Source organism: Myxocyprinus asiaticus, chromosome 12, assembly GCF_019703515.2.
Source record: "Myxocyprinus asiaticus isolate MX2 ecotype Aquarium Trade chromosome 12, UBuf_Myxa_2, whole genome shotgun sequence".
NCBI classification, from domain to species: Eukaryota; Metazoa; Chordata; class Actinopteri; order Cypriniformes; family Catostomidae; genus Myxocyprinus; species Myxocyprinus asiaticus.
The window spans coordinates 50109771-50253949 of record NC_059355.1 but is presented as its reverse complement, the minus strand read 5'-3'; the positions used below and the strand labels follow the sequence as shown (position 1 = coordinate 50253949).

At 38.3% G+C, this 144179-nt stretch overlaps 6 protein-coding genes and 1 pseudogene across 6 annotated transcripts in view; all 7 read right to left on the bottom strand.

Annotated features, from left to right (window-relative positions):
* igsf8 (immunoglobulin superfamily, member 8) overlaps positions 1-17593 on the bottom strand; it is a 17677-nt gene extending 84 nt beyond the window's left edge. The window contains exons 1-6 of the mRNA XM_051713074.1: positions 17385-17593; positions 10858-11238; positions 9302-9754; positions 6576-6986; positions 5841-6266; positions 1-4295 (exon numbers count right to left, since the gene is read on the bottom strand). The exon at positions 1-4295 is cut by the window's left edge and continues 84 nt beyond it. Of these exons, the coding sequence (XP_051569034.1) occupies positions 4162-4295; positions 5841-6266; positions 6576-6986; positions 9302-9754; positions 10858-11238; positions 17385-17424 (1845 nt within the window). The 5' untranslated portion in view covers positions 17425-17593 and the 3' untranslated portion in view covers positions 1-4161. The remainder of the gene's footprint in view (positions 4296-5840; positions 6267-6575; positions 6987-9301; positions 9755-10857; positions 11239-17384) is intronic.
* Positions 17594-35320: 17727 nt separating this feature from the next.
* Positions 35321-40735, bottom strand: sp7 (Sp7 transcription factor). The gene is made up of 2 exons (XM_051713107.1): positions 40589-40735; positions 35321-38316 (listed from the first exon to the last, which is right to left on the bottom strand). Exons 1-2 carry the CDS (start codon positions 40607-40609, stop codon positions 36991-36993), a joined length of 1347 nt encoding a protein of 448 aa, XP_051569067.1. The 5' UTR covers positions 40610-40735; the 3' UTR covers positions 35321-36990.
* Positions 40736-56427: 15692 nt separating this feature from the next.
* helz2a (helicase with zinc finger 2a) lies at positions 56428-81302 on the bottom strand. The gene is made up of 22 exons (XM_051711644.1): positions 80911-81302; positions 80329-80520; positions 80046-80229; positions 79789-79899; positions 78857-78968; positions 74245-74259; positions 73146-73578; positions 72399-73040; positions 71465-72260; positions 71261-71336; positions 67713-71169; positions 67400-67488; positions 67100-67240; positions 66750-66890; positions 65896-66040; positions 65621-65737; positions 65259-65451; positions 64018-64152; positions 63666-63875; positions 59757-59910; positions 59416-59583; positions 56428-59184 (listed from the first exon to the last, which is right to left on the bottom strand). The coding sequence occupies exons 1-22, from the start codon at positions 81300-81302 to the stop codon at positions 59030-59032; spliced, it is 8058 nt and encodes a 2685-aa protein (XP_051567604.1). The 3' UTR covers positions 56428-59029.
* Positions 81303-88737: 7435 nt separating this feature from the next.
* stmn3 (stathmin-like 3) lies at positions 88738-96144 on the bottom strand. The gene is made up of 5 exons (XM_051713135.1): positions 96015-96144; positions 93327-93422; positions 93041-93219; positions 90609-90800; positions 88738-89398 (listed from the first exon to the last, which is right to left on the bottom strand). Exons 1-5 carry the CDS (start codon positions 96031-96033, stop codon positions 89339-89341), a joined length of 546 nt encoding a protein of 181 aa, XP_051569095.1. The 5' UTR covers positions 96034-96144; the 3' UTR covers positions 88738-89338.
* Positions 96145-100328: 4184 nt separating this feature from the next.
* On the bottom strand, positions 100329-105338 carry arfrp1 (ADP-ribosylation factor related protein 1). The gene is made up of 7 exons (XM_051713132.1): positions 105004-105338; positions 103934-104021; positions 103768-103850; positions 103551-103632; positions 103254-103324; positions 102967-103067; positions 100329-100937 (listed from the first exon to the last, which is right to left on the bottom strand). Exons 1-7 carry the CDS (start codon positions 105094-105096, stop codon positions 100850-100852), a joined length of 606 nt encoding a protein of 201 aa, XP_051569092.1. The 5' UTR covers positions 105097-105338; the 3' UTR covers positions 100329-100849.
* A 3452-nt stretch (positions 105339-108790) lies between these two features.
* On the bottom strand, positions 108791-126086 carry LOC127448821 (neuronal acetylcholine receptor subunit alpha-4-like; annotated as a pseudogene).
* A 242-nt stretch (positions 126087-126328) lies between these two features.
* The window catches only part of LOC127448820 (potassium voltage-gated channel subfamily KQT member 2), a 66697-nt gene continuing 48846 nt past the window's right edge, over positions 126329-144179 (bottom strand). The window contains 5 exon segments of the mRNA XM_051711642.1: positions 126329-127075; positions 127565-127688; positions 132147-132242; positions 133101-133232; positions 135496-135604. Coding sequence (XP_051567602.1) covers positions 126329-127075; positions 127565-127688; positions 132147-132242; positions 133101-133232; positions 135496-135604 — 1208 coding nt within the window.

The following is a 144179-nucleotide window of genomic DNA, read 5'->3' as shown; positions in this document are numbered from 1 at the left end:
AACAATCTTGCACAGCAATCAAGTCAACGATTGTGTGACTCTGAACAAGGGATTGACGGGAATAAACAATGCACGAATCTCAAAATGAAGCTCGCTGAATAATCTGCCTCATTCGTTCAGGTTTTAAAGAGTAACAGTGAGCCTTTCAACACATACAAATGAGAAGGGTCATTCTATGAAACAGGTTACTTTATTCCCAAAAGGTGATTTTTACATTGTAAACATTCCATATGACAAAGAAACCCTAATTGCATTGTGTAATCTCAAGCTAAACGACTAAATATTATTACTGAGGTCACAAAATCATTTTAACAGGGTTGACTATTTCTTACATTTAGGACAAACCAAACCAAACACAAGTTAAAGTGATAAAAAAAAAAGAGACATTTACTTGTTGTATACATCGTATATAATATCAAAGCTTCAAGTCTTTTGGATTCAATGTGAAGTCATTATTTACAGGTACGTTTACACAGAGGACACAAAAATCACCTTTTTGTAGAATGACCCAGATGCACATTACAGCACTTCAGTAAAAAAACAAAAAGACATCAATACAGGTTTTATGTTAGGATCTTTTTATAAGAAACAATTTGGTCCACGTCCCACTTTGATTCTGGAAGTACAGTGGGAAATCCTGGCAAACATCTACACGCCTCGGCTGAATTGCTCTGGGAGAGTTTTTTTTTAGCATTTTAAGTGGATTCCCAGCAGAGTCTCGGCTGAAAGCTTCAGTCGTGTTTATGTAACAGCGTGTGAGCAGATCTCATTTCCAGAGCTCCTCTCTTCTCAGTTCAGTGGTTCTGCTTCAATAAATTCTCGCAGTGGTTTGTTTGATTTAGGTAACGCTGTAAACGGCCACTCTGAACTTGTCTTGAACACTGTAGCTTAATAGATCTCGTTTCTCAGTGGTTCTGATCCCTTTAATCACATATTCTTTGGTATGTGACTCTCATGAAAAATAGAGCATGTCCAGGTCACATTTCACACCAAAACCAAATAAAATATATATACACACACATACACACACACAGTATATGTTGCATAATTATTTGCCTATTTTTAGGACGATTAAGATTTTCTGCATTGACATTATTTTCAGTAACATTTTACAATAAGGTTCCATTTGTTAAAGGTGCAATATGTAAAAATTTTCATGTAACATTCGCCTTTTTTTTCAATGTGTGAACGGCTTGTAACGCAACTTAAAAAATTAGCCCTTCCTGGACTTCCTAGGTTGCCTATTAAAGCCTGTAGACTGATTTTCATGTGAAGGGAGCGGGTTGGTTTTGCCGGGAAAATCCAAAGGATGTGACGTTTACGCGCGCTCCCGAGAGCCTTCTACTGAATCCCGTCTAGCTAAGCGGGAACATGATCGTGGTGAAAACTAGAGTGAACATCGGCAGGACATTTGATTCCTGGAGGGACCTTCGTTCGGTTTTGGGGATCAAAACCGACCCTGAACTGGCGTTCTTCTTATTGGACAGGTAAACTTACATAACTGCAAAGCATGTGAAATATAGTGCCATAAGGATTGATCTGTGTCATTTTTGCTAACTTGATCTTGCCTGCTAACGCCGACGAACTGCAAGCTACCTTGCTTCATAACTTTCACATAATTTCAATGATCTTCTCTTTATACTAAAAGTCAGGTATACAGGATAAATTTAAGCAGATACGCTGGTTTCTTGATCGTAGTACCACATATGACATACAAAACATACAATAGTGCAACATAACTGTCTGGTATAGTTGGGTAGTATGTAGCTGTATGTGTGTATCAGTATGCTATGTTAGCTGATAAGTAGTTTTAGTTTAGTCTCAAAGTTTGTAGTAAAACAATCATAACTGTGTCATTTTAATTATGCTACCTCATCTGTCAGCATGATGCCGGTGAATCACGTTCAGTCTCTTTGTACATTACGTCAATATTTTGGTCGATGCTCGCTCGCGTCTCTATGGAGTGTGTGCACGAGCGCGAGCAACAGGCTGCAGTTCACATAACGGCCACAGGTGTCACTAATAACAAGAGTTTCTGAATCTTACATACTGCACCTTTAGCAATAGTTCATGCATTAGGTATCATGAACTTACATAAAAACAAAATATTGTTTACAGCATTTATTATTCTTTCTTAATGTTAGCTGATAAAAATACAGTTGTTCATGTTGGTTCATAGTGCATTAACTAATGTTAAACCTTATGCACTGTTCATCATTAAATCACATTCCAGTTGTTCCCGGTCAAAAGTGACCGGAAACAATAAATGTGTAATTTTATTAATTGTTATGAAAGAAATGTAACAACTCTAAATTAAATCATGTAAAAGCACTAAAGTTGTGCATTTTGGGTGGGGTTTTGGGTATTTAGCCCTTATATATATATATATATATATATATATATATATATATATATATAATTTGTTTATTTACTTATTTACCTGTATGACCTTGAGCTTGAAAATGGAAATTTTTTTGCTTTTCTTATGAATATTTTCTCAAATACTGAACCAATCCTCACACATTATATACCATTTGAAAGCTTAAAGTCTCAAGGTAAAGATGAAATTCCAAGTATAAACACTAGATGGCTGCAGAGAGATACTTATTCATCCCTCGCTGAAGAGTAGATTTCTAGATTTTGTCACAAGTTCTGCATTTAGATATATACTTAAACATTATAAAAGACTAATTTGGTCAAAGTTTAGCATTTTGTTTGAGGTTATTTTTGACAGTTTTGCATACCTGTAATGAGTAGAATAAAAGTAATAAGCTAATTTATCCCTGGTTGTAACAAGATGAATATGTGTGTGTGTGTGCGTGTGTTCAGCACTGTAGATGTGCTATGGTCTCACCAATTCATTTTGGTGTGTGTGTGTGTGTGTGTGTTGCACTCTTGATGTTTGGTAGTCTCACCCCTTCATGTCTTTGTGTGTTTTTTTCTACATTGTGGCTGTTTTTATTTTATTTGATATAATAAATAATGAAATAAAAAAATCTGTGATTTTTAGTGTTTCCCATTCATTTCCTATGGCGGTCACTTTTGACCGGGAACAGTACAAGTGCACTTTTTTTTTTTCTACCGCTTAGACTGATTGAATAAACTAGTCTCGTACCCATCAGATAAAGGAAACAAGTTTTTTTGAAGAAACAAAATTGATTTCGGTCAAAAATGACCGAACAGTGCATGAGGGTTAACGTTTACAACTTTTGTTGTAAATGTATTATTATATGTTGAAATATTATCCAAGATTAAATAATGCTGTAAAAGTAGTTAGTTCATGTTAACTAATGTAAACAAATGGAATCTTATTGTTAAGCATTACTTTATTTTCAAGCACATTTTCACTCCAATTTTCATTAATACAATGTAAAAAAAAATGCTTCATGTATTTTGTAAAGTACACTGGTAAATATACCATGCGGTAGTATTTGTGGTACTAATTGGATTTATTAATGCTGATTTTATTATTAATAATAATAATTATAAAAAGTACCAGGACAGAATGATTTCCATTATTATATTACAGCAATGACAATGAGATTTATTTTGCATTAGAGTAACAAGTGTTAGGGGTGAAAATATTTCCACACACGAAAAAACAATTGGCTTAATTTTCTCCATGCAAAATCAAATTTTCACCTATTGATTTTGTGGTCAAATTCAACTCATTTCTTAGTGAGATTCACCCATTCAGAATAAAGTATATTGGATTAACTAACTACAATGGCAGGTTATTTGCTACTCTGAAAGTAGGAAAGGCTTGGGTCGGTGGGGGGGATAAGGCTTCTGTCCGGGAGGGCCGTGGTCACCCCATGCACCCCCATAGAACCTCCCCTGGTCCACTGTAAACAAACATCTATGGATCTATTATTGGTTCTGCTTGTTCTCCAAAACAAAACTGCATTCAGACACTTTCTAATTGTAAAGGAGAGGTTTACATCCACCATGTAACATCCTATTCCTATAAGCGAGTGCACAAAATATTTTTGTGCAACATAATATTGACCTATAAAGTGGAGTGGTTAGAAACAATGTCAATCCAAGACATTTCTGAGTGCACATTTAAATCAAGTCTGACGAAAAACTTAGAATCTGTTTTTCTTTGCACTGTTCAAGTCATTGAATGTTCTCAGTGGTTGTTGCATGAAAGTCTCGTGCCTACTTCCTAATTTGAGAGCGCTGCCTGGCCAGTCTGTTCATAAAGCAGCACGTCACGGTGGCAATAATTAACACGCCCACAAACAGCGCCGACGACAATCCGATCACGAGAGGTATGAGCAGTAGATCAGCAACTGTAGAGAAAAATAAAACAACAGGTCTTTCAGTTCAACACCAGATGATGTAAGCATGTTCACAAGAATTTGACTATTGTGAAGGAAATGACATAATGTCACACAGGTTATTCCTGTAGGGATGGTAACAATATGACACATCGACGTTTACACCTGGTAGTAAAAGCATCTCATTGGATTTCAAGGGGAGGGTCTCTTTATGACAACAAACTAAGCCAGTGTGTTACTGCATGTTTTAAAGTGCATAAAGGAAAAAAAAAAAAAGGCACAAAAACCCAGCCCGGGAAGGAGGAGGGATGTGATGTCGCCACTGCCGTCTGCCCACGCGGCTGTCCGCGAGGGGAGGAGGGACTCGCTGCCGGCCGCCTGGAGTGGTGGAGCCGCTGCCAGGGGCGGAGGGGCTTGCCACAGGCTGCCAGAACGCAGAGGGGCGTTCCATCCGCCAGGGGTCGGAGGACTCGCTCCGGTACGCCCGGGGAGGAGCGGCTGTCATCCAATAAAGTCTCACTGTCGCTCCGCCTTGCCCTTTCCTTCTCCTCCCTCCCAGGTCCCGAAAGGTGGGGAAAGCCTGCCAGCAGGTGCGGCCAGAAGGGCAACGCCATTGTACATCATGCCGGGGGTTCCCCCGACTGAGGCAAAGGAGGGAGGAGTGTGACGAGGAGGAGGGCGGGGCCGGGGCGTGAGTCCGCACAGCCGGCCCCCAATCGGGCTAATCAGCCTAGCAGAGGGATAGGGCCGAGCCAGATGCGGCAGCTTGGGAGAGAGAGAGCCACACGCAGCTGCCGTGTGTGTGGTGTCTTTTTGTTTCATTAAATATTACTTTGACTGTTCAGCCGGTTCCTGCCTCCTCCTTGCCCATTTGACCCATGTTACATAGTGTTTTTAATAGGGCTGTCAATCGCTTCTTTTAAAAAAATATCAATTTAATTACATGATGTGCCAATTAATTAACAGAAATAATCACAATTAATTGCATATCAATATTCACTGAGAAAGGCCCCCAAATAAAGATAATTTAGTATATAATAATTAAAATCAACATAAATATATAATATATAATAAATACTCAAATCATTCAAATACATTACATTATATACATACATATTGTGGCAGCAGACAAGTAAAGCATTTACATAATGTGGCTTAAAAGTCAAAATATTGAATATTGAATAAATATAGAAGAAAATATTTTATTATTTAATTTATATAAAGTTAAATATGTAAAATTGACTTCTTAAGGTGTATGAAGCACACATGCACCTTAAGAAATATGACAATTTATATCACAATTAAGCCTTAAAAGAGACAATTAATCGCCATTATTGCAATTATTTGCTTGACAATTAATCGTCAGCCAAAATTTCATAATCATGAAACCCTATTTTCATATAATTTATCGCACTAAATTAATGCGTTAAATCGACAGCCCTAGTTAAACTTTGTCGTTGTCAATTAGTGCAATCTAACAGCAGATTTAGAAACTGACACAATGGGATTTGGCTGATAAATCGGGGTACTGCTGTAATCATAACCTCTCAAACTTACCTCGTGCATACAGGTACAGGTGTACGGTGGCTGACTCTGTGCTGGCACCTGTTTTGTACCATCCTCCATGCGGATCCCGTGACCAAACCTCCACTAGACACTGATAGTGGCCCTGGTCTTCCTCACGTGCGGAGAAAATCCTCAACCTGTAGCATCCGGCGGACACGCGGTCGACACTCAAATCACTGCCGTTGCTGTAGATTCGCGTCAGGCCATCGTGTGTTACAGTTGCGAGGAGTTTGCCTTTGTTGTCCTCGGAAATCGCCACGTCTTTTCTCTCTGGTTCCTCTGGCTTCTGAAGCCACTGTACCTCCACCTGGGCAGAAACGGTGGTTGCCACAGAGATGTTGCAGAGCAGAGTAACCGTGCTACCGCGCTTCAGCAGCGGTCGGTGTGGCAAATCAATGGTGGCAGATACACGGACCTCTGATTGAACACGAAAACACAAACGTTAATAAACTCGCAGCACCGCTTAAGGGTGACTCTCACTTAAACATGAAGAAAAAATAAGAAAATATATTTTGCAGTGAAGCTTATTTCTTGTACTGTGAGGATTATTTAATTTCTCTAATGTTGTCTTTAATATATCACATATATTACTAGTTTTCTCACAAAATATGAAAATAGAAATCTGCCTTTAAATTTTAGGAAGGGGGGTCCCTTCATATTTGGGGGTCCTTTGCATCTAAATGTTTGTTACCATGTCAGTTTTTAATCAAATGCTGTCACACTCACCTTCAGTCTTTAGGTTAACAGTGACCCACTCCGATCGCTGTGTTATCGTGGCAGGACTCGTGGGACCCGGAGTTAGCCGCCCCGCGTACACGCTCACGGCGCATCGGTAGAGTCCTGCGTCGGCGGGGTGAACAGAGAACAGCCGCAGAGAGAACCGCCCATTGGCCTCCTTCTCCATACTGCCCCCTCCTGCCCTGCTGACATCATCGCCCCAGCTCACCACGCCGTCAGGACCCATGCGCGCCACCTCCACCTCCACACCCCCCGCCGGCCCGCGCCGCATCCACTGCACAAGCTGCGCCGAGCGGTTCCACCCGCCCACACCCGACACCTGACAGGTGAGGCTCAGAGGAGCGCCGGGCTGCAAAGAGATGACGCCTTCAGGTATCGAGCGTACAGTCAGTGTGTCCGCTGTGAGAGCAAACAGTTATTATACACACTGATATACACAAAAAAGCACCATAAAAGTATCGTAGAACTTGTGACATATTCCAAGTCTTCTGATGACATTCTAAGTTATTTAGTGAGATGTGCCGCGCCAATTTTGACATCAATGATGCCAAATGCCATGGGTTCTTGTGTGTTTTCTAAAATCAATACCATGTGCTCAGCATGCTCAGTATTGTTTATCTACAGGATGTGAACTGGAATGCACCATATTAGTTTGAATTTTTTTGCCCGATTAATTTTGTTCCTCATGTTTTGCAGAAGTTTGATCTTTCAAGCACTTCTGTAAATGTAGCATCACATGCCACTTAGAACAGACATACTTGCTTCATCAAACAATCTTACATTGACCCTGCTTGTTCATTCAACTCAAATAAAAAATTATCCCAAGTGAGAGCAGACGCCGGTCTTATCCTGCAGATATACATCAGCAGAAGTGGGCGTATAAAAACCTAATGGAAAAACATGTCTCAAATCAAGCTCTCACAGCCTATAAACATTAAAACTACTCTGTTAATCAATCGATATGAACAGCTTTTCATTAACATAAAAGCAGTGCATGCCACCTTTATTTTAATAGCCTAAACCAATATAGCCAATCCTTATAGTGAGCGCTCTTTGATTAAAGTCTCATAAAGTGTTCTGGTTTGAGGTGATTAAGCCAAAACTGCTTTTCAGATGGTAATGACTAGAGGTTGACCGATATATCAGTTTTACAGGATTAATCTGTGCCAATAGTTACTGTTTGGAACCATCGGTTAACTGAAAAAACAATGGTGATAGTTGCAGATGTTTTTTAAATTATAATTTTTTTTATTAATGTTCACATCAACCATCAGAATGGGGAAAAAATGTGATCTCAGTGATTTGGAGCGTGGCATGATTGTTGGTGCCAGATGGGCTGGTTTGAGTATTTCAACAGTCTCTAGAATTTACTCAGAATGGTGCCAAAAGCACAAAACATCCAGTGAGCGGCAGTTCTGTGGACGGAAATGTCTTGTTGATGAGAGAGAGATCAACAGAGAATGGCCAGACTGGTTTGAACTGACAAAGTCTACAGTAACTCAGATAACCACTCTGTACAATTGTGGTGAGAAGAATATCATCTCTGAATGCACAAATATGTCGAACCTTGAGGCTACAGAAATACTCAAACCAGCCCATATGGCACCAACACAAACGTGCCACGGTCTAAATCACTGAGATCACATGTTTTCACCATTCTGATGGTTGATCTGAACATTAACAGAAGCTCCTGACCCGTATCTGCAGTCCCACATTATGCAACAAATGAAAAAAATTCTGGTTAGTATTGGGATTTTGGTTGCACAATAAACTTCATCTGGGATTGTATTCATTTTGGACTCGTTACCTCTACGTCAGTTCTTTTTAACATCAGCCAATTCATCGGTTACTATCGGCCTTTTCCACCACCTTAGTTATCGGTATTGGCAATACCGGTTGACCTCTAGTAATGACTGGGCCAAGACAGAATCTGTGGATGTCTCTGCACTGGTTTTGGGGAAGCATGCTAAAACTATTTAATAATATTATACTGTAATAACGAACATGATAATATTCAATAATGAACATGCAAACTTGCATTGAATTTTATGAATGATGGATGTTGCAATTCTGCAGAAATCTGCCAAGTTCTGTTAACACAGAGTCTGGGTGTGCCTGGTAATGACACACCTTAGACAACTTGCATATTATTTGTATGTTCATTTATGCATTGTTGACTACTGAAAGCAATCACTTCTAAATCTTGAACAAAACTGTGAGCGTTTTTAAAGAATAGCCTAAAAAGGCCTGGCTTTTCCACTCTGTTCTTCCAAACTCTGTTTGAATGTTTTTGTACACAACCATAAATGCTAAAATTAGGACTGTTATGCTGCTTTTTAAAAAGGTATTACAAAAGGTACATATTACAGTTTACATAAAGAAATTAATAGCACTTCTAAAAATGATGTAAACTCAAACAGAATGAAGCCTTCAGTCATACCACTAGCCTAATAAAAGCTGTTTTATTTTACATGAAGCAGCAGTGGTGGATTTAGGCATGGGCGACATGGGCAGCCGCCCAGTTCTAGCTTGTATGGCGCCAACCCCCCCGCCACCCCCAAAGGGGCCCAGAGTGCCATACAAGCTAGAACCAGGCAGCTGCCCATGTCGCCCATGCCTAAATCTAGCTCAACTAACACAACAAAATGACTGAGTGCACCTTTAAGTATCTCACATCAACCAATAGATCAGGTTAAATTTGAGGTGTAACTAACCAAGTGGTTGAACAATGAGATTGCCAAGCTCCATCGTTCTCTGTGCAATGCGCTCCCATTTGCCCTGCGGATCTCTGATCCACTGCGCAGCCTCGCAAAAATACGACCCAGAATCCTCTGGTGCCAGCGTGCTCATCTTGAGCACGTACAGATCCCTGCCTCCGTCTCCATTCCTCTTCTCCAGAGCGATTTCTCCATCTTTGTATCTCTTCTCGTACGATCCGCTGCGGCTGGGTGTCACATGTAGCTCGCGGTCAATTGCGATGATTTCTCTTAGGTTGTGTCCGACAGACTCCGCCCCCTTGCTGCTGCGCACTCCGAATGTGACGGACACGTGAGTGTGCTCATCTGATTGGACAGACGCTGTGCACGTCAGCAGCAGTTCTGTGCCCTCGATAACGGGTTGGCCGCTCAGAATGCGTGAGTGTGTAATTAGCAACGTGTCTGGAATCACTGCAGAAAGAAGAAACATCTGTTCACATTGGTTGAGTAATTTTATAGCATAAACATCTGGCAATAACAATCATGCCACGGTCCAAATCACTGAGATCACATTTTTACCCCATTCTGATGGTTGATGTGAACATTAACTGAAGCTCCTGACCAGTATCTGCATGATTTTATGCACTGCACTGCACTGCTGCCACACGATTGGCTGATTAGATAATCACATGGATGACTGTTGGTGCCAGACGGGCTGGTTTGAGTATTTCTGTAACTGCTGATATCCTAGGATATATATATGTTTTTTTTTTTTTCTTAAATGTATGAAGCTAACATGAATACTTATATTACATTTACAAAAACCTGGCACATACCTTTTAAACTAGATTTTTTCTTATCATCTAAGCCATTCATATTTCTCATAGTGATGCACCGATTCGATACCTGGATCGGTATCGGCTCCGATACTGACGTTTTTAACCGATAGTTCGATAGTGTGGGTCATGGTCGTTACCGTCAAACGCCAAAAATGGCCTAAAAAAAACCCATAAAAGTAGTCCATATGATTCATGCTTTTTATTTAAAGTCTCTTGAAGACATAAGATGGCTTTGTGAATCTCGAAAGGCTGCGTTTGTTTAATAAATAAATATATAGTCTGCATGCGCAACACGCTTCAGTGAATGAGCGGTGCTCTGTTGTGTCATATACACACACAGCAGATAAATTAATACAATTATAATAATTATTATTATTTGAAAAGTGGAGTGATATCCCATTACAACTGAACTGAACAAAAAGTCCCAATAAAATTTGAAAAAAATAGGATATGTAAAGCTACATATTTTTTATGTAATAGTTTTTAGTTTTCAGTATTTTTTAATAATATAATGTGTAGTTAGATGTTTGATTCTTTTCATATAAAAGAGTACCCCTAATCAGTTCCACACAGTGAGGTATATATATTATAAACTGATTAAGAAAAAAAAAACATCACTGGTATCAGATCGGGATTGGAATCGGCCGATATTGGGAGTTCAGGTATCGGATCGGGAGAGAAAAAAATGGTATCGTGCATCTCTAATTTCTCATTGCCCATCTATTAGTTACCTACCTTTGACGACCACTGACGCACTGTAGTTCCCTTGGTAGCGAGTGTCAGTACTGGGCGTGTAACACTCGTAACGGCCCTGATCATCTGGGCGGAGCCTCTGGATTATCAGTCTGGCTTTGTCACCGGAGTCTCTCTCCACCCGAACCTCGCCCGCCCGCACACGTGCCTGAAATGGGGCGTACGGGAATCCCGTGTCTCGCGTGGACACGACTCCGATCTGTCTATCGCCTGCATCATCGTGGTACAGGTACCACTCAAAATCCTGCGTCCGTGGACCTTCGTATCCCGAAACGGCACAGGGCAGCGACAGTGAGAAACCGGCTACCCGATATAGCGGGCCCTTGGGAAGAGTGACCTCACGACTCACGTAGCACTGGAACTCTAACATGTAAAACAGAAAGAAAAGAAATAGAGACTTAAGGGATAGTTTACCCAAACATTTTAATTCTGTCATCTACTCACCCTCATGTATTGATAGCCTCAGTCACCATTCAATTTTACTTGTATGGGGAAAAAATGCAATGAAAGTGAATAGAGGCAAACATTCAGCCTAACATCTGCTTTTGTGTTCCATGGAAGCAATACAGTCATGCAGGTTTGACACAACAAGAGGGCAAGTAAATGGCACAATTTTCATTTTTGAGTGAACTTTCTCTTTACACATAAGCCATATTAAATGTTTTAGCAGTGCACAGCTTGCATGTTAACCACAGAGATCAATATATACAAATCAGTTTTCCGGATGAGGTCGATAAATAAGCCTATTCCGGAAAGACCTATATGCTGTGTGAACAAAGTTCAATCACAAAGTTCTGATGGAGATGGTGCATATACTCCACACCGTTTAACGCCTGTGATTTAGGAGTCAAAAAATTTGATCAAATTGGACAGACAGTGAAATTAAAGCGGTTCCGAGTGGATGGAGATATGTGTCGTCATCTTACAAGAACGCTAAATTATGATAAAATACTTTGCCTTCTTTGGGAACAAGGTACAGTGCTTTCAGAAAGTATTCAGACCCCTCAATTTTTTTCCACATTTTGTTATGTTGCAGCCTTAAGCTAAAATGCTTTAAATATTTTTTTTCACATCAATCTACACTCTATACCCCATAATGACAAAGAAAAAAACAGATTTTTAATAACTTAATTTATTAAAAAGAAAAAACTGAAATATCACATTGACATAAGTATTCACACCCTTAACTCAGTATTTAGTTGAAGCACCTTTGGCAGCAATTACAGCCTCGAGTCTTTTTAGGTATGATGCGACAAGCTTTGCGCATCTGGATTTGGGGATTTTCTCCCATTCTTCTCTGCAGATCCTCTCAAGCTCTGTCAGGTTGGATGGGGACCGTCGATGGACAGCCATGTTCAGATCTCTCCAGAGATGTTCGATTGGGTTCAAGTCCGGGCTCTGGCTGGGCCACTCAAGGACATTCACAGAGTTGTCCCGAAGCCACTCTTGCATTGTCTTGGCTGTGTGCTTAGGGTCATTGTCCTGTTGGAAGATGAACCTTCAGCCCAGTCTGAGGTCCTGAGTGCTCTGGACCAGGTTTTCATTAAGGATATCTCTGTATTTTGCTGCATTCAGCTTTCCTTCAACCCTGACCAGTCCCCTAGTCTGAGTTGAAGACTATCTCCACACATGATCTCTGGAGCTCAACCAGAGTGACCATCGGGTTCTTGGTCACCTTTCTTACCAAGTCCCTTCTCCCCCGATTGCTCAGTTTGGCCGGGCGGCCAGCTCTAGGAAGAGTCCTGGTTGTTCCAAATTTCTTCCATTTAAGAATTATGGAAGCCACTGTGCTCTTGGAAACCTTCAATGGAGCCGAAATGTTTTTGTAGCCTTCCCCAGATCTGTGTCTCGACACAATCCTGTCTCTGAGCTCTGCAGGCAGTTCCTTTGACCTCATGGCTTGGTTTTTGCTCTGATATGCATTTTCAGCTGTAAGACCTTATATAGACAGGTGTGTGTCTTTCCAAATCATGTCCAATCAATTGAATTTGCCACAGGTGGACTCCAATCAAAGTGTAGAAACATCTCAAAGATGATCCAGAGAAATGGGATGCACCTGAGCTAAATTTCAAGTGTCATAGCAAAGGGTCTGAATACTTCTTTTTAATAAATAATTTGCAAAGTTATCAAAAATCTGTTTTTTGCTTCATCGTTATGGGGTATGGTGTGTAGACTGTTGTGAAAAAAATTATAATTGAAAGCATTTTTGCGTAAGGCTGCAACATAACAAAATGCCCTTCACAAAGAAGGGGTCAGAATACTTTCTGAATGCACTGTATGTACACATGACCAAAAATCACTATTGAGATTATGAGTTTAACAACTTGACAGTTCAACGGTCATTTCCGGCAAATTATATCACAAAGTTTAACAGGTTTTCAGTGCAGATGTATGAATGGTGGCAAAACGGACAAAAAGCCATTGCACGTGTGAATAGCACACGTGGTACATTTACCAGTCTGGTAATTTTATTGCAATTTAATGGGTTTCACGTGTGAAAGTGGATTAAAAAAAATGCCGTTTCTGTTTGAATCAGACAAAATAAGCTCTGATATTATCGGCTTCCAATATTGCTCATATCAATATTGATATGAAAAAAAAAATAAAAAAGATTCTCCCCTTTTCTCCCCAATTCGGAATGCCCAATTCCCAATGCGCAAAGTCCTCTTGGTGGCGTAGTGACTCGCCTCAATCCGGGTGGCGGAGGACGAATCTCAGTTGCCTCCGCGTCTGAGACCGTTGAGCGCGTTACCGCGGAGACGTAGCGCGTGTGGAGGCTTCACGCTATTTTCCGCGGCATCCACGCACAACTCACCACATGCCCCACTGAGAGCGAGAACCACATTATAGCGACCACGAGGAGGTTACCCCATGTGACTCTACCCTCCCTAGCAACCGGGCCAATTTGGTTGATTAGGAGACCTGACTGGAGTCACTCAGCACGCCCTGGGATTCGAACTCGCAACTCCAGGGGTGGTAGTCAGCGTCAATTCTCGCTGAGCTACCCAGGTCCCCAATATTGTTACGATAATTATAAAAATTGGGCGATACTGATAAAGTCCCCAAATTATCGTGCTTTTTCGTTTTGTGGGGAGAGTCAGGGGGGTGGGGTTTATTCAAAATCTAATGTGGTCTAGGCATTCCTATTGCCCCATATTCCCAGGATTGGGTAAGGGTAGATTTATTTATGTCAACCCGCCTTCACCCACCCTCCTGGTGCCCCAGCCCCCATATGTGTGTGTTGTAATGTGTTTCTGAATGAAAGGGCTTACAAATAACACTAAGTAATCCCATTATGCCAGTCTAGGCATATATTTCCCTCTAACCAATGGTCATAACTAAACTGATAATCTTTTATCATAATGTGAATCATTTTCCCAAGCAGACCTGTCAGGGAAATATTTTACTTCCTCATTTGGTTATAGGAACTTCCCAATACCACAGAGTTTTTTTTTTTCTCTCTTCATGAATCTTATTTTAAAATAATTTTCCAATTATGATGCTGATTTTACTCTCTATAAAGAGAAAACTGAGGCAAATCAGATGTACCAGTAAATGAGAATTTGTATATGCACTCATTATCTGAAAATTCATCCTGTTTTCATTAGAAAGCATGAGGTCAAATGTTGAATCTAACACAAAACAGTTTTTTCCCACAGGAGTGTCTATGTGACTGGTGATTATGAATGCAGATATGTAAGCAAGATAAGATAAACTACACTACTGTTATGCTGTTGACACAAGAGCGTGTTGTGTCACCCTTCTCCTATTAATCAAAAACTGACAAAACTTGAAAAACAAGACAGGTGTTGAGAAGTTTCTCCAAACCATATCCCATGATTACCATAGTTTCTTCCAAAACATTATACTTACTAGGTAGTTGACAAGTAACATACAAACTAAGGGAATATTCTAGTTTCTGTAACTTGTGACCATCTTTACAAATATATATATATACATAGTATATATACAGTATATAATAAATATACTCTATATATAGGTAAATATAAAAATACAATTAAGAGTTTAATACTTTTACTACATAAATATATTCATACAAAAAGTTTATTAAGAATGTAATATGTTTACTATATAAAAATGTATCTATTTACATTTTATATGTTTTATATTTTTATACGTGTACATGCAAAACATTTGTATTTTTACATTATTAAATATGAAGATTTAATTAAGAGTTTAATATCCATAACAGTAAACGTAAATAGCCATGTGGTGAAAAAGTACAATATGTTATATGAGCTCCAAAAAAAGCATGTATAGGCTGAATAATTATGAAAGAATGATAAAAACACTTTTTAAAATAGGCTGCTGAACTAGAGCACACTGCAGGACACATGTCAATTATTGCTACCACAGTTTAATTAATTTGAAATTTCCTTTAAAGAAGCTTCACATTCTTTCTGTCATTATTATATATATATATATATATATATATATATATATATATATATATATATATATATATATATATATTATTATTATTATTTTTTTTTTTTTCAGTGATTACTAATACACAGAGTAACCAAAGTAATACTGTAGTGACAGTAACTGTGTAGTAATAATGGTATTTTGGTGAAACTGTGTATACCATGGTAAATCTCTGGCTAGCTGGTAGCGGGCTCTAGTTTCACATTAAGTGATCACACACACACACCCTCCGATCATAATGACTCAACACTAGAAGAAGCTTTAAGCGGATCAGACTCATAATTTAAGCCCAACCAGAGCCGCAGGCCAGTGGAAACCCTGTACAGCTTATGCATACACTGCAACGTCGCTATTATGCTTTGTGGAAATAAAAGGCTCACAAAACTGTATAAAGAAGCACTCTTGTAACAATTCAAGACATGCCGAAGTGAAATAATTAATGTCCAAACATGACTCAATATCTAATTCATTCCAATGTCACATATGGCTTTACGTACAGCCCTTACAAAGAAATTACCGTGGCGTTTCAAATGGTAATTCTTTGATATGCATGGTGCTGAACGACTATCATATTCATGCACCATTGTAATTATAAGGTACTTCAAGGAACACCATGAAACTTCCATGGAACACGTCCAAAGAACATGGTACTAACATAGTACCATTTCCAAAAACAGCAATGTCACGTTTTTATTTTTACATACTACTGTAGTGATTACCATATTCATATACTATAGTATTTACATAGTACTTCAACATACTTCCAAGAATACCATGGGAATAATTAGAGGTCGACCGATAGTGGATTTTGCCGATACCGATAACGAAGGTGCTGGAAAAGGCTGATAACCGATTAATCGGCCAACAGTTTTATTTTAATCGATTTATAAATGACTAATAAAAAATGCGTTTGTCTTTCCATTTTGGACTCGTACTATGCAAGAGTCCAAAATGAATAAAATCCCAAAAGCAGTTTACTGTGCAACCAAAAATCTCAATAATAACCATAAAAATTCAGATTTGGTGCATAACGTAGGGTATTTAGCAAGCCCAAAATACAGCAGGGACTCTTATTTTGAAATGACTTGGCTAGGTTAAGTATTTCCCAAATAAATCTTTGTATAGCCTACATATTCAGAGTTTTGTATGTAGGCCTATATATTTCACTAGATGAGATTTATAAAGTGTTGGGTAAGTAATTAATTACTAACTACTAATTACATCTTCTACAGTGTAATTAGATTACTGTACTAATTACTCTGTCTGAAAAGTAACTTCATTTCTTATTACTAATTACTTTCTAAAACCCTTATCAGCCTGAACCAGATGAAAAATACAAGGATAGACATGAAACTGTTATTTTAATTCTTTCAAATAAATCCTATAAAATCAAATAAATTATTCATGAACTGGCCAAAGAATTTAAAGGAGCGGCGTTAAATTAGAAAACATCTATGTCAACATTAGACGCTAAATTTCTATTTTAAATTCACTACTGTTTTATATAGAATTGTTCTATAGATTATTTAACGCAATTACATCAGAAGTAACTGTAATGAAATTACTAAAATTTTAAGAGTAATCCCTTACTTTTTTTCATCGAAAAAGTAATTTAATTACAGTAATTAATTACTTAGTAATGCATTACACCCAACACTGGATTTATAGATAAGGAAGAAAATAATAAGGGGAAAATAACTAAAAAAATATTAGCAACTATCGGCAGAGGTTTTTTTTTTTTTTTTGCAACTATCGGCACTGATTAATCGGTTAAACTGATATATCGGTCTACCTCTAGTAATAATAATACCAAGGTCCTTTAAAATATACCACAGTACTGATGAAAACCCTGGTATGTCTTAAAACCATGATATGGTACTATTTCCAAAGAACATTGCAATAGAAATATACTAAATGATTGTCATATTCATGTACCATGGTATTTATCATGGTAGGGTTCTATTAAAAGCGCGGTAATACCATGCTGTATTTGTTAGTACAGAATCTGCGTTGATTTATACGGAGCAGATGGACATGAAAGATAAACAGGTTAGACTCACCCAGTAAAGCGATGAACGCGACCCGCCACATTGCTGCCATGCTGCACTGATCTCCAAAACGTACACTGTTTAACTCTAACTTACACTACAGAAACTGAAACTCATACTTCTGAGTTGTGTCTAGTTTCTATCGACTGAATAACCGTCCAAACGATTCATCCATAAAAATTAGGCGTCCGTTTGAAAGTAGTCCATCTTCCACATAAAGCGCAAGCAGACGGGCGCACGGCTGTCCAATGGTGTGACACAGCGCGGATGAATCAGCCAATAGGAGATCGAGGTGATGAGGCTGTTGAATCGACGTTTGGATGTGGGCGGCACATGTTGTCATAATAACTTATGTCATTGTAGAACATAATTATGTTCATTTACATTTTATTTTATGTACTTTTTTTTTTTTAAACAATCTTTTTCATGCGCTGTTCTTTGGGGAAACCAATTATCTATCTCTTATATAGATAATAATAATAAAAAAAATGTAAATAAAATAAATAAATAAAAATAAATAAATAAATTTAAAAAAAAGCAAAAGAAAAGGCTGTACAAATTTTGTGGGGCGAAAGATATATATTAGTATTATTTAAATAAATATAGTATTATAAACATACATATATTAAATAAAAAAATACGCTGGAAAAATATGTTGATTTTTTTGTATTGTTAGGGAATAATGGTTCAGAGTTTTAATAATTTTCTTAATTGTTTATTTTCTGTAGGTCTGCTATATAAACTGCATAATGTGATGTAACAATCATAACACTCATGCTAAGCTTTGTTAACTATGACTCTTATCTACCGCCAGGGGGCACTTGACGGCTCATAAAGGTTTTGTGTATGTGTATACGTAATTGGCATTTATAGGGTTTTTAGATATAAAGTAGGCCTGTTTATGTCTATGGCTCCATCTAGTGGAGAGATATTGAGGTGCACTGTGCAGAATATCAATCACAGTGCTGAAAGGGATAATACACCCAAAAATGAAAATTCTCTCATCATTTACTCACCCTCATGCCATCCCAGATGTGTATGAATTTCTTTCTTCACCAGAACACAAATGAAGATTTTTAGAAGAATATTTCAGCTCTGTAGCTCCATACAATGCAAGTGAATGTTGGTTGAAACATTGAAGCTCCAAAAAGCACATAAAGTCAGCATAAAAGTAACCCATACATCTCCAGTGGTTTAATCCAGGTCTTCTGAAGTGTGATAGGATATGATAGGTGTGGGTGAGGAACTGATCAATATTTAAGTCAATGTTTACTATACATTCTCCTCCCTGCCCAGTAGGTGGCGATATGCACGATAAATGCAAATCATCAAAAAACAAAAGAAGAAGAATGTGAAAGTGAAAGTGAAAGTGGAGATTGATAGTAAAAAAGGACTTAAATATTGAACTGTTTCTCACCCACACCTAAACACCCTAGCAACCGCACAGCAACGCTCTGGCCAATCACAACATCCCTAGGATCGTGGATTTGTGGTGGTTAATTTTGTACAGGCATTTTTTATTTATTTATTTATTTCAGAAAAAGTAAAAAAAAAAATTAAATTTTTTTTTTAATGTCTTATTTATTTATTTGCTTTTTGATCTACTTGCTACTACATATATTATTATTATTATTTTCTTTGAATTGTTTTATTGTTTCTCTCTCTATGTGCAGCTCTAATGTAGCCTCCGGGAGGCAGTATTGTGTTTCATCCTAAACAGCCCTCTAAAGGGCAGTGTGGTCTGGAAAACCAACTTTCACCCAAGTGTCTTCATTGTTAGCTGTTTTTTAATCTCACTACAATGTGGTGCCCTTTAATGAAATAAAAATATATTCCAGGGTAAATAGGCCTGTTTAATTAAACACTTCATCATTTTTACAGTCCTTTTGTAGACTCTAATGACTCCCTAGTCAATATATCCACACAATGATGTGTCATGATGTGTGTTTGATCATAAACATGAGTTTTACAAAGATGAAAAGTTTATTCGCCTAGAACTTCTGTACCCATCCCTAAACCATTCTTTCACTGTGGCAGTGCCATACCATCTCATTTATCAAGCTTTAATCTTAACATTTTTAGAGCTGCCGTCTGAATTATTAATGTAATTGCCATTGCTGAATGACTTGAATATGAACCACCACTTCGGGCAATCTATTTCATCAAATCTCCATTGAGCACACAACATACACATTTAATCACACACACTTACACACACATTCTCCCTGCAGCCTTGGCCCCTTTCTGTAGATTCGATTTTGTGGCTTTCCCCAGGAGCCAAAATCATCAGCAGATTTTGTGTATCTTATAAGAAGTCGAGTGAAGTTATATGAACAATTTTTTCCTTCCCCCAATATGCTGTGTTTCCTTTTTTGTGTGTGTTTTGATCCCGGCTTCTTGTGGCGGGCCGCTCTGTGGTGAGGCGCGGGCTGGAGTGGCGCTGCCGTGTTATTTTTGGCGGCAGCAGTGGTTGGTGGCTCTAGAGATGGAGTGGAGTGTTCCGGATCCAAACCCAGGCTGTTTAAGGGAATACTCATCTGTAATGATCAGAGTCATTATGGGTTTACACTAACTGCAGGATGAGCTGCGTGTTAATTTCAGCACGTCCCGCAAAAACACGTCGCCGCTCCATTCTGTACATCACTGTGTTGCTGAAGTATGAACTTTGTATCAGATAAGACAAGTGTTGACGTACAGTTAGAGAGCTATACAATTAACATGGATAGCATAGCTCAGATCATTTGGTCTTGGAAGGATTTGATGAGAAAATGTATGTCCCAGAACTGCATTTGGCATACGCTTTTATCCAAAGCGACTTACAGTAAAAGTTTGGTAGATTTTTTTGTATCCACTGCAGGGCTGGTACTAGGATGTGATCTTTGAAGGGGCACTCTTATGTTTGGGGGGGGGCAACATTGATCATTTCGCTTTCAGTCAGGGTGGGGGCATCAGAAGTTTCTGGGGGGCTGCGAGACAAATCTAGAGGGGCAATGCCCCCAAGCCCTTGAGAGAGTCGAGTGTTTACCACTGTGTAACATCAACATTTCTTCTAATAACACTTATTAAGCATTTGGGCACTGAAGTCACAAGTTTAAGTTTAGCAAGTGGAATTTTCCCCCATTCATCCGTTATGCAGGTCTTCAGCTGCACAACTGTATGGGGTCTTCATTGCCATATTGTGTGCTGCATAATGCACCACACATTCTCAATTGGAGACAGGTCAGGACTGCAGGCAGGCCAGTTTAGCACTCGCAGTCTCTGCTTACACAGCCATGCACTTGTAATCCGGGCAGTTTGTGGTTTACCGTTGTCCTGCTGGAAAATGTAGGGATGTCCCTGGAAAAGATGGCGTCTGGATGGCAGCATATGTTGCTCCAATATTTGTTCATATCTTTCACAGATGTGCAAGTTACCCATGTCATGGGCTCAGACACACCCCCATACTATGACAGACACTGGCTTTTGGACCTGACGCTGATAACAGTTTGGATGGTCCTTGAATTGTGGACTTGTCAGACCACAAAACACAATTCCACTGTTCTACTTTCCATCTAAGATGAGACCGAGCCCAGAGAAGTCGACGACGCTTTTGGACAGTGTTGATGTATGGCTTCTCCTTTGCATACAGTAGTAAAGCCTTAACTTGCATCTGTGGATGCAGCAGTGAATGGTGTTGACTGAGACAGGTTTACCGAAATATTCCCAAGCCCATGTCATGAGTTCTTTACAGACGCATCACAGTTTTTAAGGCCGTGACGTCTGAGGGATTGAAAATCAAGTGCATTCAGAAGTGGTTTTCGTCTTGCGCTTTACGCACCAAGATTTGACCGGATTCCTTGAATCTTTTAATCTTGTGCACAGTAGAGGGTGAAATGCCCAAAATACTGTCTTTGAGGGACATTGTTCTCAAAGCTCTGGATTATTTGCTGACGCATCCGTTGGCAAATTGGCAAGGCTTGACACATCCTTGCTCTTGAAGGACGAAGCTTTGGCTCCTTGTATACTATAACGCGATTGCCTCAACTGTTTTCATTGTTATTTTAACTCGTCAAATTGTTATTAGTCCTAAATTGCAGGCATCAATTAAAAAAAATAAAAATAACATCTAATAAAAAATCTTCAAAAAGCAATGCTGTTGATTAGGGAAGTACTTTGTCTTTATACTGTTTTTGTATGAATACAAATCAAAGTTAATTTACAAATCACTCCTTTTTGTTTTTATTTGCATTTTGCATACTGTCCCAGCATTTTTGTATTATTATTATTGCTCAAATGTAGCTCTTTCATAGCTCAACAAGAGTTCAAATCAACTTTGTCTCAGATGTTTCTCCCAAAATTCCTTAGGAGAAATAAAAATGGCCTTAAATGAGACAATCGCTAAAATACAGCAAGACTATATACAGTAGCTATGAAAGTAAAGTGGAAAGCATCGCTTAGATTGCTTGGTCATGGAAGAATTTGATGAGAAGTGTTGGAGTTCACACTGAGACCCAATTACTTAAATCTGAGAACTTTTTGTTGAGATTTCTGGGTTCTTTTCCTTCGCAAAAGTCTCAGTTGCTTCTGTCTGGAAGAAACAACTGAGATGAGATTTGTGATTTTTCTTTCCTTTAGCTAAATATATTAGACAATATCAGTCCTCTAAATCTCTTCCCAGTGTTTATATTTTTGTACAGCGTTACGCCTCCTGTGCTGTGCTTGTTTGAGTCCATTTAACAGACTGAATAAAGACTGTCTCCATCGCTGTCCTCCTAAAGCATAGTATATTTTTGCTTTGTAAGTTTGCTTGAAGTTACAGAGACTAAAATAAACAGAAAGAGGAAGGGTTCTGACCAGCGTTACGCAGCATATACCCGGTCGAGCGTTGCAGTTGTTTAAGTCTGTCTTGCAATTCAAAGCCAATCTGGTTTGAGCAACATCAAGCGTTTTTCATTCTCCCATTACGTGCTGTAACATCATGTTAAAATGTCTCTCTAACCACTCTTGGCATTAAATGAGAGAATGAAATGATTTCAGTTTATATATTTATTTTTGGTGGTAAGTGTGTGCAAATGCATGTAAAGTCTGCTTGTTTGCATCCGTGTGTGTGTGCAACAGCATGCATGATGCCACACAGTTTTGTGTGAGTGTGCATGTGTGTATCAGGTTATATGTCAGTGTGCATGAAGGCAAACGTTTGTGTGTGTGAGTGTGTTTGTGTGTGTGCAATAGCATGCATGATGCCAAACAGTTGTGTGTAAGTGTGTGCATGTGTGTATCAGGTTATATGTCAGCGTGCATGAAGGCAATCGTTTGTGTGTGTGAGTGTGTTTGTGTGTTTAGCCACAAAGATATTTCAATTTCTGCTGGATATTAAAGAAGCATGCGGTGGCAGCAGCGCTCGGCCTGCCAGCGGGTGATTTGGGGGGGCGTTGTGGCCGTGACTGCAGGGGGGGAGGCGTTCATGGTCAGGGCTACTGCCGGACACACTGGCGCCTCTTTCTGGAGGACTACAGAACCACCACAATCCTCCAACAGAACCCTGCCAACCCAAATCACTCACTTATAACATCCTTCCCTGTCTCTCTCTCTCTCTCTATTTCTGTCTCTGTCTCTCGCCCACTCTGAGGTTCTCTTTCAAGCCATTTTCCTATCAAATTCTAATTTCTCTGTACATTTGTTTATGCTGTTCTATTTTCTAAAAGGCCATTCAAAAATAAATGTAGCAAAATAAAACATTGCAATAAACGAAATCCAAAAAAACAACAACAAAAAAAAAACATTATGCAAAATAATATCAATTTCCTCCTTGTTCAGCGTCTTTATCCGTACAGCTGTCACATAAACACAAACAGATGTACACATGAACATTACTCATGTTTTAATAATTAAAGCTGAAGAATGCAACTTTATCTGTGTTAAAATACTTTATCCTATCCAACCCTTAATATGCAGAGACAGCTATAAGGAAGCCATTCAAAGGTTAACTTTCTTGAAAACCGTAAGAACTTTGTCTCTGTGGCGCTAGGAAAATTCTCTGTTTGTTTGGAGCGACACGTCTATACAAACACAATAACATTGACTCGACCAATGGCGTGAGTTGGGGGGCGGGGCTAGCTCTTTGTTTGACCAATGGCAGACGGGGGGCGTATTCAGAGAGCTGTTTTGAAAGCAAAGTTTATTTGTGCAATTCCGTTTGGTGGCGCTAATGCCGCAGAAATTACATACTTCAGCTTTAATAAATAATGTTGTTTTATAAATATGTGTAACTCAAGTATTTCACTTAATTTAAAGTAACCGAAATCTGATTATAAGAACTTAAACTGTAATGTGTTACACCACTTTTTTGACCAAAAGGTAATTAGATGGGGGGGTCTGGGTAGCTCAGTGAGTATTGACGCTGACTATCACCCCTGGAGACGTGAGTTCAAATCCAAGGCGTGCTGAGTGACTCCAGTCAGGCTTCCTAAGCAACCAAATTGGCCCGGTTGCTAGGGAGGTTAGAGTCACATGGGGTAACCTGCTCGTGGTTGCTATAATGTGGTTCTCGCTCTCGGTGGGGTGCGTGGTGAGTTGTGTGTGGATGTCGTGGAAAATAGTGTGAAGCCTCCACACGCGCTACGTCTACGTGGTAACGTGCTCAACAAGCCACGTGATAAGATGCACGGATTCCACGTGATAAGATGCACGGATTGACAGTCTCAGATGCGGAGGCAACTGAGATTCGTCCTCCGTCACCCGGATTGAGGCGAGTCACTACACCACCATGAGAAAAAAAAAAAGGTAATTCGATTTTGTAACTTTACTATTATAGATATGGCAAAATAATAGAAGAATGTCTAACGTCCATTAAAATGTCTGGTTTGTGTAAAAATGAATAATATAGAGGAGCATTGTAAACACTACTGTAAATGTTGTCATTACTGGAAAAATCAAGTTTTGATTGAAATGAAATTTCAAGTTTTGGGCTCACAACTCAAATATCAAGTTCCTTGAACTTATTTTTCAAAAAAATCCATAGACTTCAGATTTAAAGTGCTAATTACTCCAATTATTGAGTACAAAATTGAGGTTATGGGGAATACCCATAATGCCTTGCGCTTGCATTATTTAATTATGTTTCCTTGTTTAAAGAGAATATATGGGGGCATTTAAATTAAATAGTTGTTGTTAGGAATTCATAGAGGTTTAAGCTCTTTTGTTGTATTATTTATGTTGTTCTATGTTATCTGTGTCCCCATTGGACCCTGTTAACACTATCTTAGTTCTCTTTGTGCATGTGCAACTGAAGTACAGGTATATATGCATTTCTGTGGAGAAATAAGTGTATTTAATGATTGATAGAATCAGTTATAATGTTCATTATTTAAGCTGCTTTATTGTATGATCTAAATTTGAGTCCATTCAATTAAAATTAAGTAGAAACAACAACATTTAAAAACAAATCTAAATGAAGTCTACTTGCATCCAGTTACCTTAAATAGTTAAGCTCATTCTATATGAACACCAGGTTAATTGAACTTAATTACACAAGCTTTGGAGATGCCGTTACTCAAATGAATTAAGAGAACAAGTTTACTCAATAAATTGAGTAGAGTCAACTTTTTCAGTGAGGTACTGTGTATGAGAATAAAAATGTAGAAAACGTCAGAAAAGTGGATTCTTCACCTCCAGCAAAGAACAAAACAGAATTATGAATTTAAGGAATTACAGAGAGTGGATGTCTATTTTGAAGTGTCTCAGCTCATTTCCTTAACTTCCATTATTTTTATTTTTTTCTGGAAGCAATTTGTCATCCGGGGGACATTTAATAGGGAACATATTATCATTTTACAGGGGCATGGAGTCGGCCACAGCCTGGCCACAGTCCCTATAAACAGAAATTGTCCATTTAGTGGTGCGTTTGATACATTTCAGGGTAGCAGCGAGCTCAGTTTCAGATTTGAGCCCATAAAGACAGCCATGAAAGGCGCAGATAAGTGCTTCTATTCACCAGCCCGTTGCCAGTGCAGTTATTTTAAATGAGCTAATGATGATCAATCTTCATTTGCGTTGCCAAACTGAATACTCTCTTTCCTTTTTCTTAATCAGTTCCCATCTAACCTCTCCTGACCTCGGAGTCTTGTTTTAGGTCAGCAAGTTTTCTCTCCTCTTCCCCTTCATCATTTGTTTTGTAGGCATTGTTGGATGCAGTAGGGCCCCAGGCATCATCATGCACATTCCGCACCTCTGAAAGGCCCTAAAACAAAGAGCTGCTCACCTGTGGACACCTGCACCCTTACCTGTGGATATCTGCCTCTCCCGTGCCTGAGGGCATCATCTGGACAAAGGCTGAATTGGGCTGTAGATTTGTGTGAGAGCCATTGTTACCCCTTTAATCAGGTGCAAAACAACTGAACAGGAGGCAAACTTATTGCAAATTGTTTAATCTCTGTAAACTTCCTGTTACGAATGTATGCAAACACAAGTCCATTGAATTAGTTGTGATTGCTGCGGGAAGCATCACTGTTAGCATTGCTCATGGGGTTAGCAGTTTTTCAAAACCAAAGTATTAAAGTTTGTGCTACAGATGCAAATCATGCAGATTGCTGAAGACAGGTGTGCCGTTACTTTTCCAAGCAATTAAACTTGTGCTTTTTGCCTAGCAGATGACAATATAAGAGAAAAAATCCCATGGGCTTACAATAAAAGGAGGAACTCGAGTTAAATCTAGAGACCAGAATATCAGAGAGGATGGACTCTTTTGAATTGGGTCAGTAAGCAACCACATAGCAACCACCCAGAACACCATAGCAACATGTTAAAAAGCACTCAGAACCTGAGATTAAAAACGTAATGTTTTTCATTTCAGTGTGTTCCAACTAACGCAGCACGTAAACGTCAGTTTGCAAAAATGCCGTTATTTTAACGTTTATTCTATAAGACTAGATTGTGGCAATCATAACAAGCATGGTAGGCTATACAGTAGGCTATATACAGTGTATATAAATATATATATATATATAAACATCTTTAAAAAAAAATTCTAAAAATAATTACAATATTTCAAACTTACATCTAAAATGTTCTACTAAAAAGAGAAAACCTGATTTTCTTTTTCCAGGTAACCCGAAGTGATGCAATTCCAAAAATGTACTGTGATCAACCCTTTGGCCTTTGGTTTCATAAGAAATGATCTGAACGAAATTATAAGGTATATAAGGTTACCAGCATTTTAAAATAACGTTTTCACTTTGGAACAATTTAAAGGGACTTCGTCTGGACTTTCAGTGTTTGTTTTTGTTCCTTGATCCATTTTTAGTCCCTGCTCAGAACACCCTAGCAAACACCCCCAAGAAAATGCAAAAATCAAGTTAGTATTTAGCAAGTGACCATCTTAGTGCATTTGAGGGGGACGAACAGGAGGAGTTTGTGTTTCCATCGTTTTGTGTCATCTTTTCTTTTTTGCTTTTTCAAGAAAAGCCTCTTCTTTCCCTCTTTCTCTCATGGCCCTGAGTATATTTATATTTTTATGGCTTCACACAAGGCAGATCCTCTTTCTGTTTTTCCCCCATCCAACTTCAAGATGTAAAATAAAACAAGGTTACTGCCACCACAGGGGAATATAAAAGTTTAAAAATAATAGTAGAGCCCAAGTCAGAAGCCACGGACCCTCCTGTACCCCCCATATAAACCTCCTGCCCCCCATACCCCCACCCACGGACGCACACCCCACCCAGCCCTCCGCCCATGTCTTTAAAGCTGCGGACGCGACCGCTAGCCCACTTCAGACCACCATAAACATGTCAGGCCCTGATGACAGAGCTCGCCCCAGGATGCTTTATATCAACTGACCTCAACTCAGCTCATTAGAGCCAGTAAATTAGAACCATACCGCCCGAGTCAAAGAGGAGACAAATGAGAAGAGATTGCAATATATGAAGGGTGATGGGTGTATCTGATCATATTAAACATATGTGTGTGCATGTGCCTGTCTACTGTGTGTAGATCACTTTCTGAATTCACAGTTTTTTGCTGTTCCAAATTTTAGTTATGTGCCTCCATGTGCAACTTGTAACTCAAAAAACAAAAACAAAAACAAAAAACAAAACAAAAAATAGGTGAATTTCCTGAATGAAATGCCAGTGCTTGCAAACAAACCAAAACAAAAAACAACAATTAGTTGCATTTACTGATTGAAATACCAGTGCTTGCAAAAAAATGGTTGATTTTCCTGAATGAAATACCAGTGCAAACAAAACAAAACAAAACAAAAAATATTTGCATTTACTGAATGAAATGCCAGTACTTGCAACAAACCAAAACAAAAAAACAACAATTAGTTGCATTTGCTGATTGAAATACCAGTGCTTGCAAAAGACAAAACAAAAAAATAGTTGAATTTCCTGAATGAAATACATGTGCAAAAAAAAAAAAACATCAAATCAGCAGTTGCATTTACTGATTGAAATACCAGTGCAAACAAACCAAACCACAACAAAACATAGTTGAAGTTCCTGAATGAAATACCAGTGCAAACAAAACAAAACAAATCAAATCAGCAGTTGCATTTACCGACTGATATACCAGTGCAAACAAACCAAACCAAAACAAAACATAGTTGAATTTCCTGAATGAAATACCAGTGGAAACAAAACAAAACAAAACAAAACAAAAATAGCTGAATTTCCTGAATGAAATACCAGTGCAAACAAAACAAAACAAAACAAAAATAGCTGAATTTCCTGAATGAAATACCAGTGCAAACAAAACAAAACAAAACAAAAAAAGTTGAATTTTCTGAATGAAATACCAGTGCAAACAAAACAAAACAAAACAAAAATAGTTGAATTTCCTGAATGAAATACCAGTGCAAACAAAACAAAACAAAAATAGTTGAATTTCCTGAATGAAATACCAGTGCAAACAAAACAAAACAAAACAAAAAAAGTTGAATTTTCTGAATGAAATACCAGTGCAAACAAAACAAAACAAAAAAAGTTGAATTTCCTGAATGAAATACCAGTGCAAACAAAACAAAACAAAACAAAAATAGTTGAATTTCCTGAATGAAATACCAGTGCAAACAAAACAAAACAAAAATAGTTTAATTTCCTGAATGAAATACCAGTGCAAACAAAACAAAACAAAACAAAAATAGTTGAATTTCCTGAATGAAATACCAGTGCAAACAAACCAAAACAAAACAAAAATAGTTGGATTTACTAAATGAAATACCAGTGCAAACAAAACAAAACAAAAATGTTGAATATCCTGAATGAAATACCAGTGCTTGCAAACAAACCAAACCAAAACTAAAAATAATTGCATTTACTGAATGAAATACCAGTGCAAACAAAACAAAACAAAAATAGTTTAATTTCCTGAATGAAATACCAGTGCAAACAAAACAAAACAAAACAAAAATAGTTGAATTTCCTGAATGAAATACCAGTGCAAACAAACCAAAACAAAACAAAAATAGTTGGATTTACTAAATGAAATACCAGTGCAAACAAAACAAAACAAAAATGTTGAATATCCTGAATGAAATACCAGTGCTTGCAAACAAACCAAACCAAAACTAAAAATAATTGCATTTACTGAATGAAATTCCAGTGCAAACAAAACAAAACGAAAAATAGTTGGATTTACTGAATAAAATACCAGTGCAAACAAAAAATAAAAAAAATTGCATTTACTGAATGAAATACCAGTGCAAACAAAACAAAACCAAACAAATCAGCAGTTGCATTTACCGACTGATATACCAGTGCAAACAAACCAAACCAAAACAAAACATAGTTGAATTTCCTGAATGAAATACCAGTGCAAACAAAACAAAACAAAACAAAAATAGCTGAATTTCCTGAATGAAATACCAGTGCAAACAAAACAAAACAAAACAAAAAAGTTGCATTTTCTGAATGAAATACCAGTGCAAACAAAACAAAACAAAACAAAAAAGTTGCATTTTCTGAATGAAATACCAGTGCAAACAAAACAAAACAAAACAAAAATAGTTGAATTTCCTGAATGAAATACCAGTGCAAACAAAACAAAACAAAACAAAAATAGCTGAATTTCCTGAATGAAATACCAGTGCAAACAAAACAAAACAAAACAAAAAAGTTGCATTTTCTGAATGAAATACCAGTGCAAACAAAACAAAACAAAACAAAAAAGTTGCATTTTCTGAATGAAATACCAGTGCAAACAAAACAAAACAAAACAAAAATAGTTGAATTTCCTGAATGAAATACCAGTGCAAACAAAACAAAACAAAACAAAAAAGTTGCATTTTCTGAATGAAATACCAGTGCAAACAAAACAAAACAAAACAAAAAAGTTGCATTTTCTGAATGAAATACCAGTGCAAACAAAACAAAACAAAAAGTTGAATTTCCTGAATGAAATACCAGTGCAAACAAAACAAAACAAAAATAGTTGAATTTCCTGAATGAAATTCCAGTGCAAACAAAACAAAACGAAAAATAGTTGGATTTACTGAATAAAATACCAGTGCAAACAAAAAAATAAAAAAAAATTGCATTTACTGAATGAAATACCAGTGCAAACAAAACAAAACAAAACAAAAATATTTGGATTTACTGAATGAAATACCAGTGCAAAAAACAAAAACAAACAAACAAACAAAACAAAAATAGTTGAATTTATTGAATGAAATACCAGTGCAAACAAAAAATGATTGCATTCACCGAATGAAATACCAGTGCAAACAAAACAAAACAAAACAAAACAAAAATAGCAGGATTTACTGAATAAAATACAAGTGCAAACAAAACAAAACAAAACAAAAATAGTTGGATTTACTGAATGAAATACCAGTGCAAAAACAAAACAAAACAAACAAACAAACAAAAGAAAAATAGTTTAATTTCCTGAATGAAATACCAGTGCAAACAAACCAAAACAAAACAAAAATAGTTGGATTTACTAAATGAAATACCAGTGCAAACAAAACAAAACAAAAATGTTGAATATCCTGAATGAAATACCAATGCTTGCAAACAAACCAAACCAAAACAAAAAATAATTGCATTTACTGAATGAAATTCCAGTGCAAACAAAACAAAAAATAGTTGGATTTACTGAATGAAATACCAGTGCAAACAAAAAAATAAAAAAAAATAATTGCATTTACTGAATGAAATACCAGTGCAAACAAAACAAAACAAAAATAGTTGGATTTACTGAATGAAATACCAGTGCAAACAAACCAAAACAAAACAAAAATAGTTGGATTTACTGAATGAAATACCAGTGCAAACAAAACAAAACAAAACAAAAATAGTTGGATTTACTGAATAAAATACCAGTGCAAACAAAACAAAACAAAACAAAAATAGTTGGATTTACTGAATAAAATACCAGTGCAAACAAAACAAAACAAAACAAAAATAGTTGGATTTACTGAATAAAATACCAGTGCAAACAAAACAAAACAAAACAAAAATAGTTGGATTTACTGAATGAAATGCCAGTGCAAAAAAACAAAAACAAACAAACAAACAAAACAAAAATAGTTGAATTTCCTGAATGAAATACCAGTGCTTGCAAACAAACCAAACCAAAACAAAAAATAATTGCATTTACTGAATGAAATTCCAGTGCAAACAAAACAAAACAAAAAGTTGAATTTCCTGAATGAAATACCAGTGCAAACAAAACAAAACAAAAATAGTTGAATTTCCTGAATGAAATTCCAGTGCAAACAAAACAAAACGAAAAATAGTTGGATTTACTGAATAAAATACCAGTGCAAACAAAAAAATAAAAAAATAATTGCATTTACTGAATGAAATACCAGTGCAAACAAAACAAAACAAAACAAAAATATTTGGATTTACTGAATGAAATACCAGTGCAAAAAACAAAAACAAACAAACAAACAAAACAAAAATAGTTGAATTTATTGAATGAAATACCAGTGCAAACAAAAAATGATTGCATTCACCGAATGAAATACCAGTGCAAACAAAACAAAACAAAACAAAAATAGCTGGATTTACTGAATAAAATACAAGTGCAAACAAAACAAAACAAAACAAAAATAGTTGGATTTACTGAATGAAATACCAGTGCAAAAACAAAACAAAACAAACAAACAAACAAAAGAAAAATAGTTTAATTTCCTGAATGAAATACCAGTGCAAACAAACCAAAACAAAACAAAAATAGTTGGATTTACTAAATGAAATACCAGTGCAAACAAAACAAAACAAAAATGTTGAATATCCTGAATGAAATACCAGTGCTTGCAAACAAACCAAACCAAAACAAAAAATAATTGCATTTACTGAATGAAATTCCAGTGCAAACAAAACAAAAAATAGTTGGATTTACTGAATGAAATACCAGTGCAAACAAAAAATAAAAAAAAAAATAATTGCATTTACTGAATGAAATACCAGTGCAAACAAAACAAAACAAAAATAGTTGGATTTACTGAATGAAATACCAGTGCAAACAAACCAAAACAAAACAAAAATAGTTGGATTTACTGAATGAAATACCAGTGCAAACAAAACAAAACAAAACAAAAATAGTTGGATTTACTGAATGAAATACCAGTGCAAACAAAAAAATAAAAAATAATTGCATTTACTGAATGAAATACCAGTGCAAACAAAACAAAACAAAACAAAAATAGTTGGATTTACTGAATAAAATACCAGTGCAAACAAAACAAAACAAAAATAGTTGGATTTACTGAATGAAATGCCAGTGCAAAAAAACAAAAACAAACAAACAAACAAAACAAAAATAGTTGAATTTCCTGAATGAAATACCAGTGCTTGCAAACAAACCAAACCAAAACAAAAAATAATTGCATTTACTGAATGAAATTCCAGTGCAAACAAAAAAATAAAAAATAATTGCATTTACTGAATGAAATACCAGTGCAAACAAAACAAAACAAAACAAAAATAGTTGGATTTACTGAATGAAATACCAGTGCAAAAAACAAACAAACAAACAAACAAACAAACAAACAAACAAAACAAAAATAGTTGAATTTCCTGAATGAAATACCAGTGCAAACAAAACAAAACAAAACAAAAATAGTTGGTTTTACTGAATAAAATACCAGTGCAAACAAAACAAAACAAAACAAAACAAAAATAGTTGGATTTACTAAATGAAATACCAGTGCAAACAAAACAAAACAAATCAAAAATGTTGAATATCCTGAATGAAATACCAGTGCTTGCAAACAAACCAAACCAAAACAAAAAATAATTGCATTTACTGAATGAAATTCCAGTGCAAACAAAACAAAAATAGTTGGATTTACTGAATGAAATACCAGTGCAAACAAACCAAAACAAAACAAAAATAGTTGGTTTTACTAAATGAAATAACAGTGCAAACAAAATAAAACAAAAATGTTGAATATCCTGAATGAAATACCAGTACTTGCAAACAAACCAAACCAAAACAAAAAATAATTGCATTTACTGAATGAAATTCCAGTGCAAACAAAACAAAAAAAGTTGGATTTACTGAATGAAATACCAGTGCAAACAAAAAATAAAAAAATAATTGCATTTACTGAATGAAATACCAGTGCAAACAAAACAAACTAAAACAGAAAATAGTTGCATTTACTGAATGAAATACCAGTGCAAACAAAACAAACTAAAACAGAAAATAGTTGCATTTACTGAATGAAATACCAGTGCAAAAAAAAGAAAAAAAGAATTGCATTTACTGAATGAAATACCAGTGCAAACAAAACAAACTAAAACAAAAAATAGTTGGATTTACTGAATGAAATACCAGTGCAAAAAAACAAACAAAACAAAAAAGTTGGATTTACTGAATGAAATACCAGTGCAAACAAAACAAAACAAAAATGTTGAATATCCTCAATGAAATACCAGTGCAAACAAACCAAACCAAAACAAAAAATAATTGCATTTACTGAATGAAATTCCAGTGCAAACAAAACAAAAAATAATTGCATTTACTGAATGAAATACCAGTGCAAAAACAAAAAAACAAAAAAAAAAAAGTTGGATTTACTGAATGAAATACCAGTGCAAACAAAACAAAACAAAAATGTTGAATATCCTGAATGAAATACCAGTGCAAACAAACCAAACCAAAACAAAAAATAATTGCATTTACTGAATGAAATTCCAGTGCAAACAAAACAAAACAAAACAAAAATAGTTGGATTTACTGAATAAAATACCAGTGCAAACAAAACAAACTAAAACAAAAAAGTTGGATTTACTGAATTTAATACCAGTGCAAAAACAAAACAAAACAAACAAACAAACAAACAAACAAAACAAAAATAGTTGAATTTACTGAATGAAATACCAGTGCAAAAACAAAACAAAACAAACAAACAAAACAAAAATAGTTGGATTTACTGAATGAAATACCAGTGCAAACAAAACAAAACAAACAAACAAAACAAAAATAGTTGAATTTACTGAATGAAATTCCAGTGCAAACAAAACAAAAAATAATTGCATTTACTGAATGAAATACCAGTGCAAACAAAACAAAACAAAACAAAAATAGTTGGATTTACTGAATAAAATACCAGTGCAAACAAAACAAACTAAAACAAAAAAGTTGGATTTACTGAATTTAATACCAGTGCAAAAACAAAACAAAACAAACAAACAAACAAACAAACAAAACAAAAATAGTTGAATTTACTGAATGAAATACCAGTGCAAAAACAAAACAAAACAAACAAACAAAACAAAAATAGTTGGATTTACTGAATGAAATACCAGTGCAAACAAAACAAAACAAACAAACAAAACAAAAATAGTTGAATTTACTGAATGAAATACCAGTGCAAAAACAAAACAAAACAAACAAACAAAACAAAAATAGTTGAATTTACTGAATGAAATACCAGTGCAAACACACTAAACCAAAAAATAAATAGTTGGATTTACTGAATGAAATACCAGTGCAAACAAAACAAAACAAAACAAAAATAGCTGGATTTACTGAATGAAATACCAGTGCAAACACACCTAACTAATGGTAGTTAGAAAAACATAAATATTGATAGATGAAGAGACAGATGTTGATAGTATAGTTATAATATTGATGATGGTTTTCTAGATGTAAGAAAAGGCCAAAGTTTAGTATGCAAATATTTCGATGACATCATCATGGTTGGTTAGATTTAGAATGCCAATGAAAGTCAATGAGACATTTTCTAACTTAAACTTAACTATCTTAAATGGTATAAAGTTTATAAAAGGCAAAACTAGATTGCCCAAGAGACTCAAATTATCACAAAACGAAGTCTGATTGGAGTCTGTGTGTTAAGTGGTTCAGGCTGAATTAACTAGAAGTTGGTAAAAAAAAAGTAAGAGGAATTTCAGTGCAGTGTTGCCTTACAAGCACTGATGTCCTTAAGAACTGGAAAACTGTATCACTCCCTGAAACTCTTGGTGACTAGTTTAGTGCCACATGGTCAACCCACAACTCAGTAAACAGTCCAATGACCACATCTCTCCTCTCTTCTCATCTCCTGTCTTATGCTGCCCATCCTGCAGCATTACTGCGGGGGTAATTGTCCAGTCGTGGGGCAGGTGGGGGTAATTGGTCCTCACAGACAGCGGGGGAGGTTTAATTTCCTTGAGTGGCGTTCAGAGAGAGTCTTTGTGTCGTCTGAGAGCTTGGTTTTGTTTGTTCTGCAAAAACAATTAAAGCATTTGTTGAGCCATAGGATAGCAGGATATAGACAGAGCAGGAGCAAAGAGAACACACAGGGGAAAAAGTTAGAATACTATATATATAAGAAATATTTGTGTGGTTGGTATAGCATGTGGAAAACTTATGCATTCCTTTACTCATGAGCCAAACATTTCAAAGCACTGACACTTCCTTGTTGGAAAAAAAAGGCTTTACTCACACTTTGTGGTCAACATATTCAAGCAGTCATACATACTGATTTATTACATCCTACATTCAGGATTTCTGGATTTAATATGCTGGTGTGATTCTGACACAGTAGTGGATTTTCAAACCAAATCTCACATCATGACATTTGTCAGGACACGTAGATGTCTTACAATGATTATTTTTACATGAACTGTGAATAAACATTGTTCTCTAGGCCTTTGTGTCTAAACAATGAAGATTTTGTGTAATTTAGATAATTTCAGAAATGTTTTAAAATATTAAAATAGATGGATAATTGCAGAACAGGGAAATCTTATATATATATGTGTTATGTTATGTATATTGCATATATGTTTCCTATGAGCTTTCCATTAGTAATTTCCATTATTCAACCTAATTGTGATTCTCATTAGATTCTGCTCACTGTAACACAAATTTTGTCATTGCAAAAAGTACTTTAATACAAGTTTTTTTTTTTTATGTAAATGAATATTGAAATGAATGCACTGTGACATTATTTTCAAGAAAGTTGAACATGAACATGTGCTTCATTATCACAACAATCTTGTCTCAGTGCAAGAAAACAAGGAGAAAGGGTCCTTACCATAATTTTTAATTTCTCTCTCTTAATACTGGGGTGATATATGACCTGGACATGTTCTTGACACACTTTGTAAAATTCTCATGATTAAAAAAAACCCTCAACACAATCAAATTGACAGGTATTGCGTTGTCTCGAGTATTCTTTGGCTCTAGAGTTTACTGCTTTACACAGCTATTTGCATTGTTTTCAAGGCGTTGCACAACCCTCCGAATTTAACTAAATTATATGTTTACAATTTGACTTTAATCCATGTACAATGGGATAAATTCATAGAAATTGTTTTTCACCTTTTAAATTTTACTTCACAAAATGACATGCATGTCTTTTTTAATATTAAATGTCTTTTTTGAAATACTTTTGGGTTATAATTTTTGGTCAAAAGAACTTTAAATCTGTCAAAATAAAAAATAAATAAATCATCACATGAATGAGAAGAATTAATTTATTAATAAATGACTCGCCTCCGAACCAAGAACTTGGTTTCCATTCAGCAAAACCATTGAAACACAGCATAGTCTCCAGACTGTTCATAATTTAAAACATAAATTAAATTTTATGTAAATAAGAAATTAAATAAAACATTGTAAATGACAGATCAATAATGAAATAAAATAATTTGGTTCACTGTACACCAGATTGCCTCTGATTATGTCCTGATCAAGTCTATGCAAGAAAGTCTTGTACAAAGGATTACAAAAATAAAAGAAATTAATTTTAATTAAATAAACAGGATCAAAAGGTCGAAATGTGCATCAACTGAGCCCAAATGCTACACTGAAAGCAAAGAAACATATGCAATCTACTGATTGTTGGGCTTCTAAAACATCTGCCCCTGAAAACTCAAAAACAACACTTAAAGAACATAATAATTAAAACTTAATTCATAGATAAGCTTAAAAATTAATACGAAGAGTCAAAATCATGAAAAAGAGTCTCAAAGATGTAGACCACTCCAGTCAAGGCCACTCCAAAAACCAGCAGTTTTCACCTTTTGTTCCAGGAGAGAAAATTTGTGTTCATGGTAAGCTGCTATGTGGGGACCACATTCAACAAGCTCCTAAAAAACATATGGTAAAAAAAAAATTTATGTTTTTTTTTGCGCTAGGTTTCAGTCTTTACACACCTCCACCATTCCAACGCATACTGTTATATCTCCAGCAATCTACTGCTGCTGTCCACACTATTTCCTGATGTCTTTTCTTCTCCACCAGCCGTGGGATCCTGCATGCCACTTGCGGACCCCGAAGGAGCCACTTTACTGGAGTCCGTTGGTTCCTCTGGTCCTCTGGGATCCGCCTCCTCTTCCGCCCCTTTTCCTTGCAGACTAGCTTCCGTGTGGGTCTTCTGATGTTTGCTCAAGTGGTCGCTACGAGTGAAGCGTTTATTGCATAGCAGACATGTGAATTTCTTCTCCCGCGTGTGGGTGCGCACGTGGCGCTCTAGTTCATCAGAGCGGGTAAAGCGTTTTCCACAGAACAGCCAGTTGCAGACGAAGGGTCTTTCGCCCGTGTGCCAACGCAGGTGGGCTTTGAGGTGAGAGGCCTTGCCGTAGACCTTTCCACAACCGGGAATATGGCAGCTGTGGACGGGCTTCTTGCGCAGGGATGCAGCAGATGCCCCGAGCCTTTCCAGCTCTTGGCAGTTTGGGCAGTCGCAAGAGGATCTACCAGTGGTGGAGCCCCCCGTGTATCCACCAGAACCTCTAGCTGGTTTAAGTCCCATGGAGTTGTCCAGGATCCCGGAACTAGCCACTGGCTTGGGCTTGTACATGTCCTGCGGGAGCATGTGCTGTGAGGTCTGAAGCAAGTGTGAAGACGAGCTTAGACCCACGGAAGGGTATGGTGCTGTATTGAGGGGCGTGAAGTCAGGGGTATAGCTGGACATCTGAGCGTTAAGGGATGCTTGGGAAGCCACCGGTTGGAGGGGTGCTTGGAGGTTGTCGGATTGAGGTTGCCCAGCACTAAGCCAGTTTGAGTTGGTGTGGACGTCCCACCAAGAAGAAGTGGCGTTCGCAGGAGCTGCCGTAATACCGGGGTGGATTCCCTTGTACCATGAGCCATAGGGGTGCGTCATATCCAAGTAGGTGTTGACGCTGGTCAGGCAGTCCGCTGTGGTATGGGTTTTGGTCCCTAACAGTGAAGGGTCCTGAGCGGCAGTCGAGGTCTGGAAAGTTGAGAAAGGGTTGTAGTCAGAGCCATATGCTCCCATTGAAGTTGGTGGAGGGCTACCAGTTGGGGTTAGCAAGCCACCACCGGAGCTGAAAGAGCCGCTGTAAGTGTCTGCTACGCCCTCACTGCCTCGACCATTCTTGGGGGTCTGGAGTTCAGAGGTCATGCTGTAGGGTTTCTTAACTGGTGCTGTGTTTGCTGCTTTACCGGGTGTGGCAGAGTCTCGGACCGGACTGGTGCTCCCAAACTTGTTGCAGGTGGCGGTTAGCATAGCCAAGGGACTGGATCCATAACGTGTTTCCTCCTGAGAAGACAAAAATAGAGCTTTGATCAGACAAAATCCTCTCTGAAGACCTGAAGCAGACAAACTGTAGACAACTGCTCAAACATTTGTCTTGTTTTCCAGTAAAAATATCGAAACATTCTTAAAGCAAGATAAATTTACTTGACAAACAAAATGACATGAGATGTTTTGTCTTGTTTTCTGAGAAATCGAACAAAATTTTATAACGTTTATACTGATAACCTGTAAAAACGAATTGCCAGTGGGGTCAGATAAAAAACTTGATTCAAAGGGAAAACAAGATTATTTTTCTTACCCCATCGGCAAATATTTTTTTCTTGTTATGAGCATAAATCCCACCAAATTTTGTGAGATTTCTCTGAAAACAACACTTGATACCTTATTCCATTCTGCTTCTCAAGTAATTTTGCCTTGTTTTAAGGATGTTTTGACATGTTAACTGGAAAATAAGACAAACATACTTTTTTTGTAGTGCAGTAGTTGTCTAACATCTCCTTTTGTGTCCCATGGAAGAAAGACATACAGGTTTGAAACAACATAAGAGTGAGTGAATCAGAATTGTAATTTTAGGGTGAACTATCCCTTTAAATTAGCCATTAAAATATCTTTCTGCCATTAAAAGGTTGAGCAACCTTTATTTCTGTGCTGTTAGCCAAGAAATATTGTGTCACAACCACACATGCAGTTCCTGTTTAACATGTTTACATCTCTATAGTGACCATCTGTGCATGAAAAACAGCCAGCAGATTTTCAACAATGAGATTTTGGTAAGAAGAATAAACAATTGTTTAGTCGTCAAACAAACACTATTTTCTTCCAATTCTGTTGTCGATCAATGTGCCAACTGTGCATTGAAACACAATTAACAGAATCAAAAATGGCTACAATTGAATAATAACAGAAAAATAATCAATGCTTTTCAATAACATTGATTATTAAATTAACACTGAATGTAAAAAGTATCATTCCACATGGATGCAGCCACAGAAAAACAGGTGGTAACCATGTTTTACAATCAGTAATGAGTAATTCAAGATTAAACAGCAAAACACTTCGGTTTAGAATGTTAAATTAAAATGGCGATTGATATGGTCGATTAAGGATAACCCTCACGTTATAAAGCAAGACATTAACACAAAATGTCACCTTAAAGTGAACGACTCGTCGCTTCATTAGGAATGCCAGTGGTCTACCCTACTTTCCATTGGGAAGTTAGGATAAATGAATGAGGCGCAGTGTGTGTGATGATATTTCCCGCTGAGTGTGTGTGGTTCATCTTGGCATGAGTTCTGCACTCGTTTCCAGGTTAATTGCTCCCCATTACCGCATGGAGCTTAAACTTGATGCCTGCATCCAAAACCATCACCACAAGAGTTTAAAGTCTCCTAGTTTTTCATAATTCACGGTCTAGGTTGCAGACTGGCCTGGGAGCGTTTTGATGATCTTGCAACAAACCTTACACTCTTAACAATCAAGGTTCTTCAATGGTTCTTCACAAAACCTTGGGTTCAGCAAAGATCCCTCTTCTTATCAAGAACCATTTTTTTACTGTATAAGTGTCTAAAGTTGTAATATGCTTCTTTGGACGTCATTTTTATATTTGAACTGAACAACTGAACAGGAAATGAACATAACATCAGACTGTAAAACCCATTGTGGTTCTAATTGTAGGGTACAATGAGGATAAAGGCACATAAAATGTATCAAGATCGTGAAACTAGGTTTCTTTTCATTGAATATTGATGAGGCAACATCAATTGTGCAATAGTGCAAAATTTGTCATCTTATGCAAATAATTGTATGACAGCATTATTTTTTGAGTAACAAATTAAGATAATGCTTATTAAAAATAATGACTTCTCAAGTATTCTATAAACAAATTAATCTCCATAAAAAAAGAAAGAAAAAAAAACATATATATATATATATATATATATATATATATATATATATATATATATATATATATATATATATATAATTAAAATGTAATTAGATATTAGATCAAAGCACCTCAAAATCAAACTTTAGACATTGCATGCAATAATCTCATGGATCAGGAATATTTTGCAGTGCAAAGTGACAAACAGGTGTTGCGGTTTTAGTCCCGTTGTACCCTAAATGTTATTTATAAAATTTCAACTTTCTTTATAACATCAAATATAGGCTATACTATCTCTGCGTGACATTTATTCTAATCTGATACGTCCGATATAAACTAGAGGAATGGGCTATATTACTCAGGTCTCAGATCAGATTGCATGATTATTACCTCCAGAATCGACGCAGCCATCCCGGAGGAAACAGATCTGTGAAGTTCAGTCCGAAAGGAGGAGAGAGAGAAGCTCGCGGTTCCGGTGAATGAGTGAAATAAACTCCGCACGAGCGCAGCGACTCTTCTATCGGGAGACCCGGAGACCCGGAGACACGCCCCCTAATGACACGAGAGAGAGAGAGAGAGAGAGAGAGAGAGAGAGAGAGAGAGAGAGAGAGAGAGAGATGTACTTCAGTTACAGTATTTTATTTATTTATTTATTTAATGTTCATAATGTCTTGTTAAATACTTACTTTATATTGTACAGTGTATACTGTTATTATAGTTTTTATTTTATTTTATTCATTACCTGGCACCTTATTTTTCAATTCTATTGTTACTGTTATTTGCTACTGTTTTATTATTATTATTTGTTTTGTCATTATCTGTTTTGTGTATTAATGCTTTGGCAATATTGTATGTAAACACAATCATGCAAATAAAGTGTGGATGTGTGTCCATTATTATGGCTAGGTTAATTCTCAGGTTTTTTGGGTTTTTATTCTAAATCCCATATTTTCATTCACACACACACACACACACACACACACACACACGATTATATATATTAGCCTATTTTTTAAGATTTAAACTTTATAAATTTGCAAAATTCCATCAACTTGAATTGAGTAATCTATAACCAAATACAAATAAAAAAACCAAATATTTATTTTTATTTAATTTATTTAAAAATTGAATTTTGTTATGAAATTTAAATGTGTAAATCTTTAAAAAAATAGGCTAAAATATTTTTATTTTTTTCTCACTATACAGTGAGTATTTGTGTGTGAGTATTGTTTATTAATGCTTTGGCAATTTGTAAGTTTTTACAATGGCAATAAAACTTCTTGAATCTTACTTAATATGCAAATACTTCATGAATATGCAAATAATGTGATCATTGCCAGCAAGACTTCACTTTGAGTCACTGTGGAAGAGTTTTCAAATTGTCACATGTGAACATGGACTTGCATGTTATCAAAGAACCGAGAGGTAAAATGATGAGACTTTCAAATGTGATCAATACTTAGCAAAATGGTTGTGTTTCTCTTTCTTTTTTATTTTAAACTGGCTGTTTTACTGATATGACATATAGGAATATGATTCATGGTGCCTGAAGTTTGACTGGCCCAAGCTAATGTTATTAGACACCAAAAGAGTCAAGAAAGTAGAGAAAATGACCCTAAACTTCAGTGTGTGCCAAATGAGAATGATTTCACAGGGTGAGACGAGCTTCAGTGAATGTAAATGTGAGCATGCGAAGATACAATGGCCTTCAGTGCTGAACAGTACTCAAAAAAAAAAAAAAAAAAAAAAAAAAATGAAGAAAAATTCAGATTTACACATGTCAATTTCATAACAAAATTGCATCAAATTAATCTTAAAAAAATAAATAAAAAATAAAAAAACTAAATATTTTTTGTTTTATCAATTTAATTTGCTTAAAATGTACACAAATAAACATGATGGATTTTTGTTATGAAATAGAAATGTGTATATTTTAAAATAGGCTAAAATATTTTTTTGAGTGATGCTAGTCAAACCCACTCTAATTTCCTTTATTTCTCGCTTTTCTCACGAGCAGTGCAATAATGTTATGCTGTCAGTAAAAAAAATAAAATAAAAAATAAACATTTGAAACAAATCCTCAACCAATCTGAAAGACAGAAACAACTTTACATTCTGATGTTATGTGGTTTACTATGGTTAAAATGCTAGCAAACCTGTTTTTTGTTTGTTTGTTTGTTTGTATGTTTTAGGGCGAAATTATGTCTTTTGGGATATAAAATCCCAGAAAACCTTAAAATGTAATGTTTTTGGCCCAAATCTAAGTATTGCTGATACTTACAATGCATATTCAAAATGAACGTTCACTCTTGTCAATTTAACTCAATCCTCCCTTGTTCATTTTACTCCAAAAATGCATGTATCCAAGTGAACTTAAATTAACGTTGAGTTGAGTTGTTTCAACACATCCAAGCTTTACTTAATCTACAGCATGTGTTGGTAAAACAAATATTTTTTGTTTGGTTAACTGGAACTGTGCAGGGGATTTCTAATTCCCAACAGGCTTTGCATGCAATTGATAGGGAGAGTAAATTGTTAAATTGAGTTTTATATAATGTGTAATCTTTGTGCAAAATGAATGTAAAGGGAGAGACCTGTTAGTGTTTGTGTTGAGATTTAGAAGAGTTTCTGTTATGTTGTAGTTTTAGGGGTTATCATTGTGATGAAAAGTGGAGCTTGAGCTTATTTTGAGTTCAGTTCATATGTAAACAAACAGCTCAGCTTTTGTGGTGATTTACTTGATTCTTCTGATCAAACTTTTCATACAGAATGTCCGCTCGTATCTACGGTCTGAGCACACAGCATGTATACACTGCGCAGAAGTTGTCAGCTGTTTGAGTTTTGCTCTACATCTGGCTTATAGACATCTATCAAGTAAATAAACATTTGGAACGGCCTTCCGACGGCCCATCTTGGTTTTGAGTGTCCTTGTGGGTGTTGCTTTTTCCAAAATGAGGGGAGAGAAGATTAAAATTGTTTTCAAAAATAAAACATGCAATTTCATTCTTTATTTTCTCCCTTAATTACAAGGCACAGTCAGAGCAAGCTTGTAGTTTGTAAGAGTTTGGCCCTCACAGTAACACACAGACTATATTTAGCAGTGTGCTCTTCACATGACCCTGTGTCTTCTCTACCTCTCCGTGCACAAATGCAATACACACAAACATATTCATGCACACATTAATTTCTGCAATCATAGAACTGCACTACACTTGCTAATTAGATTGGTGCCATAGGAGGGCACTGTTATTTCTAACACGACATGAATCACATTACTGTCAGAGACAGTGAGGACCACACTGCAGTGATTTATTACACATTTAAATGTTAGATTAAGTCATTTTTGGACCCTAAGCAGGCTTGATTCACAGTCTTACTTTAAATGTTAGTAAATAAGAAAGTAATCTCATCCATGTTTGAGAAGAACAGCTGAAGCACGGTAGATATAGGAGCTATTTGAAGACTATTATATCCAATGGTGGGTTGTTTTACAACCCCAATTCCAAAAAAGTTGGGACAGTATGCAAAATGACAATACAAACAAAAATGAGTGATTTGTAAAATATATTCACCCTTTGCTATGTTTAAAGCACCACATCTACATATTATATGATGTTTTATCTTGTGAATTTCATTGTTTTTTTTTATGTACAGTAATTTCAAATCAGATGATTGCAACACGCTCTAAAAAAGTTCGACAGTCGAGCGTTTACCACTGTGAAACATCCGCATTTCTTCTAATAACACTTATTAAGCATTTGGGCACAGAAGACACAAGATTGTTAAGTTTAGAAAGTGGAATTTCCCCCCATTCATCCGTTATGCAGGTCTTCATCTGCACAATTGTACGGGGTCTTTGTTGCTGTATTGTACGCTTCATAATGCGCCACACATTCTCAATGGGAGATAGTCAGGACGGCAGTCATGCCAATCTAGCACCCGCACTCTCTGATTACACAGCCATGCACTTGTAATCCGGGCAGTATGTGGTTTGAAGTTGTCCTGCTGAAAATGCCGGGACGTCCCTGGAAAAGACAGTGCTGGATGGCAGTATATGCTGCTCCAAAATTTGTACATATCTGTCTGCATTAATGGTGCCCTCACAGATGTGCGAGTTACCCATGCCATGGGCACTGACATACCCTTGGCTCATATAGACACTGGCTTTTGGACCTGACGCTAATAACATGGATGGTCCTTTTCCTCTTTGGCCCGGATAACACAACAGCTGTGTTTTTCAAAAACTATTTGAAATCTGGACACATCTGACTAAAAAACACAGTTCCACTGTTCTACTTTCCATCTAAGATGAGACCGAGCCCAGAGAAGTCGGCAGCGCTTCTGGACAGTGTTGATGTATGGCTTCTCCTTTACATAGTAAAGTCTTAACTTGCATCTGTGGATGCAGCAGCGAGTGGTGTTGACTAACAAAGGTTTACCAAAGTAATCCCAAGCCAATGTTCATGATATCCATTACAGATTAATGATGTTTTTTAAGACAGTGACATCTGAGGGATCAGAGATCACACGCATTCAGAAGTGGTTTTCGTCTTGTCCTTTACGCACAGAGATTTGACCAGATTCCTTGAATCTTTTAACTATATTGTGCACTGTAGAGGGTGAAATGCCCCAGATCCTTCCAATTTGTCTTTGGGGAACATTGTTCTCAAAGTGTTGGATTATTTGCTGAAGCATCTGTTGGCAAGTCTTGAATGATCCTTGCTCTTGAAGGTCTAGGCTGTTTTTGGAGGCTCCTTATATACAATGACACGATTGCCTCACCTGTATAACATCTCCTGTTTCACATCACCTTATTTCAACTCGTCAAATTTTTATTAGTCTTAAACTGTCCCTGTCCCAACAAAAATGAAATTCACAAGGTAAAACATCATATAATGTGTAGTTGTAGAGCTTTCAATATAGCAAAGGGTGAATATAATTTATTAATCACTCCTTTTTGTTTTTATTAGCATTTTTCATACTCTCCCAACTTTTTTGGAATTGGGGTTGTATGACGTTTAGCTCATATTTGAAGTGAACTCAAAAACAGTGTACTACTAAGGGCGCCTACACACTAGAGTTTATGCTGCATCAGTGAACACGCAAATACTTTTCAATGGGAATGGTGTGTCGCATGGAAGAGGAAAGTTGACATAAAAGTAACACTAAGTCACGCGAGCAATTGATAATATTTCGACTTTTAGCGTAACCCACTTTTATAGCTTTTTCCACCAAAATGTTGGTGAATGATTCACTGTGAGCCGGTGCATGACCAGGGGGTTCAGGAGTTGGCTCGATAGCAGATCACCATTAGCCCCTGCTGGTAGATGCTGGAACTGCACCTTGTCTTAACGAGTCTTAAAAATTGTTCACACTGAACACATTTTTGTGAAGTGTGAACGCATTTTGTTCCATTGTTTTATTCCATGTTGACATGCACTAGATAGACATCTTTGACCTTTGCAGCACATCTAGTTTTTTTTCAATGTCTCGTGCAAAACCACCGCTTTTTTAAACGTCGTGTCAGCTAAAAAATAAAGAACCTCAACTATTAAAAGAGCGCCTCGAGACACGTGGAGTCACGAGGTGAGTTGTGCGTGGATGCTGCGGAGAATAGCGTGAAGCCTCCATACGCGCTACGTTTCCGCGGTAACACGCTCAATAAGCCACGTGATAAGATTCACGGATTGACGGTCTCAGACGCGGAGGCAACTGAGATTCATCCTCCGCCACCCGGATTGAGGCGAGTCACTACTCCACCACGAGGACTTAGAGCGCATTGGGAATTGGGCATACCCCCCCAAAAATAATGTGTTTACTAATGTTAATGAATAGAACCATATTGTACAGTGATAACAAAAAACAAACAAACAAATCTGTATTAAAATGATCCAAATAACATGTTTTTTAAACCTTTGAGGGAATAAGGTCATTTGTGGCATAATGTTGATTACCACAAAAATTCATTTCGAATCGAGGTTCCAGTGAGGCACTTACAATGGAAGTCAATGGCGCCAATTTTGAAGGGTTTAAACGCAGAAATGTGAAGCTTCCAATTTTATAAATGCACTTACATTAATTCTTCTGTTAAAACTCGTGGATTATTTGAGCTGTAAAGTTCTTTAAATCGTCATTTTTGTGGGAATACATGGCTTACAGTGTTACGTCGTCATGGCGACGAAGTTGTAAAATTGTCTCTAACTTACCACAGATGCGGTTAGTAAGTGATTCACAGTAAAATCATGTTAACACACATATTGTTTATGTCTTGTGTCAATACTTTTGAAACAGTGAGTATTTTAATGTTTACAGATTGACCCCATTGACTTCCATTGTAAGTGCCGCACTGGAACACACATTTGTGCTTTTTTTTACATTTTTATTTATTTATTTATTTATTTTTAAGAAAAAGAGAGACAACTCAAAATTATTTTTTGTGGCAATCGACGTCGACTGAGCTTAACTTGTATTGAACCTGGACTATTCCTTTAATGTAAAAGTTACGCTAAGTAATCAGTTCACAAAATATTTTTTTGACAGACATGGAAAATAGTCTGGAGCCGTTATACAATGCCATATACTGTACACTTTAAGTAGGCCTGCTTTAAACGAAACTGGTATAACGTTATATCTCCTGAGCTATGAAAGAGCAACCGAGCAATTTAATGTTCCTTTGCTGAATGCCACATAAAGAAAGCTGAATCATTGTTGATAGTGTATAGTTTCATATGTACATGAGCATTACAAGAAGAGCTGTATAGTGTGAAAGAATAAATAAGTTAAAGAAAATGGCTGTCTCTTTTGCTGAGCGTGTAAAGATTTAAAGTGTAGATCGCAGTGCCACATGTGGACGGTTCAGAACGGTTTGAGGGATCTGCCTTCACCACGATTTGCATGTGGTTTCCCCATTTGAGCTAATAGCTTTCCTATTCCCCTTTGAGGATCAGAAAACCCACACCCTGAACGGCAAAAACTGCAAGGAGAGGTGCAGTATAGTGGTAAATAGTGCAGTTGAATGTAAGCAGTTTATTGGGATATCCTTTATCACGCTGAAGAGCAGTAAATGGTTTATCCCACTAACAGCTTCCTTCAAAGCGGTGCGAAAGAAATCTATAATTAGAGATTCAGAAGGAAACTGAAGGAAAACATTTTGTGTTTTTATCTTTTCTATTTTTGAATTTTACATTGACATTTCTTCCTCTTTAGGCGAAGTAATGGGTTGTAAAACGCAAAGTAGATTAATGCGTTAACGAGGGGCGTGCTGCGCTGGAGTTATAAAGTGGTCGTTCCTAATAATTTACATCTATAAGATTTAGATCAGTGTTTGCTTCAGGACCCAGATTTTACATTGAACATCAAGTGGCAACCAAACACAGTACCACTGTACCTTTTCTAGTCCTTTTTGTTTACTTAGTGACTGAGAAATAGCAAGTTGCTGTTTGAATTTATGTTTACTAATGTTTAATGTACACTACCTAATATGTTTAATGATTTGATTTAGCAAAACATGCAATAAGTAAACCAAAGGTAATCAGATTAAATTAAAAAGTAGACAAAAAGTTGTCTAAAAATGTCATGGTCTCATGAACATTACGTGACCATGGCAACATTTTTGCAAAACAAAATTGCGTTTTTCATTACATGTCCCGGTAAAATGTCCAGCGGGGGGCGCCAAAAGCGAGTGAAATGGCGTCGTAATCAGACGAGGTTTTTAAGGTGAATATTAGATGGAGGTTTTAATGAGTAAAATGTACCTCTCTAACCTAAAACTTTAACCTAAACCTAACCAATCGTGATCTAAACCAAATGCGAGGTGAACCAAACAGACATCCTTACCCTAAACCAACACCTAAACCTAACTGATATTGATCTAAAAGCAAATGCGACATGAAAAGCACATTTTCTGACGAAACCATGCTATGTTGAGTAGCTTCTATGACACTTTTGTCTCACATGTCAGCTTACGTACTTGACTGGGCTCAAACCGCGGCCTTCAGTCCAAAGTCCAACACTCTATCAGGTGAGCTACCGCGGAAACTAATCACATTGGAATAAGTGTGTAAATGTAAGTGAGTCTGTTAAAATGTATCGTTTTTTCAAATGATGCATTATAGTAAAAGTGTTTCGATATCATAACTCAACAGTGTGAGATTGAGCAAAAAAGAAGTGTTTGTAAAGTCATAATCAGCAGTTGTACTCGTTATTTGTGTCAAAGAGAATAAAATACACAGTTGTTGTAGCGCCTCTACTGTTCATTTCACCAGGAAACTGCGGCGAAATGTAGAGCACGGGACGTAAAAGTCAGTTTCCAAAAGTGTAGTTATAGGCTATGTTCAGACTGTCAGTCCAAATCCGATTTTTGTGTGTATACAACTGGAATCTGATCATATTTAGCAAGTCTGAATGGCAAAAAAACCCCCACATGAAATACGATTTTTACAAATCCGTTTCAAGCTACATTCATTTGTGGTTTGAAATCCTATTTCAAATTCTATTTCTGGAAATCCATTTCAGTCTGACCACTCTGATCAGACCTCAAGTGGCTTTTTGCTGTATGCCACTTTGTCCAGTTATAGTAACATTTATTCTATGATACTAGGTTGTCCAAATTTGCCATTTATGGGTTGCGACATACCAGTTGATAACCACTGAAGTAAAGTACATACAGTGCATTCAGAAAGTATTCAGTCCTCTTCATTTTTTTTTCACATTTTGTGATGTTGCAGCCTTATGCAAAAATGCTTTAAATTATTTATTTTTTCACATCAATCTACACTCCATACCCCATAATGACAAAGCAAAAACCAGATTTTGATAACTTTGCAAATGTATTACAAATAAAAAAAAAACTGAAATATTTCATACACTTTGACATAAGTTCTCAGACCCTTTAATTCAGTAGTTGAAGCACCTTTGGCAGCGATTACAGCCTCAAGTCTTTTTGGGTATGATGTCCTCCAGACACTTGGAACTGAGGCCAGACAGTTCAATCTTCATTTCATCAGACCAGAGAATCTTGTTTCTCACAGTCTAAGAGTCCTTTAGGTGCTTTTTTGCTAATTCCGAGCTGGCTTTCATGCGTCTTGCACTGATAGCCCATAAAGCCCAGATCGGTGGAGTGCTGCAGTGATGGTTGTCCTTCTGCAAGTTTCTCCCATCTCCACACATGATCTCTGGCGCTCAACCAGAGTGACCATCGAGTTCTTGGTCACCTCTCTTACCAAGGCCCTTCTCCACCGATTGCTCAGTTTGGCCAGGCGGCCAGCTCTAGGAAGAGCTGCTTCCCCAGATCTGTGTCTTGACAAAATCCTGTCTCTGAGTCATGGCTTGGTTTTTGCTCTGATATGCATTTTCAGCTGTAAGACCTTATATAGACAGGTGTGTGTCTTTCCAAATCATGTCCAATCAATTGAATTTGCCACAGGTGGACTCCAATCAAAGTGTAGAATCATCTCAAAGATGATCCAGAGAAATGGGGTGCACCTGAGCTAAATTCCAAGTGTCATAACAAAGGGTCTGAATACTTATGTCCATGTGATATTTCATTTTTTTTCTTTTTAATAAATTTGTTATCAAAAATCTGGTTTGTGCTTTGTCATTATGGGGTATGGAGTGTAGATTGATGTGAAAAAAATAATTTAAAGCATTTTTGCATAAGGCTGCAACATAAAATGTGAAGAAAATGAAGGGGTCTGAATACTTTATGAATGCACTGTACATTTGCATCTTTGCATACATAACATTAGCTGAGCAGTAGCTCTGAAAATGACAAAATTCTGACTGTACTCAATCAAGCTACTGTATTTTTTTTTTTTTAAATGTTATTCCAACAAAAACTGAATGGCATTCCTTTTTACATCCATGTGGAGTCATTGTGACTGAAGACTGTACCATTAGCTGAAATTTACAGATATTATATATGAACGACGGCTCTTTCAGCATGTACATGTCTTTGACTCTGTTTTACAGCTTTGGTTTTGTAAGGTCTATATGCTTTCAATATTAGTCTTCGTACCAGTGTACCAGGGATTTCAGTGTGGTTAAATGGGAATCAATGGAGTAATTCTCCCAGAGTTCCTCATGGAGCCTGTGCCCTCAAAATAAATTTAACTTCTTAATAACGCTACCATGCAAGGAAAAAGTGAAATGATTAGACGTGTGCGAGTGGCTTTGGAGATGGAAATGTGGTAGGAGAAAGATACAAGGTCAGGAACAAACTCGCCTCAGAGCGAGATGGCTTTTCCAGGCTGTGTGGTCACAGAAACGTAGGAATTTCAATGGAAAAATTAGTAAGAAAGAAATGGTGAATGGTAGACCAAAACTTAATTTAATCGACAATAGATCTTTCTGGAGTAAAAATGGCTTTGGTTTCGCTTTACGCAGATCATTAACAGAACACAGTCAAATACTCATGAACTGGAAGTCAAACTGTGGGGGGCCCAATGGAGCCAGTATGATCATAACAAAGAGGCCAATTTTATGAATTACTGGTTACTTAGCACTCTAGACTATACTAAACATGGCACCGAACTACCACACTACTGCACTGCTCTCCACCCCCCTTAACTTCACCACAAATGTCCTCCACAAATCATCATGTTTAGTTTGACATCACTCATGTAACTTACTCAAACACAGAATAAGCAAGTTGTTTAAAATGAAAACTCAAAGAAAAATACACATTGCATGGACTGAGAATGAAAGAAATATTATTTTGCTTTATTTTCATGACAATTAAGCTGAATCCCCCCCCCCCACCCCCCCCCCCCCAACTGTAGTGCTGAAAAACAAAAAAAACAAAAAAAAAACAATGATACATTATTAGAATTTGCACATCATTATATAGTATTTGTTTGACTGGCTATCATTTATTTAGCCATAAATCAAAATCTATAATTACAGTCATTTTTACTGTAATACAGTAAGAAATTACAGTATTGCAGTAATGAGAATCTAATGGGAATTGCCATGGCTATTGCTATATATCAGCACATTATTTTCTCGTTACGTTTTTGAGGCATCGATTTATTAACATAAGCCGACATTTAAATTAGAAAGCTAATTTCTGTGCTTTCCAGTTCACTGCCAGTTGGCCTTCAATTTAACGTAGTCTGGCGTAATAGCTTTGGGAGACCACAAGGGGGTGATATAACATTTACTGTACTTAATACTATGCTATCGTCGCCCTACATTTTGTGTTACATTGTGGGTAATTTTATGGCGGATATAAAAATGGGAGAGTTTTGGGGAATTGCAAAAGAAGCGAAGTTTGGAGTCTGGATTCTGGGTTGATGGAGCTGGCCAATACACGGATAAAACAAAAGCAGATTGTAAAAAGCGCAAGGCAGAATTGCCATACTTCAGGAACACAACCAATCTAATATCTCAAATGAACAGGTATCATGGTAAATGACAGGGATATGCATTGTAAGGCAGTGAACAGGTCCAACCTACAATTGCGGAAGCATTGAACCCTAGGAAAACATTATCAATTGATTCGCCACAGGCCAAGAAGCTAACAAAATGTGTAGCTAAGTTTATAGTCAGAGATATGCAGCCATGTAATGTGGTGGAGAGTCCCTTTTTGAAACATGTTAGAGGAAATTAAACCAGAGTTTAAGTTACCCTTCCGGTCACACTTTACTAATGGTGTGTTGAGCTTGAGAAGGCTTTGCAGTAGATTTAAGGATTTGGTGTAGCAACAAGTAGCCCTATTTATATCTGAAAAAAAAAAAAAAGCCGAAATAGATCGATAATCATTGGGAACATTTTGTGATTATGCTTGAAAAAGGCATCAATCCCAAGCCTACTGGAGAGCATTACAGCAATGAGATACTGGTCGGAAAATATGCTTAATTGTCATGTAAAATTAATGTCACATCGCAAAAAAATCTTACTGGCCCTTTATTTCTAAATATATTTTCTTATTGTTTTTCTTCTGATTTTGTGGTGAAATGTGACCCTGTCATGAGTCTTTAAAGTCTAAGTAAAAATAAGCACATTTTACCTAAAGATCCTTCCTTTAAATACCAACACAAAACATGGCAGGTCAGAAACCCACAGCATATGCTCAAGGAGAGCTCAGACCACCCAACACTGTGCCCACACCCTGCAGCTAAAGCAGGCCGACTGTGGTGAAATTTAGCCATTACAAAGGATAACACTGAACTCTGGTCCTAAAGCTGTTTCCACCTCCACCGTAAGTCAATTTTTTCTCAGTTTTACTCAAGAGCACCATAAAAGGCTGGACCACCATCAAAATGATTCATAAAAAGTTATTCTTGTTAGAATTAAATGTGACATTTTATATTTACCTGAGCTAACAGTTTTAGCATCTATTTGAGAGGCCTTTGTCTCAGAATTGAATTTAGGAAGTGATTATAAACACATTTTTCCAGATGTGCATGTTAGCTTGGTGCTGATGCTCAAAGCGAGAGAATGCCACGCAGTCTGGCCTCCCAAATAAAGCTGAATGCTTTCACTTCCACTGGCTCAGGCGAGTGGTCTGAGCGCCGCTCTAAATCCGGAAGCCTGGCTTGAAGTAACTCGCCGTCCCCCCACACAGAGAGCGAGCGCGGTGGGTGTGGCCCCTGAGGCGATGTTTTTTAGGGAGCCCCTCCCGAATGCTGTGCTGCATGCCAGCGCCCAAGGGCTCCAGTCTGCCTGACCAAAGCCACCGCGAGCTACCCACGCCATGTTACACGGACCGGCTTGGTAAAGAACGCCCCCTACTGGAGCTGCCAGAAGCAGCCACTGCTGAGAAATTCCACCTGTAATGTGCATAACACACATAAACACAAGCTCACAGTCACATACAGTCTTGTTAACAAGTAGACAGATACTGTCTGATTCCCATGTCCAGGAAGAGATTTCTCAAATGTTTTACGCTATATACTAAACAGGCACGGTGCAAAAAGATTTGAACAAACTGAATGAGACAGACCAGACTATCAGAGATTTGTGCCAGTAAGCAGCAACCCACCTTTGCAACTACCTAGAAATGTCTTAGTAACCACTCATAACACCCAAGGAACCACTCAGAAGACCCTAGCAAACACTCCAAACACATTAGCAACAGCATAACAATCTGCTAAAAACCACTCAGAATCTGCTTGCAACCACAGAGCAACACCCTGGCAACACCCTAGTAACCACTCCAAACATCCTAGCAACTACATATTAATCTGCTGAAAACCACTCAAAATCTGCTAAAAACCACTGAGCAACACCCTAGCAATTACCCACAACACCCTAGCAACCATCTAGCAATGCATTAGCAACCACTTGGAACACCCTAGCAACCATATAATAATCTTCTAAAGACCACTCGGAATCTGCTAGCAACCCCAGAGCAACACCCTGGCAACCACCCTAGCAACACCCTAGAAACCGCTCTGAATACAATAGCAACCGCATAACAATCTGCAAAGAACTATTAAGAATCTGCTAGTAACCACCTTGTAATGCTCTAGCAACCACTCAGAACACCCAAGCAACCACAGAGCAACACCATAGCAACCACCTAGCCATGCCTTAGCAACCACTCAGAACATTTTAGCGACCACGTAGCTATGCCCTAGCAACCACTCAGAACACCCTATCAAATGAATAACAATCTGCTAACAACCACTCAGAACACCTGAGCAACCACAGAGCAACACCCAAGCAACTACCTAGCCATGCTCTAGCAACCACACAGAGCACCGTGTCAACCACCTAGCAACCACCCAGAACACCAAAGCAGCCACTTAGTAATGCTCTAGCAACCACCCAGAACACTCATGGAACCACCTAGAAACTACTCAGAACACCCTAGCAACCACCTAGCCATGCCCTAGCTACCACTCAGAACACCTAAACAAAACCAAACAATCAGTCCAACCAATCAATCAGAACATCACAGCAATTGCACAGATCATTGCCCTGGCAACACCCTAGCCTTGTGGCGGCAACATGTGCATTTTCTTCACTCACATTTTCTTCAGAAAATGTGAAAATCTAGTTTATGTCGCACCCGTTATTCTTATTCATACCAATAAACACTTGTGTTTACTTCTCAAAGCGAGTCGTTCCTTCACTGTTGGCTTGAACATTATTCCTCGAGTGACCTGTAATTATCTGATAGGTTTTTAGAGCTAACTACTATTTAGTATGTTTGTAAGTGTTTCCTAAACAATCAGACCTAATATGGGACTAATTTAAAGAGTAAGTAAGGGAGTTTTAGCAGAAGTTTGGGGGGCTGGTTTGAATCAGTGGAGGCCTCTCGTTTCAGCTCTGGTTCTAAACCGATCTGCGTGTTTGTGGAAGTGTGGCAGGCGGTCGACTGCTCGGCAGCGCTGTTAATTCGCTCTTTGTTGTGGGAAGAAATGGGGGGACACGGTTCACTGTGGTCACATCTGTACAACGTGGCGGCTGGAGCAAAGAGACACACACATGTATGTACACACGCATACGTACACACATACTATAAATTGTCGCTAATGAAGCTAAGCACTCTATTTATTTAATGTAAGTGCGATGGTTATTGAGGAAGCGAGGTGCGTGACTCAGTGTTAAAACAGGATGATGGGTTTCCATTGTGTAAGGAGGTTTTTAGCAGCTTATAATTACCACATTTACATATGAGAGCTTCTGAATAATAATATGGTGGATATAGTATGTTAGCGTGTGCGTTATTCTGCAACTTTACTCTGTCTGGCTGCCGACTGCAGGGAAAGAGAGAAATCTACTGTATTTCATGGGTAGTTCACATGAAATACTTTTGGGAAGTTGACATGTCCAGCAGTTCCCTGAAGTTTAGTCCCAATGGTCTCCCCATATCTGCGTTTTAACTTTTTTATAATTAAAAATCAATCCAAAATTATGCCATTTAACCCCTTTAAAATGCTTCCGCCAAGCTTCTGCTCAATCTCCTGAAATCCTCACCTAATTGATGTGCTCCATTTCCTCCACTGGTTTTTCAAAGTTAGCAGAATTAGATTCTAAACTGCTGTTTCTGGCCTACAGTGAAGGCAATAATGTGGCCCCTTATTATTTATAATTATGATGCAGCAACTCACTCCTTTTTGAGTCAAGTGTAATCAGCTGTATGTATCTGGTCATGTGACACTCTCCCCACTCTTCACATGACAAATGCCCATTTATTTCAATATAAAAATGTCCCCATCTACAGTACATTTAGATCTATAAAGCCTATTACCCTTCTCATAATTTACTTTACTAAGAGAACGTCTGTCAAATAAATAAAGTGTAAAAGTATACCTGTGCCAGACAGACTGACACTTCATTTATCCCATTTTTTCCAGACTCAACCTACTGTTGCTGAATTCATAATGAGATCAAAGTTCTTCCACTAAAACCAGTCTGTTTATTGAAATTCTAATCAATGCCCCAAGTGGCCAAAGCTGGAAGTGTTGTTGAACGTATGGGCACGTGTGAGTTCCAGTTTCCTGGTGTAATGTCCACAGAGGGGCGCCAAAAGCAAATGTTTTTATTCCAATACAAGTTAAGCTCAGTTGACAGCATTTGTGGCATAATGTTGATTACCACAAAATGTATTTCAATTTGTCCCTCTTTTTCTTTAAAAAAAGCATAAATCTGGGGGCCTGGGTAGCTCAGCATGTAAAGACGTGACTATCACCCCTGGAGTCGCGAGCTTGAAACCAGGGTGTGCTGAGTGACCCCAGCCAGGTCACCTAAGCAACCAAATTGGCCTGGTTGCTAGGGAGGGTAGAGTCACATGGGGTAACCTCCTCGTGGTCACTATAATGTGGTTCTCACTCTTGGTGGGGCGCATGGTAAGTTGTGCGTGAATGCCGTGGAGAATAGTGTGAAGCCTCCACACACGCTACATCTCCGAGGACTTAGAGCACATTGGGAATTTATGAGATTCACTGTTTTGCCTTTAAATCCAAACAATTGCCCCATTGTAAGTACAAGTTTTATTGTACATTTTGTTTTTAAAGGAGGGACGAATCGAAATAAATTTTTGTGGTAATCAACATTATTAGATTCTTTTAATGAACTCTACCCCCAAACCCTAAACCCAGCCGTCAGTGGATTCAAATGTAATCTTAGAAGGAAATTGTAGCCTCCAACCCCTTTTAGAAAGCAGGTTGCAAATACAAACAGCTCCACACATATTTGTGCATTAAGAATGTAATCATGCAATCCATAAAAAGTAAATGTAATCTTATGCATATTATAAAACAAGGAAAATCCACACACTGTTTAACTCTTCCCTTTTTATTAATTAACAACAGCAATGTTTCGATCAGCGAGATCTTCGTCAGGCGAAGAAATACAGAACATTAGAAAAGTCTGTTACAAATAATATTTACATCATGTATTCAGTGTGCAGTTCATAACATAGACAAAATTAGAAGAATAAATATTTTAAGCAAGAGTAAACATTATACAAACATTTACACACAATGCAATGTTCAAAAAGTTTCTATTTGCTAGTGTTATATTGTACAGCACTGAACCATAGTAAACGTCAACAGACCGAGCAAGAGCCCTGATTTCATCATTATGTATCAGAATGATTCTGCCCACTGTAGATCCCCCCTCCCATCTCTCCTACTTTACATCCCACTTTTTTCCCTCAATTGTCCTCTTCATCTCCCCCGTCTCATGTGGCACTGATTGAACCCATCAAAGGCTGCGGCGAGAGAGAGCAAGAGGAGGCGGCCTGCTGCAGCCCCAACCAACCTCTCACAGACTAATGAGACTAATAAGACACACACACACACACACACACACACACACACACACACACACACACACACACACACACACACACACACACACACACACACATGTAGTATGCATTTCCAAGGCAGTCAGCATATAGAAATCCACTATACACATGCACTCAAGCACACACGTTTACATTCTGCACTGGTGAACTTTTCTTTTTTTGTGACACGTTTATTCTAATATGCAATGTGTCTCCTCAGTTACTGTTTTCTCTTCATTTATACACACTCTTTCTGCCCTGTTACTCATCAATGCTCTCTCTCTCTCTCTCTCTCTCTCTCTCTCATGTCTAGTCACTCTCCCGCAAAACCACAGCTCTCTTCAGAGTCTTTTCCAAAGCAGCCTGGCGTCTGTCTCCCCCCTTACTAACACCCCTCTTTGTGTGTGTGTATTCTTACATATTAGCTTGTATATTGGTGCAAAGGAAAGTATATAATGGTAATGCATACTAAACATAAAATAAATGAATAATAATACAGAATCTCGGGTGATTATCTATTCCTGCTGCTTGACAATAAGCTCATTGTGGCTATGTTCAGAATGGAATACTAGCTTACTGAATGGTGTGCATTATTTCCTAATATGTACAGTATACTGCTTCCTTTTTTTCTTTTTATTCTTTTTTTAAATAGTAGGTGAAACAGTTAGCATTATGCAGCAATAAATGTTTCGAACATGCTACATTGTTGTCACGTTGCATTTTCAATTTAGCAAGTGGCATCCAGTTATCATCTTGAAAATACGTTATTTTTATCCAAGTGTGAAAATATATTTTTGACAGTCTGATCAAATAATGAGATTTAGTTATTTGTTAAACTGGAAATGGAAGTCAAAACGCATTGCAGTATGGAATATTCCATGCAGTGTGTTCTGGTTGTATTCTGCACATCTTGGCAGATATAGTAGAGCATACTTCATGCATAAAGGAAATATGCACACTGTATACATACTACATACTGCAGAAATAGTAAGAGTAGCATGTTTTTCCAAACATTTAACTCTACCTTTGAACTGTACACTTCAGTTAATTGCACTTATTAATTTAATATGTATTTAATTGTATTGTAATCTTTTGTTGCAGCACAGCTAAACAAATAGCTACTGATACTTGCATTGCAATGATGCACCTCGACTAAATCCTGAATCATGTTATGTTAGCATCTGCAGTAGATTGGGACGAAACGAGTACATGTTGAAAACTAGTGTTGCTAGTTGAAGTACAAACTATTCAACATATACACACCATATCTAAATCTACGGAATCTAAATGAAATTAGTCATGTACATAACACCATTGCTCTAAAGCCAATTGCCATAAATATGAGCTTTTCTGAAAGTTTTGTTCCACATGTTAGTTCGGCTCCACCAGGTGGTCAAGTATTAAAACTGCTGGTTAAATGCAATGTCCTTATCTAGTGATTGTCTGATGATACTGGTCTGAAGATCAAGAAGCTTAATACAAGTTTTCTTTATTTCTATATTTATAGTTACATTGACAGAAATGTGACTTTGTCTTTGCTGAAAATTGTTTTCATGCAAGGTATTGTTCTGCTTTATTATCAATAAGTTATTAACTGAAGAATTTGAATTGTTATTTAACAAATGCAATGACTTAGCATAATGGATATCTTGAGTAATGCAAACTTAACTACATAAACTTTGCATTCATTCTGAAATCAGACAGATAAATAAATACATACCCTCTGATTTTCAAGGGATTTACAGTAGTTTCTTCATTTTCTCATTATAATATAAAACATGCTAAAAATAAAAATGTTTAATAAAAATAAATTAATTTTAGAATTAAAATGTACTAAAGTGCCATGAAAATATGGTTATTTTATATTATTAACCTACATACAAATGCTTAATTTACTGATCTGACGTGTGCAAAGTTTCCCTGACTGACCTATAATTTCTCCATTTTGTTGAAAAATGATAAAAAGTAATAATTAATATACTTAAATTTAAAAGAGCATAAATGAGTAAATGAAAAGTAAATTAGAGAACATTTTACATTGAAAGAAATTAGAGCAACAAAACTCAACACATTGAAGAAGGAATAAAACATCATTTTCTAGCGGTTTTCTTAGTTCTCTGAGTCCTGTCAGCATGAGGTTTTAGGACCTGTATGTTGCTGGCAGGATTCACCACACATCTTTTCTCCTGATAATGATTCAGAAGCTTTCTCCACAAAATACTGCATCGCAGCAAGTTCTCATTACCTGTCAAAAGACCATAATTAGGGCACTGCCATCCAGTCATTCAATATAAAACAGGTTAACATCAATAAACACCATGTATAGTGCATAATCACGATAAATACCTTCAAAAAGGTTTATGGTTATAATGGCATTTTGTTTAATTAACCCTGACAGTATTAACACAAACTACTGTACACCTAAACAAAAAGCACCAAGTTCCCTTGTTTATCAGAGCAGATGGTGTAAACTAACCAATGATGCACAGTCCTTCTTGTGCCCTGGTGATGCCCACGTTGACTTGATTCTGGTCCATGATGAATCCAAGCCGATTTGTAATCCAGGATTTGGTTGGTTGCGTCTCTATTTCAGATTTGGGGCAAGAGCGCACAGTTGACAAGATTATGTATTTCCATTCACTTCCTGTGTCCAAAGAAACCGAAGAGAGAAGTCTTAATTAAGACAAATATAAACATGTATCTGCAACATTTACATGTAAAGTGTCAAAACATACAATCATAAATAAATACAGTTCATTGGTGGCCTTAGTGAACCCTACTGTAAGATGACTACTGCAAATGTTAAGATTTTATTACCTTGACTTTTCATAATGGTGTTGACTGTGATGCCACACATGCCCTCACTGGACAGGAACTCATTAATATTTGTCACTTGAGCATTATACGGTGTTAGAATGGCAATGTCTTTTGCTTGTATCCCAGCATGGATCAAAAGCTTGGCGATCCGCACCTGATGAAACAACAGTTATGAGTGGTAGAAAAACACACCGCTGTCTCTAAACATACAGTATTGATTAAGAGGTAGTATCAAGTTAAATATAAACTGGGCCTACAATACATATAACTGGATGGTAAATATAATTTGTAAATTTAAAATTCAATATTTTCTTTGGCCTTTTAATTTTTTTCTTTCTTTAAATTTTTAAAGTTTGTTGGGTCGCACACTTGCTCATTTACATGTTGGGAGCAGGGACGGATGTCATTTAATAAATTCTGAGGTAATTTTCTTTCTACAATAACGCCAGTATTCTTATATTGGCTATGGTGTTTGAGCCCCACCTGTTTGGCGCAAAGCTGTCTGATCTAAAAGCATGTGCACAAACACTATTTCCTCAGAATTTCTGACTGAGAACAAGGAGCGCATCGCTCGTACCTCAAGAACTCTTGAGTCTTGAAGTGCGGCTAGCATTCGCAATGTCTCGTTCCCTTCGTCTCAGGGAACCAAGGTTACATACTTAACCGAGACGTTCCCTTACGCCTTAGTGCACTTGACATTGCGTTTATTAACGCATATGTGGAACAGAATCCCATCATGCCGCACTACGTGACATAACCCCCCAGAAAGGAAGCATGACGCCGCAGTCTCGTGGGACGGCAACCAACATGAGTATGCCACAGTGAGTGACCCTCATGTTGGGCCAAGAGGGGAGCACTCATTGATATGAACTATAGTCATATAGTATGAATTAAGTCCTTCATGAACCCAGTCAGGAAGGGAGTTTATTTATAATGTAAGTGCTTGAGACTTATGGTAAATTACAACGGCCTGAATGCAGGTGGTTGTGTAAAAAGATGGGGAGCTCATCCTTAAAGAGGGGAGCATAAGTATATATATTTGGCCAATGATATAGCAAGTGCTCAAAACAGAGAGAACTTGTGAAGAGAGAGATGATACGTCTAGGTTGTAAAACCTTGCGAATGTGTTTTGAGAAGGCCATCCTGCTGCTAAACATATGACTTGTAAGGACACACCATTTGTCCATGCCCATGATGAGGCCATGCCTCTAGTTGAGTGAGCTTTAACACCAATTGGGCAAGTCTTACCCTGCGACTCATAAGCTAGGGCAATTGCATCGGCAATCCCATGAGAAAGTCTTTGCTTGGAGATGGACATTCATTTCGTGCATCCTCCATAGCATACAAAGAGCTGATCAGACATACTGATCTGGCATGTACGCTCAATGTATGCGTGTAGCGCCTGCACAGGGCATAACAAATGCAATGATTGTTCCTCATCCAAATTAAATGGAGGAGGGAAGAAGGCCTAAAGGTGACCCACCTGCGCTCTGAATGGCATGGTTAGGGGTTTTCTGGGTTTGACAGTGGCTTTTGAAAGACCAGGGCCAAACTCCAGACATGAATTGTCGATTGATAGTGCATGCAGTAGTCCAAAAGCTCGAAGGGGGGCCCTGCGAAAGCTTTTAGGACTAAAGTTAAATCCCAAGTCGGGACTGTAGCCGGCTGAGGTGGGTTTAATCATCTTGCTCCTTTAAGGAACTTTATGATTAAATCAGGCTTGCCTATAGTGGCACCTGCTTCATGTGCGTGATACGCAGATATATTCGCCACATACACTTTGAGCGTTGATGGAGTGATTCCTGCGTCTAATTGCTTTTGAAGACATATGAGAATTTCATGTATGGTGCAGTTTACTGGGTCTTTGCCATGTGAGAGACACCAATCAGTGAACACATTCCATTTTAGCTCTGGCCTGTAAAATGGTGTTCATGACTGAATGTGTCAGTTCTGGCATGTTCAGGGGCCACACATGCAGGTTCCACAACTTGAGCTGGGGATGCCAGATTGTGCCTTGCGCCTGAGAGAGGAGATCCCTCCTTAGCGGTATTTCTCATGGCGAGCTGTACAGCATCCCTATCATTTCTGGAAATCATGGCTGGTTGGGCCATTTCGCCGCAACCAGTAGAATCATTTCCTTGTCCTCTCGGACTTTGCATATGACAGAGTGAATCAGGCACACCCGGGGAAAAACATATTTGCGTTTTCTACTAGTAGGAAAGCTTGTCAAACCTAGCAACAATGATGAAGGGTCAATTATGCAAAGGGTCAATTATCATATTAATATTAATCATATTAAGCTGTTAAACACAATAATGGCTAACTAAGCTCTCCTCTTCGTTATAGTACCAAAATGCTTAGGTTAATTTAAGATCTGAGTTAATTTGAGTAATGGGCCATTTTGGTATTTTAAATGAGTATTAGATTAAGGTTTGAGTATTTTCAAGTATATTCGAGGGAATGACATACAGTAACAATAGGAAATATAGCTGCAAGCAGCCATTGTGGGACCAAGCCCCCTAAATTGCCAATTTGGCCTACAGGTCCCATAGGACCCAAAGATTGGCTATGATGTATATTGCAAATGCAAAGAGACTTGCCGATGTTAGAGTGAAAAACAAATGTGGGTTATCTTTTGAACTATAGTCTCCAAACCTCTCAGGTTTCAGGCCAAAGGGTTAAAACAATACGCACAAAAGAAAAGTGAATTTTTGAAGTGGTGATGGCGCTACAGAGTTTGTCCTAGAAACCCCAAATTGTGTATGGTGGCTATTGATGCCCACCTCTATCAGTGTAACAAATCTCCTATGTACGGATTCTGTGGGCTGCCATAGACTGCCATAGACTCCCATTGGGGAGGAAGAAGAATAGCTTTGAATCCATGACCTTTGGAATTATAAACCAGTGCTAAACACAATGTGCCACTCAGTTAACATGCTCAATGAGTGGCAAAGAGACAAGATGAGTTTTGAGTCAGCACACAAGTGTGGGTTAGCTTTTAAACTAAAGGTGCCACTGTCACCAAACTTCTCAAATATCCTCAGGACATAATGTTGATGATGCTTACCAATTTTTATAAAACAAGTGATGGCGGATATATCAATATGGTGGAGAGACAGTATGGCCATTATGAGGAAAATTGGTATCGTTGAAATTTTCATGACCTACCGAATCCATAGACACCAAGCTCATGATTTTTGGACATCTGGTTCAAAATTTATGGCCAGAAATAGGCATTTTTCATTTTCTTGACCCATAGGTGGCACTGTCTCCAAACATTGCATGTACTGTCAGATCATGGTGAAGCACACCAAGTTTTGTTTCGATAGGACAAAGCATTGCTGAGATACAGCTTCACATCCTTTCATTGTTATGGAGATTATTTGAGCCATTATTTGGGCAAATCAGGTGACATTTCAAGGACTAGTAGCGGAAAAACTATAAACATCATTATCCAAGATGGTGGCCACTGTAATGGGTGGAGTTTTCATTTATGGTGTTCACTTGAGTCATCAAGAGTAGAGTAATCAGACAGTAAAAAATAATTTTGTTTCTAGGACAAACGGTTCAAAAGATACACTAAACAGAAAAGTAAAGTTTTGACATGGTGGTGGCGCTACAGAGTATGTCCTAGAGAACCCAATCTTTGTCTGGGGACTGTTCATGTCCACCACTATCAGTGTGCCAAATTTCATCATTTTCCTATGTACGGTTCTATTGGCTGCCATAGACTCCCATTGGGGAGGAAGAAGAAGAGTACTAACAGATACAATAGGGGCTACAGCTACTTCGTGGCTTGGCCCTTAATTTTCTGTTACCCTAATCATCTTCCTTGGCTATACATTTCATATAGCCTATACTTGTATAGCCAGAAACACATTTGATTTGATTGGTCTTCTTCTCTCTCACCACTTCTTCTGCCTCTTCCTCATTCGCCTTTGAATTTTCATTTCCTCGTTCAGTCGAGACCAGCAGACTTTTCTCCTTCCCTTCAACATGCCCAAAGACTATGGGAGTTTGCCTTGATTCTGTGTGGAAAAAACTTGGTTTGTGTGGCACTGCAGTCTTTAACTTTCCTTGATAGAACTCCTGAGATGGAAATGCACAAATGCCTTCTTGCTGTAGGAGACAAGACATGAGACAGACAAAATTTTAAATTAAACAAAACTTTAACATTCTAAAAGCTAAGTATGAGCTACTGACCAAAATGTACTAGGCCTGCTTTCTTATTTAAAACCGATTCTGAGATGTAACTTCTTACCATTCTGTATTGAGTGTCAAGCATCAGTGCTTTCTCCATGTAACGTTCAAACAGAGATTTACTCATGCCCAATCTCTTTACCACATCACAATGAACTAAGGGCTGTAGCTGCATGTGATCGCCCAGAAGAATGATCTAGGATGTGAAATTTGTGGATAATAACCATTTCATAGGAATATGTACATTCAGTATGCAATGAATATAGAACACTTTCTGTATTTCCTTATTGATGTCAATTTTAATGTATAGCTTCCAATAACCTTTTAATGAACAGTCAATTCTGATTGGTCAGTTGTGCCATTTAGTGGTCTAATATTTCTGAATATGTGAATTGTGCCATCTAACGGTCTAATATTTCTGAAAATTTGTTATTCAATTGTGCCATGTAGCAGTCTCATATTTCTGAATATGTGTTATTCAAGAACAAATCAATGGCACTAATTTTCAGATTTTATCCAATTAAACAGATTGACCACACTGTGAATTCGGCAACAGGTCGAAATTTTTGTTGCTGAAATTGTTCTATGCTTTCCGAAATTTGAATCACACAAATTGCCGAATCTGGAAGTGTTGTTGAACGTTTTGACATGTGAGAGCTCCAGTTTCCGGGTTAAATATCCACAGGGTGGTGCCAAAAGGAAGTTTAATTTTAGTTTGCCTGTAGGTAGCCTATATTTGTATTAACTCCATCCCCTAACCCAGTGGTTCCCAACCCTGTTCCTGGAGGCCCCCCAACACTGCACATTTTGTATATCTCCCTTTTCTGACACACCCAATTCAGGTCTTGGAGTCTCCACAAACAAGCTGATGAGATGAATCAGGTGTGTTTGATTAGGGAGATATCCAAAATGTGTAGTGTTGGGGGGCCTCCAGGAACAGGCTTGGGAACCACTACCCTAACCCAAACTCCAACCCTAAACCTAACCTTCAATGGAGTAAAAATGTGATTTTAGTGTGAAAATGCAACCTCTGGATCTCGCTCAGCATTGTTTATGTGAACTTGATTACTTCCTGTTTCCCACAGGACCAGAACTCATCAGTAGCACTACAGGGCAATATGTTCATGCTTGAATTGAAGTAAAAAATGTCTGATGGAAGATGGCACTTCTTAGTAGTTCAGCTGAATGTGGTTGATTTTAGGGTACATGAACTTTCAGAAGTAACATGTTGATTTCCTGTGTGATCATGTTGAATCAACATGGGAGTGTTTGGCTAAAAAGAGCATTAGTTAGGAATCATACCTGTTCAGGTTTATGAGCTACTAGGGGAATGAAGGCTTCAGGTTCTGTTGCCATGGCACACTCATCAATGATGATCTGTTTTAAGTCGAGGGCTTCAGCCAAGGCAGGGTGTGATGCTGCCGTACAAGTGCACAAGATGACATCATGATGCAATAATTCATGTTTTCGAGCCTTTTGGAGAGATTCTTTGTAGCTGTGGAAAACACAGTTCTTGTTTGTTCTTGTAACTTAAAATTGATGCTTTACATTTCTATCAAATTGTCCTAACCCTAAAAAAGTCCAAACTTATTTTCTTAATGTCTCAAGAAATCAGGAGTTCCTGAGAGCACAAAAGAGACATTTAGTTCTTAAATCTTACATACCATTTTATTTCTTCATTAGTAAGGTGATCTCCTCTTCGAATTTTCTCATCAAAAGCCAGTATTTGTGCAGAGAATGGGTTGTCAACCTTTCGAATCAGGTGGTGTAATGCAATTGAGCTAATACAACAACAATGCACACCTGTTAGTGAAAATTATGGTTTCAATGTATGTATGATACATTAAACAGGCAATTAATATTTATGGTGTTTATGATCTCTAATACATAATAGATGGCTGGTGTTTGAGAGGGGTTCTTCAAACTGCAAATACAATACCTGAGCTCTGTGTTGGGCTTTTCCACTCTTTTAGAATGCCGCGAGAGCTTCAGATTGCAGCCTGGATAAGGAAATTCCAACATCTCCATCTGATCACTGTAGACTCTGAGAGGTCTGAGTTGTTTTTCAAGTTTTAGGAGATGTCCTACAATACATTGGCATTAACAATAATTTTCTTTCAATTGGAATGCTTTTACCCTAAGATACCCTTGGTAGGATAATGTGATCAAAACATTTACCAAGTTTAAATATTTTTCATCACCCAGTTTCATTGTCAGAGACAACTATAAGTAAGCCATTCTTGGGCTGATTTCCCCAAAACGTCTAAACGGTTTGTGGCACTTCAAAACATTCAAAATTAATTAATTTGGGGCGGTACCAATTGTAATAGGCTGTTTAGAGGAGAAGTGACTAGTTTGTCCAAGCAAAGGGAGTGGGCCAAAAGAGTTGGGAGAAACATGTTTGGAAAGAATATTTTTGCAGTTCCATTTGCCACTTGTGGTACATAAATAACACATTGCACTTCTACAGTACTGAGGGCTAGTGACTGGGTTCCCAGCTGGAAAACATGGAAATATCCAGGATTATTCTTTAAAATTATGTGCAGGCCTTGAAAAGTTAGGTTTTTTATTCCTTGTCATATTAGGCTCTAAGTTATTTTACCAGCTAGAAATGCATGTGTGTAAATGCAGATTATTTTAATTGGTCAAAAGGAGTGGGAACTCTGTAGTAAACAAGACTGCAAACATTGCTTTAAAAAAATACTATGAAAGTTTAGGACAGAAAGTTTTGGAGTGGGAGCAAAAGCAGGATTTGTTGAAGGGGAAAAGCCAAATTTGGTTTAAAAAGTTTACCTGCAACCACATCAACAGACTTATTTGATGGTCCGCAGTATAGAATGGCTCTCTTCTTTTGAAGATTAGGGGAAGGACGCTTTCGAATTATCTCGAGCAACCAGTACACAATATGGACACCAACAATTGTTTTTCCAGTCCCTGTGACAAAAATATTCACCAATATTATAGTGAAATTAGATTACATATTGAATTTCAATCTGAAATGGCACAACAATAATATGTGAAAGAAGTGAAAAATCAAAGATTCAGACATTCTGACAAAGAATGACTGAGACATTCTTCAAATTAACTCTACAAAGACATTCAGACACCAAAGCACTGGGAATGCCTCAGAAGATGTTTCTTACCTGGTGGTCCTTGGATAAGAGTAAATGGGTTGATCAGTGCTTCTCTTATAGCTTTACACTGACTGTTGTTAAGATGGGAAAACCCAGAAGGGAGATCTTTAATCTCAAATCTGGCTGGCATCTGCTTCCAAATTTTACTGCCTTTTAGGAGATACAGTGTTACTTTTAACAAAAATAAACAATATTGGGTGAGATATAAAAAAAGATTGCTCATAAACAAGAAGTATTTAGAGTAGAGGTTGAAATATGCAAAAGGTTAGATACTGTAAAAGCAGATAACTGGAAGACAATCAATAGTACCTCCTTCGTAGTTGATTCCTTTGCCCATGGCAATGGTTTTCACTAGCTGGTTAGCTTTAGTTAGACTGTCAATTGCATTTTCTTTGCGCCTGTGAAAGAAAAAAACAAAACATATATAACAAATAATTATATAAATATACAAGATGTCTTCTTGGCAATCTAGCAAAATCCATGAAATTATATATACTTCAAGTATTTATCAGACCGATCTGAAAGAATTCAGGACATTAACTTTGTGAATTCAGTCTGCATTCCTGTGCATTTTTATTTGTAAGCTACAGTACATCATCAATTGTATAACTGTATTCCTTACACATCTGGCAGAAGCGTTGGAATTAGCTCCACTGTAAATCTTGTGCTCTCGTAGTAGATGTCCTCTGGAATGTTTGTCATTGGCATATGGTTAATTCGAAAGTCAATTTGTAAATGTCTTGTTACTTTTGTTTTCTTTTCTTCAACTTTTGTAATTACACCATGGGCCACCCAAATGATAATGGGGATATCCATGAGATCTGTGCACTGAGAGTTGTCAAGAAATGGACAGCATTCATTTTTGGGAATCTTTGTTCGAATGCAGAGGAAGCAGTTCCTGAGGTCACATTCAATGGACCACTTGTCTTTTTTGTCGAGAGGGAGTAGAAAATACCCACTAAGTTTCTCTTGCAGAGATGCATCCCATTTCAGAGGTACATCTTCTAAAACAATGCTCTCATTTTCAGCCACTGCACTGGACACTGACTCCATTTCACACATAGGTTTCCATAATGCCTGATAATGCATGTATGTGTTGTATGAATTCCTTGATGAGTTGAGCGTGTATTTTGAAAAACACTTGATTGGATCTTTTACATGCTCCAAACAAATCTCAAATTTTGGATGCACAATAAACAGCTGAACTGCTGGTGTCATTAATCCTCGAGCTGTGTCTGTACCTAGCTGCACCTCAACTGCTTCACCTTGCTTTAATCTCAGAGACAGTTCAGCATAATGCTCAGATTTATCTGTTCCTGAATTTTTGGCTTTGTTCAGTCTTTCCTGGAAGTGTTCTCTGTGGGTTCTTGAGCTAATGTCAAGCTCCTCAATCAAGGGAAACATTAATTCCCATTTTTCTGCTCTGAGAGCATCTACTAGGCATTTCCAGGTCTTTGTAGGGACATAGGCTGTGACTGAGTTTGGATTTTGTTGTTTCACTTCAGTGTGGATATGAGGATTGGAGAATGAATATATCCTTCGCACCCATGTCAAGATCATGCTGTTGTTTGTTTCATCAAACTCTGGTTGATCTGCCAACTGAAGGTCCCTGTAAAAAATGCCTACATTGTCTGGTATAGAGTCTCTGTTAAGTGGGAAGGATATTCTGAAGTTTGTCCCTGATGGATTGACTTCCACAATGTATGCCACCTTCCTTTCACTCTGGGTTGACAGTTTTGATGCAAAATGAAGGGCATTTGCTTTCCTCTCATATGCTGACTGATGCTGATTTTTCCTGGCAAATTCCATACAAGACAAGTTAATGTCACGTGATGTGTAATGCGGTTCTGTCTTGTCAATCACAGAATGAAGAAGACGCTGCACAATGACATCTATATACCGGCGAATTGGAGATGAGGCCCATGTATAACTGTCAAGATCTAAATTGTAGTGCCCAATTCTTGCACCGTGGGTCGAGTTTGAGCGCAAAAAATATGCTTTGTGAAAGAGTCTCCTAAATGCAATAGCAAAAGGAAGAAGCTGGGGGTGAATGTCATCAGTTGTAATTAAGTCAATTATTCTGTATTTGTCTTTGGCCTGAGCAGCTTTCTTAAGACTTTTCAAAAGTGATATTAATATGGGGAAGGTTTCAGCAGTCTCTGGGTTTGGCAAGTCAAAGTTACTCAAAATTTGGCTCCTCTGTTTGTGAGAATCACCTTTACTTGCATCAGCTTGACATGAGAGGTGAACAGACAGAGGAATCAAAGAGGCATTTTTGTTAAAAAGGTAATTCATCTGTTCACTTTTTGGCCTGTCCTGGCATCTGAGTGGAGTTAGGCTCCTTGTTCCTTCATCAAACAGAAGGTGTTCAGCAACTGTATAGTTAAACATGATCATCAGCTCTTCCACCATTTGGTGAGATCGTCTTCTTCCGAGGGTCACATCCTCATCTGGAGGGTTGTAGCACCAGTCTTTTTGTTTCCTGCATTTCCTGTGAACCTCGGCAAAGTGACATGCTGTCATAAGGCAGACTTTAAGGGGGTCAAAATGCTGTCTATTGACTGGCTTTTCAATTATGTCTTCAGCTTCATTATAGGACAACTTCCTTTTAGAGCAAATGACAGACTTGCAGAAAGATTTCTTCTTTATGCAGTGTGTCCTTTTATCAATTTCCATCATCAAGGAGATGGCTCGTCTATCATGATTAGGGATTAGACTGAAGAAATTGGCACTCAGTTCTTCAGGGAACATATATGTTGGATCCTTCTCTGGTGTATAGAATGCAGTACCTTGCTGTCTTGCATATTTATCCAGTTCACTGTCTTTAGCCACAAAACTTGCAACATCAGAAATGTGGACCCCTATTTCATAGCACTCACCTAAATCCCTTACACTAATAGCATCATCAAGGTCCTGTGAATCAGCAGGATCAATGGTGAATGCTGGGAGGTCTCGGAAATCTTTTCTTCCATCTTCAGATATTTTAAGACCTTGAAAATGTTGCATCTCTTTTTCCACAATTGAAGGAAGTGTTCTCTTCAACTGGAACTCTATGTCAAGTACCTTCAATCCATCCTCTAAAGTTGCTATTTTTGGAAACACTCCCACAACAATTCCCAAGGGATACCAGCAATCCTTTCTCCACTTAAGGACTCTGACAACAAAGAGATAATTTCTATGGGCCGCCTCATTTATTTTGATGAATTTCTCTTTTGTGAGGTCCTCAGGATTTCGTACTGCAATGTGATATGGTTTGTCCTTACAAAATGGTGTATAAATTTTGGAGACACATCTGTTAATTGGTGTCATCACCTGACTATCATGCCTTTCAAGAGTGCAAACAAATTCTCTGAGGGTATCTGCACAATCAAGGACCTTGATTACTTTTCCCTTTAGTTGATTTGATTGCTCACTCAGGATCTCCACGGCTACCTTGTCTCCAGGGAATGACTGTCCCAAATTCTTTCTACCCTTGATATTGATACATAGGGTGGGCTCATCAAGTGGTATAGCGTAACCTCGGTCAAAACTCTCCTTGACCAGCTCACAGCATTTGTAGATGGTGGAGTTATTCTGCAGATGCTCTGCATCTACTTCTTTAATGTGGTTGACCACATTTCTGTCAAGATGCTCATTTTGAAAAACAGGAAACAAGCCTTCCTCTGTCAATGTAATGTTTATGTTTTTACTCTCATCAAGCAGCTCTTTAAGTATTGGGTCATCTGTGTCTGATATCTCAGATGTGGTTGATTCACTATCACTGCTGTCTTCATTCTCACTTCTGCAGAGCTCAGATATCTCAAGAAGTTCTTGTTTCAAAGAATCCTGGGTAAGGTTATGGGCACTTCCTTTGTTAATGCAATGCCCTATGTAAGACCCCCAAAGTCTCCAGCACATCCCAAAGTGAGGACTAGAAAGTGCAGCTGCATCTCCAACCACAAATATTTGGGATTGGGCTCTCGTCATAACAGTGTTCAGCACACGCATGTCATTGAAAAACTCAAGACAGTTCTGTTTAGTCACAAATAGGCTGTCCATAGTGTGCACAGTGGAAATCACAATTACTCTGAATTGTTTTCCTGCAAAATATTTGGAAAATATACATGAACTATATAATGCATGTACCATTACAACATTAACACATGGCTTTGAATAATGCATCATCTATACCTTGCACATTTTCTGCATTCTCCACAGTAATACTCCTCAGTCCAAGCTGAGCCAATCTTTTTCTTATTTCACGAACCTGTAATACAAGAGTTGAGTGCTTCTGGTAAATGACAGATAAACAAGTTTTCATTAATTTTGATAAATTAGCAGGTTGCCCTCTATAGAAGCATGATGTAGATATGTAACTTGTAATAGTTTTTATACCTGTGTGCCTTGTGAAAGGACACAGATTGATGCTGGATCTTGATTGTGCCACTCTTTTGGCCAGTCCCTCATAATTCCTTGCACAATGTCAACAACAATCTGAATATGTTCTGGATTGAACCAGGACATGCTTGTTGGGTCCAAACGGCATTCTCCTCTTACATGATGGAACTGCAAGGCTTGTTGGTGTGGATGAGGAGGCACATTTCCTGTAGCCTTGATCACATCCGTCTTTCCCACATAAAAATGTGTTGACACAAAATCCACGATGTCATTTGTGGAACGGTAGTTTTCACTGAAAATGATTCTGCTTTGTTTGGCAGCGCTACATTTCTCAGTTTGGTAGTAATAGAAAAGACGATTGAGCAGAGTATGCTCTGAACATTTGTCTTGCCTCACAGAGAATAGCTTGGGTCCCATCTGCATGTGATCTCCTGCTAAAACGACACGTGTCTTTTTACCTGCCAAGCCCAGTGCCATAAGAGCTTCACACTCCAACATCTGAGAAGCTTCATCGATCAGAATGTGGCTGAAGTAGTTCTCAGGGAGCTTCATGTCATGAAAGTAACGAGCCATTGCAGTTGTTGTTATTATGATTCTTGTGGAATCTAGTACAACTTTATCAGGAAACTCAAATTGATTGCCATCAATGGATAAATGGCAGTACTTTAGAGTAGTGTGATTAGTGGACTTCTGTGGATTCCTTTCCTTTGCCTTTATTCTCAGAGGTTTGGCTTCATGATGACCAGCTGTTACATGTTCATGGAAATGATTTTTCACATAAAGATCTGCAGAACTGCATTGAGAAAAATTTAATTGGATTAGTATACAGAGACAACTGTTTGGATTACCATGGTATAACCATCCGATACAATCACTGTGCCATGGTACCATTACAGCAATTATTTTGTGAGCAGTGGAACTTTAAGATTACCTGTTTGTCTGTGTACAAATCAAGACTTTGTTCTGTGGTTGCTTCACAAGCGCCTGGGCTATCTTTGCAAGGGTTCGAGTTTTCCCTGTTCCAAAAGGTCCATAAATCAACAAAGGTGGCACACTGTATGCATTGTCTGTTACTCCCAAGACAAAGTTAATTGCAGCTTGTTGTTTCTCATTTAAATCCCCTGTATCTGACTGGCAAGAAACAGGGATGCTGCTGTTTTTCAGATCAGGCAAAACCTTGTCAAAGTGTGGGAGATCATCAACAGCCTTGTGCATCTCGCAGAACCATTGACGATTTAGTTGAAACTGGATCTCCATCTCACATTGCTGCCCATTTTGCAGATGAAGATCAGTGCAGCAACGTTCAGAGAGCTTAAGATGTAACTGTGTCTCAGTAGCAGTGTCTTTTAAAATTTCAGCCTCATAAATAAGCCCAAAACAATTATCATTTTCCTCCACATGCACAAGAGCTTTGCTAACATGTCTATTCAATATGTAACCTTGAGGAGTATTAGGAGTGAGTGGATGAGAAAGAGGCACAGCAGCAAATAGTTCCCCTGGATAAGCAAATTTCAGTCCAAACCAGGCATCAGACAGGTGATTTTTCAACTGCACATCACCTCGTAGATTCAGCCTAGAAATAGTTTTTTGGGGGAAAGAGAGTGCAGTTTTAGAATTTCAGTTGTAATAGTACTTACTTGAAGTATTACTTGCACTAATTTAAAACCATACAAAATACCTTGTAAGTAGTTCAGCTTCTTCCTTTTCCTCCTGATACAGAAACTTGTGCATTCTATCTTTGTAATTACCATGATCAATTGAGGAAACAGCATGAGTTTGGAAGTTCACCTGATGTTTCATAACAAGCTTGTATTTATTTAGCAACTCCCTCTCTGCCTCTTCTATTTCACCAAAAGGGATGATTTTCACATTTTCCACATTCCAGGCCTCAGGATTCCTGTCAGTCACTGACTCACTTTGTGTTTCTTGTGGAACCTCAGATGCTGGAGTAATGAATGATGTTCTCTTACACTCATGTGCCTCTTGCTCATTCTCTCCAACTCTGACCTTGATTTTTTGTTGCAGTACAGGTCTTGTATTGAAGTCAAACACCACCCATTGTTCATAATGTCCTGGTTGGTCAGATGTGAAGGACACTGGTATTTCGTACACTACAGAAACAATTAATGCAATTACAGTTGAATAGGTAGAAGCAGACACGGAACAAATATACCCGGACTCACTTATTATTCTTGGCGATTTTAAAAGAGCCGATCTCACCCGTGAACTGCCAAATACAGACAGCACATTACATGCCCCACCAGAGACAGAATCAGAATTAACTTTATTGCCAAGTATGCTTACACACACAAGGAATTTGTCATGGTGTCAGAAGCTTCCAGTGCAAAGAGGATGCAACCATATATACATACATACAAACATATACAGTGACATAAAAATAAAAAAAATAAAATATAACAGATAAATAAAAAGAGATATATACAATAGAGCAATAATGCTGTTCAAATATTTTATATACAGATATACAGTTATGTGCAGGTGATGTAATGTATTGAAGAAGTGGTAGGATATGTTAAAAAATATAAATGAAATATAGATGTAAGTAGGAATGGATGGATTGAATATTGCACATGGTTGTGTTGACAAAAAGGAAAGTATATGGGGGCAGTTTTAACTGTTGATGAGGTGGATAGCCTGAGGGAAAAAACTGTTCCTGTGCCTGGCTGTTCTGGTGCTCAGTGCTCTGTAGCGCCGGCCAGAGGGCAACAGTTCGAAGAGGAAGTGTGCTGGGTGAATGGGGTCAAGAGTGATTTTACCAGCCCTTTTCGTTCCTTTGGATGTGTACAGTTCTAGCAGGGTGGGTAGGGGAGCGCCATTAATCCTCTCAGCAGTTCAAACTATCCTTTGAAGTCTTTTGCTGTCTGACTTCATAGCAGAACCAAACCAAACAGTTATAGAACTGCAGAGGACAGACTCTATGACTGCTGAGTAGAACTGTATCAGCAGCACCTGTGGGAGGTTGAACTTCCTCAACTGGTGAAGGAAGTACAACCTCTGCTGGGCCTTTTTCAAAATTGAGTCTGTGTGGGTCTCCCACTTCAGGTCCTGTGAGATGGTAGTGCCCAGGAACCTGAATGACTCTACTTCAGCCACAGTGCAGTTTAGAATGGTGAGCAGGGTTAATGCTGTGGTGTTCCTCCTAAAGTCCAATATCATCTCCACTGTTTTGAGCATGTTCAGCTCCAGGTTGTTTTGACTGCACAAGATGGCCAGTTCAACCTCCCTTCTGTATGCAGACTCAATGTCATCTTGGATGAGGCCGATGACAGTAGTGTTGTCTGCGAACTTCAGGAGCTTAACAGAGGGGTCCTTGGCAATGCAGTCGTTTGTGTACAGGGAGAAGAGTAGTGGGGAGAGTACATATCCCTGGGGGATGCCTGTGCTGTTTGTACATGTGCTGGAGGTGAATTTCCCCATTCTCACTAGCTGCTGCCTGTCTGTCAGAAAGCTGGTGAGCCACTGACAGATAGAGGTGGGAATAGAGATCTGGGTTAATTTAGTCCATAGGAGAGCAGGACTGATGGTGTTAAAAGCCAAACTGAAGTCCACAACAATACAAGTACACAACAATAAAGGATGCATATCGTCTGTCCCCCAAGCAGCTTTGGGACACTCTGATCACTGTCTGGTTCATCTTCTTCCGATCTACAGGCAGAAACTAAAATCAGCTAAACCTGTGGTAAAGACTGCAAAAAGATGGACCAATGAAGCAGAGCTGGAACTACAAGCCTGTTTTGACTGCACTGATTGGAGTGTTTTTGAGGCTGCTGCCACCAACCTGGACAAGCTCACAGATACTGTGACATCATATATCAGTTTCTCTGAGGATATGTGCATTCCTACAAGGACTTATTTAACATATAATGACAAACCATGGTTTACAGCAGGACTCAGGCCAAAAACAGACTAGAGATTAGAGTAACTATTCTGAAAAGCTGAAAAACACGTTATCAGCTAATGACCCTGCATCAGTATGGAGAGGCCTGAAGGACATTACCAACTACAAGACACCACCTCCCAACTCTGTAAGGAATCAACAACTGGCTGACGATATGAATGTGTTTTACAGTAGATTTGAAAATCCCAGTTTCACACCCCACACCCGCTCTGACTTTCACATCACACAAACATTTACACTTCCTGCAACCCCCCTCCTCCCCTCTCCTGCTACTCAACCTGCAATTAGGATCTGTGAAGAGGATGTGTGCCAGGTCTTCCGAAAACAGAAGACAAGGAAAGCACAGGGCTCAGACGGTGTTTCACCCACTTGTCTAAAATCCAGTGCTGACCAGCTGGCCCCCATCTTCACACAGATCTTCAACACATCACTGGAGCAGTGTGAAGTTCCCTGCTGCTTCAAATGCTCCACCATCATCCCTGTCCCAAAGAAACCCAAAATCACAGGACTGAATGACTATAGACCTGTTGCTCTGACATCTGTGGTCATTTAAGAGACTGGGGTAAGCCCATCTGAAGGACATAACTGGACCCTTTCTGGATACCCTGCAGTTTGCTTATCGAGCTAACAGGTCTGTGGATGATGCAGTCAATATGGGACTACATTACATATTTCAACATCTAGATAGACCAGGGACATATGCAAGGATCCTTTTTGTGGACTTGAGTTTGGCTTTCAACACCATCATTCCAGCTATTCTCTTGACTAAATTAAACCAAATCTCTGTTCCCACCTCTATCTGTTAGTGGATCACCAGCTTTCTGACAGACAGGCAGCAGCTAGTGAGACTGGGGAAATTCACTTCCAGCACCTGTACGATCAGCACTGGCACCCCCCAGGGATGTGTACTCTCCCTACTACTCCTCTCCCTGTACACAAATGACTGCACTGCCAAGGACTGACTCCATTGTGAAAAAGGCCCAGCAGAGGTTGTACTTCCTTCACCAGCCGAGGAAGTTCAACCTGCCACAGCCTCTGCTGACACAGTTCTACTCAGCAGTCATTAAGTATGTCCTCTGCACTTCAATAACTGTCTGGTTTAGTTCAGCTATGAAATCGGACATCAGAAGACTACAAAGGACAGTTCGGACTGCTGAGCGGATTATTGGTTGCTCCCTGCCCTCTCTCCAATAACTGTACACTTCCAGAGTGAGGAAAATGGCTGGAAAAATTACTCTGGACCCCACTCACCCAGCCCACTACCTTTCTGAACTGTTGCCTTCTGGCTGGCGCTACAGAGCACTGTGAGCACTGAGCACCAGAACTGGCAGGCACCAGATACGTTTTTTCCCTCAGGCTATCCATCTCATGAACAGTTAAAACTGCTCCATTGAGTAATAATTATGTGCAATACACAGCTTAGTCTATTTATATTTATCCAACATATCCTACCTCTTCTGCCATTACATTCCCTTGCTCCATCTGTATATAACATTTGTATTTGTACATACATTTGTGCTCAAAAGTTTGCATACCCTTGGAGAATTGGTAATATATGTACCATTTTTAAAGAAAACATGAGTGAGCAGGCAAAACACATTTATTTTATTTCTTATGGGATTCATATTCAACTGTAGGTTATAACAGAATGGCACACTCATAAAACAAAACATGGCAAAAAAGAAAAAAATGAAATGACCCCTGTTCAAAATTCTGCATACCCTTAGTTCTTAATACTGTGTATTGCCCCCTTTAGCATCAATGACAGTGTGCAGTATTTTGTAGTAGTTGTCTATGAGGCCCCAAATTCTTGCAGGTAGTATAGCTGCCCATTCGTCTTGGCAAAATGCCTCCAGGTTATGCAAAGTCTTTGGTCGTCTTGCATGAACCGCATGTTTGAGATCTCCCCAGAGTGGCTCGATGATATTAAGGTCAGGAAACTGTGATGGCCACTCCAGAGCCTTCACCTTTTTCTGCTGTAACCACTGGAGGGTCAACTTGGCCTTGTGCTTAGGGTCATTGTCGTGCTGGAAAGTCGAATGAAGAATACAAATTGTCTGCCAGTACTTTCTGATAACATGAGGCATTCATCTTGCCATCAATTTTCACAAGATTCCCTGTGCCTTTAGAGCTCACACACCCCCAAAACATCAGTGAGCCACCATCATGCTTCACAGTGGGGATGGTATTCTTTTCACTATAGGCCTTGTTGACCCCTCGCCAAACATAGCGCTTATGGTTGTGACCATAAAGCTCTATTTTGGTCTCGTCACTCAAATTACAGTGTGCCAGAAGCTGTGAGGCGTGTCAAGGTGTTGTCGGGCATATTGTAACTGGGCTTTTTTGTGGAATTGGCACAGTAAAAGCTTCTTTCTGGCATCTCGACCATGCAGCTCATTTTTGTTCAAGTATCGTCATATTGTGCTCCTTGAAACAACCACACCGTCTTTTTCCAGAGCAGCCTGTATTTCTCCTGAGGTTACCTGTGGGTTTTTCTTTGTATCCCGAACAATTCTTCTGGCAGTTGTGGCTGAAATCTTTCTTGGTCTACATGACCTCGGCTTGGTCTCAAGAGATCCCTGAATTTTCCACTTCTTAATAAGTGATTGAACAGTACTGACTGGCATTTTCAAGGCTTTGGATATCTTTTTATATCCTTTTCCATCTTTATAAAGATCCATTACCTTGTTACGCAGGTCTTTTGACAGTTCTTTTCTGCTCCCCATGGCTCAGTATCTAGCCTGCTCAGTGCATCCACATGAGAGCTAACAAACTCATTGACTATTTATACACAGGCACTAATTTCATTTTAAAAAGCCACAGGTGTGGGAAATTAACCTTTAATTGCAATTTAAACCTGTGTGTGTCACCTTGTGTCTGTAACAAGTCCAAGCTTTCAAGGGTATGTAAACTTTTGATCAGGGCCATTTGGGTGATTTCTGTTATCATTATGATTTAAAAAGGAGCCAAACAATTATATGATAATAAATGACTTCATATGATCACTATCCTTAAATAAAAGACAGTTTTTTTGCATGATCAGTCATATTTTCAAAATCAGTGCCAAAATGTCACAATTTCTGCCAGGGTATGCAAACTTTTGAGCACAACTGTATGCATATATATTGCATATATGGTGTATTTCTATATATATATACTTATATTACCTATTCACCTTTTCTTTATTATCTCTATCTTGTTGTTGTATTGTTTGTGCACTGGAAGCTTCTGCCACAAAGCCAAATTCCTTGTATTTGTAAGCATACAATAATTGACAATAAAGCTCATTCTGATTCTAAGCATTGGGTGGATGTCAATTCAAGCATTAATAATCACAAAAGTATTTGTATATGAATGAAAATCTACCAAATGAGTAGTCAAAATGCAAAACTTAATTCTATAGGTTTTATAATTTATGTGTCATGCAATAAACATTAAATCTCTACCTTTTTGATCATCGCTGGGATTACTGATTAGAAACCAATCACTAGTAGAATATGACTGCTCCACATAGGGGTCTTTACTGAGGGTGAATGTTGCCCCGACTTCATGTCTAAGTAAAGCAACAATTTCTAAAGGTACCTGGGGGGATGCAAATGATGTAGAATAGTGAGTATTGATGAACATCAATGACAGAGGTAACTGTTTTACAGTACTGACATTGTTACAAGCTTGGCAGACACCAAACCTCATAAAAATGTATTTGAATGACACCTTTATTGTAGTGACAATTTGCACCCAGGTGCCAATAGCACCTGGCACACAGCATGCTATTTGCATCCCAATAGTCTAGTGGAACCACAGACCATTATGAAAAATTGTGTCATCAGTGTTGTTGGCATGGAGGGCAGAGCTGTAGCAAGGTAATCTGGGCCCCCTGACTGTACATTGCTCTTGGCCCCTTTCCTACCAAAAAATACAGTTTAGAATATGTTGTGGGGCCTCCTGGATCTTTGGGCCCCTAGAATCGTTACCACCTTTCACCCCACTAGCTACGGCCCTGATGGAGGGTAGAATACACTTTTTTGTGGAAGTGACCGGAGTTTGAATCCGCCTTATCTGCCACTCTTCTGCCCACCATGTTTCCTGTCTCCACTCTTAATATTTCTTTTAATACTACTTATAGTAATAATAATTAAAAAAAAATAATAGCTAAACGGTTGATTTCCTTGCGTGATTTGGTCATGGTGAAGGTCGGGGAGTTCTGCCAGTGTTGATCTATGCTGTATTTTAGCATTTAAATTGGGGTGCAAATAGTATCTGCCTACATTAATTCCATTAAAGTTAGCACATAAGATTTTAAACAATTTAATCAAGTCCATAATTGTGCTTCCCAAAGTTTCTATAACATTTTGTTTAGAAAATGAAAGACAATTTTTTTCATATGTGTGTATGTACAAACCTTAGAAATAATGGTAAAAATCCACATACATGGTATTCCCTTTTGCCTTACATAGACAGTATCTAAATCCGGCTCACAAGTGACAGAAACATCAGGAAGGGTGTCGTTCATCTACAGGAACATAGATTCAATTAAGGTTTTGATTGAAAAGAAGTACAATAACAAACAAGCTTTGGCTTTCAATTAGCTAATCATTTGCCAATTAAATCAGTTAAAATTACAGTATGCATTGTTTATTCACTGCACAGCTCACTCACTATAATTTCCTTGCTCTTGCTGTGCCTGTATTCCTCCAAAAGAGTGTCTTGATAAGACAGAAGACCCTGCTCAGCTGCATTTTTAGATTTTTTCCGTGCATTCTTGATTCTTTGTCTCCATTCCTGCAGTTCCTCTTGACTGTGCGCCTCCATGCAACTGTCTCCATACTCGCATATCAGGTATCTATGGGAGAAAGTTTAGTACTGTGTCTTACTTTAAAACAAGCAAACATCTAAACATCATGTCAAACTATCAAACATCTAATGTCATTGCCAAGACTACCTTGTACACAATTTCAAATCTTTGTTTGTCGGCGGTGGATCACGGTACTTCCACGGAGAAGATGAATCTTCAAAGATCAGTCTCCTGTGCTCCAACGTAAAACAGTGGTTCATGAAGTCCTCATTTGTTGGAAACTTGCCATTACATAATTTGCAATAGAACTGTTGTCTTCTGTCTTGAGACTTTAACTGCAGCAGGTCCAATCGATTCAAGCCTTCACTGCTCTCTGCCCTCCACACCGCCATCTCTACATCATTATGCGCAAAAACACAACGTTGGCCACCATGTTTACATGGCTCACCTTTGGCCACATACCTGCAGTAATATATATTAGACTGCTGCCTAGGCAGTGGTCTGATCTCAGTATAGACCTGTCTGCTCTGCTTGTCCTTCTTGTAGAAGGCCAGAAGAGGTTGCCAGCTATGCCCAGAAGTACATTGTGCACTTTGCAATTTGTAGGATATCTTCTGAGGAACAATGTGAAAACATCTCTTGCAGAGCTCTACAAATCTCCCTTTGAAGACAGAGATTAATCTCTCCATTATACTGAGATATTCCAGAGTTGTTCTGTCTCCATCAGGGGGAGACCAGGGGTTTGTCTTGATCAGGTTCACGAGCTGAGGAATTGTCAAGTCTTCATCTTTCATGAAGTTCCACAAGTCTGCTTCCTCCTCGCTCCTTGCGTAGGTACATCTATTTCCATGCTGTCTACATCCATGTTCTTCACTGTAATGCAAGCAAACATCATACCTCTGTGGTCTGGGAAAATCTGGCAGGGCGGCAACTGGCCTCCAAACTAAACGGTAATCTTTACGCTTGATCAGTAAGATGTTTTCTGAGCACTTATGGTTGACCCGGAGAAGTGAGTATGAAATCTCATTGCTTCCTCTTTTAATACACTGGTTACATCTCACACAAGCATTGTATCTCTCTTGTAATGTTCTGAGATTTTTAGTATTCCCCCCAAAAGCCATGGTTTAGCAGGCATGAAAGTCCTGTGAAAGCATGAATTTCCATGGAGAATATTAGTAAGAAGATTTTACAAATCAAAATGAAGTTTTCTGTGTTAACACTTAAGTAATTAGACATTCTAATTTTGATATTAAACTGCAAAAACAAATCTGTCACAATGTAATGCATCTTTGTAAAGAGGCTGTTATTGAAGTGTGATGGAGCAAACTATATTGGACACGACAGCAAACCCACAGTCTGTGTAAGAGAAGATCCAGAAAAAAAGTGCTTAGTGCTGTTGTTCAATTCACATGTGAAGATGCCATTTACATAGAAGAGACATGGGATGAGTTCACGAATTAGTCATGCCACTTTAAAATAGCGCTGCATCTTTAAATTAAATATTTAAATATTTTAGCTATTTAAGTATTTAAGTCATTGTCATTCATGTTTGCTAAATTAGGCTCATTATACAGTAGACTGCACTTCATTCACAACACTGTGCTATTTGCCCGGCGCAATTAACATTGTGCTATTACCGCCCGAGGAAAGCAGGCGGTAAACTGAATAAAAAAAATAAAAGAATTCTGTACTTTTTCTATCGATTTTGGCAGCAGTAATTCATCAAACAATGATCAAATGATGTTGAATAGAGTTATAACTGGGCATTTATCGAAAAGCGCAGTGTAGTCAAGCACACTTTTGGTATGTTAAAGAGATGATTCAGTTGTTTGGATCACAGGAGTCAGTGATGCTGTACAGTCCAGATCGCAATGATTTGCTGCATCCTCTGCTATATGGTGCTCTGAAACGACCCGCAAGATCGGAGTTGTGCTGTGCAAATTCAGCAAAGATTGTGTGGGCGCAGGTGCTTCGTTGCATTATTTCTTTAGTGAATTGGGTGCTAAAGTAGTGCAGACAGTGCATGCAAATAAACAGTGCTTTTATCATAATTCATTCTTAGTGATTTTCCCAGCCTGATCTTGTGAACATTAGGTTCCCATGGCAACATTTTTGCAAAAGGAAAATACGTGCTTCATTACACGTTTTGCTGCATTTTCCCAGTGAAATGTCCAGTGAGGGTGCCAAAATTTAGTGAAATTGTTATCAGACAAGGTTGTTAAGGAATATTAGATGGTTTTAATGACTAAAATGAACCTCCCTAACCTAAAATATTAAGGCAGAGGCTATTTGCACTAAGTGTAAAAAGCGACAAAAAGTGTCAGATGCTATTAGCACTCTAGTGCAAATAGTGGCAGATACTATTACACCCCTGTTTAAATACTGACATACAGTACAGGGGCATCACTGCAGCCTTTTTATTGTTTATTTAGAGTCCAAAAGACAGCCTACCAACCCTTAAACCCAACCTTCCTTTACAAAAATTAATCATGGTTTTACTACAGCAGCCATAGTATCACCATGGTATTTTGTAGTAAAATCATAGTAACCACAAAATTAAATGAAGCCACCACATAATTTCGTGTTGCTCCTATGACACTTTCATGTCATGTGGTAACTTGAGTGTTTGGCTGGGCTTGAACAGCAGACTTCGAGGCCAAAGTCCAACAGTCTTTCAGATGCGCTACCACACAAGCTAATCACATTGGAATGAGTGTGTAAATGTAGGTGAGTCTGTAATACAATCTTTTTCAAATGATGCGTTACAGTAAGTGTTTTTATATCATAACATAGCAGAGTGTAATTCGTAGAGCAAAAAATAAGTGTTTATAAAGTCATAATCAGCTGTTGTACTTGTGATTTGTGTCAAAGTGAATAAAACGGACAGTTTGTAGCACCTTTAGTGCTCATTTCACCAGGAAACTGCTGTGAAACATAAAACGCAGCATGTAAAAGACCATTTAATTTTGGTCATGATAAACCAAAATATGACTGTTTACATTATATTTACCTTTAAGTAGACCTCAGGGAAAAGCATTTATTAAAAAGAGATATAACCCCTTTAATTACAATTACATCATCAACGTCCATATAATTATAAAGATAGTTTTATCTCTTGTGTAACACAGGTATAATAAGACAATTTGATTTGCACAATCCACAGTAAATTTTAACTTATCTTATTTGTACTTATGGATAAATATTAATTGCAAAGTAAACAAAATAAAAAATTAAGAATTACGCATCAACTCATTAAGACTTCAGCTGTAAGTTGAAGCTTCATGAATCACTTTGGTTACAAATAATATACTGTATAAATAATAAATAATACCTTATTCACAAAAGACTGAGGTGACACTTATAAATAATCCATAGCAGCGTCATACCTTTAAATTTCCTTCCCATCCCAACTGTTTTCCGATATGTTTTGCTTTTCCAGTATGGGTGGATGTTTACGCATCTCTCTGTCATGTGTTTACAGAGAGGTGTTCCAGCAATTTAAAGAGATATTGCTGAGCAACACCAGCCAAGTCCCTCCCTTCCTAGAATTAATGAATAACTTTCTTGTTCCAGCTCATACCGTACCTTTACAGAACAGTACCAATTCAACCTTAGGTTTCAGTTTCATCATTGATGAAAAGCAAGGAAATAAAGAGGGAGGAGGCAGCTTACCCTTTAACTTGTGCAACACCATGGACCATTAAAAACCATTAACTTCTAATGGTTTTTTTTATGTCAAACGAGGCTATTTTTTAATAGTTTATACTGACACTATACTGTAACTATGCATTTAGACAGCTATCCGAACGCAGTTATTGTACTGCCTTTTAAAATATATTTATAAACATATTTATGGCCATGGAAATATGTTTAGAATTTATAATGAATCCCCTCTAAAGTAAGACAAGAGTGCATGTTTAAATCTGGTAGATAAACAGCAATGCAGTTTCTACAAAAATAAGACATCATGTGTTTTCCCCATTTTACAAGCTTGCACTGTAAAAAAGTGGAAGTATCGTAATACGAGTTCTTAATCACCATTTGCCAAGCATGTAAGTATTCATGGCATCACTAGACCACAGCACGCACTGTGGTATATTCGTGGAATTAACATGTTTGGGTTGACTGAAGTTTAATATCTTGTGGGCTACACAATCTATCAAATGGGAATAAGAACCTGAAGGTCTGACAAGCATGTATTTGGAGAGTTAATATTTATTCATCTACTGTATCACTTAACTCACTTTCAAACACCATAATAATTGCCACAAACAAAGCAGATCACCTCATGACTGCATGAGTCATATTCTTTTCACGATATCTCTGACTTCAGTCTCAGGATTGCATAATTGTGTTTACATTTCAGGTCTACTGATCTCACGAGATTCCAGGATTTGCTTGAGTGTGTGTATGTATATATATGTTGTCATGGCAGTAACCATCACAGAAAAATCACATCTTGAATATCTCAGTTGTTTCTCAAAGACAGCAATGAGATTAAAAGGAGACTTTTGAGAAAAAGACTCCAATACTCTCACGTGTGTCTCCTCTAGATTTTCACAAGAGATCTCAACAGTGTCTCAAACTGTTCTCAGACTTGCCAAAATATACCGGTTATCAGTAGTCAGAGATCTCAAACATTTCTCATTGAAGACAGCTCTAATGTATATGAATAATTGACTTGTTATTGACTTTATTTCTTCTAAGGAATTTTAGGAGATGGCGCCGAGTATGGCTGCTGCGTTGCGAGCTCCGACACAACATAGTAGTGTTTTGTTTGTTTTGTTCACAATTCTTATGTTTTTTGTCTTGGATGTTGTCTGCCTTATTGTCTACGACAGACAAACACTTTTGGACATTGGTTCAGCAATTTCACACCATAAACTGGACTTCAAATTCCTCAATACCGACCCGCTGTTTACAAACACGCAAGCGGAGCCCTTTGTCTGGGCAGTCCGGACGCGGAAACGCAAAAGGAAAAGGGGAAACAGAGCCGGCGTTCTCATCAGAGTAAGACGGCATGCAAATTGACTCCCGCTACCCACTATTCTACTGGCAAATGTTCAGTCTCTGGATAACAAGCTCTGCGAGCTGAAAGCGGGGATCTCTTTCCAACGAGAGACGAGGGACTGCTGCATTATCTGCCTTACGGAAACTTGGATGTCTGCGGAGATTCCAGACTCAGCCACTGAACCTGCGGGGTTCTCTGTGCACCGAGCGGACAGAGCAAAAGACCTCTCAGGTAAAAGCAGAGGTGGTGGTGTATGTTTTATGATCAACAAATCCTGGTGTGATCAGAGGAACGTACATTCTATCAAGTCTTTCTGCTGTCCTGATCTGGAATTTCTCATGCTTCTGTGTCGACCATTCTGGCTACCGAGGGAATTCACAGCGATCATTATCACTGCTGTGTACATTCCTCCACAAGCCGACACAGACCGGGCACTCAAGGAACTGTATGGGAGTATAAGTGAGCAGGAAATCGCGCATCCTGAGGCCGCGTTCATTGTGACCGGGGACTTTAATAAAGTCCGTTTCAAATCAGTCGCACCAAAATACCACCAACACATCAGTTTCAACACACGAGGGGACCGGGTTTTGGACCATTGCTACTCTCCTTTCCGGGATGGCTACAAATCCCTCCCCCGCCCACCATTTGGCAGATCGGACCACTCTTCCATTCTGCTTCTGCCCGCTTACAGGCAGAAACTGAAACAGGAAGCACCCACCCTCAGAAAGATCCAGTGCTGGTCGGACCAATCAGACTCTACGCTACAGGACTGTTTTGATCACACGGACTGGGAGATGTTCCGGTCCGCCTCTGATGATGACATTGAGCTTTACGCTGATAGCGTAATGTGTTTCATCAGAAAGTGCGTAGAGGACGTGGTTCCGACCAGAACAATACGGATCTATCCGAACCAGAAACCATGGATAAATAGCGATGTTCACGCGGCATTTAATGTGCAGACCTCCGCTTTTAATTCCAGGAATGCGGAGAAGCATAAACAAGCCAGTTATGCCCTCTGAAAAACTATCAGAACAGCAAAATGCTAGTACAGGAGTAAGATTGAAAGACAGTTTAACACCAACTCTAGAAGCATGTGGCAGGGAATTAACATCATCACGGACTTTAAAGGGAATAAAAACTCTGCCGTGAACACCGCTGCCTCTCTCCCAGATGAGCTAAATACTTTTTATGCTCGTTTTGAGGGAAATAACACCGCCCTCGCGGAGAGAGCTCTCGCGGCCGAAGCTACAGAGGTTAGTTCACTCTCCGTCTCTGTAGCGGATGTAACCTGATCCTTCCGACGGGTGAATATCCGCAAAGCCGCGGGCCCAGACTGCATTCCAAACCACGTCATCAGAGCGTGCGCGAACCAGCTGGCTGGTGTTTTTACAGACATTTTCAACCTTTCCCTCTCTTTGTCTGTAGTCCCCACATGCTTTAAAACATCCACCATTGTGCCTGTTCCAAAGCAATCAAAAATAACTTGCTTAAATGACTGGCGTCCTGTTGCTCTGACCCCCATCATCAGCAAATGTTTTGAGAGACTAATCAGAGATTACATCTGCTCTGTGCTGCCTCTCTCTCTTGACCCGCTGCAGTTTGCATACCGCAACAACCGCTCCACTGATGATGCCATTGCATCTACAATACACACTGCTCTCTCCCACCTGGAAAAAAGAACACTTATGTGAGAATGCTGTTTGTAGACTACAGCTCAGCGTTCAACACCATAGTGCCCTCCAAGCTAGATGAGAAACTCCGGGCTCTGGGCTTAAACAGCTCACTGTGCAGCTGGATCCTGGACTTCCTGTCAAGCAGACACCAGGTGGTTAGAATAGGCAGCAACATCTCCTCATCACTGACCCTCAACACTGGAGCCCAACAGGGCTGTGTTCTCAGCCCACTCCTGTATTCCCTGTACACACATGACTGTGTGGCAACACATAGCTCCAGTGCCATCATTAAGTTTGCTGATGATACGACGGTGGTAGGTCTGATCACTGACAATGATGAAACACTGGTGTCAGGAGCACAACCTCTCCCTCAACGTCAGTAAGACAAAGGAGCTTGTGGTGGACTTCAGAAGAAAAGACAGAGAACACAGTCCCATCACCATCAATGGAGCACCAGTGGAGAGAGTCAGCAGCTTCAAGTTCCTGGATGTCCACATCACTGAGGAACTCACATGGTCCATCCACACTGAAGTCGTTGTGAAGAAGGCTCATCAGCACCTCTTCTTCCTGTGACGGCTGAGGAAGTTTGGAATGAACCACCACATCCTCACACGGTTCTACACCTGCACTGTAGAGAGCATCCTGACTGGCTGCATCTCCGCCTGGTACGGCAATAGCACCGCCCACAACCGAAAAGCCCTGCAAAGGGTAGTGCGAACTGCCAGACACATCATCGGAGGTGAGCTTCCCTCCCTCCAGGAAATATATACCAGGCGGTGTGTGCAAAAAGCTCGGAGGATCATCAGAGACTCCAGCCACCCAAGCCATGGGCTGTTCTCACTGCTACCATCAGGCAGGCGGTATCGCAACATCAGGACCCGCGCCAGCCGAGTCCATGACAGCTTCTTCCCCCAAGCAATCAGACTTTTGAACTCTTGAAAATACATCAGCACTGCACTTTATTACTCTTACACCGGACTGTCATAAATTATATTATTATATTATATTCTCTTAACAACTTACTATCAACTGACAGCCTGAATGTCAATACAGTACAATACAACCTACTGTACATTCTATATATACTAATATATATACTTTTTTATATATATTTTTTATTTTTATTGAATAATGTGTATCTATATTGTGTGTATTGTACTGTACAGTGTATGTTATTATTTGTATATTGTGTTTTGTGTAATTATGTGTATATTAGATTTTAAATTGTGTTGTGTTAATTTTATGTTATTGTAAATTGGTATATGTCTCATCACTGTCACGACTGCTATATTGATCGGAACTGCACCCAAGAATTTCACACACCATTGCACTTGTGTATATGGCTGTGTGACAATAAAGTGATTTGATTTGATTTTGATTTGAGAAACATCGGAGACCAAGTACTTAAATGAAATGAAACGAAACAAAACTGAGAACTCTGATAATAATGAAAACAAGCGGCTTCAGTTTCATTTTCCTGTAACCTTCTGCATACTTTGGCCAGTGTTTGACATGACACATAAGGACACGTCACGTATACAAACACACCAACATTTTACTGTGTTTTGGTCATCAATAGCAGTAATTAAGAGCATGTAATGCAGTCTTAACAGCAAAGATAGAACTGCTATTAAAACTACTAGGTCAGCAGTTCCTTGTACTGAACACTGAACCAGAAACCCACTGAATATGAGGTAATAGACGTTAAAGAATTTGAGAGAAACTTCACAGATTAGAATTATAATTAAAATTCTGCAAACCTAATGTATCAGCAAGACAATATAGTTCCGTCCGAGGGCGATAAACAAGAGCCTGACATACCATCATCATAAATCATCCACTGGGTGTATTCTCAGTTTTTCCTTTGTTGCAAAAATGAAAGAGACTCTTTCTTACCAACCTGTAATGTTTTAATTTTGTTATTCTGTATGATTTTCAGCCTTCAGTTCATAAATATTTATTTTGCAGGCCACTCAAAAACATACCAACAAATCAATGACCATTTAAATGATTCTAAACTACCAATGTGAATAAATCATATCCGATAAAGTGCAGAGTTTTGTTTTTAGAGAGTTTCAGCCCTGCTAACAAACAGCTTAGACCAGCTAAACGGGTCAAACTGGTGACTAGCATACAGTAAAAGACCAATTCATATTGCTGGTTACCAGTATAAGATACAGTGTGTTTGGGCACTTTCATGCTGGTTTTACCTTGTCACCCATTATAGTTATAGTGGTTAAGCTGGTCAAAGTGCAACAGAACCAGATTTTGCCCACCTAAGACCAGTTAAAACCATCTTGGAATTGAAACTGGTCTGAGCTGTGTTTCAGCAGGGAGATTAGTAGAATGTTATATATGTTCAGATATTTGGAAAATCAATACTGTTAGTCTGGTATGAATTCTTTGAGACAGTTTGCCCAAAGAAAGTGATCTTCTCCAAATTCAGTCAAGATTGGATGGGTTTGGGGGTGCCTTAGCCGGAAAGCTCAGTGTGAAGTTCCTTATTCCTGCGGACTTCAGCAGCATGGATCTCCTGGGGAAAAAAGAGAGACAAAGAGAGAGAGAGAGAGAGCATAATCAAATATAGTACAATTCAAGTGCACTGTGCAACAAATATGCAGTAACCAGGAAGCGAAAAGAATCAGTTCTCGTTTTTACCAAGAGAAAAGTTCATTTATGAGCCTGTTACTCCAGAAAAACATCATGCAAGGCTGATGGCACACTAGCTGACTTCTGCATAACGGTTATGTCACATCTACTGTACTGTTTTTGCTGAAATCACACCAACTTCTGTAGTAAGTCGACAGGTTACATAACCACCATGGATGTCAATCAGAGTTTGAGTTATGAGGCGTTTGCCGAGGGAAAAGTAGAGACTCAACCTTCCTCTTGAGAGACACGACCGCGTCATCTCTCTCCGATTCTCCAGTGACTATGTAAAATATAAGAGGCCATTATTGGGGCCCAAGGACATGTGAAGAGAAGATGACCAAAATAGCCAAATTTGACAGAATATATGTTTTGGACACAGTCGATTTGGTGTCAAACCTCAATGGCTTTGCACACAGTTATACTGTTATAGCACCCCATATCACTGGAAATGTATGTAATTTGGCATATGACCTCAGAATGTTCTGTTGTCCATGTGTACTAAGTTTTGTCAAGTGTGAATGTTGCACTCACAAGATACAGGTCGATTAGTCATAATGGTCCTCACCAAAAACGTTTTGGGTTATATCTCCCAAGCGACTTAACGAATCAAAATTATTTTCATAACTGTTTGTCAGGAGCTTCAGAATCAAACAAACAGCCTAGGACATGTTCGAAAAATGAGCTTTATCAAAAAGTGGTGGAAAAGTTTTATTCAGAAATGGAAATTCACATGAATGATTTTGATTCTAGCCCATATGGTTCAGGAAATATGGTCCGTGCATGTGGGCGCCTGAGTAGTGGTTAGGATTTGGAGCCACCTTGCCAAGTTTGGAGTCTATATGACTTAGGGATCTCTGATGCCCAGACACTATTTTGGTAACACCTTTGGTGCTTGGGACCCCTAATGAAACTTACGATTGAAAAATGGCTAACAGCAGCCAGCTTAATGGGAATCAACTGGTTAAATTTAGACCAACAGTCCTTCATTAAAAAAATTTTTTTTTTAGTTTCATAAATGTTCTTGTAGGGCAGGTAAAGCTTTTTATTTTTTTATTTTTTTAAATTTGTTTAAGGAAAACAGTCCGAGTCACCTTCTCTCTCAGACGCTGCTTGAGAGCGTTGAGACGGGCCATGCGGTTTTCTGTGATCAGCTCCATTTTCTGGTTGAGCTTCTCCTCTGTCATCTTGCTGTAGTTGTTGTTCACCTCCTGGGCCTTATTGAGCACATCCCTCTCACGCTCCCGTTTCTCTGCCAACTGCTGCAGGACCTGCTTCTCCTGGGACTACACAAACAAATAAGAGTGGAGATGGCACAGTGACCGTGATTTCACCCAGTAGGACATCTTTGTTGATCCTGGAACAACATTCAGAATAAAGGTGAGGGGCTTGAACTCCATTCTTATCATTTCCCCCTTATTTTAGGGGACGTTCATGTTTAGGGTTTGGGATAGTGTTTGGACTGTGATTGGTATTTTGACTGGACCTCCAGGAACAGGATTGGGAACCACTGGTCTAGATGATGTTGATCCAGGAGTTTGTCTAACTTTGAAAAATCATGGTGTTCTGATTAATGTCTTCATAAGTCCAAAGGTCAAAGTACACTTTTTCTTTTTTTGTGTGTGTCGCTCCTTTTCTGCACAAATCTTGCAGTCAAAAGAGTATTCTTTAAAAAGCCTGAGGGCTCCATTGTGCAAGATATGTAGCGGCACACAAAAAAAATTAAATATACCCTAGCCTTAATGTTTTCTGGCAGAAGTGGTCGATCTGTTTGTGTTTTTTAATGGCTGATGGTTGATATAACCAGTGTCATTGTAAACCAGTTACCAATGTCATTGTAAAAATTCACTATTTGCAGTTGGCCATTATTAATTTATTTCGGGAGTGAAAGCAGGGCCGTAGCTAATGGGAATCGTGGTAACGATTCTAGGGGCCCACAGGTCCAGTGTGGCCCACAACAAATTTTAAACTGTATATTTTCATATGAAAGGGGCCCAGAGCAATATACAGTCAGGGATCCCGGAATTCCTTGCTACGGCCAGTGGCGGATTCAGGCATGGGCGACATGGGCAGTTGCCCAGGGCGGCATCCTCCCAGTCAACAACTTCGGGGGCGTTCTCATTTACAATCACCACCACCACACACCCCCCATCAACAACTTTGGGGGCGTGTTAAAGCAAGTTTCGCCCAGGGCACCATACAAGCTAGAACTTCTACTGGCTACGGCCCTGAGTGAAAGCATCCAATTACTGTGGATTTTGACGTAAAGTGATAAAGCTAAAACTCCCAGTATCATATGTAGAATAAAACAGCTTTTTTTCCCGAAGACTGATAGCCTGTGACTGGAGTATTCATCGCATGTGAATTAACTAAAAATATTTTACAAAAATACTATTCTACAATTACTATTACTTTGTTTTAAAGTTGAACAAATCAGCAAAAACCTTTCAGAGTGCACCTTTTAGTCTCTGGGATGTACACAAAATTGCTGCATTTTAACAAGCATTTATTTTACTCAATATTTACTCAGAATTGACTAAAAATATTTGACATCAGAAAATATGCACTATGCACTGATGAGGCTATCAGTAAATTTTGGAACTGACACTAGATGGAATGACCACTTCCGTTTATCGGTTGATTCCGATAATCACCAAATATTGGCCTGGCCAATATACAAGTTTATTCCTAGTGGTGACTGACCACCATATTCATATACAATGTCATCTACATTGAACTCTAAAGCATTACCATTACAGTCCAAAAAAATAAATAAAAACAACAACAAGCTATTACCATGGTTCCATTCCCAAAACAAATACAGTAATACCATATTACTTTTTGGTACATTTTAGTAAGTGTAGATTTAAAGATGCAGTCATCATGATCATATGGGAAGTCGGCACGTTGTTTCCGAGAGTTCCGGTACCCTAAGATTGGCCACATTATGCCAGCTCACCGACAAGCGCACAACCTAACAAGTCATGTTTGCATCGGCTCCCGTTTGTTTACCATCCCCTGTGGTGCAACAGGAAAAGCGTTGCATTAGCAGTGTGGATGAGGATCCCGCAATGAAGTCAGGAAGTAATTGCGTTCACATGATCAGTGACGGCCATGATTTGGAGGTTGCATTTTTGTCCTCTAACATTACATTTTTACTCCACTGATGGTTAGGTTTGGGCTTTGGGGGCTACAGTTTATAAATCATGCATTCCTTTTCACTTTATTACAGCATGTTCAGCTGAAAACAACTTGCTTATCAACTTGCTTTTGGCACCCCTCTGTGGACATTTCACTTGTAAAATGGAGCTCACACATGCCCATATGTCCAACAGTTACTGCTTTAGCTACTGGGGGGGGGGGAGCAATGTTTTGAATTTCGGTAAGCAAAGAGAAGTCAACTTACTGTTTCTCATTTCACTGTGAGATCAGTCTGGTGCAGTGCTCCTCATCAAAGAAAACAATGGCAGCAGAAAGCAACGAAGCTTATGGAGTAATACAGTTGAATATAATGGCATCTTCTTACCTTTCTTCTCTCCTCTGCAGCCTCCAGTCTCCTCTGTAGTTCCCCCAGTGTGGGCTCCTTCTTCTGGGGTGGCAGTGCCAGGGTCTGGGGTCTCTCTGGAGACAGGTCTGTGGGACTCTTGAGGATAACCTCAAAGGCCTGACCAGACGCTCGCTTATTCAGTGACTTCACCTCCATGTCTGTGGTAGAAGAGGGATGAGAATGAATGTGTGATATATAGTTTAATATTTAGCTTAGTAATTTAGTAAGGCCTGTTGGCCCATAACAGGTTTGTTGAAGCGTTTACCTTCAAACTGACCAAAGGTGTTGGGATGAGGTTGGGAATACAAACAAGAGCAGATGAGAGACAACACTGACATCTCTCTCAGCTTCTCAGAGTACGCTGCAAAAGAAAGAAAGAAATCGTTTTTGAAGTATAGCAAACATGACAGTTGGCATAAAAGCAAGAGAGAATGCCAAAGTAAATGATGAATGAAGACAATTCTTCTTGGTGGAAGTGTATGTCTGCATGATTTAATATCTTATCAGTCACATGTTTCCCTGAAGTGACCCCTGTGGTGTCATGAATTACTGTCAGTGATGCATGTTGCAATAGACAGTCTGCACCTCTCACTGCATCACAGCTGAGATGACCAATCAACACTCAGGCATTACTGATCTGATCAGCACAGGACAAGAGCCGAAGAAAATGTGAGCGGAGTTTGCCTGTGCAAAACTCAACACCAAAATGCTACTGTGTTGTGGGTGGTTAACAAGGCGTTTATACACTCACTGAGCACTTTGTTAGGCATAATATACTACTGGGTAGGGCCTCCCTTTGCTCTCAAAACAGCCTCAATTCCTCATGGCATGGATTCTACATGATGTTGGAAACATTCCTTTGAGATTCTGGTCCATGTGAATCCATCTGAATCTCTAGTTCTACCACATCCCAAAGGTGTTCTGTTGGATTCAGATCTGGTGACTGGGAAGGCCAATGAAGTATGGTAAACTCATTGTCATGTTCATGAAACCAGTTTGAGATGACTTTTGCTTTGTGACATAGTGCATCATCAAACTGGAAGTAGACATTAGAAGATGGGTAAATTGTGGCCATGAAGGGATGCACATGGTCAGCATCAATACTCAAATAGGCTGTGGCATTCAAGTGATGATTGATTGGTATTAATGGGCCCAAAGTGTGCCAATAAAAAATTCTCCACACCATTACACCACCACAACCAGCCTGGACTGTTGACACAAGGCAGGTAGGGTCTATGAATTCATGCTGTTGCCGCCAAATTCTGACCCTACCATCTGTGTGCCTCAGCAGAAATCGAGATTCATCAGACCAGGCTACGTTTTTCCAGTCTTCAACTGTCCAGTTTTGGTGAGCCTGTGCCCACAGCAGCCTCAGCTTTCTGTTCTTGTCTGACAGAAGTGGAACCTGATGTGGTCTTCTGCTGTTTTAGCCCATTCACCTCAAGGTTCGACGTGTTGTGCATTCTAAGATGCTATTCTTCTCACTACAATTGTACAGAGCTGTTATCTGAGTTACCGTAGCCTGTCTGTCAGCTCGAACCCGTCTGGCCATTCACCGTTGACCTCTCTCATCAACAAGGCATTTTTGTCCACAGAACTGCCCCTCACTGGATGTTTTTTGTTTTTGGCACCATTTTGGATAAACTCTCGAGAATGTTGTGTGAAAATCCCCAGGAGATCAGCAGTTACAGAAATACTCAAACCAGCCCGTCTGGCACCGACAATCACGCCACAGTCAAAATTACTCAGATCACATTTTTTTCCCCATTCTGATGGTTGATGTGAACATTAACTGAAGCTCCTGACCCGTATCTGCATGATTTTATTCACTGCACTGCTGCCACACGATTGGCTGATTAGATAATCACATGAATAAGTAGGTGTACAGGTGTTCCTAATAAAGTGCTCAGTGAGTGTATGTGGTTGCCAAGGTGTTGCTTACTCTCCCAAGTCTCAAGTCTATATAATAATTTTGGTGTCTAGATATGGCTCGAGTCCCTTCTTCAATGTCAATCTATGTATTTTTTTGTTGTTAATTTATCCAAATACTGTTGTTCATTTGTTGTTCATATTGCATTAGATAATGATGATGTATGCAATGTAAGAAAACATTTTTATTATAAGATTAATAAATGCTGTAAAAATGTAGTTCACTGCTGACTATTGCATTAACTAATGTTAACAAATACAACCTTATTGTAAAGTGTATACTCTTTTGAAAATATGTCACTCTTTTGATCGTTTTGACATGGCTTGCAAGTTGGTTAAGTTTTCTTTTATGATATTTTAATTCCTTCTGCCAAGGTAAGATGACAGTTTTGGAATAAAACATATTGAAGGTGCTAATTATATCATGTACTTCTGATTCCAGACAACAATCTGCAGTGCAATCTGCAGAGTGATATATCGAAAATCCTGTTTTACTTGGGAAAAGCTGAGTTATGCACATTGGATGCAGCCATACAGAAACACAAGCACGCACAGACATCAGAAGCTGAGCTTTATGTCCTACAATACTGCGACAGATGTTATGCTGCACTGCTGCCCTCCAAATGAACGTGTGCTTTCTTAATAGCGTTACATCTGCAGTGAGTGTCAGCACTTTCACACACACAATGATAACTTCAAATAGAAATGCCCTATGTTAAAAGATGATTGCTTTATCCATTAATTATCTTGCACAGAGGCCAATGGCATAAAACAAAAGACAATACTGTAGTTATCATGTTATCTCAATTAAGGACATGTTCACTAATACAGTCAATGTCATGCCACACACACTGACATCTATATCACTAACACAGTGATAGAATTAATTCTACAGTATGCCTTGTAATCTAATGCAATAACCTCTGAAAATTAATAACCTCTATTAATAACCTCAAGCCCATTTGTCTATCTGCCTGCAATCCCGCTGCATCCTCCCCTGGAGACAGAATATTCTAGGCCTCACCTGAAACTGTGCTGTCCATACTGCAGCTGGAGGTGGATGGATGCTGGGCAAAAGAGATAAACGGAATGATGCAGAGAGGAGATGAACTGAGGGAGTGTCGCACGGCTGCTGGTGGGTATAAGCAGGGGAGGAGAGTGATGGATGCAGAAGGAGGGGGAGCAGAGATAGAGAAAAAGAAAAAAATGGATGAGAGGAGAGAGAAATGGGGGGGGAGAAAAGAAGATATTTTGTCAAATCAAGAGATAAACTACAAAAAAGACAAGATAGTAAAGTGATACAGAAAGAGTTATGTATGCAGCACGGTTGTCTTGGAAACAAATGGTATTTCTGCTTCTCACATGAATAAAAGAAAAGCTATTCTGATGCATCAAAAAAAAAAAAAAATAATAATATTATACTCTATATAGCAGGGGTGTTCAACAGCGTGTCTGCCAATTATTGTTTGATCTCACACTAAAAAGATTAGTTCATGAAAATATTACGATAATAAGTTAACTTCAACCAAAGTTAAAGAACGTTTTATTGTCTCTCCCACATACAAATGTTTTAAGTAAAATTAAAATGTAATGTATATTTAATATAGATCACACTTTACAATAATGTTCCCTTTATTAAGGGATTATAAAGGGGTTCATTAATAATAGTTCATTTATAAATGCATTATAAATCATTGATACACTGTTATAACATCATGCATAAGAAGTGTGACTATCACACAATAGGTGCCAAATAGTGAAACACTTTCTCTCATGTTATAAATGCTTAGTAACACTTACTCACCATTAGTAACCTATGAAAATGTACCTTGCTAACATTGGAAACCTTTACGGTTTAATGGTTGTCATGCTTCATTGTATGATAATGCTGTGAATGAGCATTAAGGCCTGAAAAGTGTTTTTGCAGAGTACTTTTAGTAACTAAAACCAGGTAAAACCATTCTTTTGACATTAATGTGACATGGAAAGTAACATAACTTAGTGAATCAAGAGTTGACAATGACAATCCTTCCTTTTATTTTTGCTACATTGAGACATGTCATAAAACAGGACATTTTTTGTTTTTATTAATGCAAGTATGAGTGTATTTATTAAGTATTTATAACATGCAAGTTAAAATGCTCACTATTTGGCAAGTATTGGATGAATGTTTCCATTTTGCATGTTGCTAACTGCATATAAATGATTTATAATGCATTTGTAAACCATTAACGAACCCCTTTATATACCTTTAACAAAGTGAACTTTACTGTTAAGTGTTCCCACAAAAATGTAACGTACTGTAACTCTAGACATTAACAATGGCTTTGCGTTGTAAGCATAATCAAATTCGTAAAAACATTAAGATGGCACTGAAAAACTATGGCTTGAAAAGGGGCAGAAGACCCCTGATATTCAGATTAGTGTTACCAAATGAAGTCAGACTGTAAGTATTTAAATGGTTAAATACTGCTTCAGTGTAGCACAAAGCGTAAATGATCGAGTCTGCTGAAAAAACAAGACATGAAGGATAAACAGGATGTTATTACATATAAATATATAAATACATATATGGGCTTTTGTAACTGGTCAATATTTTAAAATATTGTCTGTTTATTCAGTGTATCGGGGTCTATTGTGCTGTGGATGAGGTATTGGTTTCTTGGGTGGTATATAGTCCTGTGACGAACACTTAAGACAATATTTTATTGTTTTCAGTCAGCTATTGATGCAGGACTGACACGGCCATACAGTATATCAGAGCTCTCGAATTAATGTTCTGGAACAACCTTGTCAATTCTGATGAAAATAAATCATCATACTCCTCAAAACATGTCATTTCCTCAACAGATCATTATAAGCATATGTACAAGGTTTGTGTTAAGAAATGTGGTCAAGCTCTGGTTATTCAGTGACTTTTGTTGTTGACAGTTTTATTGATGAACGAGTCACATACTAAAGTTTAATGGTCTGCTGTTTGTTCAGTGCATTAACCATAACTATAAGCAATAGTAATTGTGATGCTTGACTTGGCGATATATTCTAATATTCTAGATCAGGGACGATTCTAGGATTTTAATCTTAGGGGGGCTCGGCCCCTAATGACACTATGTGCACATTTATGTAATGTATTCCACATTTTTTAAAACAGTGTTTAAATCATTCAAGCTAGATAGCTAATATTCATTCAGAATATTGTTTTGTGTAAAAGTACATTTTCTATAATAGTATAAAGTTATAAACTAACCATATACTGTATTATTGTAATTCTGTTTACTTAACAAAAACTTACCAAATTACTGAAGTGCTCAGAAACCCATAAAGGAGATAAAAATTATGTTTATTTAAATCTAAATAAATCTAAATTTGTGTATTGCTCATGCATCATATTCTACAGATTTATAGGCATTTAGGTTTTTTCTCCTGGGTTAGAAGTGGTGCAAAGTTGCTTTATGTCATAACTGCATAATTGCAATTCATTCATATTTAGTAGTTACTTAATTGCATTTCATGACTGCATACAAGTTATTACTGATCAGTTAATCATTTGGGACTTTACGAATTCAATGCAGGATTTTTCACTAAAGGGTGCTCTGGGAAATGAAACGAAACCAAATGAACACCTTATACTAGAGGGCTAGTTATAATATTCCGACAGTAAACTCTGTTATTTATTTTGGAGACTAGATGTTTGACTTGTTCCAGATTAAATTTAGGAGGGTCTAGCAGTGACGATGTTCAAGGTCCAAGATGCACTGTTACATCAGTCTTCATACAGAATTCATGTCTAAACCCTCAGCTGAAGTGTTGCGTGTGAGGACCGGCTCAAGTTAGCGTGCTGTCCTAGAACGACCACACGAGAGAACAGCTTCATTTAAGGTCGTTCAGGTCTTCTTCTTTGGCCATTAACTCATTTAGAGACTTTCTTTTGGAGCAAGGTTCTCTCCTATCTCACTATGTAAGAAAGGTTAACTTATTAATATAAAGGGAGACTGATCAGAATATTTCTCGATTAATACGGCTGGACTTTACTCGTCTCCTGCGGTTTTGCATGTAAGGCTAATTATAATTTTTAATCTGCATGTTCCCTTTCAACTTTATTTTTACTTACCTATTATACTTATTATTGTTCTATTTCATTTGATGGAACACCTTGTGGAAGATAAAAAAAATAAATAAAAATGTTCTAGTGATACAATGAATCCTGGCTACTTGGTTTTGTATTAGGATAGACAGCAGGGGTTTATGGGGGCCAATTCAACAAGACTTCCTTTGTTGCAACATCACTGAATTCTGGAACCAAATGTATACATTTTCCAAAGTAAATAAGCAGTGCTTACCTGAATGCTCAGGTGTTGCCAGGACATTGCAATGCAGTTGCTAGAGTGTTCTTGGTGGTTGTTCATTGGTAAATTGTACACATCATCACTTAGAAAACAGCACACTTCTCCTCAGCAAGCTAAATGATTTGAGGCATCATTCATAAGGATAGTACAGTACTGGATGAGTACTATGCCAAAGTTTAATACCTAGTATTAGGGGTTCATTCAAATCATCAGGGATGCACCGATACAGAATTTGTGTGCCAATAATGATAGTTTGGTGGGTTCTGCTACTTCGTTTTGAATCACTGATAATTACACAACTTCAAAATTAAATTAAATAATATTCAGTAGTAGTTCCACCTCATGAAATTCTAGCAGTGCTGTCAGTGCCACCCAGTTCAAAATAATTCCACACATGGGACATTTCTTCACACACAGCATGAGTTGTGGGTAAATAGCCTGATGTATTTTAAACAATTGGCCAATGTCTGATAATTGCGTTTATCACCCGAAACCGATGTTTGACCGATGCATTGGTGCGTCTATATAAATCTCTAACCCCAAGTATGAGCAATAGTAACACTATTAATAATAGTAACACACCTCAGCAAACACAATTCATTAGTTATGATGTCTGTGTACCTAAACTGGGAATGTTGAAAGCTTAATGGTTCAGAAGCTTGATGACCTGAGTGGCCTTAGAGGAGCAGAGAGAGGGGGTTCAATTGAAATACATGTTAAACATTATATTGACTCTCTCATTTACACACATACATTTGAATATTCTGTAGGTGAAGCATATAGGTTAAAGTGCCTGATTCAATAGGTAGGCCACAGAAGTGATAAAAGCTGCTGTAACAACATTCATTGCTTATTGATTCACTGGTGGCTTCATGCAAAATGCATTTGGCTTAGACACAAGTAAATCAATAATACTGAGTTCTTTTGAATAAAGAAAAACCGACATGCCTTCGGAAGGGTTCTGAAAACATCTGCCATGGAAATTCAAATCAAATAGGCACAGTTGTGTTTGTTTTCATCTCTGCTGTTTATTAGATAAACTATAGATATGCTATATTGATTTTTTGGGCCTGAAAAAACAACCCCTTAAAACACATTGTTTTCTGGTTTCAATCCAATGCAGAGTAGAAATGCAATTATATTTATATAGTTTTCATAAGAAATGTATTTATTTCACAAAGCCAGAGCAGCTTTATGCAGCATGTCAGTCAGCTGAGAAGAGTTTGGTAATGTTTTGTCTACCAATTATTGACTTAATCACAAGGTAAATAAAAAAAAAGTATGTTTTAGCAAAGAATCCAAACAGCCATTAGACAACTTCAAACACGCAAGTGTCAGTTTCAAATATCAACAATGTCCAAAGTAACTGTGACATCAAAGTTTAGATAACACACTTATGTAACTTTCACATTGTCAGAGAGGTACTATATAAAGAGAATGACTACAGATTCATTCATCCACTCTGAATTTACAGAAAAGCACACACATGCACACAGAGCTCTGATAGGATGTTTTATGTAATGTCTTTTTGTCTGGGTGGTCGGTGAATATTACGGATCACACATTTCACCATCCACTCAATGCCCTCGTTCACACCCTGCCTGAAAAACACAACAGAACACAAATTACACTCAGTTCAACAGCTATAGCAAATAATTATAAATAAATACATTTTTTAGTAAATGTTAATTTCAATATACATTAACACATTTTTAAAATCAAAAGTTGTACTTTTTAACATTAGTTAATGCAATATGAACTAACATGAACTAACAATGAACAATTGTGTTTTTATTAACTAACATTAATACATGTTGTAAAAAATAAATTGTAAATTGTTTGCTCATGTTACCTAAAGCTTTAACTAATGTAAACGAATGGAACCTTATTGTAAAGCGTTACTGTTTTTTTTACTGTAGTACTATATGAACACAAGGAAAAAAGATACTAAATTATTATACACACCAATATCACAATATAGTGTAATAAGCAGCATTAATTAACTACATATCATTTTTTACAAAACAATAAAATTAAATCATGTAAAATTCCAGACTGGGACATCCTTGAACATTTGACTAATGTAAATACATTTACATGTAGTTTTGAACAGATTCATTTTCACAAAACTGTTGAATTTTTAATGAATCAAACTTCTCAACTCAATCTGCATTCTTTAAAAAAAAAAAAAAAAAGTTATGGATAAATAAAAAACATTCAACTCATTGAAATATTCATAATATTGGTTGAAGGTGCACTCAGTAATTGTTTGAAAATGTTGTTTTGGAATTGCGGCATCACTTAAACGAAATACTACGGTGGCCCAAAGGTGCACACGACAAAACTTACAAAGCAAACAAAAGTTCACAGCGCAACTCCATGCAGCCACAACGCAACTCCACGCAGCCACAACGCAACTCCACGCAGCCACAGTGCAACTCCACGCAGCCACAGTGCAACTCGATGAAGCCACAGCGCAACTCGATGAAGCCACAGCGCAACTCCACGCAGCCACAGTGCAACTCCACGCAGCCACAGCGCAACTCCACGCAGCCACAGCGCAACTCCACGCAGCCACAGCGCAACTCCATGCGCTCATGCAGCCACAGCGCAACTCCATGAAGCCACAGCGCAACTCCATGCAGCCACAGCGCAACTCCACGCAGCCACAGCGCAACTCCACGCAGCCACAGCGCAACTCCACGCAGCCACAGCGCAACTCCATGCAGCCACAGCGCAACTCCATGCGCTCATGCAGCCACAGCGCAACTCCATGCAGCCACAGCGCAACTCCATGCAGCCACAGCGCAACTCCATGCAGCCACAGCGCAGCTCAAGTAAGCCACAGCGCAACTCAACGCAGCCACAGCGCAACTCAACGCAGCCACAGCGCAACTCAACGCAGCCACAACACAAATTAAGCTACAATACAAATAAATTAAGCCACAACACAATGGAAATGCTCCTGGCCACTAGGGGACAACGTCGACTTGGTGAATAATGTTTAGATTTTAAAAACGTTATTTGCAGTATTACATGCTTACATAAGGAGGACAGAACACGATAAGACATTCCCAATTTGAGTAAAATAGATTTATGTTTTGATTATGACTATAATTAAATAAACACATTTTGGCAAAGACATTTGTGCATTAAGTTTTGTAATTAACTCTCTATGGTGTTGCCTCCACGCAACATAAAATAATAAGTCTTGCTGTGCCAAAATAAAACATTCTTAATCTTTGTGTGTGTTGTGGCTTAATTTCTTTGTGTTGTGAACTTTTGTCTGCTTTGTAAATTTTGTTGTGTTGTGCACCTCTGGGCCACCGTACTATAGTCTTCATTGCAGAAATTCACTGTTCACAGTCACCAAATGCAAAATTACTGGGTGCACCTATCATTTTATATTGGCAACAACATAATTAAATAATTACATATATTGTAAATATTTAAATATTATCCAAACCTAATTCAAGTCACTGTTTTTTAGTGTGGCTGTACACACTATTTTTGTTATTTTCCTCTGTATTTTTCATAACAACTACACTGGATTTTTGTTCTACACTAAGAGAATTTGTACACAGCAGGGGGTCCATTTCCATGCAGATCATTGAATAAGGTCAGACATACCCTGATAAAGCACAGCAGGGCTGCACCAGACAGTCGCGTTTACCGATTTTAGGAGCGCAGTCACTGAACGCTGTTTTAATGTCAGGGACAGACAGACAGTCCTGTGGAATAAAAGACAGACATAAATGATCCTGCTGCATGCTTTCCACTCGGCGAGCTCAACGCAATGTTCAGTTGAGGAAGTCTGGTTTGGTAATAAATGAAGGACACAGCACCGCCTACAGACTCAAGATAAGGGATGCCAAATATGTCTGTCTGATAAGTAGATTGAAGTCATGGCTTCATACCTCAACATCCTGTTTGTTCGCCAGCACAAGCAAAGGAACTCCTTCAAGAGCTTCACTGCAGATCATTTTCTCTAAAAGACGAGAACACAAAATTCAGTTCACATCAGGCACTGAAATATGCTCGATCCTATGAATGTTTGAAGTCTGCAAGGCTCTTTCACTGAAGTAAAACGCGTTTTAAATAAGAGTAGTTCATATAAAACAGCCCATCAATTTTCACATTCCATTATATCCTTTAAAAAAAATACAGGTTTTGATCAGCTGGTTATTGCACCATGGGTCCATCACAAAACTCACCGAAGGCCTCCTTTGACTCACCCAACCGCTCCTCATCAGTCGAGTCAATGACATAGATAACGCCGTGAGATTCTGCATAGTACTGAACAAGGTAAAAAGAACAATATATGCAATCCTCTATGCCTGAGTAAAGTATCTGAGGCAAAAATCAACAAGAAGAACCATAAGTAATGACATCATCAGGTTCACATTTGGTGAATGTCATGAAATGAATCACCTTATCCCACAAAGACTGTAATTCTTCTTGTCCTCCAAGATCCCAAAACATCAGTCGAGCTTTTCCCACATCGATGGTGCCAACTGAGAGGAAATCAAGTCAAATCAACTGCTCTCATGTGGTTATACCTTCATTATCAACTTCACAGCATATATACTGTACTTACTGTTCAGGCCGACTGTGGTCGTGATCTTTGAAAGGTTCATACCCTTATAATTTCTGTTGAATTTGGTCTTTGTTTGCTCCAGAAAGGTCTGTACAAGACGTAAACAACAAATGTCAGGTGAGAAGTATTCCAAAAACAGCTGTGACTCAAAACGTGGAATTTGGCATCATCGTCTTAAAGCAAATAGTTCACCCAAAAATAAGAATTCTCCCATCGTTTACTCACCCTCATGCCATCCCAGATGTGTATGAATTTCTTTCTTCTGCAGAACACAAATTAAGATATTTAGAAGAAAATTTCAGCTATGTAGGTCCATACAATGCAAGTGAATGGTGACCAGAACTTTCAAGTTTAAGAAAGCACATAATGGCAGCATAAAAGTAATCCATACGACTCCAGTGGTTTAACCCATGTCTTCAGAAGTGATATGATAGGTGTGGGTGACAAACAGATCAATATTCAAGTCCTTTTTTACTATAAATTCTCCTCCCTGACCAGTAGTTGGCGATATTCACGACGATCTGCGAATCGCCAAAAACAAAAGTGGTAGAATGTGAAAGTGGAGATTTATAATAAAAAAAGGACTTAAATATTGATGTTTCTCACCCACACCTATCATATCTCTTCAGAAGACATGGATTAAACCACTGGAGTCGTATGGATTACTTTTATGCTGCTCTTATGTGATTTTTGGAGCTTCAAAGTTTTGGCACCCATTCACTTGCATTGTATGGACCTACATAGCTGAAATATTCTTCTAAAAATATCTTCATTTGTGTTCAGCAGAAGAAAGAAAATCATACACATCTGGGATGGCATGAGGGTGAGTAAATGATGAGAGATTTTTCATTTTTGGGTGAACTGTCCCTTTAAGTGCCTACCTAAGCAGCATCTTTGGGCATAGCTTCAAAATATAGTGAGCTGCCTAACTAGACAGCATTTGCAACCATCATCATCGTCATCTGTATCATACAATACCCGAATATGCTGCTGACTTGGAACAGATGTATCGACTGTTTAATTAGTTATAGTGAAAGAGGCGAAAATGAACGAACATTAACGAGTCTCACCGTTTTCCCCGCGTTGTCCAGTCCGAGGATCAGGACGCAGTATTCGTCCTTTTGAAACATGTATTTATACAGACCAGATAATAAAGTGTACATCCTCGGTTCAAGATTATTCACCAGCTCACATCACACACACACTCTACTGCCTAGTTAGCTTAGCTTTAATGCTCAATAACTCTAAACTGAACGACATAAACATTCATGAATGATATAGTGAAGCTTACAACAGACAACATGTATCGAATACAACTTCAGAAGTCAATAAGTCAGATATATTTCCAGGAGACTGTGGTTTGCAGTACTATGGTTGCTGTATTGCTCCTGGGAAGTTGCTGGCAAATTTGTGGTGCGTTATGGGAATTGTAGTTTGTTTGGAGAGTAGTCGCGCTAGTGTGACGTCATCCGTCCAATTAAAGGAATATTGCGGGCTCAGTACAAGTTGAGCTCAATCGACAGAATTTGTGGCATAATGTTGATGACCACAAAAATTAATTTCGACTCGTCTCTCCTTTTCTTAAAAAAAAAAGCCAAAATCTGTGTTACAGTGAGGCACTTACAATGGTATTCAATGGCGCCAAATTTGTGAGGGTTTAAAGGCAGAAATGTGAAGCTTATAATTTTATAAAAGCACTTACATTAATTCTTCTGTTAAAAATCATGTATTATTTGAGCTGTAAAGTTCGTCGTCATTTTTAGTCATTTTAGTGTTTTAGGGTTTATTGATATTTCATCGTCATGGCAACAAAGATGTAAAAATGGCTATAACTTTACACAGATGCGGTTAATAAGTGATTTTATCAAATTAAAATAATGTTTACATGCATATTGTGTATGTCTTGTGGCTTTAAGTTTGAAAACGTGAGTATTGGCCCATTGGCCCATAAACCATATATATATATATATATATATATATATATATATATATATATATATATATATATATATATATATATATATATATATATATATATATATTACTGCTGGCATAAATAATGTATTTGTTTATGCACATTTATTTTCAACAATTGTGTGTTGTATACGTTTGTTTGAAACTTAATTAGTTACTGTTAAAAAGGCGTATTTTAATGATGTAAAATGACAGTTACAAGAAAAGTTAGGTAAAAGAGGTAAATATTACATAAATGACACGATCATTAACACATTTACTGTGCAGGGAATTTTTTTTTTCTACCCAGCAAAAAAAGTACATTGATTTTAGCAGGGGTTTTATTTTATTTATTTTTCATGGTAACATGGTATCCTTTGAAATACTTGGAGTACCATGTACATACCATGGTAAATGAATGCAGTAATCATTCATACCATTGTACACATTTATGGTATTACCATCTGAGACCATCCCATCATGAGACCCCCACTGTACTTTTGTAAGGGGTGTTTCTTTCTTTTATTCTTTTAACAAATTAGTCCACTTTAACGCTAAAAATGACCATTAACGGTAAAAGTATCAAAAACGTTTCTTCTGATTTCTGTTCTTCTGCATGAAGAAATTGTTGATATATTAGGAAGAAGGAAATAACAGTACACACAGTAGTCCAGCAACCATGGATGGCATGTCCACGTTAGCAATCACATTTACAAAAAAAATAAATAAATACAGAATCAAACCAATTGTACATAACAGTGCATAGTGAATAAGACATTTACTTATAGCACACTTGAAGCACTTTTAACTTGAAGTTGCTCCAGAGATTATTTAGCAGAGATGGGCCACTTCTATTAAAATGAATGGGAGTAATTAGGATGCCCAATTGCAGCCAACGGTCAGCGGATGTAGATAGGAAGTCCCGCCTTACAGGTAAAAGGGCCAGTCACCTTTTAGATACAGACATCACCTGTCAATCAACTCGAGAACGCGCATGCGCATTAGCTATAAAATTTGGGAAAATTGCATAGTCAGATTTTAATGCTGATTTGAAATATGTTCTTTGATCGTAATCTTGACCAACTGTTTTTGAGATTTCAGTCTTTCCCCATTCAAGTAGATAGGAGCTGCACTGGCATGACTGGAAATAACCTCCCGAGAGCACTTCAGACATGACCGACAGTGGACTGACTTGCTAGAAAGACTTTGGTTGCGCTCGTGAGGATCCAGCGAGCAGCAACAATCTCCTGACAGTTTAATCGGCCTGGATTGCCTGCTTGGACTGTCATGGGCTGACCGTCATGATTTGTGAATCAGAGGAACTTTTAATCCTGATCCTTTTGATTCTGGCTGATAGAATACACGCTTCAGAGAAAGATATTAAATGAGCGATTGAGGGGAAGAAAACACTGGATTTTCATGAGGTTCGTGAATTACATCTGTTTAATTGAAATATCTGCATATTTGCAGACGGTATATGATAGAACTTTTATTTTTGTATTTTATTTTATTTTTATTTATTTATTTTTATCCCATTTCCTCCCCAATTTGGAATGCCCAATTCCCACTACTTAGTAGGTCCTCGTGGTGGCGCGGTTACTCACCTCAATCCGGGTGGCAGAGGACAAGTCTCCATCAGTCCACGCATCTTATCACATGGCTCGTCGTGCATGACGCCGCGGAGACTCCCAGCATGTGGAGGCTCATGCTACTCTCCACGATCCACGCACAACTTACCACGTGCCCCATTGAGAGCGAGAACCACTAATCGCGACCACGAGGAGGTTACCCCATGTGACTCTACCCTCCCTAGCAACTGGGCCAAATTTGGTTGTTTAGGAGACCTGGCTGGAGTCACTCAGCACACTCAGCGTCAATACTTGCTGAGCTACCCAGGCCCCTAATAGAAGTTTTATTGATATTTGCCTTTTATCGTTAGAAATTAAAGTTAAAAGTGACAGGAAACTGCTGAGGAGAGGCTGATAAAATACATGCTTTAGAGGAAGATAAATGAGCGCTCCACAGGATGCTGGATCTGCTCAAGTTTTGTGAGGTTGGTTTATTACATCTATTTAAATGAGATATGTGCATATTAGCAGATGATATATATTATATTAATTTTATTGATATTTGCCTTTTTATCATTAGATAAGACAGTTAAAAGTTACAGGAAACTGTTGAGGAGAGAGGGGGAGAATGAAACAGGTGAGCACTTTAACATTATGAGCTCAAACGCGTCTGACGCAGCTCTGATATGCAGACCATTTAAATTAGACTGTTTTGCACACTCTATTTTGCACGGTCTATTATTGTAGTAACACGATGGCACGTAACAACAAAACAAACAGTGATTGGTCGTTTACATGTCTCAGACGCTTCACATGCAAGCAGGCCATTTTCGGCGCCCTCAAAAAATAAATTGGCTGATGCCGATAATTGAAAAAGTCAGAATTTCGGCTGAATTATCGGCCTCTGCATATATCAGTCGACCACTAAAACTAATATTGCACACAGCCTACCAAGAATTTAAGTTCTAGTTGCAATATACACTTGTTCAAAGCTCCTCACTTAACTTGTGTCAGACTTTATTGCTAAACCCGATATTAAAGAACGGATAACTGATTAAAAATGTAAAAAATATCGGTCAAACCAATTATCGATCAATTTCTACTGGAGAGTGCTAACTTTGGATCCTGACTACTAAAAGGGATTAAATAACACCAGAAAGCCTACATACAAATCTGCCATCCCTGCATGGAGGTAGTCAGCGATGTATTGCACTCCTTACATGGCTTGCAGCATAGCATTAGTTGGCACAATTTGTGGATTGTTCTCTGTGTCTGTCATTTTGGTGGGTTTTGTAGCTAATACACTCTCTGGCATCATTCTATTGAACTGCCACATTTAATTTTCCTCAGCCACAGAGGGGAATTGAAATACAGAAGGCCTCCGTTGATCTTGTCGAAGCCCCTCATGAAGACAACAGTACTGGATGCTCTGCAAGTGATAAGGTTTGCTAGCATTAAAAGGCTTCCGCTCTCTCTCTCCAAGTCCATACTGTACACTTAGCAAGTGGGTCTTTGTATTGCCTTGAAGCCTCTCTTCGCAAGTGTGAAAACTTGCATTTGGAGAATTTGATAAGGGTGGACCTGGAGGAAGCAAAGACCCAACAGGGCTACAGCTGTAAGAAGTCTGTAGAGATGGAAACATGAGTGAACATGGAGAATGGACAAAGTTGACCTCAAAGGGACTGGATATACCTGGTTTCTCCTTTTCTTTGTCATCCCAAACTGAAGGAGCGCTTCTTCTGCTGAGAGTCAACGGACTTACTACTCTTCTGCAACACGGGGGGTGCTTGAGGGAGAGCAATCTCGGATATATGTCCAGGAAGAACGTATGGACCCAACCGGGCATGGAATGTGTCTGTGGTGCACGATGAGCACGAAAATGGTGATAATAATAGAAAGTGTGACAAAAATCATCATGAAGAGCAGGTATTCGCTAGTCAACGGAATCACCAGTGATGTAGATGGAATGATTTCCGTGATGAACTACAGGAATACGGTTAGAGAGAGGAGAACAGAGATACACATGGTCACTTTCTCGTTGCAGTCAGATGGAAGGTAGATGACCAGCACGGTCAAACAGGAAATGAGTAAACATGGTACGATGAGGTTTATCGTGTAGAACAGTGGCAGTCTTTGGATGATGGAGTAGTAGGTAATGTCGGTGTACACCTCTGAGCAACACTCACATTTCTTGAGGTTGTAGGTGCCCGCGGCGCTGGTGATCACCCATTCTCCGCTCTCCCAATAGCCCAACTGATCCACGTTGTCATCCATACAGATCAGGTCAATCTTGCTGTGGTCGTAAGTCCAGGAGCCGAACTTCATGATGTAGTTCTGCTGGTCGAAAGGGAAGAAGGTGATGTCAGTGCTGCAAGAGCTCTTGTAGATGGCCGGAGGGACCCAGGTAACGGACCCAGGTCCGTTATGAAACAGGTGAGCTTTAGTCAGGTGTGTCACGGTGAAATCTCTATCAGCACTAAAAGACAGCATTAATGTGTTACATTCTGATGTGCAAGCAGTTTTTGCTGTCATGTACAGTACATGCAATGCATCAACAGAGTTTTACATGTCAGTAAGATCATATTGTAAGATTGTATTCTGCATTACAGTGTTGATGTGTAACTAACTAAAAATAGTACATGGCTCTCTGGAATACTCAATTCTGATTGGTCAAATGCGCCATCTAGTGGTATGATTTTTTTTTTAATAACAACCGCACATCCAGGGATAAAATGATATCAGACCAGTCATCCTGGTATTGCGTATCATAATAATACGTTTTATTTATATAGTGCCTTTCCACAAGCTCAAGGACACTTTACACTCCATAAACATTTAACAGGACAAAGTACATTAATATACATTTAAACAGAAGTTACAATTTCAATTTCAAAGGGGGAAATAAAACATCAATCAGTAATGGACAGATAATGTGCTGAGAAAATATGTGTTTTAAGCTGAGATTTAAAGATAGAAATAGAGGAGGTGTCATGGAGGCTCTGAGGTAGTGAGGTCCACAGTTTAGGTGCAACTACACTGAAGAATCTCCCACCAAAAGACGAATAGACGAAATCTAGGGACAGACAACAATTTGGAATCAGAAGAACGAAGAGTGCGTGCTGGTGTGTATGGATGCAGCAGATCACATATATAATGAGGTGCCAGATCATTGAGAGCTTTGTATGTCAGGAGAAGAATTTTAAACCTAATATGACATGAGATAGGCAGCCAGTGAAGACTAAACAAGATGGGAGTAATATGTGCAGAACGCTTGGTGACGGTGAGAACTCTAGCTGCAGAGTTTTGGATGTATTGTAATTGGGCAATAGTTTTAGCTGGTAGGCCAGTAAAGAGGCAGTTACAGTAGTCGAGACGTGATGATATGAAAGCATGAACTAGTGATTCTGCATCCTTCAAACTGAGAATAGGGCGAAGTCGTGCAATATGATGTAGATGGATGAAAGCAGTTTTAGTGATGGTTTTAATGTGGGCTTCAAAAGTAAGAGATAGATCGAAAGTGATTCCCAGATTCTTAATGGTTTTAGAGGGTTTGGTCAGATTTCCATCAATATAGACACAAATGTCAATATTTCTTATAAATGTTTGTGGCCCAGAAATCATGATCTCAGTTTTGTCAGCATTGAATTTGAGGAAATTACTGTTTAACCAAATTTTTACATCACTGATACAGGCAGTTAATGAGCTGATGGCATGTGTTTCATCAAAACGTGCAGATGACTAAATCTGGGTGTCATCAGCATAGCATTGATAACTGACACCATGACGACGGATGATCTGACCTAGCAGGAGAACGTAAATTATGAACAGTAGTGGACCTAGTACAGAACCCTGGGGGATACCTTGAGTGAGAGGAGCAGTAGGGAATTTGTTTTTCTTAATAGAGATGAAATACTGTCTGTTAGTGAGGTAGGAAGAAAACCAGGATAGAGCATTGCCAGTAATACCAATATCTGAAAGTCGGGAAAGGAGTTTTTTGTGGCATACAGTGTCAAAAGCAAAGCTCAGGTCAAGCAAGGTCAGAATACTGAGAAATCCAGAGTCAGCAGAGAGGAGGAGATCATTAATAACCTTCACGAGAGCAGTTTCAGTGCTGTGGAATAGGCGGAAACCAGATTGGAAAGGGTCATAGAGATTATTAGATGCAAGATGTGATTGTAATTGGGAGGCTTCAACGTTTTCCAGAAGTTTAGATATAAAAGGCAGGTTAGAAATAGGACGAAAGTTGCAGAGGGAAGATGGATCTAAGTTGGGACCTTTAAGGACTGGTGTAACAGCAGCAATTTTAAGATCAGCTGGAACAATGGCAGATGCAAGAGATGTGTTTATCATATGTGAAATAGGTGCCGAAATGACTGACTCACAGTGTTTAAAAAGGGAGGTTGGGGCAGGGTCCAACTTACAGGATGATGAGTTATAATGTAAAATTAAATCACTGACTGATGATGGGCTAGTGGGAGTGAAGGAGGAGAAATTGTGGATAGGGTGTTCAGACAGACATTCATGCAGAAGATCTTCAGAAATGGTTGACGTGAATGTTTGGTAAATGGAAACAGTTTTACCTTGAAAGAAGTGTAGAAATGAGACACAAAGTTCATCAGAGCTGTGTGAGTCCTGAGCCGGCAGGTGAATTAGTTTCTTCACCGTAGCAAAGAGGTCTCTAGTCATCATCATCTTTTCTACTTTGCGTTTCACTCTGCCATCTGTACAAGTAAGCTAATAAAATAATTTCAAAGCAAATCAATATTTCATGGCCATGTATTTGTTTATTTATTTGGTAGGTAGCTGCGTAATAAGCGGAATAATATACAGTCAGCCTATTATTGCAAAATAGACCCCTTCAGGGTTTTATACAATATATACAATACTTGTCGATGTTAATTTTGCGATAACGACCGGCTGACAACATTATCCCTTATGTAGTGATGCTACTAACTTTAACATAACTTTTTAGTAGCGTGACACTAATTCAGCTGTTTTATGAACATGAGTAGAGGTGTAGCATCACAAAAACATTTTTAACATCTCATATTGCACTAAACCGTTTTCTTTTTCATGGGAAACTCTGGAAAGTGTCTCATTTTAGTCAGTTGGTTTTTTCGGATGGTTGATTTCAATGAACAAATTAAAAATAATACATAACTGATTATCTGATTCATTTAAGTCCATGCATTAAAATCTCATAACATAACACTGTGTAACAAATTTTGTATATTTTTTTTTGGTTCGTGGATAGTAAGTGTTATTTCCTTATTGCTTTTGCCTCAAAAGTATAGAAAATGGCTATTATTCCCCACAAACTTTGCTTTTGTGACCAGGACAGTGATATTTTGAAATGTCATGGTCATAGGAGACTTCAAAATGGTGGCATTCCTTGGGGCCTGGGTAGCTCAGTGGTAAAAGACGCTGGCTACCACCCCTAGAGTTCGCTAGTTGAATCCCAGGGCATGCTGAGTGACTCCAGCCAGGTCTCCTAAGCAACCAAATTGGCCCGGTTGCTAGGGAGGGTAGAGTCACATGGGGTAACCTCCTCATGGGTGTGTGGCGAGTTGAGTGTGGATGCCGTGGTGGATGGCGTGAAGCCTTCACACGCTCTATGTTTCTGTGGCAACGCGCTCAACAAGCCACGTGATAAGATGCACGGGTTGATGGTCTCAGACTTGGAGGCAACTGGGATTCATCCCCGGATTGAGACGAATCACTACGCAACCATGAGTACTTAAAAGCGCTGGGAATTGGGCATTCCAAATTAGGTGGAAAATAATTTTTTTTATAAAAAAATGGTGGCATTCCTGATGGGTCTCCAAGGTGGTTTTACCAAGTGGAAGGTGCTGATGCCACCACTGCACATCAAAATGGGCTTTATGAAACAATTTGTCAGAACTCTAGATAAAGAGTCGTCAGCCTTCAAGTACCTTCAAGACTTCTTCCCTAAGCTGTCTGAGGCAAAGGTCAAAGCCGGTGTCTTTGTCGGACCACAGATAAAGAAGATCCTGTAGTGCAATGAATTCCCCAAGAAGCTCACTAGTAAGGAGAAAGGGGCTTGGAACAGCTTTGTTGCAGTGGTTCGGGGCTTCCTGGGCAATCACAAGGCCGAAAACTATGTGGAGCTGGTTGAGACTCTGGTGAAGAACTACGGCATAATGGGCTGTAGGATGTCCCTCAAAGTCCATATCCTTGATGCTCATCTTGATAAATTCAAGGAGAACATGGGAGTGTACACAGAGGAGCAAGGTGAGCACTTCCATCAGGATATACTGGACTTTGAACGCCGCTACCAAGGACAGTATAACGAGAACATGATGGGAGACTACATTTGGGGGCTGATTCGTGAAAGTGATTTACAGTATAATCGTAAATCTCAAAAAACTACTCACTTCTAAATCTTTTGTAGTCATTTTTGTATTACTTTAGTATAAATATATGTTAATTTGGAGTCATATGTTGTTTTATTCTGACTTTATGTGAACGAAAAGACACAAATTCGCCCGTTTCCTCATTGGAAATAGGTAAATTTCAAAATATCACTGTCCTGGTCACAGAAGCAAAGTTTGTGGGGAATAATAACCATTTTCTATACTTTTGAGGCATAAGCAATTAGGAAATAACATTTACTACCCAGGAACAAAAATTGTGTTACATCTTTTGAATCTATTAAAATACTTTAAAAAATAATGTTACCGTATATAAATAGGATGTTCTATTTTTATTAGCCTTTATTAGTGTATATGTATTCATTCAAATTAAGATAATTAAGATCCTTATTTTTTTTAATGATAATGATGAATACTGCTCTGCTCTGAAAATTATCAATACAAATTGATTGTGTTATATTTGAAATGAAACTGCTCTCTAATAGCTTCAATATAGCTATCTAGGCCTTCTTTTTCTTAGTACCATATATATATATATATATATATATAATTATTATTATTATTTTTTGCAATTCTTCTAATTTGACTAGTAGTTTACAGACAGTAGTTTAACTATACAGGAAATAATTTATTATTGGATGATAAAGCTGAAACTGTGCTGTTTTATCCACAATAGTGTGCAGAAGACATTTTTTTATAGAGCACATACAAATGGTAAGATGCCCTCCTATGGAGCTTTTTGTCACTGCACCTACAGTATATGCAGACTGCCAATCTGGTGAATCGGGCATATTGCATTTGATATCATACTTGTTATACAGCACTATATCTGGTTTCCATATAAATTGGGCCGGTATCCTCATGGCTGTGACATTTTCATAATCTTCGGGATTCCAGCAGAGTCTGTAATTGTGCCATTCTTCATAGAATCAGCAGGAGAGAAACACTGAGATTAAAGGAGCTTTCAGGATGACTCAGAGAACAGAACAGTGTTTAACAGTGAGCATCACTCACTTGTTTCACCCACACATTGGTGGTCATCATTTGATTTTTTTTCATCCTGGTGAGGGGCGTAAAACAATTGCCATCATTTAATGCAGTGTTTAGTCAACAAAACTGTGGCATGTAATGTGACAACCACAGATATTTTCATAGTAATCACAGTGTAATGATTAGGTTAGTCCATTATTAAATGTTAGCGCTTTTATATTTTATGGATCAGCAAGAAATAGCCATTGCCAATAGAAATGACTTTGAAGATTGCACCACATCAGTGAGCTGAGCGATGGACAGTCCGAACTGGATAAACACCACATCAGTGATGTTCTCAACCGGACGGGCCAGTTTACTATATCCTGTCAAGAGAGACCGCAGCAACCTGTCCTCAGCCTGAACTTTACTGGAACTCACTAGAGAGAAAGAGAAGAAAGAAACCACTAAATAAGATCTCTCAATTGTTTCTCAGAGACAACAATGAGATTAAATCAAGAGAAAATGGAAACATTAGTTGAAGTCTCAGACTGCTTTTCCTCCAGTAATCTCACATGTGTCTCCTCTAGAGTTTCACAAGAGATCTCAACAATGGCACCAAAGTCTGAGAGATCTCAATATGAACTCGAATATTTCTCATGACATTCTCTAGAGTAAATGATCTGACCTATACTGTCCACCAAGGGCATAGATTTGGCGTGAAGCATTTACCCATGTTTCCATTGATCATGGTATAAATATTGGGGTTGTACTTGCTTGTTTTGATTATTGGGGGTTACCTCTCCCCATCCCCCCTGGAATCTACGCCCCTGCTATCCACATTCATTTACAGCTCAATAGTCTTGCTGCATGACAACAATTTACTCATTAGTGTCCATTTTTATTTCTGTTAAGGACTCTGTTGAAACTTTTGAGACAATGATTGATACAGTAAAGCATCATTTTCAGTCTCCTGAGCTATGAACAGGGTGGTTTCTGAGCATATAACTTAAAATTTGAATATTTTTACATTTTTACACAACACACAAAAAATGTGGCAATATATTACAGTAAGGTGCACTTCATGATGATGGAAAACCCTTTGAGTGCGGGTGTGCCTGTCACATCATGCTACAATGCTCTCCTTGCAGTTACATTCTCCCTTTCCTCTTGGGTCACAAGGGGCCCTCAATAACTGTATTATTGAGCCATAACAGCTACCTTTATCTTAGGTGCAAACTATAGTATATAGAGAGAGAGAGAGAGAGAGAGAGAGAGAGAGAGGGAGAACCTTCAGGGGCCGCTTATAGCTAGTAACGGTGAATGAGCAATCTCCAAGCTATGTCATTAGCACTAAAAGTGCAAAAAAGAAAGCATTTCAAAATAAAAAACAAATAAAATTTTTATATTTTTTAGAGGATGTGGATTCCTATCGGTTGGTATTCCTAGTCCCTGTTATGGAATTCCCTACTTTCTCCATTATTTTCTTAATGGTCATTTTCTTGTTTTATATCTAAATCTCCTAATGCACTCCTTTAGCCGTTCACATTCAGATGGAACAGGACTATTTGTCTGATAACATTTTGTTTGCTTTTATATACAGTATATAATGTAAAATATAAGCATATTACTTCTTTCTTTGTCTCATTGACTTTCAGTGCTGTATAATGTTAAATATAATGTGCCTCCACTAAATATTTATAATTTTGTAAGTGTACAGCGAATTAATGCAATTTTGAGACACAAACACTGGACACAGTTGTCTGTCAAGTTAATTGCGTCTGTTTGGAAAATAGGATTTTGGAAAATATGCTGTATCTGTCAGATTGCATAGAGGGAGGCGAGGACTCAAGCGCAGAATTAAATAGAATGGGCTTTATTTACAACAAAAAACAAACAAAACAACCCAGTAGGGAGAAAACATCACAGTCCAAGGCAGAATAAATGAACCGACTGGCTGGGCTGGAGAAGGAGAGCCTTGAGGTCCGGGCTCAACACAGGAATCTCCAAGGAACTGCGGGAATACAAACAGACAAGACTGAACACCACGACAGGGAAACATCCACAACAAACTGGACAGAAAACACAAGGAGGTTAAATAGGGAAAGAAATTAGGGTAATGAGGGAAAGCAGGTGAGGCAAATTAACTAATAACAAGGTAACAAGGGGGGCGGGGTATCACTCACAACTGAACTGACACGAGTGCACATGACAATGAGAAAACACAAAGCAAAGTGCACTCACAATGAAAACCAAATAAAGCCATGTGTTCACACATGACACAAACCATGTGTCAGAATTCAGCCACAAAAAGATATTAAAAAAAACAAATAACATAAGTGGTTGAACCCTGACAATACAGACACTACCCCCCCTCTAAGGGATGCCATCCGGGGGTGTGTGTGTGTGTGGGGGGGGGGGGGGGGGGGCGCTAAGAAAGGGGGTGGGGTCTGCCAGCCTGGGAGGAGGCTTCAGGTAGGGGGCGGGGTCCAGTGGCAAGGGAGGAGGCATGAGGAAGGGGGCAAGGTCAGGCAGGGCAGTGACCACTGGACAGAGGTCAGGCATGTAGGAGGCCTCTGGAGAAGGGTCAGACAGGGCGGCGGTGGCAGCTGGACAGAGGTCAGGAAGGCTCGGGAGAGCAACCACAGGTGAAGGGTCAGATTTGGCGGCGGCAGCTGGGAACTGGACAGGCTCATTGACGGCAGCGGGCCCGGCCACCACCTGGCAATCAGCAGCGGGCTCGACAAAGGGGGCTGCAGCTGAATGGATCCTCCTCCTCCACTTACGAGTTATATGATACAAAAAGATATCAACAAATCCAACAGAAGTGGCTGGACCCTGACAGTAGCGTGTTGTATAGCTTGTTATCAACATTGTGATCCACATGTTCCCTTTTGATTTGCTTTATGAAAATGACCCATTATTACCATCATAAATTGCATTGATAAATTTGCATATGTTAAAGTACAATTATTAGTACATAATTTAATTTATTCTGAAAATAAATAAATAAATATATAAATAAATAAAATCTGTCCAAACAGAATATATATTTTTTTTTTTTTTACTGTACTACAATAATGAATATGTGATTTTTGCTTGATTGTCATGCAAATAATCTTACAATGCAAAAAATTTAATTGGAATTTAGGCTTCATTTTCTTTGAACAAAATATAATTTTTCATTTTTTCTTTTGATTTTAAATGAAAAATATTTCACTGTTGAAGTATTTCCTCATGAGATTATATTTTTTCTCATTTTTGTTAAATTGCATCAAAATGTTTTTCAACATTAATACATTATAGCCTACATTACAGACATTGATGTCTGTATCTGCAGTGTGTACATTACTTTAAGGAGGATGAAACAGCATAAAGGACATAGTATAAAAGTGGCAGAGAGTCGACATGATCAAGCACTCTGTTCCTGCTGTTTGTTAAGCTGGACAGCATCTTACAGGACTTACCCACAGTGTCCTTGATGTCTCTCACTTTCTTCATAGCCCAGTTTCTCCCTCGACACTCAGAACATTAATAATTCTATGTCATTGAGAATGAAAGTGTTTCCACACAGTGCTGTCTCTGGCCAGAGTTATCCGTCCACTTAAAGCGTTAATATTTCTTCATCAGTTGCTTTTTGAATAAATACATGTCTCTACAGCAGAATTTTCTCTTTGGTTCCACAGAAATGGACTTGACTGGCAGAAAACCTCTTTGCACTCGAGTTTATTCAGACATACAGAGCTCCCTGCAGGAACAGCACCATCTTTCTCTTTCTCTCTAAGACAGAATAAGAACACTCAGCTTTCAATGAATTCACGCGGGACCCTCGACACTTCAGGCTCACAGTTCTGTGTGTGTGACTCTATTCATACACAGCACATTAGCTCGTCTGCATTCAACATCCTCAATAATGTCACACAGAGCTTGACAGGATTCGTCACGGTTTAAACGACAGAGTATTTACTTGATGCACCTCACACATTTGATCTCGACATGCTGGTCCTGCTAAAGATCATTTCTGCTGCTAGCTAGGGTTTATTTGCTTGCACATACAGTATACTTTTGTATAAATGCATGTATTATGTTAGAGGCTATTGATGGACTGACCCAAACACTGTACTCACACTTGGTGACTTTACATTGACTTCTATTGTTTTTATAGGAAGCTAGATATTTTCTATCCCCAAACCAAGGGAAGTCCACATGCTGCTACCAAATGTTCCAGTACCTTGACATCGGCAACATTTTGCTATCACCCATAAGACATTTTTGCATTTTCCTGTGCCATGATCGATAGCGCATTGCGCATGTCAGAGACACGGGTTTTGGTGCCATGTACACCAGGAAGTGATTTCGTTCACAAAATCAACGATGAGCACAATTTAGAGGTTGCATTTTCCCTCTAGGATTACATTTTCACTCGACTGACAGGTTCAGGGTTGGGTTTGGGTTAGGGTTAATTAAATATGTATTGCATTACATCATTTACAACTAAAACTACTCGCATTTGGTGCCACTCTGTGGACGTTTCACCCGGAAACTGGAGTTCACACGTGCCTATATGTGCAAATGTTGCAAACTACACTATCGTCTTTAGAGATGTACACTTCAGTGATCTGACACATAGAAATCTTTCCTGTGTAGAGTGTGTTAGTTACAGTTCATATAACACAGATGACCATGTAAGTGTGACTATTATAGAGGTACAGTCATATTTGAGCAGTAGTTCATTATGGTTTCAGCCAATACAACAACCAAAAGAAAAGGCAACAAAACATCAATTACATTAGGCAAGGCAAGTTTATTTATATAGCACATTTCATACACAATTTAAAGAAAATGCACGATACATAAAATATTAAAACTAATTAAGAACATGAAATAAGAATAAAAAGTAATAAAATTATTTGAATGAAAATAAAATGAATAAGAAAAAGAATATTAAATTGTTAACACCATCCATAACTGTTGTTAACCTTCCTTGATTAAACAGAGGATAACCAAAAAATGTAAATACATTGAGAAAAAGTTATATAAAAATAACATAGAATAATTCAAATGAAAGAAAGACAAAAGCACGTGCAGCACAATGCTCAGTCAGAAAATGCACAGCTAAACAGATGTTTTCAGCAACTGCATTCTTTAGAACAAGACTGATAAGGCAAAAAGATACTGCGCATTTTCACGTGTTCTCTGTGATATAAGTGCATTCAAAATGGTTGTTTTTCCATTTATTTATTTAAAAATAACTAACTTACAAAAGTAGAAACTAAATGGACAACTCAAACAAGTTTGTGTTAGTTAACCTCATACTACAACTGGTCTTCAAAATGTTTTATGACGTGATGTACTGTGCTATCTCAAGTGAAAATGAGAGATGTTTATACGTTGCAAAGCAGACACGTTACATTATTAAATGGACACTTCAGTTGTTACGGTAATAGTTAATATACATTTCTTCTAGAAATTGCTTTGGAAAGTTTACTATCAGTAGGAAAAGAAAAAAATATTGGCAGAAAATAATAGGCTTTTATCGAAGCTGTTCATTCGCGGTATGAAATTAACTGTGAATTTATATTCCTTCTAAATATTTCTAATTGATCGACATGCAAATGAATTGTGAACTTAGAGAAAGTGTTATTCTACATTTCATATGTACTTGAAGTGAGTTTTCTTACGTTTCAATGTGACACTAAGGGAATATTGTGATAATAATTAAGTGACCTGCGTTTAAAGTTGTTACATTTGGTTCCGGTGACGTCATCGCCCTGAATAGCAGCCTAAAATAACAGCTCCTCCGAAAAAAACGTACTTCACCCTGTTAAACCGTCAAACACAAAATTTCTAGATAATATTTGGCACGATAAGTGGGGCAAAAATGGGAAGAAGGGATGGAAACAAAAAAGCACCATTGAAGAACCTGCAAACGAAGAAAACACGGAGAACAGCTCTCCTACATAGGCACAAGATGGCGAAAGTAACGCTAACCCTCAACTAAACGATGCGGCAAGTTTAACGAAAGTTTGAGGAGATACGGGACTTTCGCAAAGACACAAAACAACAACTAAATGATATTATCTCTGAGATCACCAACGTTAACCAAAAGACAGCGGAGGCAGAGACACGAATTGATAACGTGGAAGAGCACGTTCAAAACGTGGAACAGGTGTTGAGCAAGATGATAAAAGTGATGAACCAACAAGCAAATAAACTACTAACCAAGAAGGGAGATCCCGTCGGGAGAACATAAGGATATATAATGTTCCCGAAGGAGTGGAGGGGATGTCAATGGTGCAGTTTGTGGAAAAGATACTACGGGACACGCTGGAGATTCCCCCGAATATGGACACCGGGCGCTCGCCCCGAAACCCTCTGGAGACAGGGAAGACAAGCCACGGTCAATAATAATCAAATTCAATCGCTACAAAATCAAAGAAGAGATTCTGCGCAAAGCCTAGGGAAAGAAGATTACCCCACAGCAGTCCTGCAGAAGCATAAGGAATACTCTGAAGCGAATATTAAAGCAGAGACAGATCCGCTTCCAGTCTCCATTCCCTGCTAAACTACGAGTGTTCTATAAGGACGGGACTCAGTCAGTGGAGGAGGCGACTGAAGGCATGAAGGACAGAGGACTGCCCATCAGTGTTATCACACCGAGGAAGAGCCTGGCTGAGCAGCTATCCTGCTCCGCATGGGAAATGGAATTCAAAATAGATGGTGATGTACTCATCTTAAGAAATACATATTGTACTGTGAATTTTCTATTACTCATTTTTACTTTAATTTTTGCATACACCCCTTTTCCCTCCACCTAAATGAGAACATATACATGGGAGGAATACACAGAAAAGCCCTTTCCGTGTAATGGACACAGACTTTCTCATGTATTATTCTGGGTGCTGCAGTGGGGACCCTCTGCGCATAGGTAGGAGAGGCTTTCCCCCACAGCTAGATGTTCCTTCTAGTTTAGCCCAGGGTCATCTACTAGAGACCCCAGCCTTGGAATCACAACTTATTTACTTATTTTTTCATGTGCTTTTCTTTGTTCTTGCCTGTTCAGGGAGTAGATCGGTTAAGTTCTATTTTGCTAACTTCAATGATACACTGACGGATAAATATAAATGGTTAGGTACAAAGTACAATTCATTTATTTTAATGTCAATGGGCTGTTGAATCCAGTCAAACATAGTAAAATTCTATCTAAAATGAAGAAAGAAAAAGCCCATGCAGTATATCTACAGGAAACCCATTTAAATGGCACCGAGCATGAAAAACGAAAGAAAATGGGCTTCACGGGGGCCTGGGTAGCTCTGCGAGTATTGACGCTGACTACCACTCCTGGAGTCGCAAGTTCGAATCCAGGGTGTGCTGAGTGACTCCAGCCAGGTCTCCTAAGTAACCAAATTGGCCTGGTTGCTAGGGAGGGTAGAGTCACATGGGGTGACCTCCTCGTGGTCACGATTAGTGGTTCTCGCTCTCAATGGGGCATGTGGTAAGTTGTGCGTGGATCGTGGAGAGCAGCATGAGCCTCCACATGCTGTGAGTCTCCGCGGTGTCATGCACAATGAGCCACGTGATAAGATGTGCGGATTGACGGTCTCAGAAGCAACTGAGACTTGTCCTTTTCCACCTGGATTGAGGTGAGTAACCGCGCCACCACGAGGACCTACTAAGTAGTGGGAATTGGGCATTCCTAATTGGGAGAAAAGGGGATAAAATAAATAAATAAATAAATAAAATACAGGTAAAACTCAACTACTTTCATATAACTATAGCCCACCAAGAGAAATTGAAAGCAGATACCCCTTGACATGGCAGAGTCATTTAAATACCTGGGCATCAATATGACAAAAGATCTTGCTAAACTATCGGAATGCAACTATTTGCCTATACATAAAAAAATTAAGGAAGATATAACAAGATGGAACTTAATTCCTTTCTTTAGTCTCAGTTTAAGGATTTAATCTATTAAAATGAATATATTGCCCAGACTGTTATATCTATTTCAGACCCTACCAAAAGAGATTAACCAAAATCAATTCAATGAATGGGACAAGATATTATCAAGGTATATATGGCAGGGTAAAAGACCTAGTTCATCTCAAAACCTTACAATCAGCCAAAGAAAAGGGTGGATGGGGCCTAACTTCTCTTAGAGATTATTATTTTGCAGCACAGATGAGAGCTATGATATGCTTGTGCAACCCTTCATATGAGGCTCAATGGAAAAACATTGAAGAGAAAATACCCTCCATCCCCATACAGGCAATCTTGGTGGATAACAACCTACAAAGTCATATAAATACTATTAGCAACCCATGGGTGAAATGACTCTTGAAGAATGGAAAACTATTATAAAAGAATATAAACTAGAGGGAGATATTGTACTTCATAAATAGTGTGCATATGACTCAGATTTCACACTGAATAAATTGGATACTAGATTTAAGGATTGGACAGCTAAAGGAATAACAGTTCTATGCAATATAATGAAAGAAGGCACATTTCCCAGTTTTGAAACGCTTAAAGAGAAACACTCACTAGAACAAAACAGACTTTTATCGATACTTGCAGATGCGACATTGTTAATATGACGGTGAAAAATGTGACCGAGGCGAGTACATATATATGATAGAACCGTTTAGAAAAGCATATAATTCAGATATTGGTAGTAGAATCATTTCATGCATATATAAAGGTCTGTTAAATCTTAAAACACATTCGACCTCTTACATTAAAACAAAATGGGAAAAAAAGGAGGGATGATTATTTTTGAGGAAGAATGGATAACAATATGGAGGTATCAATGGAAGCGCACCAGTTCACAGAAATGGAGGGAGTATGGTTGGAAAGCCCTGATAAGGTATTTTATTACACCCTCTCAGAAATCCTATTATGATAGTAACATTCATGTTTGCTGGAGAAACTGCTGAAACAAAAATGCAAACCACTACCATATCTTCTGGGGTTGCCCCGTTGTCAAAGACAATTGGAGAGGGATACACAGTGCCCTACAAGACATTTTTAAATGTGTAATACCCCTAGAAAATAAGACCATATATCTTGGATATATACCTCAAGAATGGGTGAAAAGAGATAAATATTTAATGAATATCCTGCTGGTGGCTAGCAAAAAGACTCTTACCAGGAAATGGTTGTCACAGGAGAGCCCAACTCTAAATACATGGATGGAAATTACAATGGGCATTTACAAAATGGAGAAGATAACAGCATTTGTCAGTCATAAACTGGAACAATTTGCTTCACACTGGGAAAACTTACGAATTGGTTAACTACGTAACACCTCATAGGCCTGATTTTATTTATTAAGTCAATGATTATGATGTAAAGAAAATATCACTCCCCAACACTTTCCTTTATTTTGTTCTTTCCTATAATATGTGCATATTTTTGATAAGTACTATTTTAAGATGTTTGGTGAATATGAATATCTGGTATATACATACAACATCTGAAATACATCTGATGGAAATGTCTGTTTGATGCTGTATGTTTTAAATTTTTTTTTACAAAAAATAAAATAGTTACAGTTATAAAATTCACAAGCTGTCGTGAAGTACATTCACAAGCAAACATGGACAACATAGTGCTACTGTGATACTTCCAACCCGGTCTCATAGAATCACATTAATATACGTACATTTTAGCAAAATGACTTTTACGTGGTTCGTTGTACGTATCGCGTCAGTTTCCTGGTGAAATGAACACTAGAGGCGCTACAACAACAATGACTTTTATTCACACTCACGGCAGAATATCAGTTCATAAACATTTACTTTTCGCCCTGTTCCTCACACAATGTTATCTTATGACATCTAAACACTTTTACTATAGCGCATGACTCATTTTAACGTTTGCATCACATAATCAACTACATTTACAAGCTTGTTCAAGTCCGATCAAAAAGGAATGTGATACGAGTCCTGAAGAGCACGCCAGTTCACACGTGAGCTGAAAGTGTGATAGCAACACCACAAAATTATGCAGTTGTGTTTTTCATCTCACATTTGCTCTTATTGACACTATCCGTTAGGTTTAGGTTCAAGTTTTAGGGTAGGGAGGTCGCTTTTGTTGATTTAAAACTGTTTGGGAGAACATAAAAACTTGCTTTTAATGCCACACAGTGTACATTTCACCTCGGAACTGATGTGAATGTGTAAGGAACCACGTAATGTTATTTTGTAAAAATGTCGCCACACTCGCATCATTTGTATGAGATCAGGCTAGATGCTTCTTAACAGGAAACTTCACCGCAAAATGAAAATTCTGTCATTATTTACTCACCTTGTATGTTACTGTTTTTTCCCCCAAATGTTTTGATGAAACGTACACATATTAAAACCAGTAGCATTTGACTTCAGTGACGTCAAACCTAAAGTTTCAGCATAGATCAAGACTTACATTTTGATCTGTTCCTTACACAAAGCTACAGAAGATTTGGAATATAGAATTCAAGTGCTTTTTGGAGCTTGACAGATGTCACTACAAACTGAAGATGAAGGTGAAGATTCTTCAAAACATCTCCTTTTGTGTTCCACTGAAAAAATGACAACACACAGGGTTGGAACAACATGAGAAGTAAATAATGACAGAATTTTGGGGTGAACTACATTGCAAAAAAATACATTTCTTACTGAGTATTTTGCATCCTAAAACACATCCTTAAAACAAGAAAAAATTACTTGAGAAGCAAAAATGGCATGAGATATTAAGTCTTATTTACAGAGGAATCTAACAAAATTTGGTGGGGTTTATGCTTAAAACAAGATAAAACTATTTGCCAATGGGGTACGGAAAATAAACTTGTTTTCCATTTAAATCAAGTTTTTTCTTACCCCATTGGCAAATACTTTTTTCGGGTTTTAAGCATAAGTGATATACATTTTTTTAGATTTCCCTGAAAACAAGACAAAATATCTTACACAATTTTGCTTCTCAAGTAAATGCATTTTGTTTTAAGAATGTTTAGATATTTTTCCTGGAAAACAAGGCAAAAATACTCATAGGAAAATGATTTTTCCGCAGTGTAACCCTTAATCCAGTGAGTGACCAAACATGACGATGTGCGAGTGTACGTGCTCTTACGGATGAAAATGCATCATGTATGAAATGGTCAAGACATTGTGTCCTCCTCACCCTCCCAACTCCAAATGTCTTTTTAGCGTCCTTATGTTTACATCCATCCTTCTCGCTGGTTGGCGAGGTATGAGCGAATGGGTAAGAAAATTCTTGGTTCCCAAAAGTCATCGCTGGTTTCACAGCCTTCTTCAGTTCTGATGTCCATTCTTTAGTACCAGACACTCTCAAACGTCAGTGGTTGGCATCACCACCTTTCTTCTGTTTCCAGAGCTGTGCCTGTGAGATTTAACAGTGCTTTTAAAACACACTGGTTCCCTCAAAATTAGCTTCACGCCAAGTTCAGCGTGTTCTTTGCTCTGGAAGCTGCTTTCGGTTGGATTGAATCCCACTTTGAGACCATCCTTGTAGACTCAATTGGGTCCAGACTAGCCTCTGTCACCGTAGGCGCCATCACCGGTTGCGGAATGGGGTGACGGGGCACACAGATCAGAGTCTGTGTCCGACTCGCCCTCTGCAATGTAGGGCCTCACTTTAGCGCAACGTGACATGCCACCAAAGTAGGCGTTGTTGAGGAAGTCCAGGTTCTCCTTGGACTGTGAGATGCTGAAGCCACTGAAGGAACGTTCTAGTTCTTCGTGGTCCACTGAGGGGATGGATAATGATGTGTCACTCTCGGCTCCGGGCTGCTGTTTTGAAAGAGCCAACGGTCGCCCATCCTCAACCCTGTTTTCACCCCCACGAGAATGGTGCTGTCCGGCCCCGCGAGAGCTTCCGTTGTGTCCACCCGATGAGCGCTCGTGGGCTGGAGGTGGAGGGATACGGACTAGCGATGGGTCGCCCATGGGTGACGTGCCCTGACTGCCCCGTTGGCTGGGTTCGGGGAGGGTGTGATGGTGCCAGGATGTTGAGGGTGGGCAGTGGTGGTTGATACAGGCCAAGGAAGGAGGGTCGAAGTTCTTCTGGCAGGTGGAGCTGTTGGAGCGAATGATTTTGGTGATGGAGCCACTCTTCTCCATATGGTCCACTGGACTGTGGTATGGAGGAGCCGGGTCAGGCTCCTTAGAAGCAAAGTAAGCATCCGTCTCAGACTGTGGGATGCCCATGCGCTGGATGTAGATATTCACCAGAAAATCCAGTTTCCTCTCCATGGACATCACCTGCAACAGGGGAACATCATATTATCTTTTGCTTGGAAAAAAACCTGGTTGTGGGTTTATTGCATAATTGGGATTTTGTGGCTTTTAATCATGTCTGTTAGGTCTGAGATCATCCATACGCTAGTGTACTTTTAACAATTAACAAAAGAAACTTTTAACAGATATACACATTTAAAATAGTTGATTTTCTCGTAAAACAATTATTTTATGATGAATGGGGGTGAAATACAGCAGTCAGTACAGACTAGTTATGTGTTAAAAATAACGATTTAAACAACTTTACAGCTCACATAATACACCAGTTTTAACAGAAGAATTATGCTTTTATAACATTATAAGCTTCACATTTCTGCCTTTAAACCCTAAAAAAATTGCCTCACTGTCACCTTGAATCGAAATATATTCTTGTGGCAATCAGCACTGTCACAAACGCTGTTGATTGAGCTTCACTTGTATTGAACCCGGAATATTCCTTTAACAGTAACTGACCTGTTTCTCGACTTTCCCGAGTCGACCCATCATGCTGGGATCTTCAGGCAGCTCTACCTCTGTGGAGCTTTTAGGACGATCTTTATCTGTGATTGGAGCCCCTCGACCAACAATCTGATCCACTCTAATAATTCATTTACAGATAGGAAACATCTAGAATACAACCTGACAACACATCAAGTGCTCAAAACTGTTGTGTGCACAAATCTGTTTAGGGGAAAATCTGCAGAACTGTGATCTGTTCCAAGAAAAACTCTATTTAACATCAAATTAATGACTGCTTCTATAATCTTAATATTAAAGATTAAAGAAAGCATTGTGAGATATAAATGAATGCATGCAGAGGGCGGGATATGATAATGAGTGGGCGTGTCCACACACAGATAGACAGAGGGGATTGGACAGAAAGAGCCAGGCCCACCAGACAGATGTTCTCTGTTGATATTTGCCATTTCATGTGTCAATGTGAGATCACAAAATGTTTCATCTATATGAGCATATTACTTCATATGCCGTAAGAAAATAAAATCATTCAAAAGTGAATATCAATTTGACACATTATCCAAAGTTGTACATGATGGAGTCTGTCTGTTAAGAGATGCTGCATCTCTATACATTCTCGAAACATGAAATGTTTTGAAACTATATTCAAATTTGCACCAATTAGTCCTTTAAAAAGTTTTCTTAAATTAACCACTGCACGAACTCAGCAGAACAGTTAAAATCAAGCATGCCCTGCTGATATCTAGAAAACAGCACTAACATAGAAGTACAAATATAACAAATAAGATTCTGATATTTTAAGACAGTCATTGTGCATTACATGGCATGCCTTTAACAATACCATGCCAACATGCATGAGTAAGCAAGGCTAAATAAAATTAAATAAATATTTGGACATGTAGTACATCTCCATTTGCTGCTTCTTGCAGTTCACTATCCATTTTCATTCAGCGGTGCAGGCAACCTAGCTTAACCAGTTTGTGTTCAGCTACATGACTAGTAACTCACCCATATGTGACATTAAGTTCACCTTCTCTTCTCTCCACCAAATGTCACCGTAAAACACTTGTAATTACTTCTAGTACCAGTAAAGGCCACAAAGTTAATTAAGAGTTTATTAGCCATGCCAACTTATTAGAAACTGCCTCAAGTGTTTAGTATTGATGGGAAAACAGCTAGCGACCTAAAAGAATTGCAAGTAGATATTGTAGTTTACACTGCAAATAAATAAATAAATAAATAAATAAAATACAAATAATTGTCTTTACTATTTTTGTCCAGTAAAAACGTCTAAACATTCTTAAAACAAGATAACTTTAGAAGCAGAATGACCACATATTTTCAGTGAAATCTAACAAAATTTAGTAAAGTTTTTGCTTAAAACAAGGTTGTCAACAGAGTTAAGAAAAATATATTCAAAGGAAAAACAAGTTTATTTTTCTTACCCCATTGGCAAATACATTTTTTTCGTCTTGTTTTAAGCATAAATCCCACTAAAGTTTGTTAGATTTCCCTGAAAACAAAACTGAATATCTTATGTCGTTGTGATCTACAACACATTTTTATTTTATTTTATGTTTTTAAGGATGTTTAGATATTTTTACAGGAAAAATTACAAAATAACTTCTCAGTAATACAATTATTTATTGCATAAAAGTTATTTTCTTAATCAGAATTTTTGTCTTGTTTTCCAGTTAAAATATATAAACATCCTTAAAAAAAGATGCCTTGAGAAGACAAATTTGTAAAAGTAATATTAAGACTTATTTTCACAGAATTAGAGGCCAAGCACTGAAAGTGCGTAGGCACCTATTGTAATCGTTAGTTTTCTTCTTCTTCTTCTTCTTCCGCCATTGAGTCTATGGCAGCCCATAGAACCGTATGCGGGAAAGTTGAGAATCAGATAGAGGACAGTCTGAACATTAACTGGAGCAAGTTTGGAGTCTCTAACTCAAACCCTCTAGCGACACCAACTGCCCAAAATTTCACACGTTTATGCTAATAACTTTTGAACCGTAAGTGCTCGAAGACGAATCGATTGCACGCTATGACGTCATTTTCCGCCATTTAGAATTTTTCGAAAAACCTACTTTTTCAAACTCCTCCTAGATCGTTTGTCCGATTTGCATGAAAATTGAATCAGATCATCTTCAGACCAGGCTGACAAAAATTTATGGAATTCAAGTTGATTAGTCAAACGGTTATCGAATAACGTGCGAACAAATTGGACGTAGAGCACGCCAAATTGGACGTGAGGCGATATCTCCGCAATGCTTTAGCGTATTCAGACCAAACTTGGTGTGTGTTATGACAACCATGACCTGAGGGTACCTGCACAGTTTTGGCACAGCGCCACCTAGTGGTCATGAGATATGAAAAATGCATATTTTTGCTTATAACTTCTGAACGGTTTCACCTAAAAATCTAGTCTTGTTAGATTCTGTGTGGGATGCCGAATCAAATGATACCAAATTTTCCTATGTCGGCCATTTTGGGCGTCGCCCATTTAGAATTTTGTTGTAAAATGCTTTATTTTTCAAACACATTGACATATCGTTATGAAACTCATTATGTGTCATTGGCACAATGCCCTGAAGGGACAGCACCACCTTCTGGTCAAAAGTTATACCAAATGTTCATAAAATGCTAATAACTTTTGATTACTGTACTATTGTCATGAGATCAGTCTTGGTAGATTCCATGGGTCATGTCGAGAATGTGGATACCAATTATGCCATGATCGATCGAACTTCCTGTCCACCATTTTGAAATACTTTAAAAACCTACTTTTTCGAATTTCTCCTAGAGCGTTTGTTAGATTTTAACCAAAATCGAATCAGACCACCTTCAGACCATGCCGACAAAAAGTTATGGATTTCGTTTTCACAGACCAAACCGTTCTCGTTTAACACAACAATGAATTTGATGGCACGGTGCTAGAATGGTTTTTAGGCTCTATCTCGGCAACGCTTTGGCATATTGACATGAAACTTTATATGTGTCATCAAGACCGCACCTTGACCACACCATATCAATTTGGTTACAGCGCCACCTGTTGGTCAAAAATAATACGCTTTTATGTCCCATTGCAATTGATAATATTCATGGTTTTTCAACCATTTTGCCTAAAATCATGACCAGATTGCTTTAATTACTTATTTTTTGCCATTGTTGTGTGTAAAAATGGTTGATATGCTTGGCTCCTTAATTGCTGCTTGCAGCTGTATTTAATCTTGAATTCAATAAATTTTTCTTAGCCTACTGACAAATTGTTTTATCTTATTTTAAGTGTAAACCTCGATCAGTTTTGTTGCATTTATGCTTAAAACATAAAAAAATAAAAATAAAATGTATTTGTCAATGAGGTTAGAAAAAAAACTTGATTAAAAGGGAAAACAAGTTTATTTTTTAAGCGTCACTGACAAATAGTTTTTTCTTGTTTTAAGCATTAACCCTTCTCTAAAAATAAGACCTAATATCTTCTCAAGTAATTTGTTCTTGTTCTATATATATATATATATAGAACATGTATTTGCCATTATGGTATGAAAAATAAACTTAATTTAAGATATACAGCATGTCTATATATGCCGTATTAAAATATTTAAAGATGTAAAAATGACCTTATAAATTTTGCTTCTCACGTCAATGTATCTTGTTTTGAGAATGTTTCCCGATAGTACACGTACATCATCCAGACGTCTATCTGATGTGTGTTTACATCTACACTGCAAAAAGTGATTTTCAAGACAAGTATTTTGGTCTTGCTTTCCATTAAAAATATATAAACGTCCTTAAAAAAAGATGAATTTATTTGAGAAGCAAAACTACGTAGGATTTTAAGACTCCTTGAGTTAAGCTTATACTGTACATGCATGAAACTGTTTGCCAATGTTGTAAGAAACAAGTCCTTGAATTAAGCTTTTTTTTCATACCCCATTGGCAAACAGTTTCTTGTTGTTTTAAGCATGCATAATCTTAATTCAAGATATATTATCTGAAAACAATCTTTATAACATACGCAGTTTTGCTTTCTAAATAAATTCATCTGCATTTAAGGACGTTTCGAAATTTTAATTTGGAAAACAAGACAAAAGTACTTTTTTTTTTTTTGATTGTTTGCTCATCTGCGATACGTCTCTTAGATATTTCCTCTCGGATGTCAGAAGGAGATTCATCAGATGTCTCTGAGATGTTTATGCTTTAGAATGGGATCTTTTTAAGATGTTTAGCAGATGTTAATTAGTATATGATGCTTTCCAGATGAAATGCTCTTAAACAGTCATATCGGAGATGTACGTGTGCTTTCTGGGTTTAGATATTTTTACTGGAAAACAAGACAAAAGTGCTAATTAAGAAACTGATTTTGCAGTGTATAAGTTCAAGCTTGACAAGATGTAGACCATACTTTTCTTGAATCTGAAAATGTTGCACCATGGAAGTTTGCGTTAACTAATTGACCAAACTTTCTACTAGTAATGTAGTCTGAAACAGAAGCAGGTTTCTTCATTTTTTTTTTCTCAGCAAATCCAGATATAATCAGGACAGGCCAGCAAGATGCAGTCTGGTGCGTCCTAACCTAGAAGGGTACTGGGGCGACTCTTTGCCTCCTTTGGTTGAACACTTCTTTTGGCGAGGGGTGCTGGGACCCGGAGGACCCAATATCATATCTAACCTGGCGAAGCAAATAGAGGAGAGGACAGTACAACGCACAATGACGTGACACGGACCAGCGCAAACGTCAAGACACATCGGCATGAGACGAACATAACATAAACATAACACACAACACAACATACTGAGAGATTCCAATATGTGAAAATATATTCCAGACATACTTTATGACATGAACAGAAAAGTAGACATTGATTACGACAAAAAACTCCCACACTTGAAATGAATCGTTGACCGATGCCGCCACACAGCTGCGCACTGATATCGGATGATCAACATGTTAAAAGTATGCCTTGATTGTTTTAAATATGTGCTTGCTTTAAAGCAGGAATATATTTACATATCTGTGAACATTAATTCATACAGAACATTTGGCCTAAAATAAGACGAACATGACAGAAATGGCTTTTACATTACGTATAAAAAGTATATAATATACACTGTGAAATCTTGCATATTAAGGCGCCATGCACTGACCCCAAAAAGTGTTTGTTTCCTTAAGTTACACTTAAAAATGTCCTAATGTCATTGCATTAGATATCAAAATATTCTTCTTTTTGTTAAATGAAGCTTTCATTGATATGCTGCAATACTTTGAACTCAATAAGGGAAATTGTCAATTATATTTCTCAATGGACATGTTTGATGAAACACCACGAAAGGATAGATCACGCACACATTATGTTGAGTTATTGCGACTGTGTTTTCTGACAGATACAAACATCAAAACTAGGCCATGCAAAAATGCAGAAAAACAAACGGTTGTGTGATATTTATGAGAAGTGTTCACCCTTGTGTCTGACGGAGGAATGAATGAGTGTGAAGGGATTTGAGATTTGTTTTGTGCATCAGCTCTTGCCTGGACTGCAGGTTTTTAATTCTCGCCAGCATGTCGAGGTGTCCGGCAGAATACTGCTCGATGACGTCCATCACATCATACGGCCGCAGACTCTCTTTAAACTTTCTCTTGGACACCATAAACCGCATAACACTGCAGAGAACAAGTCACAAACATTATCACTGATAAAACAAGCAACGACAAATAAAACTTTACAAACAAGAAGTCGGTGATATGATATATTATTTAAACTGTAAAGTATTCATACATCATGGTAGTATTTGTTGTAATGTTTTTAATTTATGCTGATTTAAACAATAATAATAATTTTAAAAAAAATACAGTAACACTTTACAATAAGGTTTTATTTACAATAATGTTCTATCTGTTTTTAATTAATCAAAATACTATAATTAATTGTTTGTTCATTTTATTTAAAGGTGCAGTATGTAACAGGTTTTTTTTGCCAATGTGCGAACGGCTTGTAACGCAACTTAAAAAAATTAGCCTTTCCCGGACTTCCTAGGTTGCCTATTAAAGCCTGTAAACTGATTTTCATGGGAAGGGAGCAGGTCAGTTTTGCCGGGAAAATCCAAAGGATGTGACGTTTATGCGCTCACCTGAGAGCCTCAGTGCTTCCCTTCCGCTATTCAACAGCGACAACAAACTGCAACACTAGGTAACATTATCTTAGAGATGGAATCCAGCAAATGTCCCAGCACAACACCGACTCCGACACAAACTCAGAGTAAGCCAAAAAAACATTTATCTACTGAATCCCGTCTGGCTAAGCGGGAACGTGATCGTGGCCGAGTGAAAACTAGAGTGAACATCGGCAGGGCATTTGATTCCTGGAGGGACCTTTGTTCAGTTTTGGGGATCAAAACCGACCCTAAATTGGCATTCTTCTTATTGGACAGATAAGCTTACATAACTGCAAACATTTGAAATATAGTGCCATAAGGATTGATCTGTGTCATTACAGCTAACTTGATCTTGCCTGTACAGTAACTGTCATAATCAATGTTAATCTGTAATTATTCAGCAAGGTAAACTACAATAACACATGAAATGAATGCTAGACAATGTTCAAGATAATGCAGAAAGCTCCATTCATTAGTGTAACGTAACTTGGTTATACAGAAAATATATACAATCTATTATTATAAAACAATAGCGCATCGATATATCAACATGACGGTTGTGATGGAATCACATCAATACTGAATTGTCAACATATTTATAATGTACAGTCTATTTGATAAACAGCTACTGTCATCATCCACCAAATATAGCTAACAGCTATTGATAAAGCTGGCTAGCTAGCTAACGCCGACATATCCAATCGTATAAATGCAGTCAATGTATCATGCAAAGAAAAGTGATTACTTCAAACTACAGTCTCGCATAGTCAGACCTATATCCACACTTTGTTTTAGCCCTGTTCCAGCACTGGAGAGTCAAAAAGTTTGTAGTAAAACAATCATAACTGTCATTTTAATTATGCTACCTCATCTGTCAGCATGATGCCGGTGAATCAAGTTCAGTCTCTTTGTACGTTACGTCATTGTTTTGGTCCGATGCTCGCTCACTCAAGTCCCTATGGAGTGTGTGCACGAGTACGAGCAACACGTAGCTGCTGCAGTTCACATAACGACCACAGGTGTCACTAATAACAAGGGTTTCTGAATCTTACATACTGCACCTTTAATGTTGCATTTACTTATGTTGAAGCATACAACTTTTAATGTATAAAATATATTAGCATACTGTATGTAGAAACTACAACATTTATTAATATTGGTTTAAAATATTGTTTATTATAAGTTTGTTATAGTAACTTATGAAGTTTACTAATGCTATTGGATGCAAGCTTATTGCAAAGTGTTCCCAAAAAAACATTGTATTACATGTATTTTTTTTTAACTGCAATACAGTAAAAAATATATGCATTGCAGTGCTTAATTGTCATGGAGAGGGGTGTTGGGAAATGTGACAACGCAAACAATTATAGTCCAAAAATACAGCGTAATTTTCTTTATGCAAAATAAAGTTTCTCTTTTTTTTCTCTTTTGACTTTGAGCTTAAATATGACCTGGACAGGTTTTCATAAGATTCACCCAAATAGCCCTTAACCATGTCCCAGAGACTGCTACATTTTCTTGAGCTTATACAATGATACCGACACTTTAATATTCAAAATGTTGCATGCGTAAAGAGTTGCTGGCATGAATATGAGCAATGAAGGTGTGTAACAAAAGATTCAAAATATTGAATGTAACAAGTTTTTGTAACTTACGTACATTCAGGTACAATATGAGCTCATAAAGTTATCTTTAGAGATGCAGACTTGTATGTTATTTTTTAATAATATACAAGTCTGATGGGTATTGGGATCCCTCTCATCTTTGCTTACCACACAGCCCTGATGGTAACTTTTATTCCTGGCGTTAAATCCTGAGGGACAAACTCACAATGGCAGCTCTTATTGTCATCAACAATGTCTTCTCCAGGCAGGCTGGCCTCTAAAAAACACAACATGGACAGGAGGACTCTAGAGTTAGTCAACAAACCCATAACCTTTCATTTAACTTCATTCTATCTCTGATAAGTCTCATGATAATTTGTACTAATTTGATGGCAAAATCGTGCAATATCGTACGACTTAAAATGTATGAATTGATGACTTTACACCGACCTACCAATCATAGATGTTTCCCTCGTCTCCTGCTAATTTTCCTTTCTTCTGTGGTCCACAAAACGGATTTAAATCATGGAAAGGATTTCCACTTTATGGTTAGGTTTAGGTATGGAGTTTGGGTAAGGGGTTAAATTTAGAAAAAAATCTCACAAACACGTGTTTATAACATGGAGGCTTCTCTTTCTTCCGTGGTACAAAACAGCAAAGCATGGTTATGTTTAGTGTCTGGGTAAGGAGTTACATTTTATTGTTACATTAAGGTTGGTGTAACAGGGGCCAGCTGATAGATAGCTGTGCAATGTGTATAAACCTCACTCTCCTGACCTCAAGAGGTGCACTAGCGACTGACGCTAGAGGCTGTAGCCTTTAGCCTCCTTGTTAGCGCACCCGCCGACCATGCTGGAGATGCTGGTTCGAGTCCCATACGGAGCGGGTAGAACAGGTGCATCACAATGGTGCCGTGACCTGGATAGGAGTGAGGTTTAGGGGGGGTGAGTGTAATGGGGGCCAGCTGAGAGATAGTTGTGCAATGTGTATAAACCTAACTCTCCTGACCTCAAGAGGTGCACTAGCGACTGATGCTAGAGGCTGTAGCCTTTAGCCTCCTTGTTAGCGCACCCGCCTCCCATGCCGGAGATGCTGGTTCGAGTCCCGTATGGAGTGGACAGAACAGGAGCATCACATTGGTGCCGTGACCCAGATGGGAGTGAGTTTAGAGGGGTGAGTGTAACGGGGGCCAGCTGATAGATAGCTGTGCAATATGTATAAACCTCACTCTCCTGACCTCAAGAGGTGCACTAGCGACTGATGCTAGAGGCTGTAGCCATTAGCCTCCTTGTTAGCGCACCTGCCTCCCATGCCAGAGATGCCGGTTCGAGTCCCATACGGAGCGGGTAGAACAGGAGCGTCACAATGGTACCCTGACCCAGATGGGAGTGAGGTTTAGGGGGGAGAGTGTAACAGTGGCTAGCTGATAGATAGCTGTGCAATGTGTATAAACCTCACTCCCCTGACCTTAAGAGGTGCACTAGCGACTGATGCTATAGGCTGTAGCCTTTAGCCTCCTTGTTAGCGCACCGCCTCCCATGCCGGAGATGCTGGTTTGAGTCCCTTACGGATTGGACAGAACAGCAGCATCACATTGGTGCCATGACCCAGATGGGAGTGAGTTTAGAGGGGTGAGTGTAATGGGGGCCAGCTGATAGATAGCTGTGCAGTATGTATGAACCTCTCTCTCCTGACTTCAAGAGGTGCACTAGCGACTGATGCTAGAGGCTGTAGCCATTAGCCCCCTTGTTAGCGCACCCACCTCCCATGCCGGCGGTGGCGGGTTTAGGCATGGGCGACATGGGTAGTTGCCCAAGGTGGCATCTTGTGGGGGGATGGCACCTCCCTATAAAGTTTTACAGTTTTCCTGTAAAAAAAATCTAAAAAGTCTTAAAAAAAAGTTTCATTTATTTGAGAAGCAAAACAAAATAAGATATTTTTGTCTTGTTTTCAGAAAAAGTAAAAAATAAATGCCAATGGGGTTAGAAAAAAAGAAAACTTAATTGAAAAGTAAAAAAAAAAATAATAATAATTTTTCCCCATTGTCAAAGTTCTTTTTTTTTTTTTTTTTCTGAAAACAAGATTTAATATCTCATGCCATTTTTTCTTCGAAAGTAATATTTTTTCCTTGTTTTATGGATGTTTAGATATTTTTACTGGAAAATAAGACAAATCCTCAGTAAGAAAATGATTTATTTTTCACACCCCATTATAAAAAATGTTTTCTTGTTTTTAGCATAAACCCCACTAAACTGTGTTAGATCTGTCTGAAAACAAGATAATATCTTTTGTCATTTTGCTTCTCAAAAATATTTTAAGTACATACAGTATATATAGTTTTCAATATATATATATATATATATATATATATATATATATATACACACACACACACACACACAAAAAAAAAAACTCTTACAGTACTCTTCAAAAACCCACCAGTTGAGAACACATAAGAGTCTAACCCATAAAACTAACGCAGCCCCATTTCTTATTATATCCATGTAAATACTGATTGCTTCAGTCATTTGGGCCACAGAGTCAGCAGTGTTCTCATTTCTTAGCAGACCATCTGGCATAGGGCAGGTGTGTAAAAATAAATCTACCTGTGTTTATTATGCCAAATAAACCACAGAGCCTTCAACAACTGTAGCGCTCCAAAGCCTCGAGTGAATTATGACACCTGAAACGAGTCTAATGAGGTTTCTACAGGTCTGCGATGCGATCACGATGTCTTCAGATTGCATTTAGATCATTTTTTCTCATCAAAGTCTAACCAGATTTTCTCACTTGCAGGTCTGCAGCCACATTGAATTCAGTTCGCAGGTATTGTTTTGAGATCATAGGATGATGGGATCTGCTGTGGGCGTAATGTGAGTCATGATTCTAGAACAAGAACACGCAAATGTTGATAAAGGATAATTACAAACGACTGACCAGAAAACAACAACAAAACAGACCTGCTTAAAATCTAGAAGCTTCAAGGAACAAACTGAATGTGACTAATAATAATTGGAATTTTCTCAAATGATTATCCAATGAGTTCTCTGAAGCTGAACTGTGGCTGTAGACGTTACGTTGAAAAGTTGCACTAGTCTTGTGACTTTACAGTTTAACAAACTCTTTTGCAAAGACAATTACAAAGATGGACTAGAAAAAGATTGTGAAGGGGTAACTTGATCAAATACACTACTAAACCAGACTGTGTTCTGTAAACAAATGCTGAAAACCCCTTTAAATTCTATAATCTAATGATTCTTTCAGTGCATTAATCCAAAGCTTCAAATATTTATTCCCCTTCAGAGAAATTATAACCTTTCATGTAATGTGATATGTTAAACTCAGATTTTAAACACAACGGTTACATTCAAGTAAAGGCGCATTTTGAATTCTGAACACTAATGAGATATCAGAAGGTTATCTGTTACTTCTGTAACACATTTATCAAGCATGAACACTACTCTAAATATTGTTTCTTTTTCCAAAAAGAAACAAAAAAAATGAAGAATTATGGCTTCGAAAAAAATATATAGCCATTCATAAATGACAGAGAACTACAGTATTTCATGTCAGTATAATTACTAAACAGTAAAACAGTATGCTGAATTACAATGGGTAAAAGTTAAAATCAGAAAAAAATAAATAACAAGAAAAAAAATCATCGTTCAAACATTAATGTTACTAACTTAAATTTTGGCATTGATTTTGAAAATAGTAGTGGATAGTGTTCATATGAAGCCATTTATTATCACATAGTTGTTTGGCTCCTTTTTAAATTATAATGATAACAGAAATCACCCAAATGGCCCTGATCAAAAGTTTACACACCCTTGAATGTTTGGCCTTGTTACAGACACACAAGGTGACACACACAGGTTTAAATGGCAATTAAAGGTTAATTTCCCACACCTGTGACTTTTTAAATTGCAATTAGTGTCTGTGTATAAATAGTCAATGAGTTTGTTAGCTCTCACGTGGATGCACTGAGCAGGCTAGATACTGAGCCATGGGGAGCAGAAAAGAACTGTCAAAAGACCTGCATAACAAGGTAATGGAACTTTATAAAGATGGAAAAGGATATAAAAAGATATCCAAAGCCTTGAAAATGCCAGTCAGTACTGTTCAATCACTTATTAAGAAGTGGAAAATTCAGGGATCTCTTGATACCAAGCCAAGGTCAGATAGACCAAGAAAGATTTCAGCCACAACTGCCAGAAGAATTGTTCGGGATACAAAGAAAAACCCACAGGTAACCTCAGAAGAAATACAGGCTGCTCTGGAAAAAGACGGTGTGGTTGTTTCAAGGAGCACAATACGACGATACTTGAACAAAAAAAATGAGCTGCATGGTTGAGTTGCCAGAAAGAAGCCTTTACTGCGCCAAAGCCACAAAAAAGCCTGGTTACAATATGCCCGACAACACCTTGACACGCCTCACAGCTTCTGGAGCACTGTAATTTGGAGTGACGAGACCAAAATAGAGCTTTATGGTCACAACCATAAGCGCTATGTTTGGAGAGGGGTCAACAAGGCCTGTAGTGATAAGAATACCATCCCCACTGTGAAGCATGGCGGCGGCTCACTGATGTTTTGGGGGTGTGTGAGCTCTAAAGGCACAGGGAATCTTGTGAAAATTGATGGCAAGATGAATGCAGCATGTTATCAGAAAATACTGGCAGACAATTTGCATTCTTCTGCACGAAAGCTGCGCATGGGACGCTCTTGGACTTTCCAGCATGACAATGACCCTAAGCACAAGGCCAAGTTGACCCTCCAGTGGTTACAGCAGAAAAAGGTGAAGGTCCTGGAGTGGCCATCACAGTCTCCTGACCTTAATATCATCGAGCCACTCTGGGGAGATCTCAAACGTGCGGTTCATGCAAGATGACCAAAGACATTGCATGACCTGGAGGCATTTTGCCAAGACGAATGGGCAGCTATACCACCTGCAAGAATTTGGGGCCTCATAGACAACTATTACAAAAGACTGCACACTGTCATTGATGCTAAAGGGGGTAATACACAGTATTAAGAACTAAGGGTATGCAGACTTTTGAACAGGGGTCATTTCATTTTTTGCTTTGTTGCCATGTTTTGTTTTATGATTATGCCATTCTGTTATAACCTACAGTTGAATATGAATCCCATAAGAAATAAAAGAAATGTGTTTTGCCTGCTCACTCATGTTTTCTTTAAAAATGGTACATATATTACCAACTCTCCAAGGGTATGCAAACTTTTGAGCACAACTGTAAGTGCAATGTGAAATGTGTCTTTGCAATGTTTATATACAGTATATTTTACAAGGACTTTAATGTAAATTCACTTCATGTGAACTATTTCTGCTAACACCTAACATTAAGGTTCTATATGCGCTCCAAAAATATTGTTGCCCATGTTTAAGATTGACGCATTTCATCAATATACATTAATAAATAAAAAAACAATTGATGGTGTTAACATTAATTAATTAAGTAAGTCATTAACTAATGATGAACAACAACTTTGTATTAATATTGGTTAATATTATTTTGGAAATGTACTCTTTTTTTCATTGTTAGTTCATAATACATTAACTAGTGTTAATGCATACAACTTTTAATGAACTTTTAACTTATATTTTTTTTATCTGTTTATGTGTAGAAATGAAGTAACATTAACCAAGATAACAACTGCTGTATGGGTATTTTGTTCTTAGTTGTTATCTATGCTAACTAATGCGTTAACTAATATATAACCTTTTTGAAAAGTGTTTTTGTAGCAATCTCAAAATATATACAGTATTTAACGACACTGAATATATTTCACAAGTTGTGGAACTTTAGTACTGGTAATAGAATTAGACTGATCATTAGCAGCAGCTTTTACACTAAAATTATTTTATATAGAACCTTTTTTGAATAAATATATTTAGACTTTTTAAAAAATATATATAAATATAAACAGTACATCATTCTAAATGTTTCCAAAGGTATGCAAATTTGAACATGCAAACAAAACAACATAAATACATATGAAATCTTTCAAACTCAAATGGAAAGCACACTGGACAATTAAGCATTTAAAGCACTAAGCATGTAAGATTTTACAGACTGACACTTTATATTAGGTGGCATTAACTACTATGTACTAATATTAAATACATACAACACTATGTATTTACTGTGTAACTACATGTTGTTCTGCAAAGTTCCCACATTTTCTGCTGCTGTTAAGGTGAGGTATGGGTAGGTTTAGGAGTAAGGGTAGGGTTAGGATTAGGGGCTAGAGTTAGGTTTATGAGTAAGGGTAGGGTTAGGATTAGGGGTTAGATTTAAGTTTAGGAGTAAGGGTAGGGTTAGGGTTAAGATTAGGGGTTAGAGTTAGGTTTAGAAGTAAGGGTAGGGTTAAGGTTAGGATTAGGGGTTAGAGTTAGGTTTAGGAGTAAAGGTAGGGTTAAGGTTAGGATTAGGTGTTAGAGTTAGGTTTAGGAGTAAGGGTAGGGTTAAGGTTAGGATTAGGGGTTAGAGTTAGGTTTAGGAGTAAGGGTAGGGTTAGGGTTTGGATTAGGGGTTAGAGTTAGGTTTAGGAGTAAGGGTAGGGTTAAGGTTAGGATTAGGTGTTAGAGTTAGGTTTAATAGTAAGGGTAGGGTTAGGGTTTGAATTAGGGGTTAGAGTTAGGTTTATGAGTAAGGGTAGGGTTAGGATTAGAGTTAGGTTTAGGAGTAAGGTAGGGTAGGGTTAAGGTTAGAATTGGGGTTAGAGTTAGGTTTAGGAGTAAGGGTAGGGTTAAGGTTAGGATTAGGGGTTAGATTTAGGTTTAGGAGTAAGGGTAGGGTTAGGGTTTGGATTAGGGGTTAGAGTTAGGTTTAGGAGTAAGGGTAGGGTTAAGTTTAGGATTAGGTGTTAGAGTTAGGTTTAATAGTAAGGGTAGGGTTAGGGTTTGAATTAGGGGTTAGAGTTAGGTTTATGAGTAAGGGTAGGGTTAGGATTAGAGTCAGGTTTAGGAGTAAGGTAGGGTAGGGTTAAGGTTAGAATTAGGTGTTAGAGGTAGGTTTAGGAGTAAGAGTATGGTTTGTGTTATTATTAGGGGTTAGAGTTAGGTTTAGGAGTAAGAGTAGGGTTTGTGTTAGTATTAGTGTTAGAGTTAGGTTTAAGAGTAAAGGTTAGGGTTAGGATTAGGGGCTAGAGTTAGGTTTATGAGTAAGGGTAGGGTTAGGATTAGAGTTCGGTTTAGTAGTAAGGGTAGGGTTAGGGGTTAGAGTTATGTTTATGAGTAAGGTAGGGTAGGGTTAAGGTTAGGATTAGGGGTTAGAGTTAGGTTTATGAGTAAGGGTAGGGTTAGGATTAGAGTCAGGTTTAGGAGTAAGGTAGGGTAGGGTTAAGGTTAGAATTAGGTGTTAGAGGTAGGTTTAGGAGTAAGAGTATGGTTTGTGTTATTATTAGGGGTTAGAGTTAGGTTTAGGAGTAAGAGTAGGGTTTGTGTTAGTATTAGTGTTAGAGTTAGGTTTAAGAGTAAAGGTTAGGGTTAGGATTAGGGGCTAGAGTTAGGTTTATGAGTAAGGGTAGGGTTAGGATTAGAGTTCAGTTTAGTAGTAAGGGTAGGGTTAGGGGTTAGAGTTATGTTTATGAGTAAGGTAGGGTAGGGTTAAGGTTAGGATTAGGGGTTAGAGTTAGGTTTATGAGTAAGGGTAGGGTTAGGATTAGAGTTCGGTTTTGGAGTAAGGGTAGGGTTAGGGGTTAGAGTTAGGTGGAGGAGTAAGGGTAGGATTAGAGTTAGGAGTAAGGTAGGGTAGGGTTAAGGTTAGGATTAGGGGTTAGAGTTAGGTTTAGGAGTAAGATTAGGGTTTGTGTTAGTATTAGTGGTTAGAGTTATGTTTATGAGTAAGGGTATGGTTAGGATTAGAGTTAGGTTTAGTAGTAAGGGTAGGGTTAGAGTTAGGAGTAAGGTAGGGTAGGGTTAAGGTTAGGATTAGGGGTTAGAGTTAGGTTTATGAGTAAGGGTAGGGGTAGGATTAGAGTTCGGTTTAGGAGTAAGGGTAGGGTTAGGGGTTAGAGTTATGTTTATGAGTAAGATAGGGTAGGGTTAAGGTTAGGATTAGGGGTTAGAGTTAGGTTTAGGAGTAAGATTAGGGTTTGTGTTAGTATTAGTGGTTAGAGTTATGTTTAGGAGTAAGGGTATGGTTAGGATTAGCGTTCGGTTTAGGAGTAAGATTAGGGTTTGTGTTGGTATTAGTGGTTAGAGTTATGTTTATGAGTAAGGGTAGGGGTAGGATTAGAGTTTGGTTTAGGAGTAAGGGTAGGGTTAGGGGTTAGAGTTATGTTTATGAGTAAGGTAGGGTAGGGTTAAGGTTAGGATTAGGGGTTAGAGTTAGGTTTAGGAGTAAGATTAGGGTTTGTGTTAGTATTAGGCTTTAGAGTTATGTTTAGGAGTAAGGGTAGGGTTTGTGTTCGTATTAGGCATTAGAGTTAAGTTTATGAGTATGGGTAGGGTTAGGATCAGGCGTTAAAGTTAGGTTTAGGAGTAAGAGTAGGGTTTGTGTTAGTATTAGGCTTTAGAGTTAGGTTTAAGAGTGAGGGTAGGGTTAGGTGTTAGAGTTAGGTTTAGGAGTAAGGGTAGGGTTTGATTTAGGATTAGGGGTTAGAGTTAGGTTTAGGAGTAAGGGTTAGGGTTAGGATTAGGGGGTTAGAGTTAGGTTTAGGAGTAAGGTTAGGGTTTGATTTAGGATTAGGGGTTAGAGTTAGGTTTAGGAGTAAGTGTCAGGTTATGGTTATGGGTTAGAGTAACAATAAACATCAGATTTACACAACACAATAATATTATACAATGTGTGTATTGTATACTGTACATTGTATATTATTATCGTGTTTCG

Coding starts and splice junctions, on each gene's coding strand:
- stmn3 (XM_051713135.1), bottom strand. Junction 90,801..93,040: donor CTGCAGAGGAGAGAAGAAAG/GTAAGAAGATGC, acceptor TTGTTTGTGTAG/TCCCAGGAGAAGCAGGTCCT. Junction 89,399..90,608: donor AGCAGCGTCTGAGAGAGAAG/GTGACTCGGACT, acceptor TTTTTTCCCCAG/GAGATCCATGCTGCTGAAGT.
- helz2a (XM_051711644.1), bottom strand. CDS start 81,302: ATGGCTTTTGGGGGGAATACTAAAAATCTCAGAACATTACAAGAGAGA. Junction 73,041..73,145: donor GAAGCTGAACTACTTACAAG/GTATTTTGTATG, acceptor AACTATTTCTAG/GCTGAATCTACGAGGTGATG. Junction 67,489..67,712: donor CCAACGCTTCTGCCAGATGT/GTAAGGAATACA, acceptor TTTCTTTCACAG/GCGCAAAGAAAATGCAATTG.
- arfrp1 (XM_051713132.1), bottom strand. CDS start 105,096: ATGTACACTTTATTATCTGGTCTGTATAAATACATGTTTCAAAAGGAC. Junction 103,851..103,933: donor GACCACAGTCGGCCTGAACA/GTAAGTACAGTA, acceptor ATTTCCTCTCAG/TTGGCACCATCGATGTGGGA. Junction 103,068..103,253: donor CGAACAAACAGGATGTTGAG/GTATGAAGCCAT, acceptor TTTATTCCACAG/GACTGTCTGTCTGTCCCTGA.
- sp7 (XM_051713107.1), bottom strand. CDS start 40,609: ATGGCTGCGTCGATTCTGGAG. Junction 38,317..40,588: donor TGGCTGCGTCGATTCTGGAG/GTAATAATCATG, acceptor TTGTCTTCTCAG/GAGGAAACACGTTATGGATC.